Source organism: Eleutherodactylus coqui, chromosome 3 (genome assembly GCF_035609145.1).
Source record: "Eleutherodactylus coqui strain aEleCoq1 chromosome 3, aEleCoq1.hap1, whole genome shotgun sequence".
NCBI lineage: Eukaryota > Metazoa > Chordata > Amphibia > Anura > Eleutherodactylidae > Eleutherodactylus > Eleutherodactylus coqui.
The window spans coordinates 9716015-9822834 of NC_089839.1; the positions used below are offsets into that span (position 1 = coordinate 9716015).

At 46.4% G+C, this 106820-nt stretch overlaps 2 protein-coding genes and 5 non-coding genes across 8 annotated transcripts; all 7 read left to right on the forward strand.

The window, feature by feature from the left end:
- Positions 1–8063: 8063 nt before the first annotated feature.
- On the forward strand, positions 8064–31423 carry WDR43 (WD repeat domain 43). The gene is made up of 18 exons (XM_066595107.1): positions 8064–8320; positions 14307–14441; positions 14585–14703; positions 15328–15448; positions 16072–16211; positions 19666–19768; positions 21490–21554; positions 22136–22307; positions 23094–23180; positions 24499–24633; positions 24735–24872; positions 24956–25042; positions 27031–27062; positions 27811–27874; positions 27983–28096; positions 28628–28700; positions 29402–29448; positions 30440–31423. Exons 1-18 carry the CDS (start codon positions 8111–8113, stop codon positions 30596–30598), a joined length of 2001 nt encoding a protein of 666 aa, XP_066451204.1. The 5' UTR covers positions 8064–8110; the 3' UTR covers positions 30599–31423.
- Positions 16866–16947, forward strand: LOC136622670 (small nucleolar RNA SNORD53/SNORD92). Its single transcript, XR_010791863.1, has one exon. It is a non-coding gene; the product is annotated as a small nucleolar RNA SNORD53/SNORD92 (small nucleolar RNA).
- On the forward strand, positions 21865–21947 carry LOC136622671 (small nucleolar RNA SNORD53/SNORD92). The gene has a single exon (XR_010791864.1). It is a non-coding gene; the product is annotated as a small nucleolar RNA SNORD53/SNORD92 (small nucleolar RNA).
- Positions 23751–23830, forward strand: LOC136622675 (small nucleolar RNA SNORD53/SNORD92). Its single transcript, XR_010791867.1, has one exon. It is a non-coding gene; the product is annotated as a small nucleolar RNA SNORD53/SNORD92 (small nucleolar RNA).
- On the forward strand, positions 26083–26162 carry LOC136622673 (small nucleolar RNA SNORD53/SNORD92). Its single transcript, XR_010791865.1, has one exon. It is a non-coding gene; the product is annotated as a small nucleolar RNA SNORD53/SNORD92 (small nucleolar RNA).
- Positions 28196–28275, forward strand: LOC136622674 (small nucleolar RNA SNORD53/SNORD92). Its single transcript, XR_010791866.1, has one exon. It is a non-coding gene; the product is annotated as a small nucleolar RNA SNORD53/SNORD92 (small nucleolar RNA).
- Positions 31424–46384: 14961 nt separating the features above from the next.
- TOGARAM2 (TOG array regulator of axonemal microtubules 2) lies at positions 46385–96072 on the forward strand. 2 transcript variants are annotated; one of them, XM_066595108.1, is made up of 20 exons: positions 46385–46512; positions 63593–63700; positions 67688–67822; positions 69577–69807; positions 69995–70197; positions 70818–71005; positions 71895–71935; positions 74780–74940; positions 75605–75734; positions 77188–77358; positions 80848–80986; positions 81434–81539; positions 86195–86430; positions 86570–86728; positions 87923–88040; positions 89965–90068; positions 91726–91936; positions 93280–93496; positions 94605–94691; positions 94958–96072. In XM_066595108.1, exons 2-20 carry the CDS (start codon positions 63676–63678, stop codon positions 95206–95208), a joined length of 2913 nt encoding a protein of 970 aa, XP_066451205.1. In that variant the 5' UTR covers positions 46385–46512; positions 63593–63675; the 3' UTR covers positions 95209–96072. The 2 variants fall into 2 exon arrangements, with proteins under 2 accessions (XP_066451205.1, XP_066451206.1); XM_066595109.1 differs by having other exon boundaries at positions 46423–46508.
- Positions 96073–106820: the final 10748 nt, after the last annotated feature.

Genomic DNA, 106820 nt, shown 5'->3' on the forward strand with positions numbered 1-106820 from the left:
GTCTGCGTGGCTGCACTGACTGTAACGGGTCCGTGGGCTACAAACATGGGAAGCACATGGATGTGAAAATCAAAGCCTGAAATAGGAGAAGCGGGAGGCGCGGAATGGCGGCTTGGCAGGCGAACCGTGGAGGAACAGCGAGGAAGTCCGTTATAAGAGAGGCGGCCTTGTCAGCCCATGTATATAGATTACATCACAGAGTGCAGGAAGGTCCATTATACTGAAGAAGCCCTTCACAGAGTATCTTCCTAAACACAAACACATATCAGGCAGCATGGTTAGCGCCCTGTGGGCACCGAGCCTAGGTGCGCTACCACGAGGGCAAAACATAGACGAACACAACACCCCGACACATAGGAGAGAGACGGACCCTCTGCCGTTGGGTCTACATTTATTTCGTGATTTCACCCAAAACGGATATTCTTGTTTTTTAGACAATGAGCATAAAGAGCGCTTCAATACCAGAAACAATCATTGGTCATGGCTCGGGCTCAAGGTGAAGAATCTAACAAGTAGTCTTAATTGTTTCTAGATAATAAGCGTAATAATTGCTTCAATCCCAAAAAACGGCATTCGCTAGTGCAAACCAGGCATTAGTTCATAGCAGTTCAACTGGCTGTAACGCAATCGTGATGTCAAGAAATGCCAGGGAGGGTCACTAATTTCTGACGTGAATTTAAGATTGAGGTCGTTGTGGTTCAGACATTCCACAAAGTCCTTAAATTGCGTCTTAGTCCCGTCCATAATATCAGTACATCGTCAATATACCCGATCCAGGTAAGGGTATTATTGGACCAGGTGGCAATGTCAGGAGATAACACATACTTTTCCTCCCACCAGCCCAGGTACAAGTTGGCATCCGATGGGGCACAAGGCGTCCCCATCGCGGTGCCCTTAAGCTGGTGGAAGTACTAAAGGTTGAAAAGAAAATTATTATGTGAAAGTACAAAGTTCAACAGGTCCAAAGTAACTCATTGTGGTCACGAAATCTCCTTGTTATCGTTTTTAGCCCGGGTGGGGCACAACAGTATCCTTGATAGGAGTGTTAAGTACCCAATAGATATGAACATTTGGGGTACGACAACACAGCCACCCACCAGGTCATGTTACATCCCTACTGAGTCAAGGTCGGCATTGGCATAATTCGGATCATGTCCCCTGGATATCTTTCTTGGGCTATGATAGCCCAAACCCTTAGTGCCATATCTCTTGCAGCAAGGCCCTTAGACCCCATCATGATAGTCTGAATACTAGGGGAGCCGTACAAGATTATCGTCCACAATGAGCTCCTTAATCTGAAGATCCGCCCCATTCGCGGGAGAAGCATCGAGTTTTAGATTTGAGCCTGAACTACTATGAACTAATGCCGGTTTCTAGGACTGAAGCAATTATGACGCTTATTATCTAGAAACAATTAAGACTACTCGTTAGATTCTTCACCTTGAGCCCGAGCCGTGACCAATGAGTGTTTCTGGTATTGAAGCGCACTTTATGCTCATTGTCTAAAAAACAAGAATATCTGTTTTGGGTCAAATCACGAAATGGATATAGACCCAACGGCAGAGGGTCCGTCTCTCTCCTATGTGTCGGGGTGTTGTGTTCGTCTATGTTTTGCCCTCGTGGTAGCACACCTAGGCTTGGTGCCCACAGGGCGCTAACCACACGGCGACTGTGCCCGATATATGTGTGTGTGTGTTTAGGCTACTCTGAAGGGCATGTTAGTTGATGGGGCTTAGAGGTGGCAGAGTCTCCTTAAGGCCATTTTTACATGGGCAAGCGCAATGTAGGTCTGACAATTTCAGACCAGTATGGTGTTTGTATTGTGATGCGTGTCACAAGAAAGACGCATCGCTGCACATGTGAAAACGGCACGTCGTTCCGATAGAGAATAAAAATGACGTTGTGCTAGCCTGCAGAGAGCGATGCAATAAAAATAATGGTCGCTATCGTCCAGAAAATGTCACACTGCAATTACATAGAACTTGTGTGTTTTTCTCACCTGTGTAAATACGGCCTAAAGGAGTGGGCGGGGGTATAAAAATGTAGCTTATAGCAGGAAATGGGATAAAATAACAATTACCTATTAGACCCCATTGCGACCACTATAGCAGTAAGGCCCACTAGAGCAGTGAGGGTCACTAGAGTGGTGGGGACCACTAGAGCGGTGAGGGCCACTAGAGCAGTGAGGGTCACTAGAGCGGTGGGGACCACTAGAGCGGTGAGGGTCACTAGAGCGGTGAGGACCACTAGAGCGGTGAGGGTCACTAGAGCGGTGGGGACCACTAGAGCGGTGAGGGTCACTAGAGCGGTGAGGGTCACTAGAGCGGTGAGGGTCACTAGAGCGGTGAGGACCACTAGAGCGGTGAGGGTCACTAGAGCGGTGGGGACCACTAGAGCGGTGAGGGTCACTAGATAGGTGACTGGACCACTAGAGCAGTGGGGACCACTAGAGTGGTGGAGACCACTAGATAGGTGAAGGGACCACTAGAGCGGTGAGGGCCACTAGAGCAGTGAGGGTCACTAGAGCGGTGAGGACCACTAGAGCGGTGAGGGTCACTAGAGCGGTGGGGACCACTAGAGCGGTGGGGACCACTAGAGCGGTGAGGGTCACTAGATAGGTGACTGGACCACTAGAGCAGTGGGTACCACTAGAGTGGTGGAGACCACTAGATAGGTGAAGGGACCACTAGAGCGGTGAGGGCCACTAGATAGGTGAAGGGACCACTAGAGCGGTGGGGACCACTAGATAGGTGAAGGGACCACTAGAGCGGTGAGGGTCACTATATAGGTGAGGGCCACTAGATAAATGAAGGGACCACTAGAGCGGTGAGGGCCACTAGATAGGTGAAGGGACCACTAGAGCAGTGGGGACCACTAGAGCAGTGAGGGCCACTAGAGCGGTGGAGACCACTAGATAGGTGAAGAGACCACTAGAGCGGTGGGGGCCACTAGATAGGTGAAGGGACCACTAGAGCGGTGGGGACCACTAGATAGGTGAAGGGACCACTAGAGCGGTGAGGGTCACTAGATAGGTGAGGGCCACTAGATAAATGAAGGGACCACTAGATAGGTGAAGGGACCACTAGAGCAGTGGGGACCACTAGAGCGGTGAGGGCCACTAGAGCGGTGGAGACCACTAGATAGGTGAAGGGACCACTAGAGCGGTGGGGGCCACTAGAGCGGTGAGGGCCACTAGAAAGGTGAAGGGACCACTAGAGCGGTGAGGGCCACTAGAGCGGTGGAGACCACTAGATAGGTGAAGGGACCACTAGAGCGGTGAGGGCCACTAGATAGGTGAAGGGACCACTAGAGCGGTGGGGACCACTAGATAGGTGAAGGGACCACTAGAGCGGTGAGGGTCACTAGATAGATGAGGGCCACTAGATAAATGAAGGGACCACTAGAGCGGTGAGGGCCACTAGATAGGTGAAGGGACCACTAGAGCAGTGGGGACCACTAGAGCGGTGAGGGCCACTAGAGCGGTGGAGACCACTAGATAGGTGAAGGGACCACTAGAGCGGTGGGGGCCACTAGATAGGTGAAGGGACCACTAGAGCGGTGGGGGCCACTAGATAGGTGAAGGGACCACTAGAGCGGTGGGGACCACTAGATAGGTGAAGGGACCACTAGAGCGGTGAGGGTCACTAGATAGGTGAGGGCCACTAGATAAATGAAGGGACCACTAGAGCGGTGAGGGCCACTAGATAGGTGAAGGGACCACTAGAGCAGTGGGGACCACTAGAGCGGTGAGGGCCACTAGAGCGGTGGAGACCACTAGATAGGTGAAGGGAGCACTAGGGCGGTGGGGGCCACTAGAGCGGTGAGGGCCACTAGATAGGTGAAGGGACCACTAGAGCGGTGAGGGCCACTAGATAGTGAAGGGACCACTAGAGCGGTGAGGGCCACTAGATAGATGAAGGGACCACTAGAGCGGTGGGGGCCACTAGATAGGTGAGGGCCACTAGATAGGTGAAGGGACCACTATAGCGGTGAGGGCCACTAGATAGGTGAAGGGACCATTAGAGCGGTGAGGGCCACTAGATAGGTGAAGGGACCACTAGAGCGGTGGGGGCCACTAGATAGGTGAAGGGACCATTAGAGCGGTGGGGGCCACTAGATAGGTGAAGGGACCACTAGAGCGGTGGGGGCCACTAGATAGGTGAGGGCCACTAGATAGGTGAAGGGACCCCTAGAGCGGTGGGGGCCACTAGACAGGTGAGGGCCACTAGATAGGTGAAGGGACCACTAGAGCGTTGGCGCTGCAGCTGCAGGGATATAGCAGGTGAGTGACAGCTATTTATCATATTTCCTGCTGTCATCAGATTTCTTGCACTTGCTTTCTTGCTCTCATCCAGGCAGGTTAAGATCCTAGTAGTCCCGCCCATCCACCGATTGACAGTCTCCTGCATACTGCAAACAGCCAATCACAGAGGGTGGGTGGGGCCGCAGCAGGTCATGAATAAACTGGACTTACCTCTTCTTGGGAACTGCAGGAAAGAGTTCTTAAAGGGGTTGTACCAAGATTATAAATTATCCCCCGTCCACAGGATCGGGATAACTTGCTGATCAGTGGGGGTCTCACGGCTGAGAACGGAAGCCCCGTGCCCCCTGCTCACTGTTGGGTTACAGCACCCTCTGCAGTGAGGAGGAGACTGAATAGCAACAGTTACGCAATTGCACTAGCGCTCCATTCACTTTCAATGTGACTGCTGAGATACCCGAGTGGCAAGCGCTTGGCTACTTCCGACAGCCCCATTGTAATGAATGGATGGCTCACCGCACGGTCAGCCAGCGCTCCATTTGTTCTGATGCCACTGTGGGGTGAAGCGACCAACAGGTAGTGACAGGCAGGGGGGGACAATGAACCCCGCCTCCCCGTAATTGAGATCAGAAAGGGTCTCAGTAGTGAGACCCCCCACGATCAGCAAGTTATCCCGATCCTGTGGATAGCTTGTGATCCTGGTACACCCCTTTACCCCACAAGTGACAGACCGCTGAGGTCAGCATACTTGTCACCTCTCTGCTGCCCACAGTGAGGTTGGCATCAAGTACACAATAGCTTCCCTTTGTGGTGGTTGACTGAATATGTATGCGATCCAGTCCTGGTCGGTGGCACCTCCACGTCCAGCCCGATTCTGGCACCGGGTCACATGGTATGGATTCTCCCTCTTGTTATTGGTGCTGGCTGATCCGCTGATTTCAATAACACAATCAGCCAAAGTTGGGGTGCCGCCACATCTGACCTGGGCTGGAGAGGGCGATTGTTTTCTCTCTCTAAACTACCCCTTTAAGACACTTAGGGATGGGGGTATTATCTGTGGCATGAGGAGATGGGTAAGGGCACGCGGCATGCGTGCATGCAGGGTATATGCCGTGTCCTGGTACAGATCCACAGATTCCAAGAGTTAAAGGGAATTTCTTTCACTGTTAAAAAAAACTTTATTAAACTTTTTTTTAACATTTTTCTTTAGTTGGCGCGATCACCTGGAGGCTTGTACTATGTACTGCAATACTTCAGTATTGCAATATATATTATTTTTAATGTAGCCGTGCCACAGCCAGGGCTTAATAGGCGTCTATGTATGGCAGTCCTGGAAGCCTTCAGTATTCTCCGGGCTGCCATACTAGCCAATCAGTACTTCCCAATCGTGTTGCAGGGGTGCCATTGGGAGGCGGGGCACGGGAAGGTGTTCTTTCTCTCGCTGACTGTTTGGACACTGTCAGCTTTGACCGCGGCATCTAAACGGTTAACTGTCATGATCAGAGCTCTGATTGCTGCAGTTACTGTCAGCAAGAGCTGCTAGGTGCGGCATGGACTTGGTCCCCGATCCTGTTCTCCTCGCAACCACCTGATGTAACTTTACCGAGGCAGTCATGAAGGGGTTAAGGTTCCCATACACATCAGGGCTCACACGGGCACACGGGACCCATGTATTCTTCACACACGTAATAAGTGGTGCTAAAACCCCAATGATTCCTATTGGGCCACTGAACCGGACGTGAAAAAAAAACGCAGCGCGTCCTATTTTGGGCGTATCACGTGTGTAATATGTACAGTGTAGGCTGCGGGCATTTAACATGCAGCAGATATGTTACATGCGGATCTGCTGAGTACTGCATATTACACATGGGAAAACTATGCAAACCACCGTGCGAGTCCTGAAACCCCCTGACAATGGCGCAGACGGGGTCTAACATGTTTGGGGGCGACTCAACTTTCCCTGATGGATGATGTTGGGGGAAAGAAGGATCAGGGACCTTGAATTTCATCGCTGTCTCCTCTTACTCCCTGGGAGGTAAGGCGGAGGTAAGGCCTCCATAGCGGTCTGGCTGCAGCTTACCTCCCCTGAGGAATGGACAGCTCATAGGTTGTTATGTCAGTGCTGCCTGGCATTCTGTGTTCTTGTATGTTTTCCTGCTTCCCTCTTAGGCCGGGCTAACACGGGCGGATCCGTGGCAAAACACGGACATTGAAAAGCATGTACTTTCACTTTTTCGCTCACACTGGCGGATACTGCCACCGCGGGGGGGTTATCATGTAACGGTGGAGAGTATACAGAGAATGGCGCGATCGAGGAAAACATCCAGCGAAAGGGGATCCTGCGGATGGAAACAACTCATCACTGAAAGGGGTCGGAGGAGGATGTCAGGAATCGTTCTGACCAACAGGCTGCACAGTCAGCTGAATACAACGCTGGAGCTCCAACTAACGTGTCCGAACGCACAACTCGCCGTTCCTCCATACGGATGGTATTACAGCAGATGGACAGTTCCAGCACCATTGTGTCTAAGAGGAACAGAAAGACGAGACTCCGGCGGGCAAAAGAGCGCAAAACTTGTATCACTGAGCAGCGGGAAAACATCTCCTGGTCAGATGGATGCAGATTTCTGTTGCTGATGGGAGGTCGGAATTTGGCACAAGCAGCATGAATTGCTGACCCCTTCCTGTCAGCTAGTGGAGGTATCATAATGGAGCGGGGAAGGTTTTCCTGACGCACCGGCTCCTCTGGAGGCTGCGTTCACACTTTGAGTATTTTTTGCATTTTTTTTAAACTGTAGCAAAAAAACAGTAAAACTAAACTTGTGCTTTTCAGCAACTGCATTAACCAGTTCCCTGCCGTGTTATAAGCCCCGGCCGGCGGTCCGCGAGGTGACGCTCCTGCAGGGCGCTGCCTTCCACATCCAGATTACCGATATAGTGATACGTAAGAGGGATCAGCTGACCAGCGGGCGCCGGGTGAAGGGCCGCGCGGACAGCGAGAGGAATCGGGAGGTGGGGGGGGGGGGGGAAATAACTGCGTGGAAGCAGCTGATTCAGAGTCACAATCCCCAGCGATGGAGCAGATTTCGACTCCCTTGGATGCGGGAACGCTGCGGAATCTCCGTGGGAACGAACCGTAGCGACACGTATGTTCACACAGCGGAATCCGCCACAGACAGGGCTAAATCCGCGCACGGACCGCCGGTACAAAGACGTGGGGGAAGATTCTGCAGCGAGCCCATCTGTGAACTCCCCGCCGGCACCGGACGCAGCGGAGCTTACAGACCGGCGGGTTCAAACGTTGGCTTAATTGCGGTTCAGCGCCGTCATCAATTTTAACGGGGCTCCGCAAACACGCGTTCTAACGCTGTTTGCTCATTTTAGCGCTTGTTAACACTGCCCTTCACAATGATGCCAGGCGCTAATAGCACTGTACTGCGTGATTGCGGCCTTATAACCCGGCCATGCAGTGAGCAGACCACGTGACCTCCACCGGCGGGGACAACCTGATGCGTCACTGCGCACCTCGGGTGTCCCCAGCTGACCAGAGGCGGCCCACAGCGCCCCACGCGGAGTCAGCGTGCTGGAGAGGCACTTCCTCATCCTAGAGAGCAGCGGCTGCCAACACCGAGGTCTCCCCCACCGCGGCAGTTCCCTTGTTATACACTATGATTTGGTCTCCAACAAAATGGCCGCCTCATGCGTAAGGCTTACGTTGCGTGCGTCCAGACGACATCTAGGCAGCGCCATGACGTCACGTCGGAGGCGCGTCCTGTTCGGGAATCGCCTCCCTCGATCGCTGTGCGCATGCTCCGTCCTTAAACACGTGGCTACGATCGGAGCGGAGCAATGGCGGCAGCGGGCAGCGTGTATGAGCCGCTCCCCCGTCCATGCGCCTTCTCGCCGAGGAGCCGGGACCTGCTCGCCATCTCCGGTGTGGACGGGAGGATACAGGTGTGGGACACCCGCGTGGCGGCGCTGCGGAGAGAGTACGTGCCGTCCGCGCACCTCAGCGCCACCTGTACGTGTCTGGCCTGGGCGCCGGCCCGGGGGATCCAGGTGAGCACCAGGGGGTTGACGGGAGGTGTGTGCGGCCGGTCAGGTAACACGTGTGTGCGGCGGCGGCGGCTGTCAGCGGCACGTGGGGTGCGGAGCCGTCTGCAGAGTCACGTGTCACATGCCCGGCCCGTGGGGGAGTTGTTGGGGTGCTCTGCACGTGCGCCCCATGTTATACGCGCTGCTCTGCGCATGTACCTCGCGGTCACGGATGGCGGCGCCGTCGGGGACACGGGTGGATTTTTTTCACGTGATGTTCAATCGCACGAGGAAATCCGTGAACTGAATCGCAGCCGCCATTGGGGGAAACACGGGGGATTGCGCCGCTAATGGCTGCTTTACACGCTGGATTTGCGCCCGAGCGGCTGAAGTACGAGGATGCACGCTACTTGCCCAAAAGACGCTTCTGCCCGGGTGAACGAGGGGGTGCCAGGACTTAGGCGGCCCGACATGTGCCCAGTGTACGGCAGCAGCTGCTCCTCCGGACCCCATGTTGTGGGGCGAAGGATCGGGGGCGCTGCCGATGTGGTCGCTGACTTGCACCGATGGTGACGTTTGGCTGATGAGGATGGCGGATCCGCACGATGAAGGATAAACTGCGCCAATCTGCGAGAAAGATGGAAAACTCTCCCTTTCCCCCGTCACATCATGGAGGTTCTGATCCGCGCCGTACAACGGGCGCTCGGGCTGATCGCAGGATTTACATGTCCTCAATGGCCCCCTGTGATGAGGGTGAGGGGTGTCATTCAGTTGCCATGGTAGCCCGGAGCCTTCTGAGAGCCGCCATTGCAGATCACCCATCAGAGCGCAGTACACTGCAGTACTGTGGTGTTGCGATGTACTCGCTGCACAGGGAAGGAAAAAACAGGAGAACCAAAGGGCCGCGTCCTTAACCCTCGAATGACCAATGAGCTAAATATATGGCGCTTTAATTAGTAGAAATACAGCGTGGGATTACAGCCTGTGGTGCTGGGCTGTCAGACAGCCGCGGGCCCAGAGGAGAAGGGAGGTGCTGTTTAGAACCACTTCTCCTTTCCCGGATACATCGCGCTCGATGGCTGCTCTGTTCTTGAAAGTAGAAGAATTACTTCCAGTACGCGAGCCGGCGATCACATGACCGCGGGATCCCCTGTTACAGCAGAGCTGCAGGGTCCCAGCAGACCCCGATCAGCTCTGCCAGTAATTGTTACTATAGTGGGAGGTTCCCTGTAACTGGGGCCCTATGGATGTGGCCCCTATGGATGCCCCAGCTACAGGGGGATAGTGTCTGATAAAGACAAAACTTAGTAAAACTAAAGATAAAAAAACTGGGGAAAAGTCAGTGAAAAGCGATATTAAGGCGGCCCCAAACATCGCGGGAGAAAAAGATGGCGGCTGAAGGACAAAAATACGGCAGATGAATCCGCAGGCCGGGTCACACGGGGCGGAAATCTCACGGTTTTGCCGCAGCGAAAAACCGCGGAATAAGAACAGCTTCAAAACCGGACGGCACTTCGCTGCGCGCTTTTCCGTTGCGGCGGCGGTTCTCCCATAGAGAGGAGTGCGGCCGCAACGGGGGTGGAGTTGACGTGCTCCGTCCCGGGAATCCGTGCTGCAGCGCTGGTTTTGCCGCAACGTATTGGCCACCCCGTGTGGACGAGATTTTTGACAGACCTCGCCACATGGCCGGCTAATTTCGGATTTGCCGCAGAAAAATTCGGCAGCAAGTCCGCCCCGTGTGAACCGAGCCTTAGAAAGCGCCTGTTCCTGCGGGGCGTGTGGTCCGCGGCCGCGGGGCGCCCAGACATCGCTCTTGCAGATGACATTGCTCTCAGTGGGTGATTTCCGCGCACAATTTTTCACTTGTGCCAATAGTGCGAGATCTAAGATTCGCAGCGCAGCCCACTTGTGCGCGGTTCGGTTTTGCAGCCGCCCCTCCTTCCTGCGTTCGTGGAAGCGAGATGTAGTTTTCTGTTTTTACTAGAGGATTAACATGATTTTTGCGCACGTGGAAGTTGCAGGTGATGCGACACTTTTTTTTTCCAAAATGCATCGCCCTCGCATTAAAAATTGCGCGTGTGTAAATGCAGTCTTGTCCCGAGCGTCCTGAACCGCTATTGCAATCGCCTGTGGAAATGATGGCTTACACCGTACTTCTACAAAGTGGGTGAGTTGCGCCAAAGATCCTTACGCACAGACATCCCATCCATGGACCATGCGCAAAAAAAAAAAAGCGCCAATAAGCAGGGAACGCGCACAGTTTCCGTACATGAAGATGCTGTGTTTGTCACGGACCAATAGGACTTCCTGCGAATGAGCCTTAAATTGTGACTCTCGGCACAACCGATCCAGCGCCGCAGTCCGTTGGTTAAACAGCCAATCGCAGGCAGACACGGTCACGCGGGATTTACGTTGCAGTGTAAGATGATGGTCACAAAAATCCAGTCCTGTTCGGTTGCATTTCGCCGCCGCCGCTGGCATTTGGATCACAGCGCCAATGTTGCCTGGCAGTAAAATGCCTCTGCGCAGATGAGGTACTCTGGGGGCGCCGCTGCGGACTGTGGGGGTCACACGGCCGTTGGTGGGATGCGGCTCTTCAGATTCCGGTTTGGGCTTCCACTATTAATACCAGGGAAAATGGCGCGCACCGCGCTTGTTTTGTTCTGATAAGGTGATGGAAGCCAAATGGACCCTTGTAGTCCGCAGCTCCCAGCAGCGCCGCGTCCGGCGTGCGAATCTCTTCGCTTTACTGTTCCGTGATGGAAGAGAAGAATAGAAATTCTACATGGAAACGTGAAATCTGATGTCCGTGCGGTCACGGGGTGATGGCGACAGAACGGTCCTCGTGTGTCGTGATGGGCGGAGCCAGCGGAGGCTGGTGATGGTACGTCAGCATAGTGTCCATCAGGGTGGGCCGTGTTGCCTCGTGCATCCTTAGCGGTCAGCGGGCGTTTGTCCCTCAGCACCCCAATCACAGCGGGCGCCGTTTTCCCCTCATTATATATGGCGACTTGTATTGCGCAACTGTCATAGCGGCGGCGGCGGGCGGTAATGCAGCTTCCTTCCCTGCCTGCACCACAGCACCTGCGAGCAGCTGACCCGGAGCTGCCTGGGGTCGGACCCCCACCAATCCGATGTTGTTAGCGCACTTCAGGGCTCATTCGCACTAGTTTGCGCTCCGTCCGTGTTACGCACGTGTTTTTTGAGTGTTCTAAGACCATAAATCCCAGCGGTTCGCGTTATTATTCAGATGGACGTTTTTTAAGCCCGCCGCGTTGGGATTCGTATCACGGACCAGAATCGACCAATAAAGTCTGTGGGATACACAGTCACGTGCGGAATCGCTGCGCTTTTCCTCGTGTTGGTGGGAGGCGGCGGTTTAAAAACGAGTGAGATAAATTTTGCCGCCTTGTATTTTTTAATTTTTTGCACGCATGAAAAAAAGCGTTGTGGCGATACGCATCGGATACGTGTGTATATATATATATACGGGCAGTGTGAACGGCGGATCTCCCGGACCGAGCCGGCATGCTTCCGCGTGAATGAGCCTTAAGAGCGGGTCGCACAGCTTAACCCATTAAGGACCAAAGTACCGTAAATACGTAGAACTTGGACCTGGGCTTTAATCCCGCCCGATAATATGGAGAAGTGCGCATAGGACTCTGAGGCCTCGTGTCCATGGAAAATCCGCAGCGGGTCCCTCCTGCCCCGCGGACATGAGCGCTGAAAATAAGAATAAACTTACCTCTTGCCCGCTCCGGTTCTCCCCTTCGCCGCAACTCCATCTTCCCTGCGTCGCGGCCGGATCTTCTTTCTTCGGCCCGGCGGATGCGCAGGGCACGTCGGTGACGTGCCCCGCGCATGCGCCGGCCGAAGAAAAAAGATCCGGCCGCGACGGAGGGAAGATGGAGTTGTGGCGAAGGGAAGAACCGAAGCGGGTGAGTAAATGCCGTTTTTTTTGTTTGTTTCCCGTGGATCCGGACGGCTTCCATAGGCTTCAATAGAAGCCCGCGGGAGCCGTCCCCGCGGGAGACCCGCACGAAAATGGAGCATGGTCCACATTTTTTTCATGCTTCATTTTTTTTAAAATCCTTTTTATTGACCATCCGCGGGTATTTATCTACCCCGCGGGTGGTCAATGGGGTGCGGATCCGCTTGCGGGTGATCCGCTGCGGATTTTAATTCTTCTTTTGCCCGTGGACAGGAGGCCTGAGAAGTCAGATTTTCGTGCCGTGCGTCTACTTTACAAGGTGCCGGCGCTGGAGTGGGTGAGTATAAAACTTGCCAGCGCCCTGCCACGCCCCCATACCGCACACACAGGGCTGTCCTCGTCACGCTGCCATGTTTAAAATGGCGCACGTTTGTATGTATTAATGTACATGAGCCGCCTCTTGGAGTTGACTTGACAGCGAGTGCAGGTGGATGAAGCGCAGCGTGTTGGTTGGTGGCCGCTGTCCTCCGCACACTTGTGCCGCCATCGCTCTAATAAATCCGCCGTAACGATGAACGGGATGTCCGGGAAATTAGAGGGGCTTTCCAGAATGGAGAAGAAACATTCCAGGCAAGAATGGTTGAAAATGGAGAAATCCGTCTCCACCATGGCCGTCTGGTCCAACATGGCTGCCGCAGTCACTCCTGTGTACAACAGCTCCCTCGGGGGCAGCACTGGGTGGGCGGCTCTGAACGCACAATGTGAACATGACCGGACGACATCTGCAACCCCGGGGGGCAGCGGGCGATTACTGCGCCGACTTTCTTAGTTTCTAAGCTGGGATCGGTCGTCTTCCGCGCTGGCGTGTCGGCACTTATTAAGGCTGTAGTTCGCCAACGCTCTGACGTTTTTTTTGTGTGCCCCATGAGTTCTGCAGCTCGTCAGCCATATCTGTATCGGGGTCCCCTCTTCTCACCAAACTCGGGGGTTATGCCAGAATCGCCTTGAAGTTCCGTTTACACGCAGCATCTCCACAAGAGAAGCCGTCACTCTGCACCATCCTAGAAATCAGCTGTTTAGCCACAGCGCCCCCCTCACCTCGGAGGTCTCTAGTGAGCGCAGCGCCGCTGGTCAGAGGGGTGCAGTGAGAGAGCTTGCATGGAACAGCAGCGCCCCCTTCCCTGGAGCCCATGACTTTAGTTTATGGTGTAGCACTCGGCTGCATGCTGGGGGTGGCACTGGTCTCGAACACCCCCCCCCCCCCCCCCCCCGGGTTATTGCGCTGGGGGCGGCGGTGGTCTCGCTGCTTCCCCCCCATCCACCCACCTGGGTTATTGCGCTGGGGGTGGCGGTGGTCTCGCCCCACCTGGGTTATAGCGCTGGGGGTGGCGGTGGTCTCGCCCCACCTGGGTTATAGCGCTGGGGGTGGCGGTGGTCTCGCCCCACCTGGGTTATAGCGCTGGGGGTGGCGGTGGTCTCGCCCCACCTGGGTTATAGCGCTGGGGGTGGCGGTGGTCTCGCCCCACCTGGGTTATAGCGCTGGGGGTGGCGGTGGTCTCGCCCCACCTGGGTTATAGCGCTGGGGGCGGCGGTGGTCTCGCTGCTTCCCCCCCATCCACCCACCTGGGTTATAGCGCTGGGGGTGGCGGTGGTCTCGCCCCACCTGGGTTATAGCGCTGGGGGGTGGTCTCGCCCCACCTGGGTTATAGCGCTGGGGGGTGGCGGTGGTCTCGCCCCCCCCCCCCCCCCCCCCCCCCCACACCCACCCACCTGGGTTATAGCGCTGGGGGTGGTGGTGGTCTCGCCCCACCTGGGTTATTGCGCTGGGGGGTGGCGGTGGTCTCGCCCCACCTGGGTTATTGCGCTGGGGGGTGGCGGTGGTCTCGCCCCACCTGGGTTATTGCGCTGGGGGGTGGCGGTGGTCTCGCCCCACCTGGGTTATTGCGCTGGGGGGTGGCGGCGGTCTCGCCCCACCTGGGTTATTGCGCTGGGGGGTGGCGGTGGTCTCGCCCTGGTTATATATTATCGCTCTGTTACCTCTTATATTTTGCTGACCTCGTTTCTCCCCGTTTCCTCCAGGAAGCGCACCAGAAAAAGCGCAGGAAATCGGAAGCCGTAGACAACGATGACCCGTACGACATCCTCACCATCGGCACGGCCACCGGCGACATATTGCTCTACAGTACTGTCAAAGGGGAATTACAGAGCAAACTGGTGAGTGTGGTTGGCCACTAGGGGGAGCTAAGTGAGAGCCCAAACTGTAACTCCATGCAGAAGTCGGAGAGCAGCGGCTCCGGTCTCAACTCTCGTTTGGCTGTTTTTAATTCCTGCATTAACCCTTTCGCTCCTGATGGCAGGTCAGCCATCACAGGAAAGTGAACTGCGTCCGGTGGCATCAGGACAACGGTTGCTTGTACAGTTGTTCACAGGACAAACACATCGTGGAATGGAACACACAGACCTACAAAGTGAAGTGGTGAGTAACGTGGGGATAGCCGGTCACATGCCGCCATGATAAGCATTACCAGGGGTATGTTCACACCGGAAACCACGTAGGATCATTCCACGCAGATTCCATCTCTAAAATCGCGGCCGTGCGCCTGTAACCTGCGGGTCCGCGCACGAATTTAGCCTTTTTCAATGGTCAAAACTGCATACAGAATTCCCAATGTGGAATCTGCATCAAGAAGTGAACCGTCGCCATCACATCTGCGCCATATAAACCGCGGCATGAATATAATGGGCCGCGGATTAACTGCATCAGATTCTGCCATGTAGAATCCTTAACCCCTTAGTGGCACGGCCTCTTGTAGTCCTAAGGGCACGACTATTTTGGGGGTGGATTTCATCTCCTCTTTTCATATGCCATCGTTTGTTATTTTTCCGCCGTCACGGCCGCATCAGGGGGTTCATTGTGTAGCGAGCTGTAGATTCTATGGGTACAATTTCGCGGGTCACATAACTTAATGTAGAACTTTTTAAAGTTTGGAGGGCAGGGAGTAACAATAAGCGCCCTCCATTCGGGTGAGCGAGTGTCTCCTGCCAAGTCGGGTCCTACAGAACATGCTGACCGTTCTCTCCTCCTTCTCTCTTCCCAAAGCAAATGGAAAGGCGACAGCGTCGGCGTCAGCAGCCTGTGCTTAAGTCCAGATGGAAAAATGTTGCTCTCTGCAGGACGGACGATCAAACTGTGGGATCTGCAAACCAAAGAAGTCACCAGGGTACGTCACTATAGAGGTGGGGGGCATTGCAGGGTTATACCCATCTGATATGGGATACACAATGAGGGTCCCAACTCTAGGACCGGCACCTACCTCTAGTTTGGGTCCTGACTGCCCCCATGGCGGAGGGCTGAGGTGGTCGGCCACTGCATTCATCTGAACAGGGGGAGGGGGGGTAGGTCCCAGAGGCGGGACCCTTATCTATTAGACTTATCGCACATTTTGTGGATGCGCTACAAGTGTCTCATTTAGGATGTCCTCTTTAACCTGAAACAGTCTGAGCGCCATGAACGGGGCTCCTGGGCTTTAATCCCCTCTGTAAATAACTGCGGTCTAGCAGGACCAGATGTTTGGCTGTCCAGAGACATCTGAGGACCTGGAGGAGACGGATACGGCATATATTCTCTTCCAGCCTGCGTAGCACTCAGCGCCATGTAGAGCAAACTGCAGCACGGTTTCTTCTATTGGTCTTGGCTCTCATGTGATAACCGGCGACCCTTGGCATGGCAGAGCTCTAATAATGGCGGCAGCAGTAAATGTCCGGAGCTGCTCGCCCCAGAAGACGGCGCGAGGTCGCTGCACATTCGGGTTGCTGTCTAATACTCTTCCTCTTCTCATCTTAGCAATTCACAGGTCATTCCACACTGGTCACCTCGCTCATGTTCATGCCAATCAGAGCAGCCGCAGACTCTCGGTCTCCTCCGGAAACCACCGGCTTGTACTTCTTGTCTGGATCCATTCATGACCGGTTAATAAGCGTGTGGTAAGTGGGGTTATTGGTTTGCCTCTGTTAGGCTGGATTTACACGGGCGACTGCGACATTTTATGATTCTGTGCGATGTATTTTTCCAAGATCGTCGCATCGCGGTCCGTGTGATTCACATGCGCCGGAAAATCACGTGCTTCAAAAAACTGTAAATCCCAGAGTGCAATGTGATTCCTAAGGCCGCGGTCCCACGGGATGGAAATGCCGCTAAAATCATGCGGAACGTCCGCACGGAAATTCTGCAAGACTTTTGCAGCTGAAAGGCTGCTTCAAAACTCGCGCCATTCGGAACGGGTTTGAAGCCGCTTGTTTGCCTGCATTCCGCTGTGGAAATCTCTCCCCATAGAGAGAAGAGCCCGCAGCGGAAACGGCGATGCAACCAACGTGTCGTGGGTTTGAATTACTCGCCACATGTCAGTTTCTGCGCGGCTTGACCGCTGCGTGTGGATGAGACTTCTGCAAATCCCGTTTACTTCGCTGCTCGGTCTCCGGGCTTAAGAATGTATGCGGGATTTGCGCCCAGTGTGAACCCAGCCCATCTCGCCCACACAGCGAGCGACGGGCGAGCACTCTGCAGCTCGTGTGAGGTAACCCGTCTGAAGCTATAGAGTAACACTTGGCACAAGTTCTGTGTGCGATGGGCACCGGCGGCTGCTGTGATGATACCCTTAGAATGTGGTTTCGACTGTCTGAGTTCTGTGAAGACGACATTTCCTTGGCTGTGTCTGAGCGCCGCGTGCCGTCCGCAAGGATAAGTGTCGTTTGTCAATAGGGATTAGAGGTTCCCCTTAGAGGCGGGCCCTTTCAGGATAGGGAGGACCCCCACAGGATGTCCGTAGGCCCTAATACAGCCCAGTCTACGGGGCAGCCAAAAGTTTTGAGAATGACCCAAATCTTGGTTTTCACAAAGTCTGCGGCTTCAGTGGCTTCAGATCTTTTAGTCGGATGTTTCTGCGGTCACTGAAGAACAACTAGAAACTTTTCACAAGTTTTTAGACTTTTATTGACAAATGTATGAAGTTTAAGGAAAGAGCCAAGATTTACAGGGAGGCCGGTCTCACATGGACAGGGCAGAGTCTGCATGCGGGAGCCCACAGCGCAATCTGGTCCAGTCCCCGGCCCATGCATACTTGGATGGAAGATGGCTGCGGCGCGCTGCTATCGGACATTGCTAGACGATGACGCAGGTATCCGCAGCCCCTATGCAATGTCGTCCGTGCGGGTGACTATCGTGGCTTCTGCAATCCAAATCCAGCCGTGTGAGACCCTCCTTAACTTTTTTATATTTCAAGACTTCTGCACTTCGCCCCGACATGCATTCATTCTTCCGGATGTCCTAGTCAGTCCGAATGGGCTTCATCAGAGGAATCGACTACCCCCCCCCCACCCCCCTTCGTCGTCCTCTGCAGTCCCCTTACTTCCTGCAGGACGTCAGTCTGACCTTGATGTTTTTCATGGAGAAAAGTGACTTTTTTTGCTGCCCAATTCTGAAAGGGGTTTTCCCTCTTCAAGCTGTTATGAGACAGCACCGTACATTGTGCAGTGGCCAAGGCGGGTACTGCAGGCCACTTCAATCGGATTCAGCCTGCAGTATCAACCTGCAATGTACGGAGCCGTCTGAAAACAGAAGAGAGACAAGCCCTATGAGTAAGTTTTCATGGCGAGGAATAACTTTGTAATTGATACTAATTCATCTCATCGCTCTTCATTATAATGTAGACTTGGGCCTCCTGCAGACGGCCGGGTCAGATCCAGCTGAGAGAATACTCACAGCGGGAAGTGAGCAGTGACCCCTGCTGCTCACCCGCTCCCGGCGTCTCCCCGCTCTATGTGGCGGCTGCCGACCAGCCAGTACATGCGCAGCGCGGACCTGGCGCCTCACCAGTGGCATTTCTGTGTGGGCCTCCCCGAGACTCGCACAGAAATAGGACTTGCCGCAATTTGTTTACCGCCCAAGATTTCATGCGGGCGAATCGCGGCCGTCTGTATACGATTGCGTTATCTAATGCAATCCTATGGCAGCGGGCACGGCTGGGAAATCTGTCGGGAATCCCGCTATGGAATATCCGCCCGCGTGCGTTTGGCCTTAATGCAAATTAGTGCCATAAAGCGACAAACTTTGTGAAAACCACAATTTGTGTCTCAACCTTCGGCCAAAACTTTAAAATGAAAACTTCTCCAACTTAAACGCCTTTTTTGAATTCATCAGTTTTCAAAATCTTGACCCAATAAAAACTTTTTTTTTCTTTTGTTGTCTACCTGTGTCTGATACAATGTATATAGAGATTGCTTACCGCTGAGAGGTTGTTACAGTTGTATACAGCGTACAGTTGGCTAAATAGTCTGGATTTCATCATCGCTGATGAACTGCAGCAAACTGTCCGCCAGGAGACGCTTGTGCTGCTGCGGCGCTCGGAACTGGACACAATTGTAGCAAACAAGGCAAGAATGCTTTTTTCATTGACTGCAAGCAGAGATCTTGAAGACAAATTAAGACCAAAAGTATATTGGAGTTGGAGGATTTTCCGTTTAACCACTTAATACCACGACGCAGTTAGGTCCTGGGTTTATAGGGAAAGGAATTGCGAGCGGATTCCCAATGCAATCGTGGGATGACTTTCGTTTGTCATGGCAGCCGGGGGCAATGGCTGCCACGAATAGATGCCTTCATAGACTGCGTGTCAAAATGGGGTATAATGAGTGATCAAATGATGACAAGTTCAAGTCCCCCCCCCCCCCCCCCCCCCCCCATGGGAATTCCCTTTTTTTTTTTTTTTTTTTTTTAACACTAGGTTTTTATTTTTTAAAGTTTATTTGGTATCATTGCATCCAATAAAAGTTCAATCTATCAAAGTAACACATAAATCCCCCACAATGAACATCGAGAAAGAAAGCAACACTAGAATTGCGCCCCCTTCCTTTTTTTTTTTTTTTTTTTTTTTTCTTTTTGCCTTTTCGGGTCACCAAAGCAAAAATGTAAGTGATCAAAAAGTCACATGAATTCCAATTTGATACCGGTAGAAACTCGAGGACGTTCTGGAGAAAGACCCCCTTCTCCCCCCTTCCTTCCCCCCACACACAACTATGTGGATGGAAAAAAATAAAGTTATGGTTACAGAAAATTGTTTGTTTTGTTACAGAATTTTTTTTATTTTTTTTTAAGTAGTAGAACAAAAAGTAAAACCTCATAAATGTACTGAAACTAAATAACGACTAGTGATCTACGCCTTCGATCGTTTGCTGAGCTTTGTTAATTGGCTGCAGCCCCCACAGCGTCGCATAAACCAGACTGGAGCGAGCGGCCGAGTGTCGTCGTGGGAGAGTATATCGCTTTCTACTGCATGGGGAGGGAGTTATACTGAGGCTTTCCAACTTGGACAACCGCTTTAAGGGATAAAGGATAATACAGCATTTTTTCTTCAGTTGTTGAACGCTTCAAATTGTCTTTTAGGCAAGTCAGGACCGAAATGAAGCAGAAGAGTGCAGTCCTGACCTTCACACTCACAGCATCACCAGTCTCTATAGACTTGGCACCATCCGACAGCAAAGAGGAGGTAAGATTTCTGCTTCCTGACAATCGATCACTGGGGGGAGATGTCGCTGCTATCCGCCTTCTCAGGACTATCAGTCTGTATGGTCCCTGCTTGTTCTTGTGATAGCTAGATCACCCTGTGGGCTCTACTGAATTGGCGTATCTCCCCGTGGTACGCCAATATCAAATGTCCCACCACATTCTGTACTGCCGTTGCAGCGATACCGAAGAACTCAAAGGGAAAACTCAAGTTGCACATGTGTTATAACTGAGAAAAGTGCGCAAAATTAGAAGAAAGTAGCATGGGGGCGGTTTTATCTCCACTGACGAAACACTAGTATTTAAAGTAATTGTCACTAATCTAAGTGATCCCTGAGCGCAAGTACAAGAGGGAGACTTCTGATTCCAGGTCTACTGCTGTTAGCTATATAATTCTGCCCCCTATGTACAAGAATATAACTACTATAATACTGCCCCCTATGTACAAGGATATAACTACTATAATACTGCCCCCTATGTACAAGGATATAACTACTATAATACTGCCCCCTATGTACAAGAATATAACTACTATAATACTGCCCCCTATGTACAAGAATATAACAACTATAATACTGCCCCCTATGTACAAGAATATAACTACTATAATACTGCCCCCTATGTACAAGAATATAACTACTATAATACTGCCCCTATGTACAAGAATATAACTACTATAATACTGCTCCCTATGTACAAAAATATAACTACTATAATACTGCCCCCTATGTACAAGAATATAACTACTATAATACTGCCCCCTATGTACAAGAATATAACTACTATAATACTGCCCCCTATGTACAAGAATATAACTACTAAAATACTGCCCCTATGTACAAGAATATAACTACTATAATACTGCCCCCTATGTACAAGAATATAACTACTATAATACTGCCCCCTATGTACAAGAATATAACTGCTATAATACTGCCCCCTATGTACAAGAATATAACTACTATAATACTGCCCCCTCTATATAAGAATATAACTACTATAATACTGCCCCCTATGTACAGGAATATAACTACTATAATACTGCCCCCTATGTACAAGAATATAACTACTATAATACTGCCTCCTATGTACAAGAATATAACTACTATAATACTGCCTCCTATGTACAAGAATATAACTACTATAATACTGCCCCCTATGTACAAGAATATAACTACTATAATACTGCCCCATATGTACAAGAATATAACTACTATAATACTGCCCCATATGTACAAGAATATAACTACTATAATACTGCCCCCTATGTACAGGAATATAACTACTATAATACTGCCCCCTATGTACAAGAATATAACTACTATAATACTGCTCCTATGTACAAGAATATAACTACTATAATACTGCCCCCTATGTACAAGAATATAACTACTATAATACTGCCCCCTATGTACAAGAATATAACTACTATAATACTGCCCCCTATGTACAAGAATATAACTACTATAATACTGCCCCCTATGTACAAGAATATAACTACTATAATACTGCCCCCTATGTACAAGAATATAACTACTATAATACTGCCCCCTATGTACAATAATATAACTACTATAATACTGCCACTATGTACAAGAATATAACTACTATAATACTGCCTCCTATGTATACCTAAGGCTGCACAGCTTACCTGTTTGTTAAATTTCTTTTCTTGCCTCCTCCTCGCCTGTTCCCTGGTTGCAGCCCATGAAGCTCGCCGTCGTCTGCCGGGATGGACAGATGCACGTATTTGAACATGTGTTAAATGGGTAGGTTACATATTTGGTCTCGTAGTTGTTAACCGTTTCCTGCTCTGCTCTATATGCCGGTCATCTGTCGTCCTCTGATGAGGAAGCTTACAAGAGCCCGGAGTCTTCCTGCCAGCCTGATGAATGCCACCTTGTGAGCTTTCTGTGCCTCTTGTTGGCATTGGGCTGCTCTTGTCTATGAAGCTGTACCATCCTGTCCTTTCTGTTACCCAACCTAAAATGTGTTCATTCTGTGTGTTGCTGGTGGCGTTCTGCCCGCTCGCCCTTTTGCGCCCGGTCATAGTGCTTTCACCCCGGGTTTTCTTGGCAGCTGCTGTGATGATACCCAACTATGTGGTTTCAACTCGCTGAGTTGTATGTGATGACGACCTTTCCTTGGCTGTGTCTGAGCTCTGCCAGCGACCCCCCCCCCCCCCCCCCCCCCTCTGTATGCGATTGACCCAGCGAAGGCTTCTCAAATACTAGGGAAGTTGGGTGCCCGCCAATGGGGGACACTTGTAGCCCTCTGGGGCTCCGCTTAGCGATGCATCTGTGACTCCCTGTAACCCGCTGTCTGGTTTATTCTCCTTTTTCCCTCCTAGGAGCCACAAGAAGCCTCTCGCTCCCACCTGCACAGTACAGATAGCAACGTCAGGCGGCGATGGGGATTCCACGCCCAAACCGGTCTCGATCCTCTCTGCCGGATTTTGCCCCGACAAGCAGTCCATGGTGCTCTATTATGGCAGCTCCATGCAGCCGCTCTTTGAGAAACTGGTACGTCATGCGGAGGCTTAAAGGGATACTCTTTCATACAGCTCTGATGGATGCAGTTCTCTGGGTCCTGCATGTATCTAGATCTGTTCCAGCAGTCCGCGCTGGCCAAGGCTTGGGGCTCGTGCGCAAAAAAAAAAAATGCAAGAGGGCCTCATTGATTTGTGTTGCCTCCATGCAGGAGTATGCATCTATCACACGTATTTACACAATCCCATAGACTTTAATTGGAGGTTTCAGTCTGAAATACGGACTATAATGGGACGTGCAACTTTTTTTTAATGCACTTAGAGTGTTTTTCACACACGTTTAATACCCCGATGCAGGTCAGTGGGGGCTGATGGGTACGTGGAAACAAATGCACTTGCAATATGGATCTGGATGTGAATGAAGCTTTAAAGAAACAGCCATCGAGCTTCACTACATTAACATAGTTTCCATAGGAGTCAATGGGAGTTGCGCAAACAGTGCAGCAAAGTGGGTCACGCTATTTTGTAACTCGGGTTTGGGGAAACTGTAGCTCACTTTGCATAACTCCCATTGACTTCTATGGGGGTTTTGGTAACCGGGTACTGATTCCCTTTCTGCAATGCTGGAGCTACGGTGTGTCCCAAGGGTGGCAGCCGCATCTGCTGTACTTTCATGACCTCTCCTGCGGATATACTGTGGAGGTCAGAGACTGAAATGCCCGCGTGCTGGGGATGGATAGAATGTGCGCTGGCTCCGGTAGTGAAGTGCGGGGATCCGGGTGATCGGCACCAACTAACTTTCCTTTGTTTCAATGTGAAGGTCCTGAAGACAGACGAGCCTCACATGTGTTTAATCCGAGATGTCAAGAAGACGCTGACACTCAGGAAGGAAATGACTGTGACTAAGGTGAGTTCCACCGCCCCTCCCCCCCTTTCCCTTCCCCCGCCCGCATCAGACGCTCGGAAATGGAAGATTTAAACATTTTAGTATTAAATACATTTACCCCCTTCCATGGGTTAGACGATGAATGTCTGATCTCTGGGACCTCCGGTGATCCCAAAACTGAATGCCCCAAGGGATTGGAAGCGGAATTGGCCACCCGGGTCCACTGCTGATCAGTTTGCTGGGCTGGTGTGCACATACAATGAGCTGACTTCTGCAGGAAGCAGACAGCTCCGGTCTCACTGCAGAGCCCATTGCAGACCAAGTTCCTATTCACTTCAGTGGGAGCTCAGCCTGCAGTACAAAGCTTGGCCACTGCAGGGAGAATGGAGCTGTATGCTTCCTGCAGAAATGGGCTAAATGCACACAGGCAAAGCGAACAGCTGGTTGGCGGGGTTCCTGTCGGTCTACTATTGATGATCTATCCTGCTGATAGGCTGTGACTAGTTTACAACTAGACAGTCCCTTTAATACAAAGCTGCTAGGTGTATATTTGCTAGGACCCTCCTGCAGTGCCGCTCAGTGCAGAATTGCTGGCGGTGATGACATGAAGAGAACGGTTTCGCATCATACCTGAAATGCAGTGATGTGTCATCTCTTGGCTGTCTGAGCCGACAACCTGCACAAGTCTTTAATGAACGTCAATTTGGTGGCGGAGGCTTTGTAATAACTCCTCCCCACTCATTTTGGCCTTTTTGTGCTACCTGTAGTCCAACTTGTGCATTGGGCAGGGCCGCGAGAGCAGCGGCAGGCGGGCTTGTGGCCGCGAGAGCAGCGGCAGGCGGGCTTGTGGCCGCGAGAGCAGCGGCAGGCGGGCTTGTGGCCGCGAGAGCAGCGGCAGGCGGGCTTGTGGCCGCGAGAGCAGCGGCAGGCGGGCTTGTGGCCGCGAGAGCAGCGGCAGGCGGGCTTGTGGCCGCGAGAGCCGCGGCAGGCGGGCTTGTGGCCGCGAGAGCCGCGGCAGGCGGGCTTGTGGCCGCGAGAGCCGCGGCAGGCGGGCTTGTGGCCGCGAGAGCCGCGGCAGGCGGGCTTGTGGCCGCGAGAGCCGCGGCAGGCGGGCTTGTGGCCGCGAGAGCCGCGGCAGGCGGGCTTGTGGCCGCGAGAGCAGCGGCAGGCGGGCTTGTGGCCGCGAGAGCAGCGGCAGGCGGCCTTGTGGCGACTTTAATTGTAAATGAAAGCGAAAGTTCATAAAACTCCCGTTTTTGCACCTTTAGACGCTGCTGTGGGCGCGGCCAGTAATGTCTATAGGAGCATCCGGACGCTAAAACTTCTGATTCCTTAACAGGTGAAAACGCCAGTTGTGAAGGCAGCGGACACCAAGGTTCTCATGCCCGGGATCCCAGGTCACAGCGCCACCGTGACGGCCATGACTGTAAATTCTGAGACGCAGGAAGGGAAGCGGAAACCGGGCGACCAGGAGGTGAGTGCGCTTTAGAAGTCGTCCGTCTCTATGTGCACTCGCTGTTCTACTGGTGGAGTCATACCCACCCACCACCTTAATCCCCATCTTGTTTCCTGCAGGACACCATTGAGGACAGACTCGGTGCCATGGACATCGCTCTTCCTAAACCCCCCACTAAAACCATCCTCCCCAGGGCGGATCACTTCTCGGTTCTTCTCCTCCAGGGCCTGGAGAGCTGCGACTCCAACATCTTAAATGTAAGGCCGGGTCTGAGCGCGGTCATGTGACTCCACGCCTGTTTTATATGGCGCTTTATACCTCTCGCTCTTTACCTTTACAGAAAGTTTTCCTAATAAATAATGAGACTGAGATCAAGAGGACGGTGGCCAAGCTGCCGGTGCACTGCGTCGTGCCGCTGGTGAACGAGGTGAGGACCACGGGGGGTTGTTTTACTACTTTTTTGCGCACACACACAATTTAAAGGGATTTTCCAGTGAAATCTTATTAGGATGGGTCATCAGTAGTTGATCGATCGGGGTCCACCGCTCAGGACCACCGCTGATCAGCTAAGCGGGCGCATGCTGTCAGCGCCGCAAATACACAGAGGTCGGAGTTGAAGCCTCAACCCGGCCAGTACAGGGAAGATAGGTCATCAATAGTATTTCACTGGATGACCCCTTTAAATCTGCATCAGCGCATTTTAAGACCAAGAATATTGTTGCGGCAGCGGAGCTCTGGGGGCTCCTTCGCGGGAAGAGTTGTAGTTTTTATTGCTACCAGTTTGAGGTACGGGTGACTTTTTTTTTTTTTTTTTGGGGATGCTTTTTTTTATTTATTTTATTTTTTTTTAGAGGTGAACAAAAGAAAAATGGCGCTGCTGGCGTTTGTTTTTAAAAATTATTCCTATGGCTTTCGCCATTTGCCATAAATAACAAAAAAAATAGTTGTTTTCGTAAAGACCCAGACAACACAATATGCAAATTTTTTTTTTAAGTACCTCAAGGACACTTTGGCATGCAGTTGTTTAATCGCTAGGCTAGTACATTGCGTTACTTAGTGCATTCTACTAAGCCAATGACTGCAGCCATTACTCTGCTGGAGGCGGGGCCTAATAGGCAAAGTTACACGGCAGATATGAAGGCCTTTGTAAGGGCTCCGTCTGCCACGGGAATCCATTGATACCTTGCAATTACACTGTGGGGTGCCGATGGGCGACAGAACCCCTCCCCCTGTCATCTACTTACATGATGCGGTTATCGATTGTGGCATGTAAGGGGTTACACTGCCAGTTCTTGGAGATGCGGGTGAAGGCCTTGCAGAAGTTGTCCCGTCTAAACGGAAAGCTTTACCTTCTCATCACACAGGTGAGACGAGGAGGGAGGCTCGTACATACGTGTTCTTGGACGTACATGTGTGCCTTCTGGCGTCGGGGTTGGTATGGAGCCGGATCAGTCGGTTGGGAGTTATTAGCGGTGATGACATGAAGAGAACGGTTTCGCATCTTGCCTGAAATGCAGTGATGTGTCATCTCTTGGCTGTCTGAGCTTACGGGGTTAAAGGGGTGTTTCAGAATAAGTAAAACGTGGCTGCTTTCTTTCAGTGGTAGCACCCCTCCGGTCCACAGGTTGTCTACGGTATTGCAGTTGATACAATCTCACAGACAGCCATTCCGCGGTTTCTGGAAGAAAGCAGCCATGTTTTTCTAATGATTTACAACCCCTTGAGCGGCATGCAGTTGGCCCCTCTACAGCTTGAACTGGCTGATAACAGAGAGCAATAGACTGTATTCAGCTGCCCAGTTATAGTCTGCTGTAACACGTTCTGCCTGTAGTACATTGGATATCGCTATTGACGTGTGCAGTTTTCTTGCGTTGCTCATGCCACCAACTCAAACAGCGTTATGGTCACGAAGGGGTAAAAACTAAGGATGAGCGAGTATAATCGCTAAGGCACTACTCGTCTGAGTAATGTGCCTTAGACGAGTATCTCCCTTCTCGTCCTTAAAGATTCGGGCGCCGCCACGGATCGGGGAGAGCAGGGAGGAACGGAGGGGAGATCTCTCTCTCCTGCCCGCTCTCCCCTGCTCCCCGCCGCGAGTCACCTGTCAGCCGCAGCGGTCCTCGAATCTTTAAGGACGAGCAGGGAGATGCTCGTCTAAGGCACATTACTCGGACGAGGAGTGCTTTAGCGAGTATACTCGCTCATCCTTAGTAAAAACCCTTCTGCCTGCAGCCACCACTAGAGGGAGCTCTTGCATTCTGCAGAGTACTTCATGCAGGACGCTCCTTGCAGACTGCGCTGTTAGTTCCATGTCAGTGCAAGAGACTTACAGTGATGCCCCGGCGGCACGTTGTGGGCGCGGGGAGGTTTGGCATTAGATATTTTTCTAACCCTACTTGTTTTTTAATTTTTCAGATAACAAAAAGGTTACAAGGACATCCTAACGGGTGAGAACACTGGGACCGACACGCAGTAACGCTAAGTCATGTGACCTCCCCCAAGATCAGCATGCGCCTTGCCTCAAGTGCTCTGTGCTCCTGGGACGCTGCTCCTTCCACTAGTAGGGGGGCGCTGTACTCTGATGGCCCCGGGTGATGTGCACCAAGTTCATTGTTTGCCCCGCAGTCCGTGCGTTCAGGCTGAAGTCTATGGCCGCTACAAGCGGGTGTAAATGTTAGCTATAATTTACACCACTTTTTGGCCGCGCCCCTCTCCCCTTAGCACCGCCTAGTCTTGTGCGGGACACAAAAAACAAAAGGGACTTGCGCAATATTTTTTGTAAACTATTACTGACCTGTCCTCGGGGGAGGGGGGACCGGCCGCTCTAGGATCCATGCCGGTTTACTCATGAAGGTGACATCGGACTCGAGAGCTGCTGTCACTTCAGGCCATACCGAGCGCAGCGCCGGACATTGTATAGCAGTGGAGCCTGGCATTGCAGCTCGGTCCCTTCGACTTGAACGGGACTGAGCTGCTCTCGGGTCATGTGACCAATGCATGGGATGCGGCTTCAGCTGATTGAAAAAGATCCGGAGTGGCAGATCCCCTCTGATCGGGGATTGATTACCCATCCTGTGGATTCGTCAATAGTTTAAACCCTTTCAATGCCAGAATCTTAGCGCCTTGGGCTTGTTGAATCTCCTCTGCGCCGTCTGGCCGAGCGGATCCTTTGTAATCGTTGTTTTCTGCCTGCAGTGCGATGTTTATGGTGCGCTGGGTGAAGGCGGCGCTGGTGCATCACGCGCCCTACCTGTCTGCTGTAAGTATCGCCGCTCGCCATTGTTATAGAGTCCTTTTACCTGAGTCTCCTCTTGACGGTCCGATCATCTTGGCCAATGATCTTGAAGTCTCCGGTTTGTCTTTGCAGCTCCCGGATTTGGGCGCTCAGTTGGGCTCCCTCTATCAGTTCTTGGAGATGCGGGTGAAGGCCATGCAGAAGTTGTCCCGTCTAAACGGAAAGCTTTACCTTCTCATCACACAGGTGAGACGTGGAGGCTCGTACATACGTGTTCTTGGACGTACATGTGTGCCTTATGGCGTCGGGGTTGGTATGGAGCCGGATCAGTCGGTTGGGAGTTATTAGCGGTGATGACATGAAGAGAACGGTTTCGCATCTTGCCTGAAATGCAGTGATGTGTCATCTCTTGGCTGTCTGAGCTTACGGGGTTAAAGGGGTGTTTCAGAATAAGTAAAACATGGCTGCTTTCTTTCAGCGGTAGCACCCCTCCGGTCCACAGGTTGTCTGCGGTATTGCAGTTGATACAATCTCACAGACAGCCATTCCGCGGTTTCTGGAAGAAAGCAGCCATGTTTTTCTAATGAATTACATCTCCTTGAGCGGCACGCAGTTGGCCTCTCTACAGCTTGAACTGGCTGATAGCAGAGAGCAATAGACTATTCAGCTGCACAGAGTAGTCGGCATGTAGTTAGATATCACTATTGGGGTGCAGACGTTGTAACGCTCCTACAAAGTGCAGTTTTCTTACGTTGCTGTTGATTTTCTCCCCACCAGATTGGAGCTTTTCAGATGGCGCAGCGGACCTCGATGCAGAGCAGCAAGCAGGCGAAGCTGGTGTACGAAGAAGGTAGGAGCCGCGGCGTCGGCGCAGGACCAACACAAAGCGCATCACGTTCTGTACACGTTTGTCCGCTGTTAGATATGGCAGGACTTGGTCACAATGTGTTATTGGGGGGGGGGGAGGGGCAGAATCTACAGCCCAAACTCCAGACTGATACATTGTAACAAACTATCAGGATGATGTGTTTACATCAGAGACCGGATATACAACTGTAACAAACCCTCAGCTGTGAGAAGGATGGAGTCCGGACAGGTTTGCAGTGTCTGGCTGTTACTATGGATGTTTGATTTCTGTGTCATGAAGCGGAGATCGCGACAATGAAGCATTGAAACCAAAAGCCTATTAACTAGAGATGAGTGAGTATATTCACTAAGGCACATTCCTCGAGCGAGTAGTGCCTTAGCCGAGTATCTCCCCGCTCGTCTCTAAAGATTCGGGGAGTGGGGAGGAACGGAGATCTCCTCACCCCACCTGGGTCACTAAGGGGTTAAAAAGTGTAGAACTTTAATTCTTCAGCTATGAAGGCCGGTGTGCAGAAAACCCCTGGATACTCTGCATCACCAGTCGGCCGCAGGTGGAAGAGATTCTGGGCGAGGTTTATGGTTGTTTGTGGGGTCTTAAAGGGTCCGCGGTGTAGAATTTCATTTCTGCTTTTCGATCTTCAGTTGTTAGCGGCTGGCATTAAGTGAACGGCTTGTATCTTGCAGAATCTTCCGAGGATGAAGAACCCAACAAGGAACACAACGCGTCTGATGTAAGTACAAGTCATTCTAGTCTCCTTAAAGGGGTTGGGATGATGTAAAACTTATCCCCAGCCAACAGGATAGAGGATTGGTGTCTGATCTGTGGTGGTCTAACCGCTGGGACCCCCACTGATCATGCGAACGGGAGTCCTGTGTCTCCGTGAGTAGTGCAGCATGTGGGCTGTGATGCATTCATCTCTATGGGACTGGCTGGGATAGCGGGGAGGTGCACTGTGCTGGATCAGTCAATCCCATGGAGACGGAGCTGTAACATGCATGCTCAACCACTTCTGCATCCACTTGGGACCCCCTTTCTTCTGATTGGTGAGCGTCCCAACAGTCAGACAAGATACTTCATATCCTATGGGTAGGCCACAAGCTTTACACCCCCATTCAGACATTTACGACGAGCTTTGTTCGTTCTGCAGGAAAGTGACTTGAAAGTTTGACAAATCGAGCCTGTTCTACTTTCAACAGCTGTAGCTCCGGTTCTATCACAGCTGAAGACACGCTTTTGGTGGCATTTTAAAGCTTGTATTCTGCGTTTTAACTCTTCTGTGGTACCGGGCTTGTTCATTGCAGTCCTGCACCTTGAAACTAATACTACAAAAGGGTTAAAATGCCACAAAAAGCATGTTGATATCCCTTAATATATTATTATTTTAATGAGTCGGCTGCCCGTCGCTCTCCTATAACATCACCAACAATGGAGGCCACGATACTAAGTGCCCTCTTTGTCGAACCGAAAGGGGCAGGTCTAACTCTGTTTCGATAAGAAACTTTAAATCGTAGGATTACCCCGTTAAACTAATTGAAAATGTTTTGTGCAGAAACTTATCACCACTAGGTGGCGGTGTTGAGATATGGTGCAGTTTGCCACAATCTGTATGAATGCAGTTCTCCATTTTGACCGCTGGGTGGCCCTGTTCTCCAGCATTTGTAGTTTTTGACATAAAAAGGTTCCAATATCTGACATCTGCCTTTTTTTCCCCTCTTTTTCAGGATAACTGGGAAGAGGAAGACGAGGAAGCAGAGGAGAAGGAGGAGGAATCTGAAAAAGAGGAAGAATCTGAAGGCTCCAACGAGGATTCGGAGGAAGAGATGGATGTGGATAAAGTTAATTCGGACGTTGATCCTGGAAATGAAAGTGAAGAAGAATAACGACTTTTCCCACGTGGTGGGCGGCTGTTCTGAGGTGCCCGTCCGTCACTGTGCAGACTGTGTACACAGCTGTGTAGAGAAAATGGCGGCAGCAGCGCCGGGACCTCGCGCGAATGTTCCTATAACCGTTTCTGCCTTTCTGAGAGCCCCACTCGCCCTCCGTGTTCTCCGGGTTTCTCGCCAACTAATCACACAACGTCCGCAGATGATTTATGTTCTGGAAAGAAAGAAAAAAAATCGCCACTTTCCATAGTTTTTGGTATATATTTTTTGCCCCTCCCCCACTTTGGGGTTTTATAAAAACAGACAGGAGAAATGTATCTTCGGTGGCAGTGGGAGGTTTTTATAGTTTTCACTGTTAATTTTTGACATTAACCACTCAGCGTGAAAAACAAAAACTTCAAAAACATTTCATCATTGCAGCCGCACTGACTGTTCGCAGACTAATATCAATAAAACGGTGACTTTCTCGGCTCGACCCGCTTTTCATATGTTTTTGGCTCGGTTGCCGATCAGCATACAGCCGGGGCTGCGGCCTCGGTAACAATGTGATTTTCTCGCTATCGAAATATTTAATTTTTTTTATTTTTTTTTACCGGTTCTGGACAGATTTCCGCAGTTGTTTTTTTGTTACTTTTTAATAAAGTGATAAAACTGCAAAAAATTACACTCACATATATTTTTCCCGTTTTTCGCCCAGAATGCGGTGCGCTCAGTAACCTCCGGTATAATGTACAGTATATTTGTCTATAAATGAAGATGTTAATCGCCGGTTCTATCGCCACCTTTGTAAAGTGAATAAAAAAAAAATATAGTTCTCCTTTACCGCCCGGGTACTCTGCCATTTTGTTATCGCACGCCGCGTTTGTAATCCTCCTGGTGGCTTGGGCGCGGCAGTAGAGGAGGTTGCAGATCTTCAAGGCGATAAAGCAAAGAAAGTGCAATCAGTAGGTAATGAAAAGATCTGCAAACTTTTAATATACTTTGTGTTAAAACTCCTAAACGGTTTTCAAGATCTCTGCTTGCAGTCAGTGAATGGAATCTTTCATGCTTTACAGCCGGAAACTTAACAACCCATCCTGACCTTATACTTCTCGGTTTTGGATTTGCTATCGTTGTATCTAGACAATTCAATGGCTTAAGGGGTCTTCCAAGGAGGAGGATTCCTTACCTGGACTTGCAATGTCAGAGCCTCCGCTTGTGGTCTCTTGGTCACATGGTATAGGTTCTCTCTCTGCTCGTCATGTCATTGCGGGGGGCCATCTATCACAGCCGCGTCTAGGAGTCATGTGGGTCTCGCCCGCTCTGAATCACCTGTTGTATGTTTCTGGTGTAATTTCACATCTGGTACTGGTGTAAATTATGCATAAATTTGTCAAGCCCCTCCCACTTCTAGAAAAAGTTGTGGAACTAGTTCAAAGTTGCAAAAATGTGAAACTGTTTTTTGTTTTTTTTTTATATATTTCAGAAAAGGGCATAAAATAGTAAATGTGCCCCATGGTCCTTTCACGAATTTGGCATAACAATCGCCGCTAGACAGGCATGTTGATTAGCACACTGGCAAAGGATCTGCTTAAATGGGATGGGGGGTGGACACACTGGACACAATCATCCTGTGTAAAACACCATTATTGGATCTGTGATCTACAATCTGGTTCTCCAAACATTGGGAAAATAAGCCCCCCTCCCTCCCTGCCGGCGCCGCGCTCATGACGTACATTTCTTGTAAATTAAGTTTAATCGCTATAGAAAGTTGTTGAACTTTTTGCTTCACTTTGGGGCAGATTTATTAATACGGTCTAAAGTTAGTACAACATGAAGCTAGATGGGGCCGGGAGGAGGTGCGCCAGGCTTATCGCGGGGGCTCATACTGAGATACTTAGCATCTTGACGGAATGTTGCACATTTCTCTTGGTTTTACTTAGTCCGGTATTTTGCATCATAATTGTGGCGTGCTCCTTTCATTTGGTGCAACTGAGGGATCCACTTTCTAGGCACTAAAAAAACTAACCAGTATCTAAAACTTATAACAAATCTGGAGTTCGCTTTTTGCATAATTGGAGCCAGAATACTGTTGCATTCGGCTGAGGCTGCTGCTATCTGCGTCCGTCTCCAGGACTTGCATGCTGGACAGGATAACAGAAGCGAAAGGAATGCCCCTGGTCCTGTCATAGAACCTGTGGCTGGGGGATTCAGTTTTTCTGCACTAGCAGCTGCGTTGCCTGCCCGCCAGCCAGAGACTGAGCACCATCGTTACACCTCTGTGTCTGTCGGAACCATTTCCACTGTGACAGCCCTTCAGATATTTGTAGACAGCTATTAAAGGGGTTGTCCCGCGCCGAAACGTTTTTTTTTGTTTTTTTTCAATAGCCCCCCCGTTCGGCGCGAGACAAACCCGATGCAGGGGTTTAAAGAAAAAAAACGGATAGTACTTACCCGAATCCCCGCGCTCCGGTGACTTCTTACTTACCTTGCGAAGATGGCCGCCGGGATCTTCACCCACGGTGGACCGCAGGTCTTCTCCCATGGTGCACCGTGGGCTCTGTGCGTTCCATTGCCGATTCCAGCCTCCTGATTGGCTGGAATCGGCACATGTGATGGGGCGGAGCTACGAGGAGCAGCTCTCCAGCACGAGCGGCCCCATTCAGAAGGGAGAAGACCGGACTGCGCAAGCGCGTCTAATCGGGAGATTAGACGCTGAAATTAGACGGCACCATGGAGACGGGGACGCCAGCAACGGAACAGGTAAGTGAATAACTTCTGTATGGCTCATATTTAATGCACAATGTACATTACAAAGTGCATTAATATGGCCATACAGAAGTGTATAGACCCACTTGCTTTCACGGGACAACCCCTTTAAGTCTCCTCTCAACCTTCTCTTCTGCTAAACATTCCCAGATCCTTTAACCGTTCCCCATAGGACATGATTTGCAGACCGCTCACCATCTTGGTAACTCTTCTCTAAACTTGCTCCAGTTTGTCTGTCTTTTTTTAAAGTGGGGTGCCCAGAACTGGACCCAGTATTCCAGATGAGGTCTGACTAAGGAAGAGTAGAGAGGATAATGACCTCACGTGATCTAGACTCCATGCTTCTCTTATACATCCCAGAATTGTGTTTGCCTTTTTGGCTGCTGCATCACATTGTTGACTCATGTTCAGTCTATGATCTATTAGTATACCCAAGTCTTTTTCACATGTGCTGCTGCTTAGCCCAATTCCTCCCATTCTGTATGTGCTTTCTTCATTTTTCTTGCCCAGATGTAGGACTTTGCATTTCTCCTTGTTAAATACCATTCTGTTAGTCGCTGCCCACAGTGCAAGCTTTTTGAATCCTCTCTCTTCCCTAGGGTTAGCTATCCCTCCTAGCTTTGTGTTGTCAACAAACCTGATCAGTTTCCTCTCAATTCCCTCCTCCAGATCATCTATAAAAATGTCGACCAACACTGGGCCTAGGACAGAGTCTTGATATACAAGCCAAGATATACTATATCCACCGTATTTCCCTGCTCAACCCAGTCAGCAATACTATCATAGAAGGAAATTAGATTCATCTGGCATGACTTGTTTGTTACAAACCCATGCTGGCTCTGGTTAATTACTCCATTTTTATCCAAGTACTTGCATGCATGCTGTTTAATAATTTGTTCAAAGATCTTTCCCGGTATAGAAGTCAGGCTCACAGGCCTGTAGTTTCCTGGGTCCACTTTCTTCCCTCTTTTGAAAGACATGGTTCTCAGAGCACAGCTACCAACACAGGGAAGCACAAGAAAATGGTGCCTGTGCCGTCATATAACTCCTTGAAGGGTGTTTTCAGGTGGTTCGTTACTTCTGACATTTCAATTGTTTGCAGTAGTCTTTGCACGAATGAAATATACAATACATAACGCACACAATAACCGTGCAAAAACAAATGCATGCGCAGGATAACACAATTCAATATGCAGTTAAAACCCTGCAAATTTTACGCTGCTTATTACGATAGGATCAGGCGGGGTTCACATGACTGTGTGCCCACATGGGAAATAGCCTCAGTTGTGGATTAGATGGTGATTCTCCAGCAGCGGATCTGTGGCAAAGATCTATATGCCTAATAACGCTACATTGACTCGGCGGAATCTGCGGCCCCTCTTTACACGTGGATTAAGTCTGTAAAATCACAGCAGCGATCCGCCGTGGATTTCGCCCGGTCAATGTGCAGTATGGAGATTCAGAATTCCACTAGGTTTCTGCAGAGATTAACGTCAAGAAACACGTTGGACTTTTGCACACTGGTTTTCCTGCTGATGGGACTAAATCCGTCTGTGGATCCACTGCAAGAATTGTGGCAGGACAGCCGTGGACGTATACCGCAGTATACAGGCGTGATAGGAGTGGAAAACTCCGCCGTATGAACATGGATTAAGGCTACATTGTTGCCATTTTTACAGACGACATAAAATTTGGTACAATTCACTGAGTTTCCTCCCCTCATTGACATACTATGGATTTAAAATCTACACCCCCAGGTCCCTTGACACTGCTGATTTTTCCTGCAGACCGGGGAGATGCAGCCAGCTGTACGTCTACCATATGCCGTGTTTGATGAGTCCATATTTTTTAAACAATGCCAGTGGATATATTTTTTTCTGACACTGGTAAGCTCAGTTCTGGCGCTGTATCTATGCAGCAAGCTTAGTTCTGTTACCCTATCCATGTTGTAAGCTTGTTTCTGTTACCATATTTATATAGCAATCTGTTACTGCCAGCGCTCAGTCTCTGGCAGTAGTTTCATTCCTTCTACCCAATGAAAACCCGTACAGAGCATGCAAGTGGGAGCGATAGCGATGTCTAACAAGTATTTGCACAACAGATACCTAAGGTAAACGGACAACCGCTAAGTTGACTCACCAATAGGGGGCATGAATTCTAAATACGTCCCTGACCTGTGAAACTCGGCTTGATACCATGCGCAGGAAAGTGCGCTGTCCCTGCGGATGCGGGGCATTTGTGACAAAAATGCCCCCCATCATCAGGGAAGTAGTGATTTTCTGGCAAGTTTTTCCCATTGTTTTCAAACATCACACTCACGGCCCCATTGAAAACAATGAGCGAGGTCCTCCGAGGGCGCAGCCAAAGATGGGACATGCCAGGATTGTTTCCTGCACTGTGATACAAGTAAAAATCATTCCTGTAAATGACCCCATTCAAAAGAATGGAATTTATATTTGTATGAGATTTGTGCCTTTTGCAGAATGTCTTAAGTTTTTTTTTCCCCCCTGCAGGCCTTAATTGTGAAGTTACGTCTCCTTTTATATAAGAAATGTGCAACAATAACGCTAGACGTCTTTAATTCCACAGTAGGACGTTTTTATTTGCACACATGATATTCCAGGGTGTTTAGTAGAAGTCGCTCCTCGTCTCCGACAATTTGAGTGTTCTTGGATAGTTCTAAGCAGTCCCACCAGGCATCTTCTATGTCTTCCACACTCTTCCTTTCCGCTGTTCTGTTTCCTGACTGGCATGTGAATATCGGCTATTTACGGACCATTGCTGCAGCTCTAAATACTAGTTAATTACCATTCCCATCCACCGCAGCGTCCCAACAAAGAGCCTGCCAGCAGCGCCCTATGGCAGCCATTCAGGCTCTAGAATCTGGTGGGGAAATGGTTAATACTCAGCTCATTCTTCATACTGTGCTGCTGCCAGCTGAGGGGGGCCGTGAGATGATTTACAGCCATGGGAACGGTTGTCAAGGCCACCCATTATATAACAGACCCCCCGATGCCGGATGGTCACACCATTGCAGTGCTTAAAACACATAAAGAATAGAGGTGCACTTCAGACATTTTGGTGGACATCAGGCCTGGACGTGGTCAAGTGGAGAAGTCTAATAGATCCAAGGGTGGTGTGAGACCCCATAGCAGCTTCAAGAGGATGCCATATAATGCTGGAGATCAGGTCAGTGCAGAAACACAGGAGTTAGACCGTTCTTATGTATTTGTAAAAGAGACTCCCATTTACTACTACATTCAAACTGAGTGCTACTTTAGAGATCGTAACACCCTATGTGGGTGCTTTCACGCATGAAGGGTGTGTTCAGTGGTTTTTTGTTTTTTTTTAAGTGGTTCATGAAGCCCAAACCAGGTGAGAATCTAATAAAAGTTGAGAAAGGATAAAGGACGGCTATAACTTCTATCCGGATGCATTCCTGATTTTGCTTTCAAAAACTGCATGTCTGAAAGTAACTTATTAGAAAGTCTTGTATCCTCAAAAATGACAGGTTTTAGATGAAAATACATGGCAATAAGCCATAAAGATCAGTTAGTACTTTTTGGACAAAAATAGAATAAAACTATATAGAAGAATATAACTGCTATAATACTGCCCCCTATGTACAAGAATATAACTACTATAATACTGCTCCCTATGTACAAGAATATAACTACTATAATACTGTCCCCTATGTACAGGAATAGAACTACTATAATACTGCCTCCTATGTACAAGAATATAACTACTATAATTCTGCCCCCTATGTAGAAGAATATAACTACTATAATTCTGCCCCCTATGTAGAAGAATATAACTACTATAATACTGCCCCCTATGTACAAGAATATAACTACTATAATACTGCCCCCTATGTACAAGAATATAACTATAATACTGCCTCCTATGTACAAGAATATAACTACTATAATACTGCCTCCTATGTACAAGAATATAACTACTATAATACTGCCTCCTATGTACAAGAATATAACTACTATAATACTGCCCCCTATGTACAAGAATATAACTATAATACTGCCCCCTATGTACAAGAATATAACTATAATACTGCCTCCTATGTACAAGAATATAACTACTATAATACTGCTCTTATGTACAAGAATATAACTACTATAATACTGCCTCCCATGTACAAAAATATAACTACTATAATGCTGCCACCTATGTACAAGAATATAACTACTATAATACTGCCTCCTATGTACAAGAATATAACTACTAGAATACTGCCCCCTATGTACAAGAATATAACTACTATAATACTGCCCCCTATGTACAAGAATATAACTACTAGAATACTGCCCCCTATGTACAAGAATATAACTACTAGAATACTGCCCCCTATGTACAAGAATATAACTACTAGAATACTGCCCCCTATGTACAAGAATATAACTACTAGAATACTGCCCCCTATGTACAAGAATATAACTACTATAATACTGCCCCCTATGTACAAGAATATAACTACTATAATGCTGCCACCTATGTACAAGAATATAACTACTATAATACTGCCCCCTATGTACAAGAATATACTATAATACTGCCCCCTATGTACAAGAATATAACTACTAGAATACTGCCCCCTATGTACAAGAATATAACTACTAGAATACTGCCCCCTATGTACAAGAATATAACTACTAGAATACTGCCCCCTATGTACAAGAATATAACTACTAGAATACTGCCCCCTATGTACAAGAATATAACTACTATAATACTGCCCCCTATGTACAAGAATATAACCACTATAATACTGCCCCCTATGTACAAGAATATAACCACTATAATACTGCCCCCTATGTACAAGAATATAACTACTATAATACTGCCCCTATGTACAAGAATATAACTACAATAATACTGCCCCCTATGTACAAGAATATAACTACTATAATACTGCCCCCTATGTGCAAGAATATAGCTACTATAATACTGCCTCCTATGTACAAGTATATAACTGCTATAATACTGCTCCTATGTACAAGAATATAACTACTATAATACTGCTCCTATGTACAAGAATATAACTACTATAATACTGCCTCCTATGTACAGGAATATAACTACTATAATACTGCTCCCTATGTACAAGAATATAACTACTATAATACTGCTCCTATGTACAAGAATATAACTACTATAATACTGCCCCCCTATGTACAAGAATACAACTACTATAATACTGCCCCCCTATGTACAAGAATATAACTACTATAATACTGCCCCCCTATGTACAAGAATATAACTACTATAATACTGCCCCCCTATGTACAAGAATATAACTACTATAATACTGCCCCCTATGTACAAGAATATAACTACTATAATACTGCCCCCTATGTACAAGAATATAACTACTATAATACTGCCCCTATATACAAGAATATAACTACTATAATACTGCTCCCTATATACAAGAGTATAACTACTATAATACTGCCCCCTATGTACAAGGATATAACTACTATAATACTGCCTCCTATGTACAAGACTATAACTACTATAATACTGCCTCCTATGTACAAGACTATAACTACTATAATACTGCCTCCTATGTACAAGAATATAACTACTATAATACTGCCCCCTATATACAAGAGTATAACTACTATAATACTGCCCCCTATGTACAAGGATATAACTACTATAATACTGCTCCTTTGTACAAGAATATAACTACTATAATACTGCTCCTATGTACAAGAATATAACTACTATAATACTGCCCCCTATGTACAAGAATATAACTACTATAATACTGCCCCCTATGTACAAGAATATAACTACTATAATACTGCCTCCTATGTACAAGAATATAACTACTATAATACTGCCCCCTATATACAAGAGTATAACTACTATAATACTGCCCCCTATGTACAAGGATATAACTACTATAATACTGCTCCTTTGTACAAGAATATAACTACTATAATACTGCCCCCTATGTACAAGGATAGAACTACTATAATACTGCCTCCTATATACAAGAATATAACTACTATAATACTGCCCCCTATGTACAAGAATATAAAATTCCAAACAGGCTTTGTCACTAAGGGGTTAACACCATCTATCTATCCATCTATCTACTCCTTCTAGGGATGAGATTGATTGTGACAATGAATGTACTATTTGCAATGGATTCTAACGACTGGATGCAGTATCGCACGCAGCCACTAGGTGTCCCCAGAGCTGCACATTGTGTTTTCGTCTCTTTTCTCAAGTGATGCATATTGATTATAGGATAGGGAATCCACAGCTTCAGATTATAGATCAGCCGGGACATGGCGAGACCTAAAATAAATAATACGGGAGGTCGGGACTTTATATCAATGTACCTTTCAACAAATGTGCAATCATTTCTTCTCAGCGTGAATTGGCTGATAACAGAGAGCAGCAGATTCCATTACACAGTAAATACAGAGCAAATAATACTTTTGGTTTACTGGTCCTTTAATTATACCTTTAGAGGACCTGTGGCGTTGCTGGGTGGGCATGCATGGGATATTCACCATGACTTTGTGCACTCCGGCTCCTTCATCCCTAGGAAAGTATTGGATCAAGTAATTGGAGGATATGTTGATGTTGTATTTCACAGTAAACATTACCCCTCCCCCTTTCAGTGCCACCCACAGCAGCTGCCCATGATAAGCTGGGTGGGTGGGGGAGGGCAGCCACATTATCGGTCAGCGCAGTCATCTCAATGTGATATTTACTAAATGCAAACTGATATCTGTTTATTATCACTAGTCGTCAGTACAGACCTAAGAATACTGAGAGGCAAAAGCAACAGGCAACAGTAGGAGTCTGCAACGAAAACGTATACAGATCATTCACTACTGTGTGAGAATGTCATAAATGGGCAGAAGTAGCTACAGGGGGTGATAAATTGTATGATCAGCCTAGCTAAATGTTTGCTAGATGTTCCCAGAGTATAACTACTAAAATACTGCCCCCTATGTACAAGAATATAACTACTATAATACTGCCCCCTATGTACAAGAATATAACTACTATAATACTGCTCCCTATGTACAAGAATATAACTACTATAATACTGCTCCCTATGTACAAGAATATAACTACTATAATACTGCTCCTATGTACAAGAATATAACTACTATAATACTGCCCCCTATGTACAAGAATATAACTACTATAATACTGCCTCCTATGTACAAGAATATAACTACTATAATACTGCCACTATGTACAAGAATATAACTACTATAATACTGCCTCCTATGTACAAGAATATAACTACTATAATACTGTCCCCTATGTACAAGAATATAACTACTATAATACTGCCCTCTATGTACAAGAATATAACTACTATAATACTGCCTCCTATGTACAAGAATATAACTACTATAATACTGCTCCCATGTACAAGAATATAACTACTATAATACTGCCTCCTATGTACAAGAATATTACTACTATAATACTGTCCCCTATGTACAAGAATATAACTACTATAATACTGCCCCTATGCACAAGAATATAACTACTATAATACTGCCTCCTATGTACAAGAATATAACTACTATAATACTGCCCCCTATGTACAAGAATATAACTACTATAATACTGCCCCCTATGTACAAGAATATAACTACTATAATACTGCCTCCTATGTACAAGAATATAACTACTATAATACTGCCTCCTATGTACAAGAATATAACTACTATAATACTGCCCTCTATGTACAAGAATATAACTACTATAATACTGCCCTCTATGTACAAGAATATAACTACTATAATACTGCCTCCTATGTACAAGAATATAACTACTATAATACTGCCCTCTATGTACAAGAATATAACTACTATAATACTGCCTCCTATGTACAAGAATATAACTACTATAATACTGCCCCCTATGTACAAGAATATAACTACTATAATACTGCCCTCTATGTACAAGAATATAACTACTATAATACTGCCCTCTATGTACAAGAATATAACTACTATAATACTGCCCCCTATGTACAAGAATATAACTACTATAATACTGCCTCCTATGTACAAGAATATAACTACTATAATACTGCCCCCTATGTACAAGAATATAACTACTATAATACTGCCCTCTATGTACAAGAATATAACTACTATAATACTGCCCTCTATGTACAAGAATATAACTACTATAATACTGCCTCCTATGTACAAGAATATAACTACTATAATACTGCTCCCATGTACAAGAATATAACTACTATAATACTGCCTCCTATGTACAAGAATATTACTACTATAATACTGTCACCTATGTACAAGAATATTACTACTATAATACTGTCACCTATGTACAAGAATATAACTACTATAATACTGCCCCTATGCACAAGAATATAACTACTATAATACTGCCTCCTATGTACAAGAATATAACTACTATAATACTGCCCCCTATGTACAAGAATATAACTACTATAATACTGCCTCCTATGTACAAGAATATAACTACTATAATACTGCCCCCTATGTACAAGAATATAACTACTATAATACTGCCCCCTATGTACAAGAATATAACTACTATAATACTGCCTCCTATGTACAAGAATATAACTACTATAATACTGCCCCCTATGTACAAGAATATAACTACTATAATACTGCCCCCTATGTACAAGAATATAACTACTATAATACTGCCCCTATGTACAAAAATATAACTACTATAATACTGCCCCCTATGTACAAGAATATAACTACTATAATACTGCCCCCTATGTGCAAGAATATAACTACTATAATACTGCCCCCTATGTACAAGAATATAACTACTATAATACTTCCCCTATGTACAAGAATATAACTACTATAATACTGCCTCCTATGTACAATAATATAACTACTATAATACTGCCCCCTATGTACAAGAATATAACTACTATAATACTGTACCGTATGTGCAAGGATATAACTACTATAATACTGCCCCCTATGTACAAGAATATAACTACTATAATACTGCTCCCTATGTACAAGAATATAACTACTATAATACTGCCCCCTATGTACAAGAATATAACTACTATAATACTGCCCCCTATGTACAAGAATATAACTACTATAATACTGCCTCCTATGTACAAGAATATAACTACTATAATACTGCCGCCTATGTACAAGAATATACCTACTATAATACTGCCCCCTATGTACAAGAATATAACTACTATAATACTGCCACCTATGTACAAAAATATAACTACTATAATACTGCCCCCTATGTACAAAAATATAACTACTATAATACTGCCCCCTATGTACAAGAATATAACTACTATAATACTGCCCCTATGTACAAGAATATAACTACTATAATACTGCTCCCTATGAACAAGAATATAACTACTATAATACTGCTCCCTATGAACAAGAATATAACTACTATAATACTGCCCCTATGTACAAGAATATAACTACTATAATACTGCTCCCTATGAACAAGAATATAACTACTATAATACTGCCCCCTATGTACAAGAATATAACTACTATAATACTGCCCCCTATGTACAAGGATATAACAACTATAATACTGCCTCCTATGTACAAGAATATAACCACTATAATACTGCCCCCTATGTACAAGGATATAACAACTATAATACTGCCTCCTATGTACAAGAATATAACCACTATAGTGCTGCCCCCTATGTACAAGAATATAACTACTATAATACTGCTCCCTATGTACAAGAATATAACTATTATAATACGGCCCCTATGTACAAGAATATAACTACTATAATACTGCTCCTATGTACAAGAATATAACTACTATAATACTGCTCCCTATGTACAAGAATATAACTACTATAATACTGCTCCCTATGTACAAGAATATAACTACTATGATACTGCCCCCTATGTACAAGAATATAACTACTATAATACTGCCCTCTATGTACAAGAATATAACTACTATAATACTACCCCCTATGTACAAGAATATAACTACTATATTACTGCTCCCTATGTACAAGAATATAACTACTATAATACTGCTCCCTATGTACAAGAATATAACTACTATAATACTGCCCCCTATGTACAAGAGTATAACTACTATAATACTGCCTCCTATGTACAAGAATATAACTACTATAATACTGCCCCCTATGTACAAGAATATAACTACTATAATACTGCCCCCTATGTACAAGAATATAACTACTATAATACTGCTCCCTATGTACAAGAATATAACTACTATAATACTGCCCCCTATGTACAAGAATATAACTACTATAATACTGCCCCCTATGTACAAGAATATAACTACTATAATACTGCTCCTATGTACAAGAATATAACTACTATAATACAGCCCCCTACGTACAAGAATATAACTACTATAATACTGCCCCGTATGTACAAGAATATAACTATTATAATACTGCCCACTGTGGGTAAAAAAAATGGTCAGCTTGTCATTACTACTTCCTCTGTGATGAGTTTGTGCTGCATGTTCTTCACCTCTTGGTGGAGAGGACAGTAGAGTTGATGTTACTGTGCAGCAGTATGCTTTGTTACAATGTAGCATAGAGATTCTTTGACTGCTCATTGTCATCTGGGGCCATCATCATGTTTTTGGTGGCCTCTTCTGTCCCTTCTATCCTCGGGGCAGCATGCTAATTATATAGCATTACATCCTGCAAATATGTGGTAGTCACGGACCATAACCTCCAGATCAAGAAGTCGGGAGCAGAGAGCAGCACTTGGGCCGGCGACTCATGTTGCTTTTTAGTGTCAGGCAGCAATCGGCTGAATGGTGGAAACATTGTAGAGAGCAGTCATGCAGACAAAGCAGCACGACCTCACCTGTGAATGAATAAAGGATTGTGTTTCTTCCTTGGCCATGAGCCAAAAGCGGTGACTCTTTAGCCAATATGAAGTCCGGCACCAGCACAGAATGCAAGTGCTAACCAAGATATGAGGTGAGTGGCAGAGGTCTTGCAAGGAGATAAGTAAGAAAAATCAATAGGAATATACTATATAAACCTTTTCAAGATTTTCTTCATTTATATGGAGAGACAGGGAGGCAGGACTATCTGTACCTATATCATGTACAGGAAGAGACAGGGAGGCGGTACTATCTGTACCTACAGTATATCATGTACAGGGAGAGACAGGGAGGCGGTACTATCTGTACCTATATCATGTACAGGGAGAGACAGGGAGGCTGTACTATCTGTACCTATATCATGTACAGGAAGAGGCAGGGAGGCAGTACTATCTGTACCTATATCATGTACAAGGAGAGACAGGGAGGCAGTACTATCTGTACCTATATCATGTACAAGGAGAGACAGGGAGGCAGTACTATCTGTACCTATATCATGTAGAGGGCGAGGCAGGGAGGTAGTACTATCTGTACCTGTATCATGTACAGGGAGAGGCAGGGAGGCAGTACTATCTGTACCTATATCATGTACAGGGAGAGGCAGGGAGGCAGTACTATCTGTACCTACTGTATATTATGTACAGGAAGAGGCAGGGAGGCAGTACTATCTGTACCTATATCATGTACAGGGAGAGACAGGGAGGCAGTACTATCTGTACCTATATCATGTACAGGGAGAGACAGGGAGCCAGTACTATCTGTACCTATATCATGTATAGAGAGAGACAGGGAGGCAGTACTATCTGTACCTATATCATGTACAGGGAGAGACAGGGAGGCAGTACTATCTGTACCTATATCATGTACAGGGAGGCAGTACTATCTGTACCTATATCATGTACAGGAAGAGGCAGGGAGGCAGTACTATCTGTACCTATATCATGTACAGGGAGAGACAGGGAGGCTGTACTATCTGTACCTATATCATGTACAGGGAGAGACAGGGAGGCTGTACTATCTGTACCTATATCATGTACAGGAAGAGACAGGGAGGCGGTACTATCTGTACCTACAGTATATCATGTACAGGGAGAGACAGGGAGGCGGTACTATCTGTACCTATATCATGTACAGGGAGAGACAGGGAGGCTGTACTATCTGTACCTATATCATGTACAGGAAGAGACAGGGAGGCAGTACTATCTGTACCTGTATCATGTACAGGGCGAGGCAGGGAGGCAGTACTATCTGTATCTGTATCATATACAGGGAGAGGCAGGGAGGCAGTACTATCTGTACCTGTATCATGTACAGGGAGAGGCAGGGAGGCAGTACTATCTGTACCTATATCATGTACAGGGAGAGGCAGGGAGGCAGTACTATCTGTACCTATATCATGTACAGGGAGAGACAGGGAGGCAGTACTATCTGTACCTATATCATGTACAGGGAGAGACAGGGAGGCAGTACTATCTGTACCTATATCATGTACAGGGAGAGACAGGGAGGCAGTACTATCTGTATATACAGCTTTTACATGGAAATAATATATAATAATAATCTTTATTTTTATAGCGCCAACTTATTCCGCAGGGCTTTTAAGCATGGGATAAATGCAAAACAATACAACAATTACAATAAACACCCACTAGATCTGCCATCTTTGTACTAACAGGCCCTGCCGAGGTATAATAACCCGCTATGTATTATATCAGCGATCAAGATTGTCATACTGGCCAAAAAAGTATTATACAAAAAAAGTTAAAGGAAATATTAAAGTGTATAAAAAGAAAAAAAAACTTTTTCCATTTTGTCACCAAAAAAATCATTCAATTAGTTACATTTACACCAAAATGGCGCCACTGAAAATCACAACTCATCAAAACAAACTTTAAACACTTAAATGTTAAAAAAAGTCTCCTGGAAGTCTGTGATTCAAAAACAAAACCTAATCCCTGCTGTCCTTAGCATGAAACTATCTCCAGCCCTTAAGGGGTTACTCTGCGCTCTCCTGCTGAGTTCTGGCGCTGTCAAGGACACCCAGGTGTGTTCACTCTTGGTATTAACATAACAATGGTCCGGTGTGTCCCGGGAGTGACACTTCGCACTGAGCTCACAGGTGCTCCGTTACCTAGCAGCCCTGTTTACCTGCGGTATGTGCAGCTTCACCTGTGGCATGCAGAACACACCTGAGCGCGTGAGCTGACACCGATCCTGATACTAATCTGCAGCAGGAGCATCATTGCAGGCAGGTACGACCTCCGCTCCCTACTGCCTTGTGTCCTGGGGGTGTGTAAAGAGGAGGGGGGCACTTACTTATTAGTTACATCTATGCCATGCACATAGGATATAGAGACTTGGAGTATCTGGTGCACCAAAATCTACAATCGTTACGCATCCTTTATCCTTTATCTTTAGTCTGTGTTGCTGGTTATCTCGCAGTCCGCACACATCAGTATTATTTGGGTACTGCGTGGCACTGTGATGTGGGCACTATGTGGTGCTGTGACTTGAGCATTTTAATAAAGTGTTAATTGGGCACTGCTCTTTGGGTGCTTTGTGGTTGTATGACTTAGAGACCATCTATGGCGGTATATTGTCTGGCCAGTGTCCGGTAGCTTTCTTTCAGTACTGTATACCACCAGGGGCGTAACTATAGGGGATGCAGGGGATGCAGTTGCACCCGGGCCCATAAGGCCTCTCTTCTCCATATAGGGAGCCCAGTACTATGAATAAAGCATTATAGATGGAGGGCCCTGTTACAGATTTCGCATTAGGGCCCCAAATCTTCAAGTTGCGTCTCTGCATATCACTGCTATTTAAGCAGCATGTGGCGGTATTATATTGATACTGTATGGCGTGCTATTTGGATACTGTGTATATTTTGTGTTATTGTTCCATTATTGGTGCTATTATTTGTACCATTTATCACGGCCCCCACGACAAGTTACGGGCTTCCTTGATGGAATTCAGCCGGGACCCCCTTCACTCTGTATATACCGTATTTTTCGCTCTACAAGACACACTCCCACCCCTCCCCCCTTATAAAGTGAACGCGCCAAAATTCAACCTGTCCGGCACTACTTCATGATTACACGTCCTTATCACACTGCTATGGGGCCGGACGATAAGAACGGTGGTAAGTGCCCTTGGGAACTGCTGCTGCTTCCCTGCTGCCACCAATCAGCGGTATGTACGGGCAGCAGCGCAGAGGAGAAGGAGAGCTGCTCTGCGCTGCAGCGCCACCTGTGCGTACCACCGGCACTATTGCAGGATCGCACATCCTAATCACACAGCTGCCGGCCGGGTCCACTCCATAGGAGGGTGATAAGGAGGTGCGATCCTGCGATAGTGCCGCTGGAAGAGGAAGGAGAGGAGTTATAGTGGCCCTCCCTCGCTGGTACTATCCCCGCCATGTCACCTAAAATATTTTTTCCTTATTTTCCTTGGGTGCATCTTATTGAGCGATAATACGGTATTTTCTCCCGCCCACCCCGTTACTTCCTCTCACCCCCCTTATTCCCAACTTTCCACAAAGTCAGCATTAAAAGGATGAGTGAAAGTATCGTGTTTAGAGATGAGCGAACCTACTCGGCCACGCCCCTTTTTCGCCTGAGCGGCGCGATTTTCGAGTACTTCCGTACTCGGGCGAAAAGATTCGGGGGGCACCGTGGGTGAGTCGGGGGTTGCAGCGGGGAGGGGGGGAGAGGGAGAGAGAGAGGGCTCCCCCCTGTTCCCCGCTGCTACCCCCCGCTCCGCCACGCCACCCCCCGGCGCCCCCCGAATCTTTTCACCCGAGTACTGAAGTACTCGAAAATTGCGACGCTCGATCGAGTAATTACTCTAAAGGAGTAGGTTCGCTCATCTCTAATCGTGTTCATTTGATTAGTATTTTGGGATCGTTTGACGACCAACTGATTCTTTGAATTTCTCCTTTTCGCGGCGCCTGATTTATACTTGCAGTTTGAACGCGACATTTCGGCTTCACCAAATCTGAAAGTTACATCACCGTTCACTATCCATAAAAACTATTCTCTAAATGTATTAACCCCATCAGATCCGCTCTACTGTTCTAGTCCGACTAACCAACAGGTTAACGAGCTGAAAAAGTGTTTTACTTACCAGAACTAATAAAACCGCCACATCTCATCCGGACTCCATATAACCGCGCCTGCATGCTAGTACATTCTCACTAATGTAGCGATGGATGATCATGTGACCGTCTCCAGATGTTAGAGCGACGCCGGGCGCGGCAGACCTTGTTGCCAGATTCCCAACACCATTTGTCACCATCTGCAGGTTAAAAAACCCCCACTGGTTGTAAGGATTCCTCAAGTTCCCAACTTCATAGACAAATAACTTACTAAGCTTAGAAATGAGTTGTCTATTTATTTTCAGAGAAACCATTAAAAAATGTTGTAATATTTACAGATTTTAAAATTATTTAATTTTCGCTTGCCCGGCCCTCCCCCACCCCTCCAGGCCCCGGGCCCCCTTGCTCTGACAACCCCCCCCCCCTCCCCCTTGTGGGGTCCATGCCATTTACAGCACTACTTGGGTACTATCTGGTATTCTTTGTCTTCTATATGACACTGCTATTTGTGCACAGCTTGGTGGTATTACATGGTTTTCAGCACCATGTGGCGGTATTACTTTGTCACCTGAGGTTGATATTTCCATGTTGTATGGGCGCTTTAATCATTTATTTATGATCATATTGGGATTATTTGAGGTCTGTGTGGAGATATTATGTGAGTTCTATATGTTACTATTCTTTCCTCACTAATAATATTTGAGCACTTTATGTTGGTATTTGGCCACCGCATATTCATATTATCTGAGCATTGTGTGGGGGTATTGTTTAGTAATTGTGGTGGTATTTCAGCACTGCATAGTAGTATTACTTTGTCACTATATGTTGGTATTTCCACGTGGCATGGTGGCATTATTTGGTCACTGCATAGTGGGATTTGAGAACTGTGTGGTGATATTATTTGAGCGCTATATGTCAGTATTATTTCCTCACTGTATGTATGTATTTCAGCATGGTATGGTGGTATTATTTGGTCACTGTATATACTGTAGGTCGCTCTTATTATGGCAGCGTGTGCTGTTCACCTTTTATCTGTAGTCGGTTTCATCTGAGCTTCTCCAACAATCCTGCAGGTTATTGGAAAGCTGCTGCTCAGGGGGACATGAAGCTCCGTAAAATCCGCACATGTGATATTTATAATACTGGCCTCATCTGATGTGGCAGAGGGGACATTAGGCCCCCCGAGGCTCCAGGGCCAGGGTGCAACTGCTACTTCTGCACCCTGGCCCTGGAGCCTGGGGGGCCCGTTCCTGCAGCTCTAATAATAATATTATTTGAAGGACATATTAATAAGTCAGTCAGTCCCCCTATTGGCTCTGAAGTGCGCTGGCGCGGGTCGGGCATCTGTGCGGGTCAGGCAGTCAGCGCTCGCTGCGTTCTCTTAGGATCCAATGCTGACATCAGGTAGCTCTCATATTCCACCTACTGATCGGCCTCGTTACAGAACAGGATTTGTCCGTGTTACTTTAACTATTCGTATACCAGCCGCCATAGTCAGTTCACAACAGTCATTGTAAGGGTAGGCCGACTCCTTTATAATGGTACCGTAACTGTCATACAGCCTGCACAGTAGCGGAAGGTTTTATTGTAGTGGGCATGGGGGGCACAAACATTACTGTTGCAAATGGCAATGAGGGGTGTCTTTTTTTTTTTTTTTTTTGTTCGGCATATGCATGGGAAAACTATAAAGTGACAAGACGCACCCCAATTATGACGCGACCTGAGACTACCGCCCCAGGAGGCAGCCTACAGGCCCTCAGAGGGCGGCAGCTTATCAACTGGCGGGTATTTATTTTTTACTGCCATATTAGTGGTCGGTAAAAGATGGCTGTCAGCTGGGCAGCACCTGACAGGCATTTCACTCACCCAGGTCTCAGCTCCCTTCCAGCCACCTCTGCTGAATCTGTGACCCCTGAACTCTCCCCCGGCATCTGTGCAGAGGAACATCAATCGCAGACTAAGCAGCGGTGGATGGAAAGGAGCTGCGGACTGGATGAGAGAAATGCCTGTAGGTTTACGGCCCGGCTGGAAGTTCAGGGACACTATTACTACTTGGACCACTCTGGGAGTCACTCTTAATACTGGGACCACTAATGGGGGCACTATTAATACTGGGGACACTATGAGGGTCACTATTCCTATTGGGGCAGCAATAGGGACACTGTTACTATTAAAAGACACTATTGGGGGTCACTACTAATACTGGGGCCACTATGGGGGGTGGGCACTATTACTACTGGGACAACTATGGGGATACTATTACTACTGGAGCCACTAACAGGGGCACTTTTACCACTGCGGCCACTATGGGGGTCACTATTACTACTGGGACCAATATTTAGGACTCTATCGTTATTGGGACAACTATGGGGCACTATTACTACTGGGGCCACTAGGGGGGTCACTATTACTACTGGAATCAATATTGAGCACTCTATTACTATTGTGACAACTATGGGGTACTATTACTACTGGGGCCACTGTGGGAGTTACTATTAATATTGGGGCACTGCGGGGGTCACTATTAATTATGGCGCCACTAATGGGGATGCTGTTACTACTGGGGCCAATGAATGGGGACATTATTACTGCTGGGCCCACTATGGGGGTCACTATGACTATTGGAGTCATTAAGGGAGTCACTTACTATTGGGGCCATCACTGGGGGGCACTGTTACTCTGTCATTTCAGACAAGTCTCAATGGTTCAAATATGTGCTGGGTATCTTGTGTATGGGCACATTCAACGCCTATAAAATTGTTATTGATATTACATTGCCCTTCGTTCTTCTCTTGTACACTTCTGACTATTCCTGAACCAGGTAGCTCTGCCTGAACACCTCTATATAACACCTAACAATGGCTCCAACCTCTGGGCGCCTACTGGAATAGCTTTTTAAAGAACGTGGTGTTGCTACGTGTCATCTGTTGGTATACATGGCCCCTAAACACAAGGCACCTTATTATGGCTCTGCTCGAGCGACGGGTGATGAGACCCGGCGCACATCTCTGTATGCCCTGTGGGGAGTTTAAGGTGCCGAACTGGTTCCTGACTTCTCTATTGCTTTGGCTGAAGAGAAGCCCCATCCATTATACAGGGTATAATCATACTGTCAGACCCAGCGCTGTATCTCATACTGGTGTCCCATAGTGAAGTACCAATGGCGTACGGATGCGCTGCATGATGGTATGGCGAACGGTCCCTGGGAGCCCCGGAACATGGATTTCAATAATGTGTTGTGGCTTTTGTAAAAGAGTAAAACCCAATTTGGCGTCTCTCTAAGTACACTGTTGGTATTTCCATATAGGACCCCAGTATGCGATATAGCGCCGGATCCGTCTTTTTCACTACATTCTCTATAAGGGGATGGCACTAGGACCCGGCAGAGGCAGAACATGAGATAGGAAAACTGGGTGCCAATGGCGGCCATATTAGACACCACCCAGCATGGCCGGAAACAAATATAACGACCGATCGACCAGAGAACAACTAGACTATATTTCCCCGTCCTTCTACAGAATTGGATCGGTTGTTCCTGGCGACTTGTTTCTTATTGATGGAGGGTTTAGTGCAGGGAATCCCCAACCTGCTTAGATTATCGCAGCTCCCCAGCGCGGTCGTGTTGGAATAGCGGATTATTACAGCCGGTAACCAGATCACAGCGGCTGGGAACTCCCAGAGAAAGGAGCGCAGATCTCCATTACAGTTAATATACTTGTGTACCGCCGCCGCTAATGATTTAATGACGTGTTCTGCCACAACGCGACTCGTAATAACGGCGGGTCGAGGCATAACGGACTAAATCGGCACCAATTCCGCTTTGTGTGACCGTACCCTCAGGCCTTCTTCACACGACCGAATATACTCGGCTATTGTAGCTGCGTCCATAAATCCCGACCATCTGAGACATTGGATTCCAATGTATTCAGTGAGGTCAGCCATTTTTTTTTTTTTTTTTTTTTTGGGGCGCATAAAAAAATCGTACCGGCAAATTTAGCACATCAAGGATCGAAAACAGCGATTTTATAAGCAGCGTCAAAAGGTAGGTCTTGCTTTATCTTTTGCTGCGATACATTGAAAGCTCCCATAGACTCCTAATGAAGCTGGAAAAAAAAGGGAGTTGGAGGGAGTTTACCTGCGTCCGGCACTTGTTGAAGTCATTCCGAGGACCGAGGGATTTCCGTGCTGCAGTGCATTTTTTTTGTCTGATACGCCGCAGCTGTCTGTGTGAATATACGAGAAAATGCGGCTAAAGCTTGGAACTTGCGGCTACTTACTTATTTTTTTAAGCAGTGATTGGCCGAGCGTAAAAACGCATAGGGTCGTTTGAAGGAGGCCTTTTTAAGGAAATCTTGTAAACCCTCCATAATAAGTTCCCCAACTCTCTATAACACTCTGTGCTCCAATTCCTCCCCAATCTCAAGATCTCTGCTTGCTACTAGCGAAAATGGGAACATAATGAGGGTCATCCCAAAAGTTCTTGCCTAACTATGAAAGAAATATTTTTCCTTTTTTCTTTTCGTTGATCTTTCAGTATAGTCCCCGGCCATCCCGACACACTTGGCCAACCGGTGTTCCAAGACTAAGATCCCAGTAGCGTAGAAGTTTTGGTAGCGAAACTCATGAAATACAGCAATGATGGCTTTGTAGCCGAGTCCATTGTCCTGGTGGAGGAGGACGCCTTCTGACAAACTTCCTTATCACTTCTTCTGCTTGGTCTCCTAACACAGTTGCTTCAGAAGATTTCACAGTTTGCCACTTGGAGGGCACGGGGATGATGTACTACCTTCCAGAGTGCCAAAAAACCATTGCTATGACCTTCCAAGCTGAGGACACTGACTTGGCCTTCTTTGTTAGAGGGGATGAGGGGTATTTCCATTGTATGAAGCTCTGGCTGGAAGTGGTGGACCGGGTCTCGTCAACGGTTAGGAACCGTCTGAAGAACTCATCTGGATCAGCTCTCAACAGCTTGACTTCTCCGTAAACCCCTTAACACTACAGGATGTACAGTTACATCCTGCAGGTTTGGGGTATGTATGAAAGGGAATCGGGGGTCAATCTTGTTCCATACAGTGTGGGTGCCGGCTGTTTCTTACAGCCAACACTCGCCCACAAAAGCTTTGATCAACCCTGCTGCTGATCACAGCTGTTAAATGCCCCAATTAATGTTCAAAGGTCCCGAACGGCCACCCACAACAAGATCGCAGGATGCCATTTGGTTACCGTGGTAGGAGTGGGCCTTCTGAAAGCCCCCAGAGCTGACATTATAAATTGTCTGCGGTGTGGCTTGATCGATTGCCTGTCAGATCACAGTATAATATAATACTATGGTATTACATCATAACACAGGAGCGATCAAAGCATTGCAAGTTCTTGTCCCCCATGGGACTGAAAAAAAAAAATAAAGTTTTCAAAAATTTTATTTCACAAAATAAAAGGTAATAAAAGTTTAAAAAGCAAAACAGTTGCCATATTTATAATAGAAGATTCTTAATAAACCGCCCCCCAAAAACATTTGGTATTGCTGCATCCATAAAAGTCTGATCTATCAAAGTTGTTCATTATTTACCCCGCATGGTGAACGTCATCCGAATAACCAAACAACACCAGAATTGCGTTTTTTGGTCCCCCGTCTCCAAGAAAAAATGTAATAAGTGATCAAAAAGTCATATGAACTCCAAAGTTGTGCCAATAGAAAATACAGAACATCCTGCAAAAAATGATTGCTCGAACTACTGTGTTGTTGGAAGAATAAAAAGGTAATGCCGGTCAGAAGACGGTGGCAGAAAACAATATTTTTTTTCCAAAGACATTTATATTTTAACCCTTTCCAATCCAATTTGTATCCTGGTTTTCCTAGGGGGTTTACTGTTTTTCTGCCCTTATACAACGGCGCTATCTGCTGGCTAAGGCCAGTACTGCATGAGGTGACACGTTGGATAGGCTTCAACAGCAGAGAGGCTGGCAATATACAGTAAGAGAACCCCGACGGACGTCTTCCAACATCGGAGCTGTGCAGCCTTAAATCATAATGTCTTTAGACGTCAGACAGTGGATTGGAAAGGGTTAAAAGTAACAAGTAAAGAAGAAAACCTCTATACATTTGGTATCGTCGTAATCATTCGGACCCACAAAATAAGGTTATCTGATTTTTTTTGCTACAGTGTGTACACCTTAGAAACAACGCTCCCCCAAGGTGGTGGATTTAAATTTTTTTTTTCCATTTTACTACATTTAGAATTTTAAAAAAAGTTTTTCAGTACATTATTGGGTACACTAAATAGAACCACTGAAAAAGACAACTTGTCCCACAAAAACCAAGAAGCCCTCCGACAGCGATGGTAATGGATAAATAAAAGAGTTTAAAAGTTGAAAGAAAAAATAAAAACTAAAAAAAACGGGGCGGTCCTTAAGGGGTTAATGCGTTGCACCTCAACATCTTCTGGTCAACAGTCAAAAGTTTTGGATCCCATTTCACTGAAACCTTCTTCATCCCCAGGGTGTCGGTGAGAACACGGTCGGCGGTTGACTTAGGGATGCCCACAGTCTCGGCAATCTGCCGCACAGTAAATCTTCACGTTTTCTGGGATCCGCAGCTTCAACCGGTTGTTCAGGGGGATCATCTTCAATGCTGGTTCTCCGCTCTTGAATTCCGCCACCCAATTTGTCACTGTTGCATATTAAGGGGCATGGTCCCCAAGTGTTGCCACCATGCCAGTGTGGATGTCTTTCCTATGCAGCTACTCCCTTACGGCTCGGAGGTTGAATTTTTCCCATTTTTCAAATTTGTTAGACATTCCAATCATTAATCACACTGGTAATTAAAAAACACATTTTTTCCTCTGGTTAGAGGTGCTATAGACTAATATTGGGGTGCCGAATCTAAAATTGGTCTCCTTTTCTGTATCGCATCACATTTTTTGCGCTTTACCCCATTTTCATGGATTTTACCAGTAATAGCTTTCCGTTACCCACGATCGCAGATTGTTACTATGTAGCTCCATTTATAGAAGCTATTCTCAAGGATAGGCAGAGAGATTTTTCTGGTGACCTCTGGCATTTTTTTGTGTTTTACTTCACATTGGAAACAGGTATGGTCAATCCCAGTAGGGCGGCCGGTAAAGCTGAAAGAAGAATATGCCGGGATCAAGACTGTTCTAGAGAGGATGAAATCTCAAGTACATGGATGGGTAACTTGTGCGGATATGAAAACATTAAACTTCCTGCTGCGCCAGAAGCGGGTTACACTCTTACATTGTCACTGGGTGATGTTAGTGAAGAGCAAGAGGAACGCTTTCATCAGGGTATTAAAGTAATGGAAGAGCGCTACCAAGGCCGATGGGACTCCAATGTGATGGCGGGTTACTGCTGGAGCTTGATGAGAGATGTGCCAAATGCAACACATCGCAGAATGTCAAAGAGGAAGTTTCTGCAGCCGCAGCGTGACCACAATTAATAAACTTTTAGTACCTATTTTTATTTCTTCCGCTAGGAGCAGAAAATCACACTTTCTAGTGAAAATGCAATATCTCGAAAACCTGATGTAATGGACAAATTCTGATGACCTATTTGGATTCCCCGCACCAAAATTAGCTAAAATCCATTGTTAGACCTTGTGCTGGAAAAATTGTGTTGACCAGTGTTATCTGTGAAAAGGTTGCTGTTGTCAACCGTTTAGTCGTTCACGACCCTCAGCGACCCTAAAGGCTCCACCCCTCCATGTTTTTCGGTTTGGCACTGCTTCACTCAGTTGTGTGATATGCATGCCAGTATCCGCTCTGACAGTATCGGCCATCGTGTTCTTTTGGTCTTCTTTTGTCCCTGATCTGTCCAAGCATTATAGATTTTCCTGGCGACTCGCATTACATGGCCAAAATACGAGAGGAATATTTCGATCATCTGAGAATTTGTTACAATTGTATCTGTTTTAGAAAATCCTCTGTAATCACCTACTGGCCCCCTGCACACGGGCGGGATTACCCGCAGAATTTCCGCCTGTTGAAGCTGCCATAGGATTGCGTTAGGGAACGCAATCCTAGGCAGACGGCCGCGATTTGTCCGCACGAAATTACGCGCGGAAAACAAATCGTGGCATGCTCTATTTCTGTCCGGGTCTCGCAGAGGCCCACACAGAAATGTCACTCCCCGGCTGCCGGCTCCGCTCTGCGCATGCACCGGCTGGGCGGCAGCTGGCACACCAAAGAGCCAGAGCCGCTGGAGAGGTGAGTGCCGCGCTGGTCTCTGCAGGGGCTCGGGTCGGGTCCCGCTGCGAGAATTCTGCAGGCGGCCGAACTCAAGATTGATACATTGTAGCAAATTATCAGGCCAGCAGAATGGTTTGTGCAGCTCATGGACTGTATGTAATCATAGAGGATTGCCCAGACTGGATACAGTTGTAACAAATCTTCAGTAGTGAGATGTATTGGCTCTTTTTAGAATCATTTTGGGACAATTTTAGCTTTTCCCATTGATGACTGACAAGTCTTCAATATATGATGACTCACCATTCAAATCCCAGACGATCCGCTGATTCCTGGGGCCACTGTCACTGTGGTTAGCGCAGGAAGCAGAATGCGCTGAGCATAGTGCAGTGGTCTGGCTTGGTATTGCAGGCACAGCTCCCATTAAATTTAGTGCAATAACAAACTGTGCCATTGCGCAATTGACAGCACAGTCTGGTTCCTGCGCTGACCACAGTCATGGCGGCCCCATGAATTAGCGGTGATCTGAACGGTGAGTCCCTAACAATCCTTTATTGATGATCTATCAATAGAAAAGGCTAAATATTTCCCAGAATACCCTTTGGTCCCCTAAAATTCGCATTATAAATCAATCGTAACACAAGATGGTTTTCATGCACAGAATGCCAATTAGTTTCAAACAATCTAGTGGATGGTTTTCTTCCTCGCCTGGTCTCCTCTCAATCTCCACAAACCACCTCCCTTTCCCAATGGTTGGTGCCACCAGATACTGAGCGTCCCACATCCTGCGCTTGCGCCACACTTCCAAATTTGGGACATGCGCAGTGCTTTGCCCGGCTGTGACCATCCGCCTTGTGCAGCTTCCCAGTGAGTAGAGCTGAGTCCCAACACTGGGACTGGGGCAGGACACGTCACTGAGCATGCTCTGCTTCCAGAAGTGCGGCGCAAGCGCGGTGTGGGGTATGCACAGCATCTGATGTTAGTCAATGTATTAAGCGACACTGATACTGTAAGTAGTCTGCCCATTATAAAATTCGAATTGGTGGACTACTTAGCCTATTAAAAGTAGGCAACAGATTCCCTTTAAAGGGTATCAGCATCTAGGTGTTAACAAGAATGTTTCCATTCACTGAGAGCAAGCAGAAATCTAGAAAGTAGTTAGGGATTCAAAGTATATGAGAAGTTTACCCCTCTTATCAGGGCGCATTCACACAGCTGATTTTGCTGTAGAATGCACACAAAACTCTGTGCCACGATTTGCTTACAATACACGTCCGTCACCACAACACTTCAAATCTGCGCTGCAAAAAAACCAACTTTATTTTGGATCTGCAATGGAAATTTTGCCTATTGCTATTTGTGTTTGTCACCTGTCCCGGACGCGCCCCCCAAGTGGACTAATAACGCGTCTAAATTTATCCTTAACGGTTTATTAACTGCGTTTGTAGAAATTGTTAATTGTGTTGGTGAGGGATGAACCTCGTCGTATCTCCAGCTGACGTATCTAAGCCTCGAGCCAAAGGTCTAGCGGAGATCTGCTGCCAACTCCTAAGAGGGTAAGTGACATTTGAGACTCTGAGCGCCATGTGCTATTTACAAGGATGGGGGGGGGGGGGGGGGGGACGCTACAACAAAGGCCGGTTATACCCATGAGGTAATCTCTTAAATAACACTGATTAATGTTGGAGGAGAGAAGTCCTGGGATGGGGAACAGGCTGAAACAGCAAAAGTAGGCCAGATTCCATGGGCATAATGAGATGGTGCAGGCGGCAACTCGGACCATCAATGTCATGCCAACATAAAACTGTCATATAGAAACGACATAAAGCTACAATTCCGTCCCATAATACCACCATATATAACATCAGGAATTTCAGTTTCTTAGCTCAGTGTTCCCCAACTCCAGTCCTCAGGGACCGCCAGCAGGTCATGTTTTCAGAACTTCCTCAGCATTGCACAGGTGATGTAATTATTGTTGGGGCCCCAGACATTGCCACAGGTGTTCTTACTATAGGAGATCCCGAAAACATGACCTGTTGGTGGTCCCTGAGGACTGGAGCCTGGGTATTTAGGTAGTGTGCCCCCCCCCCCTTAAAACCAGCCCTGAATGATTGGATTGGTAACTCTCTAAATAATGCAGCCTCTATATAGTAGCAAGAAACCAGCTATACACGATGATAGTGATTACAGTGCAGTTACCTCCAGTGATCACAGGTGACGTCTCCCCTCTCTTCTTTATCTGGGCCCAGACCAGTCACGACTCGTTTCTGCACACTCTCCGCATCCTGTCGCTACACCCAGTACACTTCTCAGGAAGTCCCCCCCCAATAGTAACAGTGCTTCCTATGTGGCCCCACAAAATAATAGTGCCCCTGCTGTGCTCCTCAAAGTTATAATGGGCCTCTGTGTGTGGTGTCTTTTGCCCAAAGGTCCAGCCAGCACCAGAGCTCTTTCAAACTCTTAGTCCTCCCTGATAGCGCAGTCCGACTCCTCCCCTGACTCCTGCTCTCGGTGCAATAAAGCATTGGACAGCAGGAGATGTGGGAGGAGTCAGCTCTGTACGGTATGTTGCCGCGCATCAGGCAGGACTGTGACTTAGAAAGCATGGCTGCAGTACCTGGCGATGGACGTGGGGTTATACAGACTCAAGCTCCCCTGCCTCTGCGGGCCCCATAGCAGCCACCCTTGGGTACGCCATTGAACACAGAGGGGATTAGGCTTCCTTGTAAAAATGGCTATTTCTATTTTTTCTTTTTCCCGGGCCGCCTGTAGACAATGCACACCAGGGACCCAAGATGAAGGGAAGGGGTGTAGAGAGCAGCATCTGTGCTAACTCTGGCCAAATAATACATCCATTTACCTGCCAGAGACTAGGTCAGAGGCAAAACTGTCTGACCTGGGAGGGAAACGGCGCGCAGTTATAGGACGCTACGGTTAAATATTGTATTAAACAAAAGTAACTTTCCATCGCCGTGTATTTTTTCGGGGGCTGTGTGGGGGCTTGTTTTTGGCAGGTTGAGCTGTAGTTTTTATTAATTCCATTTTGGGGTACAGACATCTTTTTGATCCATTTTTATTCAAATTTTTTGGGAGCTGGGATTAAAAAAATTCTGTCCCTTTTTTCTTTCTTTATGGCCCACACTAGTGATAAATATTGCGTGCGGTATTTTCATAGTTTGGACTCTTACGTATAGAGCAGTACCAAATATGTGTGGGTTTGTTTGTTATTTTAATTGTTTAGCTTTTCTTATAGTAATTTTTTTTTTTTAACTTTTAATATACTTTAAAAAATTTTTTTTCATGCTTTCATTTAGTCAAACCCAAGGCCCGCGGGCTGAACCGGCCCACCCCCTCATTTTAGGTGGCCCGCCAGCCGTGGAGCAACCTTTCAGGTATTTCACTCAACCAGTCTGCAGCAGCAGTTTAGAGTCCTTGACTGCTGACCCTCCCTCCCAGTGTCTGCATGCTTCGTCTTGTACACAGCGCAGACGCTGGGGGGAGAGGTCACAGACTCTGCCACCAGCGGACCTCAGCTGCATGCTGGGTCGGTGGAATGCTTGTTAGGTTGCTGCCCCGCTAGAGGCCAGTATGGGGGATTCTCGGACTATTATGGAAGTCGGTGTTACTACTAGGGTCAAAATAGGGAGCACTATTACTACTGCAGCAACCAACATAGGGGACACTTACTACTTGGGTCACCTATAGGGGGTCATTATTACTACAAAGGCCACTATGGGGGACCCAATTACTATGATGGTACAAAGGCCACTATGGGAGACACTATTATTACTGGGGCCACTATGGGGGTCACTATTATTACTGGGGTAAGTCTGAGGGTCAGTATTACTATACAGTCTTACAATTACAATTGGCCCTTTAAAGGCTGATGTGGCCCTCAGTGAACCCTGCCATAGTCTGTCGCTAGGGTTAGACTTCCGCTGCATTATACCTGCTCTCTGATTGGCTACAGCTGCTCACATGATGAGTGGTGTACATTAGGTAATTAGAAAGTTGCTGCGGCCATCCTGCACAGCTGAAAATCGGTAGAGCAGAGGAGCAGTAAAAAATAAAACTGCAACCGCTCTTGTAGCAGAAAAAATCTTGTCTGGAAACAGAGGGTCGCTTTAGGACCCCCATGCACATCAGTTTTCAGCTGCCTGAACCTGCCAATGATGGTGGGGCCAAATGACTCTCTAATATGTACGAGGGCGGCTCAACTTTCCCCAGACAGATGTTGAATTTCAACACCCAGGGAGATAAGCCAATGCCAGAGCTTTCTGTCTGCGGTGTACCTACCTTAACACACCAAGGTTCATGTGTATGGGGGGGATGCCACTGTGTCAGCTGACTGCGGCTCACGGTGCACGGGTACCTTTTTACTCTGGAAAAATGTGATTACTGCGCCTTTAAATTCTGCAATGGAAAGAACAACAATCCCAGAGTACCTGGAAGCTTATTGTTTTGCAGTGGCGTCGCGCCATTTCCTTAGTGCAGATCAATGTGTCAATGTTTACGTGAAGACTAGTAACAAAGCGACTGCGTATTAATATAGGCAACCATTAGTGGAGTGTCCCGAGCGGCGGACCATGCGCTCCCTGCAAACTCAGCATTAACCCTTGCCTCAAAGTGGTCAGATGGTTCTTCTGCTCTCTGATATACTTTACGCTTCTATTGCTCACTGTTGTGAAGATTTCTGCTTGCCGCCAGTGAATGCGAACCTTTTGATTTTTACATTCTGAGGCTGAAACCCGTACAGACCTCATACATCTCACAGCTGAAGGTTTGTTACAGTTGTATCCAGTCTAACAGTCCTCAGTTAGCTAAACACATCAGTTATCTCCCTCCTGTGCTGAAAGTTTGTTACAGTGGACTCCAGACTGATACATTGTATCACTCTCACCCTTTGCTGCTCTACAAAATCTTTGTAGAGATGTGAAAGAAGAACGGATGTATCATGAAATGACCATCATTAACCCCTTCCCACCCAAAGACGTAAATATATTGACTGGCTGGAAAGCAGTTCCTGTAAATGGACATACATTCACATCCTATGGATGGTGCACGCCTAGAAGCTGAGGGGGGCGACAGTGACTAATGTAAGAACACCAATCCCTGCTGTTCACCTCTTACATGCTGCGATCAATGCTGACTGCAGCGTGTAAGGGGTTCACAGAGGGAGGGCACTCCTTATGTGACATCATCGGATACATGGCTGAGAGCCGATGGGTTGCCATAGCAATTAGACACCAGACAATAACCTCTGCTATGGCCTGTGATCGCTATGAGAACCGATACTGCATTATAATACAGATGTATGGTACTATTGTATCTTGTCACCACTGGAAGCTATGTGTTTGACGGGGCTTGCATGGAGTAACACCCCAGTCATACCCCTACCTCTCGATTGGCTGAATTGTGGAAGGTCCTTGAAGGTCCTAGCAGCGTCTACAGTGATTTTTACCTGGGCTGGAGGGTTTGGGTTAGTTGTACTGTTAGGCTTACATTATTACCTCTACATGCTTCCATGTTACAGGTGTAACATGGAAGCATGTAGAGGTAATAATGTAAGCCTAACCCTCCAGGGCAGGCAAACATCACTACAGTGTGATTGCCTTGCCTGTACCCTCTGCCCTGTCGGCTGTGAAGTGCCGTGCACACAGAGATTGGCATCCCACCACCGGCAACACTGTCACCCTCCACATGCCCATGCCGCTGCAGCCAACACTGTCCTGCTCCCGTGCTGTAGCAGCGCTCAGCACAATGGATGAGGCCCTTCCAACGCTCTCCGCACTTTCAGGGGGCTGCAGCCCCGGACAGCTACTCCGCTCCCCTGCCTTCTCTCCCTTCAGCAGCTGTCACTGCCGAGAGGCGGAGGGGGAGCGGAGTAGCCCTCAGAGGCCGTATCTCACTGCTACAGCAGGGGGGGAGAACAGTGTGGCAGCCGCCGCCAGCCTTATCTCGCTGCTACAGCAGGGGGGAGCCTGGCGGCGGGGTGGCCACGGGGAGGACAGAGAAGAGAATCAGCAGTGGGGAGGACAGTGTGGCCACCGCTGGCCTGATTGCGCCACTACAGCAGGGGAGAGGACAGAGCAGAGAATTGAGCCAATCGGTAGGTAGGGGCATGACAGTGGTGTTCCTCCTTGCAAGCCCTGTCAAACCCCAAGCTTACGGTGGTGACAAGGCACAATAGTACCCAGAATTACTATCCTAAGTTCACAGGTTTAAGTCCCCTATAAGGACATAAAAATGCTAAATTGTAAAATAAAAAACCTTTTTATGCACCTTCACCTGTTTGATTAAAATTGAAATAATACATGTTTGGTATCATCATATCCACAACAGCCGTACAATAATTTGAACACGCTTTTTTTATGCAGCACAGCAAAGATAGTATTCTAAAAAAAAAAAAGCAAAAATCAAACTAAAATGCTTTTTTTGTTAATTTCGCCATTGGTACCAATAAAAACTACAGCCCTCACATCGCTCCGTCCGTAAAAAAATTAAGTTACGGGACTTTGAATGTAGCGATGCAAAAAAGTAAATAAATAAAAGTTCTACAATGCATTATATGTACCCAAAAAATGGTTAGCAATAAAAACTACAGAACTCGCCACGCAAAAAAACAAGCTTATATGGCCAGGTATAAATAAAAGTTACAACTTTTGAAAAGTAGGGATGAAAATCCCCAAAAATTGTTGTGTCCTTAGGCCAAAAAAAGGCCGTATCACCAAGGGGTTAAATGGTGTGGTCCCATCCTTTACTCCCAAAGGTCCAGCTTTTAATAGGATTGTCCTACAAAATGGAACAAAAACAGGGAGGGATTTTACACAAATGTTCCAGGAAATGTGAATTCATATATTGGGAAGTATGCTTCTGTAAGTCGGCAGTGCTCCTCCTGCAGCGGCCACTACAGGAAGGTTGTGGTATTACATTGCGCCTCTTAATTTTAATTATAGATATGAAGTTTCTCTACTGATAGACCAGATTATGATGACTCTTTCCTGTGTGATCCTTCTCAACGGTCTGCATGTCTTTTAGGAGTTTATGGCAGAAGACAATGACGAGGGGCGTCCTGCAGGAGTCGTGTTTTGACAGAAAACTACAAAACCTACAAGGGCATCATGGCTCACAATGATTTTACAGCAGGTATTATGCATGGGGGGGTTCTGGACGGTGGTCCGCTGTCGCTGTGACTAGTAACACATAAGTATCAAGGTGAGATCTACTTAAAGGATTTGTTCCGGAATCACAAGTTCTCCCCTCTCCACAGGAATAGTCACAGAGTTGGGTATAACTTGCTGATCAGTGGGGGTTTCTACTTTTCCCCAGTGATGTCAGAATGAATGGAGCATTGGCCCAGCATGTACGGTCAGCACTCTATTCATTTCATTGGGGATGACGGAAATAGCTGAGCGCTTGTTCCTCGGCTATCTCCACAGTCCAATTGAAAGTGAATGGAGCGCTTGAGTGACCAACATTGCATTCAGTCTCCTCCTCATTACAGGAGGTGCAGTAACTCTACAGTGAGGAGGACAGGGGGCAAAGGACCCTCGTTCTCGAGATCAGTGAAACTCCCACCAATCAGCAAGTTTTCACCTGTTATGTGGGGAGAGGATAACTTGAAATCTTGGTATAATCCCTTTAAAGGGGTTGTGCTAGGAGCAGAGTCCCTGTTCATATGACCTATTAGGAGGTATGAAGGTCACAGAGTGGGACTTTCTACTTGGGACCCCATTTATAAGCCAGAATGGAGCCCATCAGTAAGAGCCCCTTCACATCCAGGAAGACTTTCTGATGTTCTGGTAATACGAAATGGTCATTCATGTGAATGGCTATCCTGTAAAACAAAAAAAGGTATGGTGTTAGCCAGTAGCGCAAAATGTGATTTTTCTCAGGAACAGAAATCAAGTAATTTTGTAGATATGAGACCTTTTGATGTCTAACAAAAATATATGATGTTATAGTGAGCTTTCAAACATAATTCCTGAGGAAGAACCCTGAGAGGTTGGAAAGCTTACACTCCATCATGTGTTTTTGTTAGCCATTAAAAGGTCTCATATCTGCAAGATTACTTGGTTTCTCTTACTGAGAACAATCACCTTATGAGTGATCGCACATTCCCTATGGGGACTATATTAAAAAAAAAGTTAAAAAAGTAGAAACTTTTTTTTTTATTTTTGAAAAAAAATAAAGCAAGTACAGGTTAAAAAAAAACCTTTTCCCATAATAATAATATATATATATATATATATATTTTTTTTTTTAAACATATTTGTTGGTGCAGTGTCCATAAAAGTCAGATTTACTGAAACATTTATCCCACATGGTTTATGTAAAAAAAGACACAATGCCAGAATTACGCATTTTTGGATACCCCACCTCCAAGAAAAATATACAATAAACAGTTACACAACTCCAAAATGGTATCAATAGAAACTATAGGTCATCCAGCAAAAAAACGAGCCCTCACTCAACTATGTCGATGAAAAAATAAAGCCGTTATGGTGGTCAGAAAATGCTTTTTCCAAGATTATTTTATTTTTTTAAAATACTACAGCAAAAAAATATATAAATTTTGATATAGTCTGAATCGTGCCAACCCACAGAATAAAGTTATCATTTCATTTTTGCCATAATATGTATGCTGTGAAAACAAGACCTCCCACCCATAGATGGCAGAATTTCATTTTTTCCCCTTTTCTCTCTGTTTGGAACTTTTTAAAAGTTTCCCAGTAAATTTATATGGTACATTAAATGGAACCATTGAAAAACTACAACTCGACCCGCAAAAAAGAAGTCTTCATGTAGCTATGTAAACATAAAAATAAAAAAAAAGGAGGAAAAGCTGAAAATGAAAGAAAGGGGACAGGTCCTTAATGGGTCGTGAGCCATCCATAAAATACGCAGACCGCAAATGGCTTGAATGTACAGTCATGTGAATTAGCCTTTAGAATGGAGAGCAGGCTAGACTTCCATTATAGGGGTAGAACTTGTAATCGGACCACGCCGGTACCAATCTGATGATCTTGTTGCCTGGTGCCAAATTGGTAGTTATGGAAGCCCGTGATGAGAAGATTGCTAGTAGTATCTATGAATAAAGCAAAGCACTTCGTGTTATAGCAAGACACTATTTGAAGACATTACAAGTTCTTATACACAAAGAGAGCGTTATCATACAAAGGTTACAATTATAAATGTTACAAAAATTATTGATCATAAGGCTTATTGACATCCTAGAAAAAAGTCTCAAAGGTCTTAAGACTCGCCTAGATAAGGAAATAGCTGCAGTCAGCCTATAGATATCTGATTATAGTCTATTTCTGCTGGTTTTGTATGTCTTTAAGTTAACAGAGTTTACTATTGCTGTTTTTCTGTTGACTTCTCTTATCCTTTGATCCTTCATTCCGGCACTACACAGCATAGATTTAGTTTCTATATAAGGGTCAATAGACCAAATACGATAAGAAATACACACACTTATTGTAGCCTGAAACAGGAAACCAACAACATTCTGCATGCAGCTTTGGCTACGAACGGAGTATAAGATATAAAGAACATTTGTAGTCTGCTATAGCTGCAGCATTCTACAATGAGACTTCTGTAATATTGGCTGTTGGATTATTGGCATTTTGCTGTCCCTCGTCTTGTACCATTAGATATATCTATATTTATCTGTACAGTTTATACTTGCAAATTCTTATTGTTGACTTTTATATTCCTTCCTGCTTTTCGTTTTTCTATTCTGGATTCCAAATGGTTAAAGTTCTCCTCTTTAGTTGACGTCTGGTGAGTTTTAAACAGAAAATGAACACTAGATAAATACTTTCTACTTCTGGAGCTCTTTATTCTGCATTTCTGATCTCCATCTCTCAAAGTTATAATCACCTTGGGTTAGTATAGTTTAGGGGTCTCCCGAAAGTGTGCTGTAGACTTCAACTGATCCACTTGTATATTTGAGGGGCCAAGTCAGAGTCCTGACCTTAAAGGGGTGGTCTCGCGAAAGCAAGTGGGTCTATACACTTCTGTATGGCCATATTAATGCACTTTGTAATATACATCGTGCATTAAATATGAGCCATACAGAAGTTATTCACTTACCTGCTCCGTTGCTAGCGTCCCCGTCGCCATGGTTCCGTCTAATTTCGGTGTCTTCTTGCCTTTTTAGACGCGCTTGCGCAGATCCGTCTTCTCCCTTCTTCTCCCTTCGGCTCCGCTCGGCAGCATCGGCATTTTGGCTCCGCCCCCTTGTACGCATCATCGCGTAGCTCCGCCCCATGACGTGTGCCGGTTCCAGCCTCCTGATTGGCTGGAATCGGCACATGACGGGGGCGGAGCTACGCGATGATGCGAAAAGGGGGCGGAGCCAAAACTCCGATGCTTCCAAGACCAGCCGAAGGGAGAAGATGCATCTGCGCAAGCGCGTCTAAAAAAGCAAGAAGACACCGAAGTTAGACGGAACCATGGCAACGGGGACGCTAGCAACGGAGCAGGTAAGTGAATAACTTCTGTATGGCTCATATTTAATGCACGATGTATATTACAAAGTGCATTAATATGGCCATACAGAAGTGTATAGACCCACTTGCTTTCGCGAGACCACCCCTTTAAATCAATGCAGATGCTGTGAAGAGGGCTGTATACACAAAGCATCCCAGAAATATTGATGAACTAAAACACATTTGCAGGGAGGAATGCTCAATATTTCTCTGCAACTTTGTGCAAATCTTACTTGCACCTACAAGAAATGTTTGGTGATTCCTGCTAAAGGAAGAATAGGAGGCATCTAGAGAGAACACGATGGATGAACACAGAGCTTGCACACATGCTAAAAAAGAAAGAGGGGAGCAAATCTAAAAAACAATATAATAGTCTGCAGAAACTGCAAGACAAAATGCTGTATTAATAGAGTATTGTCATAGGTAGATGTCAACAAAAATCTTGTGTTAGTGACTATCTTAAGAGTTACAAGGTCTCTACATTGAATAGACAAAGCTAAGAGCGTGTCCGTCACGGGATGTCTTGTGTAATAGCAGCTGTAATGAGTTAGACAATGGGGCAATAATTAAGAATGTTCTCAGACGATGAAAGATCTGCCCTGAGTGAAAACACTCTTTGGTTACTTTATATTTGCAGCCAACTTCAGAGCCTCACTTGCTGTTTATTGTGGAGGTGTTCCAAAAATGAAACCTGGGTTCATGTCGCTGCGCAATGGGAATGTTGACACCAACCTACAACTGTATGGGAACCGATGGGGGCCGGCGGAAACAGGTCTGTGCATGAAGCTACATCAGTATCACAGTTTATTAATATGTAATCGTCTATCATTCAGCTGAATATTTGTACGGCACTTACAGTAGTTACTATAATACTGCCACATAGAGGCAAGAGTATAACGATTACAGTACTGTTCCCCTATGTACAAGAATATAACTACTATAATACTGCTTCTATGTACATGAATATAACTACTATAATACTGCTCCTATGTACAAGAATATAACTACTATAATACTGCTCCTATGTACAAGAATATAACTACTATAATACTGCTCCTATGTACAAGAATATAACTACTATAATACTGCCCCCTATGTACAAGAATATAACTACTATAATACTGCCCCTATGTACAAGAATATAACTACTATAATACTGTCCCCTGTGTATAAGAATATAACTACTATAATACTGCCCCCTATGTACAAGACTATAACTACTATAATACTAACTCCTATGTACAAGAATATAACTACTATAATACTGCCCCCTATGTACATGAATATAACTACTATAATACTGCCCTCCTATGTATAAGAATATAACTACTATAATACTGCCCCCTATGTACAAGAATATAACTACTATAATACTGCCCACTATGTACAAGAATATAACTACTATAATATTGTACCTATGTACAAGAATATAACTACTATAATACTGCCCTCCTATGCACAAGAATATAACTACTATAATACTGCCTCCTATGTACAAGAATATAACTACTATAATATTGTACCTATGTACAAGAGTATAACTACTATAATACTGCCCCTATGTACAAGAATATAACTACTATAATACTTCCCCTATGTACAAGAATATAACTACTATAATACTTCCCCTATGTACAAGAATATAACTACTATAATACTGCTCCTATGTACAAGAATATAACTACTATAATACTGCCCCCTATGTACAAGAATATAACTACTATAATACTTCCCCTATGTACAAGAATATAACTACTATAATACTGCCCCTATGTACAAGAATATAACTACTATAATACTGCTCCCTATGTACAAGAATATAACTACTATAATACTGCCCCCTATGTACAAGAATATAACTACTATAATACTGCCTCCTATGTACAAGAATATAACTACTATAATACTGCCCTCTATGTACAAGAATATAACTACTATAATACTGCCCCAATGTACAAGAATATAGCTACTATAATACTGCCTCCTATGTACAAGAATATAACTACTATAATACTGCCTCCTGTGTACAAGAATATAACTACTATAATACTGTCCCCTATGCACAAGACTATAACTACTATAATACTGCCCCCTATGTACAAGAATATAACTACTATAATACTGCTCCTAAGTGCGAGAATATAACTACTATAATACTGCCCCCTATGTACAAGAATATAACTACTATAATACTGCCCCCTATGTACAAGAATATAACTACTATAATACTGCCCCCTATGTACAAGAATATAACTGCTATAATACTGCCCCTATGTACAACAATATAACTACTATAATACTGCCCCCTATGTACAAGAATATAACTACTATAATACTGCTCCTATGTACAAGAATATAACTACTATAATACTGCCCCCTACGTACAAGAATATAACTACTATAATACTGCCTCCTATATACAAGAATATAACTACTATAATACTGCCCCCTATGTGCAAGAATATAACTACTATAATACTGCCACCTATGTACAAGAATATAACCATATCTTTCTATGCTCCTCAGCTGCTCTTCAGTCCACGTTGGGTCTGCAGGTGAAGACGTCCTACATGTGGGGTGGAGATGATCTGCAGTCTGAGATTTTTGATACTGAACTTAAGAATGATTCCCTTCAACTAAAACTGAACCCCGGTAATAAGAAGCAGCGGGAGGAGGTGGACAGTGCAGCGCTGGAAACTGCCCGGCTGAAGGATAAGCTGAAGAGGAAACTCTCTGAAGGTTACGGTGCCCGAGGGGGTGAGTGCGGCCTTCTTAGGATGTGTATGTGGTTCATTAGTAGATGAGTCTTTTCCTCTTAAGATCCTCCTATTATCATAATTACCACCACTATATAATTGGGGGAAGGTAACATAACCCCAGGACAGACTCTAGAAGTTTCCTTGTCCACTCCTATCTATAGTCTATTATGTGGTCTCCATTACAGCTTCATCTGAACTGATTAGCTCACTGAACGCTCCCCTGAAGCCTGCAGTTCCCAAGAGCGCCTCCCAGAGGATACTGAATGTGACCAAACCTGTGCCCCCCATACAGAGGAGCCCTACGCCCCAGGGCAACTCCACGGAAGATAGCGGTACACAGAGGAGCGTAACGGAGAACGGGGATGACGGAAGAAGAGACCATATAGAGGTACATGGTGACTGATAGGATCACCACTATACAATAGTGGATTCTAATTTTCTATCCTATCTATCTGTCTCTATCTAGTATCTGTCTGTCTCTGTCTGTCTGTCTCTGTCTAGTCTCTGTCTAGTATGTATCTCTTATCTTATCTATAGGTGCATTTACACCACAAAGATGATTGCTCAAAAGATGGCTTTTGAGCGATCATTTTGCATAAACTACTACTTGGTACTAATGCCTATTAGTACCAATTAGTATAGTGAGTGCGGCCTAGAGCTGTATCCAGGGAATGCACCCCCTGCTGTTCCCTGATTACATTACCTTTGTACTGCCAGGGGGGCTGACAGGAGAGAATGCAATCAGCTGTAATCAGCTCCTTCCCGGGCAGAACACAGCATGCGGTCCTGCTTATCAGTTTTTCTGCTGAATGATGGTTTTCATGCAGAACTGAAATTCATCGTTCGGCAGAAAAGTGAAAGATGGGCACATTTACACCCAACGATTATCACTCAAAAGATGGCTTTTGAGCGGATTTTGAGCAATATAATCGTTGTGTCTAAATGGGCCTTATCTCGTATCTATCTCATATCTTATCAATTCTCAATTTCCTTACGTTATACTCGCAGTCTTTACAATATGCGCGCTGTGGCGAGGAGAAGACTCGGAAAGCTCTTGGTGGGGTTGTTATTCCTCCAATAACCAAGTCATCGGGTCTGCCAGTGGAGACAACTCAGAATGGCTTAGTGCAGACCACGACTAATGGTCAGCTGAGGAGATCTTCACCAGCGTCCCGACATGGAGCCCAACAGAGAAGGTGACTGCCAGGCCAAGGGCGGCTATAGCGCATCGCATCCTGTTACACTTACTTTGATTCAATCCTTTGATGATTCCCATTGTAGAAAATATGAGACTTTTATCTCATCAGTGGGTGGGAAAATGTGTGAACCCATAGCTGCTACAGTGTAGAAACCGTACTGCAACACAGTAACATAGTAACATAGTATATAAGGCCGAATGAAGACAATGTCCATCTAGTCCAGCCTGTCTATCCTACTGTGTTGATCCAGAGGAAGGCAAAAAACCCCAAGGCCAGAAGCCAATTAGCCCTTTTGGGGGAAAAATTCCTTCCCGACTCCCTAATGGCAATCAGACTGTTCCCTGGATCAACACAGAAGACAGGTGGACCAAGAGAAGGAACACATATGAATACTAAGTGGTGTCTCCAAGCGTCCGGGTTCAGCGGGACAGTCCTGACAGTCCTGGATTTTTTGTGGGATAAAAAACAGCCAATGGTTACCGCTTTCACTCCCTCCGCCACTCTGGTACCCCTCCAGGTAGTGTGATCATGTGCCATCTAGCACATGGGCAATCACTGGCCTCAGCTATACCGATGCTAAGGCTGGGGAAAGGTTTTAAGTGATCATGTGAGTGGGGGACCGGAGTGGCGGGGATCGGAGGACCGGGGAGTGAAAGTGATGAGTTCAGGCCATTTGTTTATTTCACTTCAGAAAAGTGGGCAAGTGGGGCATTTATACTGAGAAGGGGATGTGGGGGCCATAATACCGAGTGGAGAATGCTGGGACATTATTACTAAGGATGGGGGGGGGGGGGGCAGGGGCATGTGGGGACATCACTACTGAAGGGGAAATTGTATCAGTATACACTTCATATGTCATCTAACGCTGATGTCCTCTCCTTTACAGCAACCCTCTGGATGATGAAGGCAAATCCGTCAGGTCTATAAGTAAGTGTGCAAAATGTGTACTGTGTCTAAAGTATGTGCACTTAAAGGGATCATCCAGGTAAATCCTAAATGAGAGATGTTAAAAAGGAACTCCAGTAGACACATAAAATCATTGTATGCACCATGATACTTTGCCAAGGCTTCTTATAGGGAGGCCTGATCCCAACTATTAGAAGCTATAGTTACATAGAGGATCATATACTGTGAGCAGGATGCTGGAGAGATACAGATATAGGTGTAATGCACAGGAGAGGAGGTAGGCTGTGCTCAGTGCAGCAGCTTGTCACATGCAATGCATAAACTATTGCTTTATGTCACCAACTTGAAGCAGCATGGCGGAGCTTCAGTACAGAACCTACAGGCTGGTAACCTGAGGCCTTCTGAAAACCCTAAGGTCTTCCACGGCTGATTGCCATACACAGTATTGCATTAGGCCTCAGTCACACAGGCGTTTGGACGCACAAATTTTTGAACGCATCAGTTATGCGTTCAAAAAGTCTCTGTTACATCCAGGGGTTTCACCTGTGGCAAATGGGGCCGGCGGCAGCTGCAGCGGCCCCATTGACATACAGAGAACATTGCAATCCTCTGCTACAGCTGTGACAGCGGATTTCTTCATCTCCGTGGGGAGTCCCATTCTCACTGGACACTGTGTCAGCATTGTCACAGTCACACTGAATCACAGTATTGTCACAGTGTCTAGAGAAAATGGGACTCCCTGCTGAGATGAAGAAATCCTCTGCCACAGCTGTCACAGCTGTAGCAGAGGAGAGCGATGTTCTCCCATTGAATTCAATGGAGCCGGCAATACAGTCGGCTCCATTGAAAGCAATGGACTGCCAGCAAGCCCTGCAGTGATTTTTGGGGAAGGGCTTAAAATATAAGCCCTTCCCTAAAAACACTCCTAAAAATGTATAAAAAAAATCTATACTCACCTCTCTGTAGCTGCCGGGACTCAGCCGTGTCCAGCCGGCTCTTCTCCTGCACTGCTCTGAGGAGTATTCAGCAGGCGGGGATTTAAAAATTCCCGCCTGCTGAATAGGCTGCCTTTGATTGGCTGAGCACTGTAACCAATCTGAGGCAGCTATCAACTATTGAATGACAGCTGAGAGCTGCCTCTTATTGGTCACAGTGCTCAACCAATCAGAGGCAGCACTCACCTATTCATGAATTCATGATTGGTTTCTGATTCGCACATGTGACCGCTGCTATTGTAAAGCATTGGTTCTATCTAGTGCGAATTATTTGACACGCGGAAAAACTCCCGTTACAAACACCCATGTGACTGAGCCCTTATACTGCATTCTGATAGGCTGTCTTTCAAGCCATGCCACAAGCCATGCATTATACGCTATAAGCAATAATCAAACAATCAGGAGTTCAAATCCCCTATGGGTAGTTTCAAAAAAGTAAATGTTTTATTAATTATTAGAAAAAAAAACAAAGGAAGTAAAAGTTTTTTGTTTTTTTTTAAAGACCCTTTCAACATATTTATAATGAAAAAAAACTAATTTGGTATCGCTGTGTCAATAAAAGTCTAATGTATCAAAGTAATGCATTAATGATCTCACACAGTGAATGTGATCAGAAAGAAAAATACACAATGCCAGAGTTGGCCTTTTTCGGTCACCCTGTCTCCAAGAAAAACATTTAATAAAAAGTGATCAAAAAGTCATATACATTCCAAAATAAAATTAAATAGAATCATTGAAAAATACAACTCCTTCCGCAAAAAACAACAAGCTGGCAGACAGAGACATCGAATGATAAATAAAAAAGTATTGATTTTTGAAAGTGGAGAGGAGAAACCAAAAATGGAAAAAAAAGGGGGGGAGGGCCTTAAGTGGTTAAAGTGACATGACTGTATTTGCCATTAGTGGGGTTTCTTTCCTTCTGCCACTTTAATTTCATCATTACAATGTTGTCATTATTAGCAAATGGGAAATACGCCCCCTGCTGGATCGGAGGAATATATTTAGAGCAAACAGAGTATTTCCTTTACGGTTGATTTACAGTTTTTGTGGAACTACAACTCCCAGCATGCCCCAAAGTCTGCAGTGGTTATTTTCTCACTTGAGCCTGGTAGAGTTTCTTTTACCAGTAGCTGGGTAATTACTACTTCTCTGTGCCAGACAATTAGCGGTGTGACAGTTACACCGGCGCTGGGGAAGAATTCCTACCATTATTACTATGAAACAAAGTAGCAACAAACTGTAACCAACATAATCAGATAATAGGTGAGAGACCTCTCCAAGGAGCCGCATGGCACGCAACGCCTGGGACGGAGCAGCCGCGTATTCACCTGACAATGCGGAAACGAGATCGTATGACCGGCAGGGATATTGTGTTACCACCATAGAAAGAACATTTTGTTTTGCACTCGGCACTGAACCGCTCGCGATCCACGCCGCACGTCCTTCACAAAGGTGGGGTTTTAATTAAATAACAAAGAGTGCATTGCGTTGTATGCCGATGACGCGCTTCTCTTTTTGCAAGATCTGGAGCTCTCTGTTTTTGATACTCTTTGGTCTCTATTCTGAGATAAAGGTTGGACTCCTCTTTTGGCAGCTGACTCAGCGGCGGCTTTGCTCCCTCTGTCTGCTCCAATGGGTAGACCAGATGACCTATTTGGGTATACGGGTAACCAAGCAAATATCTGTTTTCTAGGACATCAGTCTTCCTCCGCCCTTAAATTGGGCCGTGGGGTCAAGCTGCTGAAGACTTGGCTAAAGAACATGTCCCTCTAAAATCCCCAAACATTCCCTAGAGGCAAGATGCATCCACCACTCTCATATTGTACCATCTTGAGTTTTGTGTTTCCGTCTTCCCTTTTCTCACACACAGATGCTGATCACATTCACAACCATCCCACAAATGCCATGGAAGCCACTTTGGAAGTGGTCCCTTTAAAAACAATCCTACCGTCTGCAGCCAAAGACACTGATGTCACACCACTACCGCAGCTAGTCAAAGAGGAAGAGGAAGGGAAGGAGAACCATGCTCGGGTAGGTCATTCATTGTGAGGATAATCTACTATTCAAGATCAAAGATTGAGCATACCTATAGGACCCCTACCATGAGGTGATCTGAGACTGTCACCTCAGGCGGTGGTCTGCAGGGCTTCAGAGGGGCAGTGGGTTGCCACCCAGTCCTTCCAATGCTTTAAAATGAGTGGGCATTTTTGTTGGGGGGTGGCATCATTTCACACTTCGCCTCAAGCAGCATGAAGACTTTAAGCACCCCTGAGCACACCTCGAAAAATTGTCTAACACATGGCAATAATGTACAAAATACCTGCAGTACCAAACATGAACACAAGAGGTTTACAGCAAGCATTCTACTGCTTTTTTTCTTTAGTTTGGGAATTCTTCTAGGGCAGGATTGTTACATACCTCTAATAGTGGCTGCAGGCAGAGATTTATCTTGTAGCTCTGTGTCTACTGGAGAGGGTTTGGCTCTCTGACCCCCATACAGATATAATAATGAATTAATCCAGCCAGAATTTTGACCCTGCTTCTACTAAGAAAAACTTAGTGGTGTTAAATGATAGACATTCGTGTTAAGACACAAGTATCTCCAGCTTCTCACCTTGTTTCTCTGCCCTTTACTTTAGCTGAATAATTGTTGTTTAAGCAAATTTTTAAAAATCAGCGATACAATTTATTTTAGATCATCTTCACTATATCAAAGTCTGCGCAAGACAAGATGAGACAAAAGCAGCAGGAGATAGAAAATATCCGAAATGAAAAAAGGAGAAGCCAACAGCAGCTGTGGAACAGACAAGGAGGAGATCCTGGAGGTCAGTGTAAGGATGAGAAACTGTGCATGCATCAGATTATATATAGTGATATGGAGCATTCTGGGGTATTATTGTATCTTGTCACCACCAGGAAGTACTGGTGGAGACAACAGTGACAGGCAGGTAACGCCCCCTGCAGCTGATTGGCTGCACAGCTGGCTGGTGTTCAGGTCCTGCAAGGCCACTGAGGTTCTCCCACAGCAGGAGAATTGAGAGCGTCGGTGGGGGCAGGACATGCAGAGCATCCAGAGGCAGTGTTGGCAGCGGAGGACAGCGGCTAATGCTGGAGCAGGGAAGACAGCAGCTAAGTGGTGGAGCGCCAGCATCGGGAGCACATGCACACGATGCTGAGCCATCGTTGCCAGGGAAGAACAACGGGAAACGTGGGAGTGGTGGCACAGGATGCAGAGGCTACGCCGGCAGGAGAGGACAGCGGCAAGCGTGCGAGCACATTGACAGTCAGCGGCGGCAGGACATGGACACTGAGAGTCGCCAGGAGAGGCACAGGCGTCCAATATCCCCGAAGTGCTGGTGCGCCGCCAAGAGACACACAATGCCAGTGCCGTTAGGACAGCCGGATCAGTGAGGCCGTGGAGGCAGTGTCGGCTACCGGTTGCCATGGGGAGATGGTAGGGACACGGCTGCAGCGAGCACACTCTTAGCAGCTGCGTGTGTAGAGATTGTTGCCTTGGCTGGACAGTTAGGGTAAGGGGTTAGTGTTCATGTTAGGCATAGATTATTTATGCTAAATGCTTGCATGTTACCCCTGTAACATGGAAGTATTTACCGCTAATAATCTACGCCTAACATGAACACTAACCCCTTACCCTAACCGTCCAGTCCAGGCAACAATCTCTACACACGCAGCTGCTAGGACCTCACAGAAGTCACCCAATCGGGAGCTAGGGGTGTGACAGGGGCGTTCCCCCATGCAAGCCCTGTCAAACCCCTAGCTTCCGGTGGTGACAAGATACAATAATACCGCGTGCTAGTACAACCTGAGTATCTCCTGCATATAATTATATACGTACAGCTGGTATAAGTTCTACATCTCCCGTATATAGTGATATGGACCAGGATGGTATAAGTCATACATCTCCTGTATATGGTGATATGGAGCATGCTGGTATAACCTGGCTATCTCCTGTATATAATTATATATGTAAAGCTGGTATAATTATACGTCCTCTATATAGTGATATGGAGCATGCTGGTATAACCGGGGAATCTCCTGTATATAATTATATATGTACAGCTGGTATAAGTTATACATCTCCTGTATATAATGATATGGAGCATGCTGATATAACCTGGGTATCTCCTGTATATAATTATATATGTACAGCTGGTATAATTATACGTCCTCTATATAGTGATATGGAGCATGATGGTATAAGTCATACATCTCCTGTAAATGGTGATATATTATGTATATTTATTATCTCATATTTAGGGTCCATCACATCATTCAGTCTCAGTGGGATTAGCACAGTTCCTCTCACTTTGGAAAGTAGACAAGGAGGACACAATATAAACCTGAATAAATGGGTGAGCCGACCGTCTTTGCCCAGCATCCCCACTGTGAACCAGGATGCAGCCAACAGTGATCATCGCCATTCGTCAGGTACGTGTCTGCTAAAAGTCCATGAAAATCACATATATAAAACCGTGTTATTTTATGTGTCTTGTCTGTGTTATTGTATTACTAAAAATGTAAAATTATAGGCATCATTTATCAAAACTGTCTGACAGGAAGACAGTCCCTGTTGCCCATAGCAACCAATCATTTCTGGCTTTCATTTCTGACAGTGTAGTATAATAAAAGTAAATTTCTCTTTGGTTACTATGGGCAACAAGGACAGTCTCCTTGTTAGACAGTTGTGAATTACGTGCAGTTTACAGTGAGGTACCAACAAAAGGAGACGGATGAACTGGAGAGGCCGGAGTCATATTTGGATATTTGAGATATATATATATATATATATCTCCACCATCAGGGCTTCCTTCTCCCCCTCTCTCACTCCCCCTCTTCCTCTCTCTCCCTCTCCCTCTTCTCATTGGGAGTCATCACACCTTCTGTTTTCATGTCCCTGGGAATTTCTTGGTTCTGAGGACATTACTTTATAAGGGTGCTGTATATCTCAGGCACTCCGTCTTATGTTAACCCTTTCCAATCCACTGTCTGACGTCTGAAGACATTATGATTTAAGGCTGTACAGCTCTGATGTTGGAAGACGTCTGTCGAAGTTCTCTTACTGTATTTTGCCAGCCTCTCTGCTGTTGGAGCCTATCCAACATGTCCCCTTATGCAGTACTGGCTTTAGCCAGCAGATAGCCCCGTTGTATAACAGCAGAAAAAGAGTAAGCCCCCTAGGAAAACCAGGATACAAATTGGATTGGAAAAGGTTAACAGCCCTTATGGTTCCTGATGAGTTGTAGGTCCAACTGAAACATGTCAAACCGCCTGAACCTCCTCAATTATTTGCACAGTCGGATCCCTCCTAGGAGTCTCACCATGCTTTGATCTCTGAGACACTACTTAGAGTTCTTTATATTTCCTTTTTTTTGACCACATCCAGTCTTCTGCTCTGCCGTCAGATATATGTTCTTCGCCTACCCCAGCTGGCCCAATCCACTAAACAGGCGATATCCACATCCTTCACAGCTCCGGGTTATCCCTGGGTTCTGGCTTTACTGCCTACAGGGTTCATTTCGGTTAAATCAGATAAGTCCCATTCCGCATTAGAAGTTTAATTTTCGCAGGGTAGTAACTGAAAAGGCAACGAGGACCGGATCCTAGGGGTCTCTAGTTATTATCAGCCTCATATTATAGGAGTTGTATTACTTTAGGCCTAGTGCCCACGGCCGTGACGGGCATCGCAAGCGGAACTCCGCAGCAGAGTCCGTGACGGCGCCCCCCCAGAGACCCCATACTCACCTCTGGATCCGCTGCCCAAGGTCCCACATCCCGTGACGGCAGTGTCATGAGACGCCCCGGTAGCGTCATATGTCACTCCCATAGTGTCACATGATGCGCCGGCAGTGTCATATGACGCGGGCGTTTGTGGGCGGGGAAGCGTTTTCACGATATCTACGGCTTTGCTACAGCGGAAGATAGCATGACGGACGGCTTCCATCGACTGCAATGGAGGCCATGCGCGCGTACGCCTGTGGCAAATAGAACATGCCATGGGTGATTACGGGTGATTTCATGGGGCGGAATTCCACGGTGGAATTCGGCACCGTGAGCATTGCACTATTAGATTCTATAGAACCTAATAGCTGCCAGGCAACGCCCATCAGGATCATGGGAATTGGGCCTGATGGATTTCTCTCTTCTGGAAAGACTTCACTGTAATACCTAATTCCCACGGGCGGATTTCCACCAGCGCCTTACAGTCCACCTTGATCCACATTTGTGGTTTCTCATCTGTTTTGTTAGTCTTTAGCCCATGGTTTTTAGATAAACATTTAATAAAGATTGATTTTTAGGGTACTTTTTCTTTGAATGGAGTTATATATAGTGAGCAAGCTGGCACAATCCTGTCAGAGCTTACATCTAATTCTTCTACAATTTGTGGTAATTGTAGTCTTCTTATACATAGGAGGCAGTATTATAGTAGTTATATTCTTGTACATAGGGGGCAGTATTATAGTAGTTATATTCTTGTATACAGAGGACAGTATTATAGTAGTTATATTCTTGTACATGGGGGGCAGTATTATAGTAGTAATATTCTTGTACATAGGGGGCAGTATTATAGTAGTTATATTCTTGTACATAGGGGGCAGTATTATAGTAGTTATATTCTTGTACAGAGGGGGCAGTATTATAGTAGTTATATTCTTGTACAGAGGGGGCAGTATTATAGTAGTTATATTCTTGTACATAGGGGGCAGTATTATAGTAGTTATATTCTTGTACATTGGGGGCAGTATTATAGTAGTTATATTCTTGTACATAGGAGTAGTATTATAGTAGTTATATTCTTGTACATAGGAGGCAGTATTATAGTAGTTCTATTCTTGTACATAGGGGGCAGTATTATAGTAGTTATATTCTTGTATATAGGGGCAATATTATAGTAGTTATATTCTTGTACATAGGGGGCAGTATTATAGTAGTTATATTCTTGTACATAGGAGCAGTATTATAGTAGTTATATTCTTGTACATAGGGGGCAGTATTATAGTAGTTATATTCTTGTACATAGGGGGCAGTATTATAGTAGTTATATTCTTGTACATAGGGGGCAGTATTATAGTAGTTATATTCTTGTACATAGGGAGCAGTATTATAGTAGTTATTTTCTTGTACATAGGAGGCAGTATTATAGTAGTTATATTCTTGTATACAGAGGACAGTATTATAGTAGTTATATTCTTGTACATGGGGGGCAGTATTATAGTAGTAATATTCTTGTACATAGGGGGCAGTATTATAGTAGTTATATTCTTGTACATAGGGGGCAGTATTATAGTAGTTATATTCTTGTACATAGGAGGCAGTATTATAGTAGTTATATTCTTGTACATAGGGGGCAGTATTATAGTAGTTATATTCTTGTACAGAGGGGGCAGTATTATAGTAGTTATATTCTTGTACAGAGGGGGCAGTATTATAGTAGTTATATTCTTGTACAGAGGGGGCAGTATTATAGTAGTTATATTCTCATACATAGGAGGCAGTATTATAGTAGTTATATTCTCATACATAGGAGGCAGTATTATAGTAGTTATATTCTTGTACATAGGAGGCAGTATTATAGTAGTTATATTCTTATACATAGGAGGCAGTATTATAGTAGTTATATTCTTGTACATAGTGAGCAGTATTATAGTAGTTATAGTCTTGTACATAGGGGACAGTATTATAGTAGTTATATTCTTGTACATAGGGAGCAGTATTATAGTAGTTATATTCTTGTACATAGGAGGCAGTATTATAGTAGTTATATTCTTGTACATAGGGGGCAGTATTATAGTAGTTATATTCTTGTACAGAGGGGGCAGTATTATAGTAGTTATATTCTTGTTCATGTATTTTGTTCATGTTTCTGGATAACAGAAGGTTAGTAGATATCTAAGAAGCTTTTTTTTCTCTTTTATACAGCATATTCTTTACCTGCCACTTTCCTGGACTGCTTTGACTGGGATTCAGATTCTGAGAATGGGGGTCCCGGTATGGCGCCCATGTCTCATCCAGAGCAGGGGTTGTTGGAGGCTCTGAAGTGGCTTAATCAGAAAGACTGGTGAGATCTCTTATAAATTATGTCATTTCACCTTTCCTAATGTTGCACTGATTTTCATTTAAATCAAATCTTTTTTCTCCAACCACATCCAGAGCTGCATTTAAAATTTTGCAGCAGCATAAAATCGGTCATCAGTGCCTTACAGTTTAGTGTCCTTCTGGTGATGGAGGGAAATCTTAGGGTGAGGGGTCCCAAGCGCAAGACTTCGCTCTGTGAGGTTTATATACCTAATAAGGTGTTAACCACAGAACGATGTAAGGTGTAGTTCAGCGATGGCAGCAATAACAGAGGAAGCAGCTTACTTCTCCTCTGACATCGGTGAAATAGAAGTCCCTATAAGGGCGGTTTGGGATATAAACCTCATAGAGAGGAAGGTCAGACGGAACATCCATAGGTTGCTGTCAGATTGTTCTGGATTCTCCGTGTAATGCTGATGTCATCCTGCAGGGAGCAGAAGGAGAAGGGTCTGCTGAGCATGCGGTGCCTGGCATCCTGGCACCCCGAGGTCCTCTTCTCCAGACTCCATGATGTCAGTACAGCGGTAACCAGGGAGGTAAGTTGTTTGGGAGAGGAAAGCATATCGGCCCGTAAGTAAAAGTGCATGACAATGTGCGTGAGATGCACGGACGAAAAAAACGTGACCATGCGTGACGATACGCCGTTCCACACCTCAGTAAAACGAGTTTTATATGCTGTATTTTACCATATGTTCACTTGAACCCGGTCTAGCTCCTTCATAACCGCCCAATAGTACACTTATGTCAGGCAATCATGAAATGTGTATTGAGTGGGATCGGGAGACAAGTCCGCTCCAAAGCCAGCGGCTATCAGCTGCTTCTGACAGCCACCAGTAACTGCCAGGATCAGAGTTGGCTCCGATCGAAGCACTAAACTGTTAGACGGTCAGTGGGAGGGGTGACCTCTTACTGCGTCCTATTGGCACCTCCCACAATGCTATCGGGGATGTCGATGGGCTAGCATGGCAGCCTGGCGCCTATGGAAGGCTCCCAAGGCTCCTATGCATAGATGAATATAAAGCCATCCCGTGGACTAAATAAACATGAGAAAAACTATTAAACTTTTTTTTAAACAGTAAAAAATAAAAAAAACATTAAAGGAAAAAAGAGACCTTTTTTTCCTTAAAAAAAAGCTGAGCATAAGTGTACATAAGTCTCCCAAAAAATTTGAATAAAAAGTGATCAAAAAGACATAAGTTTTCCAGTTGTTACTAATAAAAACTATACGTCATAACTCAAAAAAACGAGCCCTCACAAATCGCTGGGAAAAAAAAAGTTACGTGTCTCAGAATACGGCGACAGAAAGCAATTTTTGTTTAACAAAAAATGTATTTTCATTTTAAAAATAGAGAAACCTTAAACTACTGACCCACAGAAGAAAGTTCATTTGTCATTTTTAGTGTACTTTGAACAGTGGAAAAACTAAACCGCCCAAAAAATGGTGCGATAGCATTTTTAATTTTTTTTTCCCTGCTTAAAAAATTGTTAAAAGTTTTTTCTGTACGTCCTTTAGTACTTTAAATGGTACCATTACAAGATGACTCGACTTGCAAAAAAAAACAAACAACACAATCTCATCCGGTTGGTTCTGGTGCTAAGGGATGTCCCAATGTCATGTGAGACCCCCCTGAGCGACGGCAGACGATGTGTGTGTGATGCCTTCACAGCTCCTACAAGGCTTCGTTATCCACGTTCTGTCAGTTTACGAGGTCTCCGTGAACGTGGCTGCACCGCACACACCGGATGGCTTCCATCTCCCAATAACATGGCCAACAGTGGACTCTGAAAGGTCCAGAAAAGGTGATGTCTGTACTGATTTGATTGGTGACATCCCCCCACCAGACCCCACTGTCAGCTCTACACCTGGTGCCCCCCCCCCACCAGACCCTGTTGTTAGCTCTACATCTGGTGACATCCCACCCACCAGACCCCGTTGTCAGCTCTACACCTGGTGACATCCCTTCACCAGACCCTGTTGTTAACACTATACCTGGTAACATCCCTTCACCAGACACCGTTGTCAGCTCTGTACCCGTTGACATCCCCCCGCGAGACCCCATTGTCAGCTCTACACATGGTGACATCCCCCCACCAGACCCCATTGTCAGCTCTACACCTGGTGACATCCCCACCACTAGACCCCGTTGTCAGCTCTACACCTGGTGACATCCCTTCACCAGACCCAGTTGTCTGCTCTACACCTGGTGACATCCCTTCACCAGACCCCGTTGTCAGCTCTACACCTAGTGATATCCCACGCCAGACCCCATTGTCAGCTCTACACCTGGTGGCATCTCCTCCCAACCGACCCCGTTGTCAGTTCTACACCTGGTAAAACCCCCTCCGCCCCCACCAGACCCCGTTGTCAGCTCTACACCTGGTGACATCCCACCACCAGACCCCGTTGTCAGCTCTACACCTGGTGACATCCTACCACCAGACCTCATTGTCAGCTCTACACCTGGTGACATCCCCCCACCAGACCCCTTTCTCAGCTCTACACCTGGTGACATCCCCCCACCAGACCCCTTTGTCAGCTCTACACCTGGTGACATCCCCCCACCAGACCCCGTTGTCAGCTCTACACCTTGTGACATCCCTTCACCAGACCCAGTTGTCTGCCCTACACCTGGTGACATCCCTTCACCAGACCCAGTTGTCTGCTCTACACCTGGTGACATCCCTTCACCAGACCCAGTTGTCTACTCTACACCTGGTGACATCCCTTCACCAGACCCCGTTGTCTGCTCTACACCTGGTGACATCCCTTCACCAGACCCCGTTGTCAGCTCTACACCTAGTGATATCCCACTGCCAGACCCCATTGTCAGCTCTACACCTGGTGGCATCTCCTCCCAGCCAACCCCGTTGTCAGCTCTACACCTGGTAACACCCCCTCCACCCCCACCAGACCCCGTTGTCAGCTCTACACCTGGTAACACCCCCTCCACCCCCACCAGACCCCGTTGTCAGCTCTACACCTGGTGACATCCCCCCACCAGACCCCGTTGTCAGCTCTACACCTGGTGACATCCCCCCACCAGACCCCGTTGTCAGCTTTACACCTGGTGACATCCCACCACCAGACCTCATTGTCAGCTCTACACCTGGTGACATCCCACCACCAGACCTCATTGTCAGCTCTACACCCGGTGACATCCCACCACCAGACCCAGTTGTCAACTCTACACCCGGTGACATCCCACCACCAGACCCCGTTGTCAACTCTACACCTGGTGACATCCCACCACCAGACCCCGTTGTCAGCTCTGCACCTGGTGACATCCCCCCACCAGACCCTGTTGTCAGCTCTACACATGGGGGCATCTGATGGTTTCTGTACTGGGATCTCCTGTGGGATCCTCTCCTTTATGTCTAATGCTCACACCTCACCTGACAGCACTGGACTGCTAGTTGGCCAATGCTTTTGTCAACATAATGTATGAGCTCTGCAGGTATTGAAGTTTTATTTTTAGGAGTTATCATGCATCTAAATTTGTGCTTCGATCACACTTTTAGCCATTGAAATAATTTGTAAGCATTTTTTATGAAAAATAACACTTTGACACAAAAGTGCCTGGAGGCGCCTGTGTGTATATAAAGTGCTGAGTGGCATTTTTGCAATGTGCAAGCTGTCTGTTCTCTGACTATATATGAGTGTGGGGGGATTAGGATGATTTTTTTTAATTTTGTAATTTAGGATTTATCTGTACATGTCAAAAAATGTGAAGATTGTCCGGTTACTGAAAGCAGAGAATGTCCTGAAATCCCTGGCAGTGAAAGGGTTAAAGGCGGCAGTCTACTTTGGACAGCCCATCTTTATTGGAAAGATTCCCCAGTGATCAGCTGATCACAGGGCGTCTTGCTGCTGTAATTCTCAGTGATCAGATATAGATTTGAGGGAACCAGGCATTGAGTATTTGATTTCCCTGCAGAGCCCCCACAGGGAAAATGCAGTATTACACAGATCCCATTGAAATGAATGGGCTGTCTGTGTAATGTATGGACATGTCAGGTCCTCCATAGATAGACATACTCTTAGTAGCCACTGAGGTCCTGAATAGTTCACTTACTTTATAGTTAAGCATGGATTTTCTGAATCAGACATTTCATAGAAATGTAACCCTTCAATACGCCAAATCTATGTGAATGTTTCCCCTCCTTGATGCACCACCATGCAACATTAGCAATCTGTACAAAAAAGCAGAATCGGGATGGGTTATATGCAGGAAAGCATGCCCCCACTCAATTTCTTATTTCTTGGGCTTCAGTTTTTGTAAATTGTAGAAACCCTTTGAACTAATATGACCAGTATAACATAATGGCAACAGGTGGCCTTTAAGAAAAGTTGAAGATGATGCAATAGTTCAAAAGTAACTTGAATAAGGTTAAATAAGGCACAACTCTCTAATGCAGGGGCACCCTACTATGAGGCGATTCTGAGCCTGCCACCTCAGGCGGCAGTCTGCAGGACCTCAGAGGGGCGGAGCTAGTGTCGCCACCCGGCCAGTATTTCTTGTCGGCCATATTAACGGCAGCTCCGGTCAGGCGACTGTCACACTGTAATCAGTCTGTGACCCCCTGACTTCTCCCCTCAGAATCTGAGTTCTTGTATGCAGACCCTGGCCTATACACAGTGCAGATGCTGGGGTAAAAAGTTCAAGAGTCAAAGACTGATTACAATGCGGTTGGAGCTACTAACAGGGTGAGTGCAATGATTTTAGGGTTGCTGCCCAGCTGGAGGTCCATGATCACTATTACTACTTTGGCCACTATTGAAACTGGGGTCACCAATATTGTGGCCACTATGGGGATCACTATTAATACTAGGGCTGTATGGGGGACACTATTACTACTGGGGCCACTATTTATAATGGGGCCCCTAATGAGGTCACTATTACTACCGGGGCTATTAAGGGTGTCACTGTTACTATTGGGACCACTAAGGGGATACTTACTATTGGGACCACTATGGGAGTGCTATTATTCTAATCTCTTCAGACAAGTTTCAGTGGTTCAAAAATGTGCTGGGTATCTTGTGTTCTGATGCTTTCAATTCCTGTAAAATGAGTGGGAGTTTTTTCGGGGGGGGGGGGGGGGCGCCATTTTACACTTCACCTCAGACAGCATAAAGGCTCGGAACGTTCCTGCTCCGATGAGCATTTGAATGAACTGCAATGTTTACCATCAGGTTAGCAATCTACGGTCCAAAGTCTCCCGTCACGCCATCAAGACCCTGGGTGACCTGTTCAAAGCCCTCCGAAGAAATATGGACCAAGAAGTCGAAGAGATCAGCCGGGTTCTGCTCCACAAGATTGGGGATTCTAACGATTTCATTCGCGAGGAGTCAGATAAGTCTCTTGGAGTCATGGTGGAATACGTCAGCGCATCCAAGGTCCTCTCGGCGCTGATTACTGGGGGCATCAGGTGAGTGCAGCATCTACAGCAGGACACATCTCTAGACTAGTTGCTGATAAACCATTGGCTTCATTCACAGTAGAAGAGAAATGCACAACTGAAAGTGACCCTCTAGTTTTCCTCTATCTTGTCCGGTTTTTTTCCGTAGCCATCGGAACAGCTCAGTGAGAAAGTGTGCGGCGAAACATCTCCTGACTGTGGTGGAACAGCTGAGGGCAGAAAAACTTCTGTTGGGGCCTAGAGAGAGCACAGACGCCTTCCTCAGGACCCTTATTAAACTGATGCATGACGCACAGCAAGACACCAGGTATCCTACACTGATTATACTCTGATTAATCACTGCGTTAGGAATTAGCAGGTTGGCCCATCTTTTCAGGAAATCATGGCTTTCAGATGTTAGGGAACAGATTCTACAAGGTGGTGAACACCCTCTATGCTCATCTTGCCCCATACCCGCTGCAGCAGCTCCATCAGTTGGCGCACATTTTGCGGATAAGTGGGAGCAGATCTCACAGCCCTTTCAAGCATATTCCATAGGGTTACAGTTCGGTGAGTTTAGGGGTCATGGCAGTGTGGAGAATTCATTGTCACGTTACTTCAACCACTCCCTAGTAATCCAAGCTCAATGACATGAAGTGTTGTCCTGTTGAAAGATGGCGCTGTGGTCGGGGAAGACTTCCTGAAGATATGGGTGCACATGGTCAGCTCACAAGTCCCTGTTGCATTCTACATTAAAGGATTGTGGTATGATGACCAACGGTCCTAGGCCATGCCAGGAAAATGCTCCCCAGACCATGGTACCACTACCGGCCTGTTGAAGCCCAATGGTACACCTATGGGATATGGCCTCATGCTGTTTACACCAGATGCTGACCCGACCATCCATCTGGTTCAGCAGTAAATGGGACACATCACTGCAGACAAACTTCTGCAACGTATCCAAGGTCCATTAATGTGTTTCCTGGGCGCATGCAAGGCATTATTGGGGATAATGTGTGGTCATCAGGTGAACTCTTTTTGGTTTTCGACTTTTGAACTTTAGTTAACTCAATGTGTGCGGCATGGTTATTATGTAAATTTCCCTGCTGTTGTACTGCTGGGTCAGTTGGTCTACTGTGGCACGTTGTAGCTGAGACGCCAGATGTGCCATCCAACACTTGCTTCTAGAATCAACCACACGTGGCCTGCCGCTGTGTAATCTTCGGTCATATATGTCTGTCTGGGGTTCAACTAGTCTTGGTACACTCCGTTTGTTTCAGAAGTTCTGGCACCATACCTCCTGGCACCGTCACACAATCTGCTTGATGTCAAAGTCGCCATGTTTAGCCATGACAGCCAAAAGTTGTCATCTGCTGGACAGCAGAGAGGTCAGCACATTATGAGAGCAGATCGTGACGGGGCCACCAAGTGGTACTGACGTCACGCACCAGCTGTTCCTAATGCAGTGATCACTCAGTGTAATTCTATAATGGCATCTTACCATAACATTTTACTGTTCTAGGTTCTATGGAAGACGGATGTTCAGCCTAGTAATGACTCACCCTAAATTCGAACAGCAGATGGAACGCTTGATCCCATCACATGACCTGCGTGAACTTATCACCACTGTTAAACAGAAAGTACGTAAGCTTGTGAACCTCGGCCAGCAAACTCCAAATCTCTCCAGTTATGTTAGAGATGTTGTTGCTTAACTTCTTCTACCTTCTATTACCGTCCACTGATGCTCCCTGGTTGTGGGCCGTCATGCGGCTGTCATTGCAGGAATGCTCTCATAGTTACCAACTTTATGAAATCTTCTACCACGGAATGTAAGAGTGCAGTGGAAATTTTGGGGGGCATAATCACGCATCTCTTTTCCACAAGCCACACCCTTCTCACAGGCCACACCTCCTCCTGGTAGTGCAGTACCCTGGCACCACACGCACAGTAAGGGGGCATTCACATGGGCGACTGCAATATCGGTCCGAGAAACTCGAACCAAGGTAGCACTCTTAAACCTATGATTTTTTTTGCTGCAGTACGATGTGTTTTGCAAGAAAAACCCATTGCATCTCTGCAACATGCAATTTTTTTAATGTGCGGCAAAATCACATGATGTCACAATTTCAAGAGAGTGCGATGCACTTTTATTTTGCTGCCATAGGGAATGCTGAGCAATTCTGAAACACTGGGGTCTCAGTCAGACGAGCTAATTTTTTTCATGCATGTTAGGCGCGTTTTCAAAACGCATCTATTAGAACCAATGCTTTGTAATGTAAGCGGTCACATGTCCGTTATTTAGAAGTGGAAAAAAATCGCACCTGTAAAAGATAAGGATGTGTGAGTTCCAACGCACGTCGATGTCTGACTATATCGCAATTGGTCAGATATTGCGCATCAAAATCATCCATGCGAATGCACCGTAGGGCCGTATTTCCACAGCTGATATTCTTGTGCGAGTTTTGTGCGTTTCAAGAGCCACAAAATTCACACAGAAATACAACCTATTGTTTTAAATGGGCCTATTTATTTGCATGTGTGATTCTTCTCTTGCAGCATGTTAACTCGCACGTTATCTCCTATGGGCAAGTTAAAAAAAATTTAAAATCACATTGCACCCGTGTACGTGCGAGTGGGATGCTTTTTTTTAAACATTTTTCTATTGAAACACGTGATTTTCGTGGGCTGGTAAAATGCTCATGAAAATTGCATGTTGGCTTCTGCGGCACCTAGAAGACTTGCTAACTCTTCCCGGAGTCCTGGAGGATTCCCCATTTTCCCAGATGTTCCAGAAGAGTTAGAAAATCTTGGCAGTCTGTTGTCTGCTACCAAAGTACGCACAGAAGGCGATGGGTTTACGAGGGCAGCCGCACACATCTATCTCTCATGGACTCTCATGCATGACATGGCATAAGTCAGTGGAGGGGGCAGAGAAAAAGCAGCTAAATGAGTTTGTACCGCGGCAGCACCATGAAGGGCTGCCTGGTCCCTACTGTGCTGCAGTAAGTATCCAAATCCACCGGGACCGCAAGAATCATCAAAAACCGTGGCCTAACTGAAAATTTAATCTGAGCCATAAAATGGTGCCCTAGCCTAACCCCCTATACCCCCCAACAGTAACCCACCCATCACATCCTACATTAATTCAGACTTGGTAACCCCTGCCTGCGCGGCCATGTCATACCACGTTCCTCCTAGCCGTTGCCCATTCCACTCTCAGCGGAGTAGAGCATGAGTATTATGGGGGCTGCGTGAGACCACCGTCAGCCAAATGATTGTTTGTTCTGTAGCTATCTATATGTATCAGCTGCCCATACACAGGAATGTCAGATATGGAAAGAAGAGAGAAGGTAGGTAATTTATACGTAGGCAGTTCCCCATATCCTCCAAAACGGCTGACTATGGGAACAACTTCCTGTCTCTAGAAGGAAGAGCAGCTCTGGAGCACAGACTGCTGCTCTGACAAGTGAAACACTGTGTACAGAAATATTCATGGACTCGTGTAAAACACGATTTTAGGCACTTATGGACTTGATTGTAAACCAAAAATTCTACTTTTTGCAGGAAGTAAGTGACAGCGTCTCAGACGTTCCATCTGCCCGGAGTCAGCGGCCTCTACAGAGGAGCAGCGTTGTGAGGGCCCAGGAATCTCCTGAGTCAGACCAGAGGTGAGCTCAGAGTTTTACTTAACCAAATGGATGTTCTGAGGTTTCATGCCTGTTCAAAACTGCTGCCAGACTCGTCTCCTGCAATACTCTGTGCTGCAGTGTATTACTGCTTAGTATCTCTTTTTTACCTCTGTTGTTCCTCCTGGATCTTAAGTGCCCCTCCCCCCCCACCCTTTCTCCCCGAAAGATATTATACATATTCTATAAGACAACTTTTATAACATGGCGGGCTTAGATACATTGGGCAGATCTAGTATACCTCTAAATAAAGCACTCACCATATAATAGTCAGATACCACCTCTACAAAGTGATAGTGATTACAGTGCGGTTACCTCCAGTGATAGCGATTACAATGCAATTACCTCCAGCGATCACAGATGGCGTCTTTTCTGGAGTCGTCCATTGTAATATTTCTTCTCTATCTCAGCCCAGACTATATGAAGAATTCTTCCAACCACGACTCGTCTCTGCATACTTTCCCCATCCTGCTAGTACTCCTAAATGAACCTCTCAGTAACCTCCCCCCCATAGTACTAGTACCCCCTCTGTAGCCCAACAAAGTGATAGTGCCTCATGAACAATTTTTTTAAATGACTGCCACTGCAGTGGGAAAAAAACTGTCTCCTTCCTTCTGGAATCAACTCCTTTCCTGAGTGCAGCAGCCCAGCAAACAGCTGATTGGCAGGGGTCCAGAGTGGAAAAACCTTGCAAATCTGCTACTGATGGACTATCCTGAGGATAGGTCATCAAAAGCTCATAATTTGACAATGCCTTTAATTCTTGCTATGGGATTCTCATCTTTATGAACGCCCATAGTATATGTGAGTTGAAGAGTCTCGTCATGGTTGGTACAAGGAAGGCTTTGCATGGCATTGGCATCCCCACATCCCTTCTAAACCTACTAAAAGTCATGCATCAGGGCACATCCGCCAAGGTCCGTATCAACAGTTCAACCTCTGCTAGTTGTGAGACCTCGTCTGGTGTTCGACAAGGTTGGCTCTCACACTCTTCTGCAAGGCCATGGACTTGAGCGTATTGTCCAATGTAATGGGGTCACTCTTCTGGAGTACCACTTCACCGACCTAGTCTACGCCGACGATGTTGCACTCTTAGACGTCACATCTAATCTGAGACACTCATTGGAACAGTTCGATTCTGAGGTGTCCTGTCTTGGGCTTCACATCTCCTGGCACGGGTCTTGAGTCAATCACAAAAACAATAACAAGGCGACGACTTGAACTTTTTGGTTATGTTGCACGCTTGTCAGAAGCTGTCCCGGCCCACTGTGCTCTAACCACAGCAATGGAAAGAGGGGGTAAAATCGAGAGACGACCCCCCCCCCCCCCTGCCGGATGGTGGAGGCCTTCTGATCTTCCGCGGCGCTTGTGGGTGCAACAGATAGACAACGGTACTTCCTCCAACATCTACACTGAATGGAACACTGCTCTCAGTCGTGGTCATTCTAGATCGGCGCTACGGACCATCGTTGTCCAACATGATAACTAACTATAGTATATGTAAAAATGATGGCAGCTGTATAGATAGAACTAGCACAAACCAAGCTAACAGTGAGTTGACATCGCTGTGATGATGTAATTTTGATATAATGGTATTATAACGCTACTTGTATATATTATTGTATAATTATTTCTTTAGCCCAAACCGGCTTGGAGAGATGGAATCAGCGCCTCAAGAGTCCCCGGTCCCTCGACGGCAGCCTGTCCGTGCTGCGGAGGTGACGGAGCAACTAAAGGAGCTCACTCAGCTACTTACAGCCAAGGAATACCAGAACAAAATGGACGGGGTGACGCTTCTACTGGAGCACTGCAAGAATAACGTCAAGTTTGTCACTTCCAACATTAACCAGGTGAGTGGCCAAAAGCCAATAAAGAAGATCCACAGATCATATTGTGTTCATCATCAAGTATCAGCGGCCCGTGTGTTCTGTATCTGTGAACATGACAAAAAAATGTCATTGATGTAACCATCCGAAATATGGATGTCTATACACGGCTGCCACCATAATGACCCCAGAGCAGCACTATACACTATGGTGACAGAAGTATTGGGATGCACATACAAGGTGATGAAATCGGGTGTTGGCCGCCTTCGGCCTCAATGGCTGTGGTAACCCTGCTTGGCCGCTTTCCACCAAATTCCCATAGATGTGGCTTTGCCACCATTTTTGAAAGAGCTTCAGATAGTGATGCGGGGCATGACTGGTATGTTGGGCGCACGAATACGGCATTCTAGTTCATCCCAAAGACGCTCGATGGGATTGAGGTCCGGACTTTGGGCTAATAAAGTGTGGAAACGTCCTGCTCCTCCACACTGCGTGCCGTATGATATGGTGCTTGGTCATGTTGGTGGAGCTGTACCAAAGTATTACCACAGGGGAGGTGATGCCACATTGTCCGGGATGTCACTGTGCCCATTGGTGTTGACGATGGACTTCACTATAACCAATGGCCCTAGTCCTTCCCAGTAGAACCCCCACCCTCCCCCACCATAATGGAAAGATGGTGTCCTGTGATTAAGCTGTCTACAACACTTGCTTCCACTCACTTACAGTCCGTCGCTCCAAGACACATTGCAGGCGCTGCTGTGATGTTGTGTGCAGCCGCTCGTCCATAGTAACCCTTCACATGCAGTTCCCTACGGAGGGTTCTGGTCCTAATGGATGTCCTAATGTCCTGAGAGACCCCCTGAACAAGGGCAGACCACGTGTGTGATGTCTTCACAGCTCCTACAAGGCTTCATTGTCCACGTTCTCTCAGTTTATGAGGTCTCCCTGGATGTGGCGGCACCGCACACACCGGATGGCAATGTTATTGCGAAATGGAAACCAACAGTGGGCAAAGGCCCTTGTAAGCCTGGAGCCGGCCCTGCTTGTCAGACCTCACTTGAAGACAATAAGATCTGTCAGGATTGCTTGGGATATCTTTAAAAATGGATTTGGAAATCTTCATGCTTCAGAGCTGAAATCTTCCAGCATTCCCTGCTTGTTCAGTGTCTGCACAGAGATTTCTGGTGATTTGCATTCTGGGAAGTGTCATTTTTACATTAGACACTGTACTGTCATATGATGCAGGGAAAAGTAATTGCCCCCCCTTGTATTATAGGAGCTCAGCTAAGCTACTTTCATCCTGCGCCATCCTCCGGTGTGACCGGTCTCTCTGTGAACGTTGCTTTATTATGTTGTTTTTGCAGATTTTTGACGCCTTTAACCCAAGGATGCAGGATGCCAATAAGAAGGTGAATCAGTACGCTCTGGAGTCGGCTGCGGTCATGATCCCGCTCCTTAAGGACAGTCTGCACCACGTCTTAGTCCCCATGGTGATCGTAATCACAGACAATCTGAACTCCAAGCACTCCGGTATCTACACGGCCGCCGTCAGGGTTCTGGATACGCTTATCTCCAGTTTAGGTACTGACTGTGAATTCATCAGACGATTTTTCAGTGCCCACATAACTGACCACGCCACAATAACTACAGTGCCCACATATGTGGCATCCACAATGTCCCATAATACCAACTAATGCCCCAATATCAATGATAGCCGCAATGCCCCATAACAGATGAAGCCACAGTGCTCCCATAACGGTGCCAATCAGTGCCGCATAAGTGACAGCCACAGTGTTCCCTTAACAAGGACTTTGGAGACACTGGCTGTCAGTCTTTTCACAGCAGTGACCTGCATTGTGCCCCCATAATACCGCCAAAGCAATGACCTGGTTTTCCCAAACAGCCATAATGTTCCCATAACTGTGCCATCCACAGTGTCCCCATAGCAATGACAGCCACAAGGTCCCTATAATAGTGTCAATCACAGTGTACCTACAGCAATGACGCCCAGTGTTGCCATAGCTGTGACCTCCACAGTGCCCCATAATAGTTTTCCCAAAGCAATTACAGCCATAGTGCCCCTGGGATCGGCCGACGGGTGTTGTAGTCTGCGGAGGGTCAGGTGGTGCAGTGCCACTTCATCCGCCCAGCTCACCAACTTTTTTTCAGCAGCTGTTTTGTCCTCCGTCAGTTTTCCTTCCAGGCCTCGTCACCGCGGGTAGTAACCAAGTCCATTGCTAACTTTTTAACAGAACTTTATTCAATGATGCGTGGCTTTTCTCTCTGGGCGCTTGGGTGGCACACTCCGTGGGGTCAGGGGGACGTCCCCGCTTCTCTCGCTGCTGCCAGGCTGTAGGCTTGCTCACCTGTTACACCGCAGACTAACGCAGGCTGGCTTACTTCTAGTCTATCGGGGGGGACCACCCCCACCTTCTATACCAACCCCCATAACTGCCCCACCCGCAGTGCCCCTATAACTGCCCCACCCGCAGTGCCCCCATAACTGCGCCACCCGCAGTGCCCCCATAACTGCGCCACCCGCAGTGCCCCCATAACTGCGCCACCCGCAGTGCCCCCATAACTGCGCCACCCGCAGTGCCCCCATAACTGCGCCACCCGCAGTGCCCCCATAACTGCGCCACCCGCAGTGCCCCCATAGCAATGACAACCGTTTGCCTTTTTGTTACAGATAATTTGTGGCTCCTGCAGCCGCTCGCCGGCAGGGTCCGTTTCCTCAGCGGCCGCGCTATGAGTGATGTGACTGAACGATTGTCAGGTATGATTATAAAATGTAAGATTTAGCAGAACTGTTATGGGGACATCACTCTGTAGCACTTAATGGTGCCAAATTGATAAAAATGGCGCATACGTGGCATAATAAGTTTGGTGCGTCTCGCTAGGCATGCTTCTGTCATTTACGCCACCTCATGTACGTAAAAACGGTGCAGATCTGTGATGAGTTCGGCGCACTTTTTGGCTCCTCTTAGTCGTCCTTTATTTTTGGCACAAAACCTGTTCCACTTTTTGTCGTTCCCATTTCAGGTCTGGTGTCTTCAGTTTACCATCGGAAGCCTCAGGCCGTGGAGCGCCACGTCTTACCGGTGCTGTGGTACTTCCTGTCTAACATCACCGGGAACGGAGTGCTGCCGGGACGGAACGGGAACTTCAAGGATGTGGTCGCCAAACTGACTAAAACCCTGTACAAAGCGATGGGGTCCAGCCTGGAGGAGTACGCCTGCGGCCAGTCGCAGCACGCCGTCAAGATGCTGGCTGACATTCTGGGCACAAATTGAAGAAGCCATATTTATTTTTTTATGAACTATATGCCGCCATCACAGCGCGGGCCGGAGATGCAGAAACTGGGCGGTAGACCCGTCTGGCCTCATTTATCAAAACCAAATCTGTAAACCTTTGAATCCCCATCCATGAAATAGTTTTAAGCTCCACCCCCAATCCACACAGGAACGCCCACTAAAGATTCTGGAAACGCCCACATATTTGTCAGCCCCGCCCTCTTCATTAGGCAGATGAAAACATCTGTCGTAAAAAAATGGTTGCTGTGGGAAGCAAGGCAAATCACAGTGCAGCTTTAATTTTTCCAGATCTGTTTAACCCGTTCATGCCCCAGGGCGCACATTTACGTTATGGGTGTGTGGGGTTTGTATGAATCGGGAGCCAATCCTGCTCCATAAAGGGCAGGTGCTGGCCGTCTTTGACAGCTGACACCCACTCGCAACAGCTGCAATCTGTGTCTTTGTTGCAGCTGTTTACTCTTTAATTGCCGCTGTCAATTCTAACAGCGGTATTTACCTGCCCCAGTTGGTACTTGGGGATCCCGGACGGTCCCCCTGTGATTAAATCGTGTCGTGCCATTCACTTGCCATGGCAACTTGAGGCCTTCTGAAGGCTGCCAGGACTGCCATGGCTGATTGCCTATTAAGTGATGCCTGTGGCATGGCTTGATAGAATGCCTGTCAGATTATGGTATAATGCAATACTGTGGCATTATATTATAGTGCAGGAACGATCAAATGATTTCAAGATAACCCATGGGGACTAAAAAGTGAAAGTGAGTATAAAAAGTAGTGTTAAGGGCTCCCACACACTTGCGAATGCGTTTTTTGTTAACGCGATTGTCAATGGGACTTTCTATTGTAAAAAAAACGCAACACACGCAACTGCGTTTTTGGTGCATTGCGTTGCGTTTTTAACATTAGAAAGTCCCATTGACAATCGCGTTAACCAAAAACGCAATCGCAAGTGTGTGGGAGCCCTTACTTTTAGAAAAAAATTAAAGGAAATGAAAGTTTAAACAACCTTTCCCCATCTTCATAATAAAAAAATCAAAAACAAAAAACCCCAAACATTTTTGGTGTTAATGCGGTCGTAAAATCCCGATATATGAAAGTAACACATTATTTATTTATTTATTCCCTATGGTCAACGCTGTCAGGAAAGAAAAAGATACACAACGCCAGATTTGCTTTTTTTTTTTTTTTCCGTCCCCCCCCCCCCCCCCCCCCCCGTCTTCAATAAAACATTTAATATTATTAAAGAGGTTATAAGATGAAAGCTGAAATCTGATTGGTTGCAATTAGAGACCATGCCGGTTTTGATAAATGAGGCCTAATATACCCGATGTAATATAGGTGTACATTTTACATTTTGGCCCCAAAAATCACCCTATAGACAACTGACCCGAGCGATGAGACTGTCCTGCTTACAGAACCACAGAAGCTGGAGTTGGGTGCTACTTTGCATTAAAGGGATATTTCCGGAGTATTTTATGGCTGTTCCCATTGGAATGGGGCAGGGTATAAAATGTCTTGCAATTTGGAATTCATATAGTGGTGAGTATGGAAGCGCGGCAGCAGCAGAAGGCATTGGATCTGGACTCCATCCTTAAATGAGTGTTTCCACACTTTTGCCTTAGACTGTATAACTGGTATAATAATGAAAAAAATTACTTCTAATGTATGGATGTAATTAGGAGGGAAATGTTTTCGGTGGCCCGTTTGAACTGGCAGAATGGTGGACACATTCAACACATCATTTAAAGCACTTTGAGAAACTTTGCCCTCACTTAGCTTTGCCACATCTGTACTCATTTGGGAGTTAACACTTCCAGTGTGTCTCTGACTAAATTCTAGTCACATGACCCCCTATTCATCTGGAAAACCTGAGCTGAGTTCAATATGGTGAAGTTCAAAATGGCTACCGAAAACCTCTCCACCACCACAAGCTGCAGCCTCCTCACCAATTAATACTTTCACGCACTGGAAGGTAAACATGTGTCCAGACATTTGCCTCCCCCTGCAGTTATTTATTACTGCTTCCACCATTCCAATACGTGGTTCATAATCTTACAGCTTAGTTTTTCAAACTACATGTAAAAGTTCAGTAACTTTGCAGATATTTTACTTTGTGTATCTCGAGTTCTGTCATATCTTATACTCCATTCACATCCAGAGCTGCATTCAAAATGCAGTAATGTAACTCACTGTTTTAGTTCCTCTGGACAATATTTAGAACTCACCGATGTTCTGTTTAGGGTTATATTGTACAGCGCTTACTTCCTGCGAACGGTCAGCGACGACTTCTACTAATGTTAATAGCAAATTTCTGAACCCTAATTTGGGATACTCTAGATGAAGGACGCTGTGTGAGCTCTGGATGTACAGACTGGATTATCTGCTTAGCATTAAATGATATTTTTATACTTTTGTTTTTTTTACCCTGAGAAGTTCTCATCTGCGCATTAGGAGATGTACCACCTCTAGCTTGGATACAAGATGTGATACAGGCAGGCATGGAGGCTCTAGTTCCCTGTTGTACCACCTCTAGCTTGGATACAAGATGTGATATAGGCAGGCATGGAGGCTCTAGTACCCTGTTGTACCACCTGTAGCTTGGATACAAGATGTGATACGCACTGGCATGGAGCCTCTAGTATCCTGTTGTACCGCCTCTAGCTTGGATACAAGATGTGATACGGTCAGGCATGGAGCCTCTAGTATCCTGTTGTACCGCCTCTAGCTTGGATACAAGATGTGATACGGGGAGCATGGAGGCTCTAGTACCATGTTGTACCACCTCTAGCTTGGATACAAGATGTGATACGCACTGGCATGGAGCCTCTAGTATCCTGTTGTACCACCTCTAGCTTGGATGCAAGATGTGATACGGGGAGCATGGAGGCTCTAGTACCATGTTGTACCACCTTTAGCTTAGATACAAGATGTGATACAGGTGGGCATGGAGGCTCTAGTGCCCTGTTGTACCGCCTTTAGCTTAGATGCAAGATGCGATACAGGTGGGCATGGAGGCCTACAGGTTCTATATGGTATCCTGCACATATCGCTCCACATTTTCTGTATCTGAGCCTCTAGAACATGCAAACTCGTAGGATGTGGAAGTTGGCATCCCAGATGGTCCCATACATGTGCTATTCGCTATACATCTGGCGGCCACGGAAGTGTGACAATATTGTGGGGGCTTCCTGTGACTCCTTGTGTGTGCGGCCGAGCATTATTCTGCTGCCTCTTGGAAGCCGCCATGAGAGGAACACATGTGGGTGCATTTGATATGTATTGCATAGCTGCAGCCCTAAATGGGTTACTGTCTGGGTTATGGCTGGAAAATGTATTTTGTTGTATGTCATATGACTTTGTTATATATATGTGGTTGCAAGGTGCATGAGAGAGGTCTGTCAGTTTTCTTCTTGGAGTTAACAAGAGAGGAGCCAGTCTGCACTCAGCAATCGCTCTGCCTCTTCCATCTTCACTACACACAGACTGAAGGTGTCTTTGTGTGTGTCCTGGACCTAGTCTACCCAGGCCTCTATGCTAAAGTCTAGGAGAACCGCAAATATGCGAGAGCGCACAGGGCAGCAGAGTGCAGATCCTTGAGTGTGTACCGTTAGAGAGAGTTGAAGAAAGAGAAGAAGAGTGGCTAGGAACAGAACCCTACAGCTAACTAGGCCCGTGGATTCATCTGTCATCCCGTGATTCCTCCCTGTCACACCACAAGTACTCCTGCACCAGTGTCCTGACGGGCGATGTAACTTGTTGCTGGACTGTTGTTCAAGTTATTCTTTAAGTAAACGGGCTTTACCAATCGTTCCCGGTTCAGCCTTGAAAAGTCAACTCTGTGTGTGTGGACTCTTTATTACACCTGCTGGAATTCACCGCAGAGGAAGGAACAGTGGCGTCACCCGTGACAAGGACTGAAGGTAAACCACAGTTGGGTTACCCCATTCAATAGCATGCCCTCAGTTCCTTGGATGGGTCCCCTTGCTACCCTCAGGTGGGAGATGGTAGAGCCCCATGACAAGGCCCAGGCTCTACCCCGCTGTCTCTTAGGCTGAGGACCCGCTCCTCGGTTACTGCAGTTACAGCTCACTTTCTACCCCTCAATGCACAGGTCACAGAGTATGCCTACAAAACTATCCAATAGAAGCCAATTGTTAAAGCCTACTGCTGGGATCTGTTGTTCTATAGGTTTTCAGCAGACCAGCCCAACAGGTGGGGTGATTGAGCTGGCTCGCTGTGGATTTCTCCAGCCAGCCAATCCCCCAGGTTTTCTACTCATATATACCAGCTCCTCTGCAAGAGGCGGCTGGTCTTTCAAACCTAAACACACTGAACAAACAGGGGAATAGTGTCATGTTCTTGTATGTCTGTGTAGGTTTCCATACGTGTGGAATGAACTGTGTCTTGCTGGTGATCATTTATCATCTAGGATTAGGTAGGTTTCAGTGTGGGGTCATCCCTGTCGGGACAATTGCCCAACATACAGGCAGGTCTCCTGAGGTTAGTTGTCTCATTAGAGTAGGAACCCGCGAGACAATGAGGACCCTTGAAATGGGCTCTCGGGCTTAAGTATCTTGGCCAAAATACGAACTAATACCTCGTACATTCTATAGTTATTCCATCTGGCTATGGGTGTGGATGAGTGTTTTAAGCACTTGTCAGTTCGCAGTTCTGTCTGAGTTCCCCTGTCGGCGAGTATGAAGTCCGTTTTGCAGTTCTGCAGTTCCGTCTGAGTTCGCCAGTTCATGGATGTGGAATACGTAACACCAATGAGTTCCTTCCTTTCCATTTCTATGGCCCGTTTTCTTCCTGGTACATTTAATGCTACATTTAACTGGTGTAAATAGGTTGATAAATCGGCTCCATTGTGTGTAGAGGACCTTATCGTCTCCTATTGACAACCACTGTGACCATCCGCCTGACAGCAAAAAAAGTAAGGCTTTTGAGGATTGGTAGGAAGCCTCTCCTTCCCCCCCCCCCCTCCCCAATTTTAAGTAGAGCAAGTTGTGTGTTTTTCATATGTGTGGCATTCCTACAATTTCAGGCGGCTGTGCCAACTGGTTTTGTTTTCATTATTGGGCTATTCATGGTCTTTTCTTGGAACTGATGAGGCTGAAGTGGCTGCTTAAGGGATACCGTGGGACTCCATCTACGTGCCCTTGGTCCAGGATTGCATGCGAGGTTGACCATCGGTGGATTATCTGTACTACTGGCCTGTCTTGGATACTGTGTGGCATTGCTGGATGCCACACACCCGCTGGGTTAATATTCCTAACCTCCTATACATATGCAAGTTTCGTCCTCACCTGTTGGCGCTGTCTTAGCAAGATTTAAGGCCGGTGAGGCCCAATATCTGATATCTATTACAGATGGGGTGCCAATGACGAACCAAGGACACATGATGGGCGATAGAAGCAGGTGAGCTCTACAACCTTGGCAGCGTATATCAGGAAATCCTAGGAGACCCAAAGCTGATGGTTTATATTCCGGGACCAGAGCCTGGCGTGGGCTGGAGGCTGGCACCCACTAGCTACTGAGTGTCGCTACAGGAGCAGCAGGACCTGTCATAAAAAATGGAGATTAATTCCAGATGATTATGTAGAATGAGGTTGGCTGCTCACACTACTAACTGAAATGTAAGGAAGACCCTCGTAGTCCTGAGCCGAGGGAGTCAAGAGTCCAACGACGTCAAGAGCAAGATTCTTATAATGTTCTGTTAATACATGTACGGCACATAATACTGTACTGTGTGATACTAAGGGACCGGGGACCGTACATAATACTGTACCGCATGATACTGAGGGAACAGGGACCGCACATAATACTGTACCGCGTGATACTGCGGTAACGGGGACCGCACATAATACTGTACCGCGTGATACTGCGGTAACGGGGACCGCACATAATACTGTACCGCGTGATACTGAGGGAACAGGGACCGCACATAATACTGTACCATGTAATACTCAGTGAACAGGGACCACACATTATAATGCACCATGTGATACTGAGGGAACGGGAACCCCACGTAATACTGTACCGTGTGATACTGAGGGACCTGGGATTGCACATAATACTGCACCGTGTGATACTGAGGGAACAGGGGCCGCACATAATACTGCACCGTGTGATACTGAGGGAACGGGAACCCCACGTAATACTGTCCCGTGTGATACTGAGGGAACGGGGACCTCACATAATACTGCACCGTGTGATACTGAGGGATCGGGGACCCCACATAATACTGCACCGTGTGATACTGAGGTAACGGGGACCGCACATAATACTGCACCGTGTGATACTGAGGGATCGGGGACCCCACATAATACTGCACCGTGTGATACTGAGGGATCGGGGACCGCACATAATACTGTACCGTGTGATACTGAGGTAACGGGGACCGCACATAATACTGCACCGTGTGATACTGAGGGATCGGGGACCCCACATAATACTGCACCGTGTGATACTGAGGGATCGGGGACCCCACATAATACTGCACCGTGTGATACTGAGGTAACGGGGACCGCACATAATACTGCACCGTGTGATACTGAGGGATCGGGGACCCCACATAATACTGCACCGTGTGATACTGAGGTAACGGGGACCGCACATAATACGGCACCGTGTGATACTGTGGGATCGGGGACCGCACATAATACTGCACCGTGTGATACTGAGGGAACGGGAACCCCACGTAATACTGTCCCGTGTGATACTGAGGGAACGGGGACCGCGCATAATACTGTACCGTGGGATACTGAGGGATCGGGGACCGCACATAATACTGCACCGTGTGATACTGAGGTAACGGGGACCGCACATAATACTGAACCGTGTGATACTGAGGGATCGGGGACCCCACATAATACTGCACCGTGTGATACTGAGGTAACGGGGACCGCACATAATACTGCACCGTGTGATACTGAGGGAACGGGAACCCCACGTAATACTGTACCGTGTGATACTGAGGGACCTGGGATTGCACATAATACTGCACCGTGTGATACTGAGGGAACAGGGACCGCACATAATACTGCACAGTGTGATACTGAGGTAACGGGGACCGCATATAATGCTGCACCGTGTGATACTGAGGGATCGGGGACCGCGCATAATACTGCACCGTGTGATACTGAGGGATCGGGGACCGCATATAATACTGCACCGTGTGATACTGAGGTAACGGGGACCGCACATAATACTGCACCGTGTGATACTGAGGGAACGGGAACCCCACGTAATACTGTACCGTGTGATACTGAGGGACCTGGGATTGCACATAATACTGCACCGTGTGATACTGAGGGAACAGGGACCGCACATAATACTGCACAGTGTGATACTGAGGTAACGGGGACCGCATATAATACTGCACCGTGTGATACTGAGGGATCGGGGACCGCGCATAATACTGCACCGTGTGATACTGAGGGATTGGGGACCGCATATAATACTGCACCGTGTGATACTGAGGGATCGGGGATCGCACATAATACTGTACTGTGTGATACTGAGGTAACGGGGACCGCACATAATACTGTACCGCGTGATACTGCGGTAACGGGGACCGCACATAATACTGTACCGCGTGATACTGAGGGAACAATCAATATATAAATAAATTAGTAACGGTTAAAAACCAAACTATAGCTATACCCAAATACGTGCAACCACATAATCATCCCCACAATTATGTTAGCCCCTCACATAATAATTGCCTATCCAACCACATGCACTAATATCCACAATATATACAATAAAACGCGCTATATACACGTATCACACATCCGGTTTGTTTTTAATTTAACCTACTAATAAAAATAAAAGAAAAACTATTAGTGATAATATTTATTCAAAACAGTTTATACACAAAAATAAATGCAAAATAATATATATAGACGTACACATAAATATATATATGGATGATATACAGAAAATAGACACCAACCCTTTCATACAGCAGAACCCAAGTCCACTTCAAACTACAAAGAACTCTCCCCCCCCCCCCCCCCAAGCAAACTCATTTACAATATATACAATATGAACAAAACACAATATCATCATTACAACCCAACCAAAAGTAGGACAAGTAGACTTCTACAGCCTCAAGTTCCGGCCCAAGTTCAGTTCCTGCAAGCCTTCCGGACCATACTTATCGCAAAAAACAAAAGAAAAAGCTGAGGTGAAAGGAATCAGCCCCCCGCCAGGATATAGGAGCCTACCGATCCATCCATCAGACGAGCCTCACTAACTATACTATTTAGCGTGACGCTGTCGTAACTCAGCAGCCTCTGGAACCTCCTCTATCCCGGGCCTCATGACAGTATTGAAGGCGCCTCCAAAGACCACCTGCCGACTTGTAAAACGAAAAGACTTGATCCTCATAGAAAGATCCTTCTGGTCCCACTTACTTTGGGGACCATAGATGTTAATGAGCTGAAGCTCTTGTCCCTTTATGAGAACATCTGAGATTAGGCGCTTCCCAATTTCTAATTCAGTCATTCATCTGCAATCAACCTGCGCAGTCTTAAAAAGGACCGCTCCCTGCTATATGGCTCAGCCTTAGGGGACCAATAGGAAGAGCCGTGCCTCCACCCCCGTTTCAGCTTACGAAGGACCAGCAAATCTGAAGGCCAGGTCTCTTGCAAAAATAAAATGTTAGCTTCAACATGGCCGAGAAAATCGGTGACAAATCTAGCCGTATCTGACTTAATGCTAGCAACATTAATGGTCGCTAGCATCAACAGGATGAGTGCCGCCATCATAAGTGATCGGATTAGATGGCCAATTTCTTATTATCCCTCCCAGCCTCCCCTTCTAATGGATTTGCAGTAACTGTAACTATATTAGGGTCATTTTCTGCTGACACCAGGCCAACCTCCCCCTGAAGGCTTTTCCTTCCTCTGAATCCTCCTGACCTCCTCATATAGATGGTTACTGCTAGGGGTTTCAGGAGCAAGATTAGTCTCCGACACACAGCCAGAGGTCACCCCACTTTTTCCTCTCACCAAAGTTGACAAACTAACTTAGGAGTGACATGAGGGTGGATCAAGGCAAAGATGTCATAAGCCTTGAAACTCCTCTTCAGCAGAAGCTCAACCAGCACTCCTCTGGAGTGACAAGTATTGCCTATCCACCGAAGATGGGTCGCATTCCTCCTAGCACCCTCTGGCCCGGCTGTAGGAAGATACCAAAGAATCTCTCCCTCTCTTTGCTCTTGGAACGCAGAGAGACCATGCCTTTAAATCCAGAAGGATAAGGCCACCTCTCCAGAGCTGCACTCACTATTCTGCTGGTGGAGTCACTGTATACATATATTACTTATCCTGTACTGACCCTGAGTTACATCCTGTATTATACTCCAGAGCTGCACTCACTATTCTGCTGGTGGAGTCACTGTGTACATGCATTACTTATCCTGTACTGATCTGGAATTACATCCTGTATTATACTCCAGAGCTGCACTCACTATTCTGCTGGTGGAGTCACTGTGTACATACATTACTTATCCTGTACTGATCCTGAGTTACATCCTGTATTATACTCCAGAGCTGCACTCACTATTCTGCTGGTGGAGTCACTGTATACATATATTACTTATCCTGTACTGACCCTGAGTTACATCCTGTATTATACTCCAGAGCTGCACTCACTATTCTGCTGGTGGAGTCACTGTGTACATACATTAATTATCCTGTATTATACTCCAGAGCTGCACTCACTATTCTGCTGGTGGGGTCACTGTGTACATACATTACTTATCCTGTACTGCTCCTGAGTTACATCCTGTATTATACCCCAGAGCTGCACTCACTATTCTGCTGGTGGAGTCACTGTGTACATACATTACTTATCCTGTACTGATCTGGAATTACATCCTGTAGATCTTTTTATTATAAAAGTGAAAAACATAACAATAAACAGAACATAAATATCGCTCACTTGGCATAAACATAAAACCAAAACAAAAACAAATTATCACTTGTGTTATCCGTACTTTGCCTTACTGCAGGACAAAAGAAAAAGGTCCATCTGGTCCAAACAATACACACAGCACACAACACCAACCTGCACTCCAAAACTACACTCACTCATCCTCACCAATACATATACATTACATATAACAATATACACTACATACTACATATAACGATATACACACATGTAAGAAAACATCCCTAACTCACAGGATCCAGCCTGAAATCCCAAAAAAGAAGAAAGAAAACGACTAATAACTGAAGCAATTATATAATAACAATAATGCAAACAACCATAACAAAAGTAATAGCAATAAGAACAACCCAATACCTTTTTTTTTTTTTTTTCCCTTGCAAATTTTTTTTTTTTTTTTTTAATTTTTTTTTTACATTTTTATGTTTAATTTTTTTTTTTTTTTTTTTTTTTTTTAATGCCCGCCACCTAAAGAATAAAACCTTACATAATCCTAAACTAACCCTATATCCAGACCAAACCACCACACACCCCAAACAACCCCCTACGGTGCAGCCACGGGAGCCACGCCTGCATCCCAAGTCCGTGCTCAATGTCTATGTCCAGGACGAGCCGAGCTGCACCGCATACACACACCCTGCCCGCCGCAGCCTGAGGGCCACGCCCGCACCAACAGTCCGTGCCCAGTGTTCATTGTCCGGGACGTGTCAAGCTACGGCTGAGGCATAAATCCCCCCCCCCCTCCCCCCAATAAACCCCCACCCAACCTATCTATAACCCCTAGCCCTATATACAAAACAAAACATATAACCTCTCACATTACATAACTACAAACCAACACTACATATTAATACCCGAAAGCCTAAGGTTCAGTTACCTGCAGCCGTACATACTTCATCTTTGACCGAAAAACAAAAACTCTACTAGTGTCACACTCAGCCCTCCACAAGGACTGGATATGATAAGCCGGGCACCGACCAAAAAGAGAAAAACTATGCCTATAGTTAATCTGTCCCTACAATGTCCCTACTCCTTCCCTAAAACTTACCCTCAGAGAAACTGTCCCTACCTCTCCCTATTCTGTCCCTACAAAGACCCTAACAATAAGAAGACTGTCCCTAACGAAATACAAACCCTCTCCATAGGAGAGAGGCCTTAGTCGTGCCCAACCTCTCATAATCCAGAGAGCGCACCTTCACCAGGTCACCCAGGATGTTTCTATTCACCTCATCCGCGGGGAGGATTTTCTCTTCCGTCGAAACTAGACACCGTGCATTCCAAATGTGAAACCTAACCACTAGGCTGACTAAGAAAAAAGTGCATCGGTCCCTGCGACCAAGGTCCCCGAATGCCCCATAGACCCATTCCGCATACGAGAGGCGTGCCAACCTGGGCCAACCAATGGAGGCTCCCACCCGTTTGTACACCTCTGTATTAAAGGGACACTGAAGCAGGAAATGCTCCATGCTTTCCAGTACGTTGCTGCACTCCTGGCGGGGGCAACCCCTATCCACCAGTGGCCTGCTCTTCAAGTTGCCCCTTACATACAGTCTCCCGTGGAAACAGCGCCAAGTCAAGTCCCAAAACTTCAAGGGGATCCTGTCAGAATTCAATAAACGTAACCCTCCCTCCAG

Excerpts from the sequence above, each read along its gene's own strand:
- WDR43 (XM_066595107.1), top strand. The coding sequence starts at position 8,111 with ATGGCGGCAGCGGGCAGCGTGTATGAGCCGCTCCCCCGTCCATGCGCC. Across the intron at positions 21,555-22,135 it reads TTTGAACATGTGTTAAATGG|GAGCCACAAGAAGCCTCTCG; the intron begins GTAGGTTACATA and ends TTTCCCTCCTAG. Across the intron at positions 28,701-29,401 it reads GAAGCTGGTGTACGAAGAAG|AATCTTCCGAGGATGAAGAA; the intron begins GTAGGAGCCGCG and ends TGTATCTTGCAG.
- TOGARAM2 (XM_066595108.1), top strand. The coding sequence starts at position 63,676 with ATGGCTCACAATGATTTTACAGCAG. Across the intron at positions 71,936-74,779 it reads CAAATCCGTCAGGTCTATAA|ATGCTGATCACATTCACAAC; the intron begins GTAAGTGTGCAA and ends TCTCACACACAG. Across the intron at positions 93,497-94,604 it reads TACGCTTATCTCCAGTTTAG|ATAATTTGTGGCTCCTGCAG; the intron begins GTACTGACTGTG and ends TTTTTGTTACAG.